The sequence below is a fragment of the Callorhinus ursinus genome, unplaced genomic scaffold, assembly GCF_003265705.2.
Source record: "Callorhinus ursinus isolate GAN/ISIS: 27379988/994484 unplaced genomic scaffold, GSC_fseal_2.0 scaffold84, whole genome shotgun sequence".
In the NCBI taxonomy this organism is placed as follows: Eukaryota; Metazoa; Chordata; class Mammalia; order Carnivora; family Otariidae; genus Callorhinus; species Callorhinus ursinus.
Window position 1 is genome coordinate 3,402,190 of NW_027397146.1, and position 141,263 is coordinate 3,543,452.

At 48.7% G+C, this 141,263-nt stretch overlaps 4 protein-coding genes and 1 pseudogene across 13 annotated transcripts in view; 1 reads left to right on the forward strand and 4 right to left on the reverse strand.

Moving 5' to 3' along the window:
* The window catches only part of HCFC1 (host cell factor C1), a 25,444-nt gene extending 16,296 nt beyond the window's left edge, over positions 1 to 9,148 (reverse strand). For 3 of the 9 annotated variants that reach the window (XM_025862917.2, XM_025862914.2, XM_073887936.1), the window contains exons 1-4: positions 7,806 to 9,147; positions 1,406 to 1,554; positions 1,066 to 1,226; positions 237 to 445 (exon numbers count right to left, since the gene is read on the reverse strand). In XM_025862917.2, coding sequence (XP_025718702.1) covers positions 237 to 445; positions 1,066 to 1,226; positions 1,406 to 1,554; positions 7,806 to 7,998 — 712 coding nt within the window. In that variant the 5' untranslated portion in view covers positions 7,999 to 9,147. Of the gene's footprint in view, positions 1 to 236; positions 446 to 1,065; positions 1,227 to 1,405; positions 1,555 to 3,078; positions 3,404 to 4,004; positions 4,604 to 4,630; positions 5,440 to 7,805 lie in introns of those variants that run through there. The other 6 variants (XM_025862916.2, XM_025862913.2, XM_025862918.2 and 3 more) reach the window with 5 other exon arrangements.
* A 3,143-nt stretch (positions 9,149 to 12,291) lies between these two features.
* On the forward strand, positions 12,292 to 14,339 carry TMEM187 (transmembrane protein 187). Its single transcript, XM_025862812.1, is given in 5 exon segments — positions 12,292 to 12,335; positions 13,444 to 13,621; positions 13,623 to 13,722; positions 13,725 to 13,974; positions 13,976 to 14,339. Coding segments are annotated over 5 exon segments (936 nt in total).
* Positions 14,340 to 42,102: 27,763 nt separating this feature from the next.
* Positions 42,103 to 51,011, reverse strand: IRAK1 (interleukin 1 receptor associated kinase 1). The gene is made up of 14 exons (XM_025862923.2): positions 50,789 to 51,011; positions 50,538 to 50,705; positions 50,282 to 50,413; positions 50,060 to 50,163; positions 49,684 to 49,872; positions 49,383 to 49,447; positions 49,122 to 49,236; positions 48,248 to 48,366; positions 47,599 to 47,806; positions 47,130 to 47,195; positions 45,307 to 45,543; positions 44,214 to 44,649; positions 43,649 to 43,792; positions 42,103 to 43,130 (listed from the first exon to the last, which is right to left on the reverse strand). Exons 1-14 carry the CDS (start codon positions 50,922 to 50,924, stop codon positions 43,069 to 43,071), a joined length of 2,181 nt encoding a protein of 726 aa, XP_025718708.1. The 5' UTR covers positions 50,925 to 51,011; the 3' UTR covers positions 42,103 to 43,068.
* Positions 51,012 to 62,060: 11,049 nt separating this feature from the next.
* On the reverse strand, positions 62,061 to 116,127 carry MECP2 (methyl-CpG binding protein 2). Of its 2 annotated transcripts, none has more exons than XM_025862924.2 (3): positions 115,985 to 116,127; positions 64,642 to 64,992; positions 62,061 to 63,280 (listed from the first exon to the last, which is right to left on the reverse strand). In XM_025862924.2, the coding sequence occupies exons 1-3, from the start codon at positions 116,044 to 116,046 to the stop codon at positions 62,194 to 62,196; spliced, it is 1,500 nt and encodes a 499-aa protein (XP_025718709.1). In that variant the 5' UTR covers positions 116,047 to 116,127; the 3' UTR covers positions 62,061 to 62,193. The 2 variants fall into 2 exon arrangements, with proteins under 2 accessions (XP_025718709.1, XP_073744038.1); XM_073887937.1 differs by lacking the exon at positions 115,985 to 116,127 and having other exon boundaries at positions 62,061 to 63,116; positions 63,226 to 63,280; positions 64,642 to 64,722.
* Positions 116,128 to 134,103: 17,976 nt separating this feature from the next.
* On the reverse strand, positions 134,104 to 136,205 carry LOC112816378 (protein SET-like; annotated as a pseudogene).
* Between the last annotated feature and the right edge of the window lie 5,058 nt (positions 136,206 to 141,263).

Consider the following 141,263-nt stretch of genomic DNA (forward strand, 5'->3'; position numbering starts at 1 on the left):
AGCAGACCAGCTGAGCCAACTGAGCCTTGCTCTTTCTTAAAAGCAATGCCACAAGCCCGGGGCCAAGAAGAGCACAGCCACCAACAGGCTCCTGCTCCCACCCCGCCACAACGAGGAGGAGCTAAGCGGCACGCTCACTCCACCTCGCTGCGAGCCCCATCTCCCCACCCCACGCCGGCCGCCCCACAGACTAGCTTGGCTCCAAGGCTACCGGAGTAGCAGCACCCACGTCTTACCAATGTCCAGGGTCCAGAGGTCCCCCAGTCTGCAGCCACTCATCCCTCCATAGATCACCAGCTTGGACTTCTTATTGTCTTTCTCAGTGTAGACCACAGCAGTATGTGACTCCCGGGGTGGAGGCAGGACGCCATAAGTGATGGGGATGTCCCAGGCTACCACTCCGGAGCCTGGCCGCAATTCCAGGATGTATAAGTCATTCAGATACCTAGAGGAAAAAGGTCAGTTATGGCAAGCCCTGACTCCATGCACCAGAGGCCTCACCAGCTCCTAGGGGTGAACAGCAGACTCCTTCGGAGACAAAGGGGGCTAAGTCACACGAACTCCAAGTTCTTCTACCCTGAGAAGGGGCTGCCAGAAGCTCCCAAGGATGTGTGTGAGTCCAAGAAGAGCAGTGGGATGGGGTGTGCTGAGCCGCCTCGCACACAAAACTGGGCACCATACTAGGGCCTCCTAGGGTAAAAGGGGGTGCCAGTTTGGGACTACCTTCAGACTTCAGAAAGGTACTTGGCCCCCGGCCTTGGAAAATACCATCATTAAGACTGCAGGCAGCAAAGGCTAGGAAGGAAAGCGCCAGCTCTAACTTGGTCTGAGGAGCAGGGACCAGCTGAAGGCAAGGTGGGTTTTGGCCTCCTGGCCCAGCCCTCCTGCTGAGGAGGGAGCCACCTCCTCTGAGTTAGAGACCTCAGAGCCAGAAAGCTCCCTATAGGGTATCTAGCGTCACCCTCTCATTTTACAGAAGAAAGGGACTTGGCACGGTGGAGTTGGCTGGTATGTGGCGAAGCACACCCACTCTCATGATTCCACATGAAAGGGACAAAGCCTCACCTCGGAATGTTGTTCTTGGGGTCCTCACTATCGTTGGCCAGACCTCCAAACAGGTAGCACTTGTTGCCCACAAGGGAGAAGCTGTGCCCAAGCCGAGGACATGGAGGGGGTCCGTTTTTGGGCGTCTTTGCTTTGAGTCTCTTCCATTCCCACCGGCTTGCCTGCAAAATCAAGACTCAGGGATTGAATCAGGGATGAGCTGGTCACCATCAGGGCCTGGGCCATTTGTCGGGGAGGGAGGAGCCGGGGGGGGGGGTGTAGGTAGGCACCTGAATGGAGTAGGAAGGTCCTGCAGCCTCCCCTCCCACCCAAACATTGGGAGCGCACTGTGGGCCATTACCTGAAGCTCATAGAGGTCATTGCTGTATTTCCCATACTCCACCATCCCACCAAACACCAGCAGGCGAGTCCCATCACACACGAAGCCATAGGCTGCACACCCGGGGGGAATGTCCCCTCTCACGGCTGGGATGAACCACTGGTTAGTCGCTGGGGAATGAAAGGAAGCAGAAGTCAGAACACCTCAGGAAGTCTTAAGAACCAGAGCCCCCACTCCTCTTACTCCCCAAATCCAGCAGCCTGCAAAACGTGGTCTGAGAAAGGAGGGGCCAGCCCTCCATCCAAGCCATCTTCTAAGCCCCATGACCTCAGAGGCCACCTCAAAACAGCCTGCAATCACCCAGCTTCTCATCAAGGTCGTCTTAATAAGCAGGAAGTCACTAACCAAGATAATTCATTAGCTTCTGGGAATGTGGCCACTGACTTCCTTCCCCTACCGCTCAGTGGGTCCAATATTGGAAAGAAATGTCTAACACCCGAAATACCCTCTCAGTGGCCCTGTGCACCTCTTCCTGGGGGCGCAGGGCTACACTCTAAGTGGCTCAAAGAGTGACTGTGGCCAGCTGAGGGAGGCCAATCAAGGCAGCCCAGCCTGCTGGCTGAGGAGAGCCAGCGGGGGAAAGAATCAATCTCTGCTGGTGTCTCCTAGGTGATGGTCCACACCACCCACCTTTCCCCTCATGTCACACCCATGCTGATCTAGAACATTCCTGAAAGCCAGAAGTGGTGGCTGCAAAAGCTTCCCCCAAATCCATCACCTCTAAGTGGGGGTGGGGTGAGGAGGCCACCACCAAAGAAGAGGGTGAAGGAGAAGCCCTCCCTTGCTCCACCCAGCACCCCGCTCCTCCCCTCACTTCAGGCTTGCATCCTGGGTTCAGCTCCCCGTACACCTGCCATGCCAGGGCCTCCCAAAGAAGTGAGAGGGCGCACATTCTCCTCTTTTGAGGGATCCTTTTCATTACACATTATTTAAAGGACTATCCCTGGGGCACCTGGGTGGCTCAGTCATCAGGCATCTGCCTTCGGCTCAGGTCATGATCCCAGGGTCCTGGGATCAAGCCCCGCATCAGGCTCCCCACTCAGCAGGGAGCCTGCTTCTCCCTCTCCCACTCCCCCTGCTTGTGTTCCCTCTCTTGCTGTGTCTCTCTCTCTCTCTCTCTCTCTCTCTCTGTGTCAAATAAATAAAATCTTTAGAAATAAATAAATAAAGGACTGTCCCCAAACAACATGCTACACTCCCTCCAAAAACCTCAAACCGGGCACCAGATGCAGATCTGATTCCACACGCCTAAAACTGCTTTTGGTCAAATGTGAGTGACTTGAGACTGAAGCACCCGGTGGGTGGACAAGGTACCGGAGCATGAGCAGCCCTGGAGTCTGAATGGGGGTTAGGATCATCCCACAGGGAGGGCCTTGGGAGGCCCCAGCTGCTCAACTGCTTCTCAGCCTTTCTGTATAGGCATGTACTTAACTTGGTCCTTGATACATCTCTTCTGCACACTAGGTAACAAGTCCTACATACACGTCAGCCAAAAGGCCCGCCCTCACCTAAAAGCACACTGTACCTCCTGAGAGTACAGCCTTCCCTGGGGTAAAAGTGCCCCGCCGCTCACTGCTACCCAACTCTACAAGTTGGTTTGGAACAGGCTGTTGATCCTCCCCCGCGCCACCTACCCCTCCTCCATGGTTCAGTGGCGTCACCGGGACTCCAGGATGAACAGCAGCACCCCCGCCCCCCCTGCCGTCTGCCACTCTCCTGGTAGAGGTGCAGCACTGTAGTGCCTGCGGCATGCGCGTGCGCCCAGACCCTGGGCCCCAGCTCACGGCCTCACTGTCATCCCCACTGCGAAAAACAAACCAAGAACGGCAGCAGCTTTCTCCACCGAGGCAAACCACCATGCACACACTAGAAGAGACGGAATTCCATCCAAGTTACTGAGATAAAAGCTAAAAGAAGCCTTGGAGACTGCCTCGGCCAAACCCCCTCAGTTGATAAGGAACAGAGCCCAGGAGGGGAAGTGACTTACCTGAGGTCACAGAGCAAAACAGACACAGACAAGAACCTCGTCACCAACTTACGCTTGATCTTAGCCAAAAGGTCAAGAAGCAATACCCCGTCACCAACTTAAAAGTAATCACTAGGTACCCACCCAAGGGCTCCACGTACAGGGAGCTGTCGGCCGCCCTCACTCGCCTGAGCACCCTCCCAGCTGCTGCACAGAGCTATGGAGCCATTACGGGGCCAGTGTTCAGGGCTGTGACAAAGCTACATGGCAAACAGGGTCAACCCACAGCTTTCCCATCGCGCTCTAACCACGGGCCCAGCTGGCCCGGCTAGAAGTGACGTCCCAAGAACTCACGATCGCCAGCTCATTTAAGAAGAGCTGATCTAGGGGCGCCTGGGTGGCTCAGTCGTTAAGCGTCTGCCTTCAGCTCAGGTCGTGATCCCAGGGTCCTGGGCTCGAGCCCCGCATCAGACTCCCTGCTCAGCGGGAAGCCTGCTTCTCCCTCTCCCACTCCCCCTGCTTGTGTTCCCTCTCTTGCTGTGTCTCTGTCAAATAAATAAATGAAGTCTTTAAAAAAAAAAAAAAAGAGCTGACCTTGTTCTAGAACACTCAGGGCAAGGACCCTCCACACCGCTGTCAAGAGCAGTCTGTCAGGCAGCACCCGTTTCTGGTATGAGGCCACAGCCCCAGTTCTGCCCGTGAGATGGCACAGCCGCCGTCTCGAACACACCAGCTGCTCTCAGTTGCCCCGTAATCATATTATCTCTAGCTCATCGAGCGGGGCATCCTGTAACCCAACCTCTGGGTCCCACATTCTCCACTCGCTCTGGCTTGTCAGTGCGCTCAGCCGGGAAGGGGTTTGAGGAGAGGAGGCCACCTGCACACAGGACCCTTCGTGGGATGACCAGAAACATGACTCCATCTTCTCTCTCCTCGGCAAGCCTGAAACCGCAGCTTTGGGGTTTTATCAGCTGCCCCACCCCTTTCCTCACTAGCCACCTCCATCTGTAGTCGCTCCTGTCAACCTCTACACATCACCCCCTAGAGACTGTACCACACAGCTGGGGAGACAGTCCACCGGTGGCCTTTTTGTTCGCTCTGTCACGCCAGGGCACTTCCCGCGTGGCGGACGCAAGGCCAAGCGCAGGGAGGCACAGACAAGCCCACTCTCACCCGCAAGCTCCCAATCTAGCAGGAAGGCTGCCGTGCCCTCCACTCACGATGGGAGGAGCGGCCTGGGACACGTCTGCAGCACACCTGAGCTTGGGAGCACAGAACAGGGCAATGTGGCAGAGGGGACTTCTCAGAAAAGGTGAATTTGGAGCCAGGCCTTGAAGGGTGAACAGGATTTCCTGACAAATGAAACTAACAGGCCCAATCAGGAAGTGACTGCAAGAGCCCAGTTAGAAGAGAGGAGGTCTCAGAATGGAGGGGGGAGCATATTTGAGAAGAGCCTAACTTAGCGGCCAATTAGCTACAGGGACAGAGGCACAGGAAGGTGTTTCCAAGGCGGTGGCCTGTGCCTGTTAACTGAAGGAAGAAACAGCCCAACTGTCTCCATGAAGATCTATACTCCAAGCGCTCCCGCGTGACCCTACCACCAGCTGGCAGGGTGACCCTAGACCTGTCACTTCCCCTCTCGGACCCCAATTTCCTCATGTGCAAAAACAAGGAAGTTCCACTAGATGTTTTCCAAGGCTGTTAACAGTCACTAGACGTTAAAGAACCACTGAGGCAGACCAGCCTTGGGCAACTGGTTTGGTGACCAGCCACACCCTCCCTTCGCCAGGGCACACCCCACCGTCAGCACCAGGTCCTCTCCATAATCCGCTTTGCTACGCTGAGATAAAATTTCCTAAGGCCAAGGACAGTAGCTACCTCAAGACCTCCCAAAGGCCAGTCAAGTGTCCCACAGCTGCTGTGATAGCTGTCGCCAAAGAGGAAGGACACACACCCTTCAAATGTCACCCCCAGATCACTGAGCTAACCAAGACAGCGAAGTGCTCACACACGCCCTGAACGCGCCCCCTGGAGCCGTTTATCTTAGCAACAGGGAATGCTTCCAGCCAGATCAGCTCTCTCTCCACAAGGTCTCTCATCCCACAAAAGGAAAAGTGCAAGAGAAGAGGCATAAGGAGGATATGCTCTGACCTGATTTAAAACAAAACAACGGCAAGCAGAAGGGCAGCTGTCGAGGCAACAGCTAAGGCTCCCAGGCCCCTGCGTCCGTGCCCCCACTGGTGGAAGAGGGGCATCTCTCCCGAGGAGAACGCAAGAACCTTGCAGCTACAAGAACCACAAGCAGACACCAAACGCTGGACAAATTCCTGCTCCGTTCAAATAATGAGCAAACCCTCAGAGGAACGGGGAGTTGGGTCTGCTAGTGGCTCTCCTGAGAAGTTGCCTGAGGAGTTGATTAGCGCAGTTTCCAAACTGCTAACCTGGAGGAATCCAGGGCTGCAGCCCTTTGGGGAAGGCTGGCTAGCCTCTACTACATGACATTACCCTTGCAGATGTGGAATGAATTAATGTCAAAGTGGCCAATTCATTTTAATAAACTAATGAATATGCAGAAGCCCCTGGAAGCAGTGGACTTTAGAGCTGATGGTAATTAGGCCCCTGCCCTACTTTCTAAAATTGTATTTCCCTGTTAAGGAGCCTGCTCCAGGCCTTATGAGAATCAAGTCAGTCCAAAGAGTTTAGAAGATTCTGCTCAGGGCAGTGGCCTCTCTGAAAGAGCCCTGCCCCTCGGCCTTGCCTTACTGAGCGAACTGCCGCCGCTGCCGCAGCTGTCTGAGCTGGCACTGGGCACCACCAACCAGCCCAACCTCGCTGGGGGCAACAGGTGCTGAGACCCGGAACGCAAAGGGTCACCTGCAACCCACCAGCCTTTGAAAGTCAACTTAGTAGGGGCAACAACCTACAGGGAGCAGAGAAAGCTGCACACTCTGCCTCAGGGGAGGGAGAGGAGGGCACCCAACCCTCACCACGCTAACCACTTCTCCCTTGGGCGCCAGCTCCCCACCCCAGAGCAACCTCAAAGCTGGGAGGACGTGCCCAGATTCAAGGACCTGGTACCGCCAGAGCCCTGGGAAAGAATGGACCTGGAGCGAATGGACTCTGCTATAGATGCGATGCCGGAGGAAGAACTGGAAAACAGCTCCCAGCCACCACCAAGCTGAACGCATTCCCCTGCTGCAAGAGGGGGACTTCCTAAAAGACCACTGACAGGTGTGTGGGTGTGTGTGCGTGCGCGCTCGCAGCCAGCCTGTGCTTTTCCCCCAGAAGAGTGCACGCGGGCCCGCTGGCCTCAGGGAGAATGCCTAGCCCCTCCTTCTGAGCAAGGCGAGGTGCTGTGTGCCATGGTCCCTTCAACAGGCAGCAACACAGTGTGCAAAGCAGGCCAAAGAGGCCACTACGGGCAAGAGGCCACAGGAGGATGCGGCCCAGTCCCAGAGCTAGCAAGGACGCTAGGCAAGGGGCACGCACAGCAGCTTTCTGTGTCCGGAGAAATCATACTCCTCCCAATCAACGACACCCTGGGTTTGGGGGAGGTATGAAAATGGGCAAGGTAACGTCAACCTCACAGAAGGAGGAGAGGTAAGGACCCACCTAGCCCACTACGGATCACTGGATTTCACCTCCTACACTGGAGGGCCCTAGATCAAGAAAAGCAGCAACCTGAAGAGAAAAACACTACAGAAGTAAACGGCGAAAGGGGTAGACAGCAATGCCGCCCTATCTGTGAGTGCCCAAGGCTCCTGCACAACCTCCGAGACGGTTACCCAGCAGGGCACACAACCCCTCCCCCCCCCGTCGGGATTAGGGTGCTCAACTCTGCCCCTAATCCGTAATCTAGAAGCCTGTCATTTCTCCCGAATAAGCATCAAAGATGAAGAAGAGCTGAGCAGGCGCAGGAGGAGGGAGGAAGGGGGTGGGACTCTGCCTGCGCCAAAGGGACGCATCCGCCAGCCCGCCCGCCCGGCGGGGTAACGGTGTGTGTCTCAAGTCAACGCCGGCGACGCCCCCGCCCCCTCACCAACCGGACTGGAGAATTCCTCTCGGATAATGAAAAGCACTCCTCAAATACAGGAGCCGAGGGGGAGGGGCAGTGGAAGAACGGGGAGAGAGAAGGAAAAAGAAGAGAAGCCGGGCTGAGCAAAGGGTCGCGGAACAGAGAAGAGAGCTGATCAGTGCGGAGGGAGAGGGAGGAAAGGGAGGGAGAGAAGGAAGGAGGGGAGGGAAAGAGAAAGAAGGGGAGGGAGGGGGGAGAGGAGGGAGGGGAGGAGGGAGAGGGGGGAAGGAGGAGGAGAGGGAGGGAGGGAAGGAGAGGGAGAGGGAGGAGATGGAGGGAGGGAGGGAAAGATCCCAGGACCCAGCGGGCTTTGCACTCACCCGTGTTGTACACGTGCAGTTCGTCCACTATCCCCTCGTTCCCGCCGCCAAACACCACGATGAGTTCCTTGATGGCCACGGCTCGGTGGCCGTGGCGGGGCCGGGGCACTGGACCCGACCAGCCCACCACTCGCTTCCAGCGGGGCTGCAGGAGAACCGCTGGCGAGTTGGCGGGCGACACGGCCGAAGCCATAGTTCCGGGAAAGGCCGCAGTGGGAAAAAGTCACCAAGCGGGAAGGGAACCCCCCAATTCCTCTCTCACACACCCCCTTTCGTCTAAGGTAGCTCTCAACGGAGAAGCGGTTCCTCACACAGCGGTGGACGGCTCCATGGAGGCCGCCATCTTAACTACCCTCCTTCCCTTCGGCTCTTCCCCTTCTTCTAGCTCACCGCGTCTCTTCAAGAGCCTCCCGAAACTTTCGAGCGCCTAGCCCCGAGAAGCTGGAGGCCGCCAAGTCCCGCCGCCCTGACTACTCGCTCGGGCGCTCCCGCTTACAAGCTCGGGCGGGAGGCCCTGGGAGCCGCCATCTTGAGCCGCCTCTCTCTCCTCCCTTCCTCAGTCGTAGCCCTCCCCCGCCGGAAATGGCGGAGCCCCGGCCCGGTTCCCACACCCCCCAAGTCCCCTGCACTGGCCGGCTTCCGGGGCGGGTGGAAAGGAGCCACAAGCACCGCGGTTGTCCCAGCCCCGCCGGCGCTCACACCACAATTGTGGGAGCCGCCATCTTGAGACCGTCCCGCTTCCCCGCCCAGCGCTTAGTGCAGCCTCCGCTCCCGAAACAGCCTCGACACTCGTAAGGGACAGAGGCGCGCCGGAGGCCAATGGAACGAACTTGAATGCTCGGAGACTCGCGCCGTACAGCTCGTGAGGTCTCGAACCTCTCCCTCGAGTCCGCCTCTGCTGCTCAGGCTGCGCCTGCCGCCCTGGGAGCCGCCATCTTGAGACTAACTCCCCCTTCCCCCCTATTCTCTTCCTCCTGGGTCAGTTCTTCCACTGCAAACCAAACGCAAGGCAGCGTCCGATCCTCGCTTCCCTCCTTATGACTCCTTCCCACAGGAGCCGCTCCAAAGAGCCAGAGTTAGGCCCCGAAGTGGCAACTGTACGGCAGGAGGAGCGGTAACGGCAGGGCGCTCATGCCTCCTCCCTGGGAGCCGCCATCTTGTGTGAAGAAGTAACAACTAAACATGGCGGCAGCGGCGGTCGGGCGAGGGGGCGGAGTCGGGCGACGTCACTGTCTCTTCCCCCCACCACCACCCCCGCCCTCGCAGGGCCGCTGTGAGCCGAGGCCTCTTAAAGGACCCCCGCGCTGCCTCGCGGCGAGGGCCCAGGTCCGCCGCGCGCTAAGCTTGGGCTCAGGCCGCTCTCGGGTCAGGCGCAGGCGCGCCCAGCCCCGCGGCCCAACCCCCCCACTGCGCCCTCACGCCTCCGCCCTGGGAGCCGCCATCTTGCCACTTCCCCTCGCCCGGCCGTCCACGGGCGTCAATAGCGACTTTCAGCACAAAACAAAGATGGCGGTTGAGGCATCTGGTGAATGCCCGGATGAGAATACCTCAAACGAGCTTGTCCCCGCCCCCTTGGGAACAGTACCCCAGGTCGCTGAAGGAACACACGCCCGAGGAGTTGCATTTAACTAGCAGTGGGGACAAGGCATAGACTGCTGAGGGAGGCTGAAGGGAGACATCAGAATTGCGCCTCGAGAGCGGACATATTCCCATTCCCCACACCCAGCGACCGCGGGAGAAACGGCGCGAGACGCGCCGGGGCTGGGGGGGGGGGGAGTCGGAGGCGGGGCGAGTGGGCGGTGACGTGCCGGCTCCCAGGCTCGCCGGCTCCGCCCCCGGGAGCCGGCGCCACCGCCGGCGCTCCAACTAAAGGAGCCGGGCCGTGCGCCCGGGACCGCTTCCCGTCCCCCGCTCTGCCGGCCGCAGGGCGGGCGGGCAGGCCGGCGGTCCCCGAGCCGAGCGGGAGGGCGCGGGAGAGCTCCGCGTCGCCCCGCGTCACCTCGCGTCACCCCGCCCCGCCTGCTTCCCAGAGACCCGCGCCCCGCCCCTACGCGCAGGCGCAGAGCCGCTTTTCGGGTCCGCCCTTCTCCGAGATTTGAATTTCCCCCAGCAAATCTAGAGAGGGAAGTACCCGGATGGTGATCACTGGCGTTTTCGCGCCAATACTGTAAGATCTCGCCGCAACCTTGAGAGGGGGGTACTGGCATCAGCTCCATGTGCCAAATCTTGCAAGAGGCCGTCCGGGCACTGCACCGTCGTCTGCACTGTCAGACTCAGGCTGTAGTGCAGGGGTCCTGCGCAGGTGTCTGGGAGCTTGGAGCCACAACAGATAGTTTTCCCACTTTCTCTCAGCTTTGTTTTATCTTTATTTTCACCAACTGATAGTCGAAATTTGGCCTTTCCTGCAATTACGAATGTAGGCTACAGAGCACAGAGTGTTAGCCTGGTGACTTTGTCACCAATGGAAGTTACAGATCATTTCAGATAATGTAGCTTTTGTTGTAGTTATCCTGAAATTAACTAAAATACAAGACTTACCAGCAGGCAGAATAACGACTTTGAAATTATTGTAGCTGCAATCTGCCCGTAGATTCTGTAATTTCATTTACTAGTAAAGTAGCACATATATTACCGAATCACACATTTCCGAAACTATTTCCATACCATGTTTACACATATTAAATTTATGTTGTTACTCTGTTTTTATGCATTTGGAAGCGTTTCTTTGAGAAAGGCCAAAGAGACCTGTGACAGCCACAGGACAAGAGTCCTCCCCTGTAAATGACTGTGCCACCAACTGCCCTAAATGACCTTGGGCATTCACCTCATGTCTATGGCCCCAAGTCCCTCCCCTGTAAAATAAGGAAGGTGAGCTGCTGGTTTCCAAGGGCCGTGCCTGAATTCAGCAATTCTCTCCCTAGAGTTCAGGAATCACTGGAGTTGCTCCAGGCTTCTTGGGTATCCAGGTGGCCCAGATTGGCCTCACCTGCTGGGGGTGTCGCATGTTACAGCCCTGAGGCTGGCATCCCCTCATCTGCAGAAAGGCAGCAAGGATGGTCAGGATAGTCAGGGACACAACAAGCAGTTGTCATAAATGCTACAGGAAAGAAGCCACCACTGTGATTGCTGACGGTGCCTCCTGCTTAAATGCATATAGCCCCAGGAAGCAGGAGAGTCTAAGGAACATGTGTTAACACCTTAGCCAGGATATTGTCATCCTTTGGAGGACTTCCCCCAAAAGACCCCAGAACTGCAGGCCAATGCTGTTGAGCCTCTGGCCTTCGTGTGCCAGATGCTGGGGGAATCTGTGTCGTGTAGCAAGGGTCATGACAGTTCAGGTGTGCGGAGGAGGTTGGCTATAAAGTACCCAGCCTGGTCTTCTTGGTGGATTCAGGAAGGTGGTTTAATGACATGTCACTCTGAGCTTGCATAAGGGCTCAGATGGACTCTGCCCAGCAGCCAGAGAGAAGAGTCATTTTCCACGCCCTTCCCGGACCTCCTTCTCTAATAAGTTGACAGTATTTGACTCCTGTCCCCGGCTCTCATCCATGCTTGCGGGCAGACAGGAGGTGCCAAAGGCCTGGCACTTCATGCCACAGAGCCAGGCCCCAGAGAGGTGTAGGTGAAGTGTCCCAGCTGGAGTCAGGAGCTGAATGGGGAGGCCGAGTTGAAAGTGTTAGCAGACCTGAGGCAGGAGGGAATGAGGACAGCAGGATCTCACTCCAGCTGAAGGACAGACTGGGCCTGGGAGCTTTCAGGGCTCCATGGGGATGGCACTTTGGCGTGTGGCCTGGAGATTGGGACGTGATCATGCATGGCGTGGAGAGCCAGCCACTGAACGGTGTTAACTGGGGACTGGCACCATCCAGCCCAGCGGTACTTGAGGAAGATGTTGGGGGCTGTTGTGCGCAGACCACGTTAGCAGCGGCCAGCCTGGAAATGGGAACCCCAGGGTGGGGGGGGGAGGCAGTCCCCCCCACCCCCGCCAACCTGGACCTGGAAGCTCCTTAGAGAAGGGCTTGGGGGAGGCATGTGACACAGCCACAAGCTGAGAAGGAGGCTTATAGTCAATGAGGAGATGCAGAGTCAGGGTGAGTGCTTTAGTTCACTGGTGGAAATGCTGGGCCTTATGGTCCTCCTGAACTATGGGCCCCCAAGGCAGGGTGGGAACAAGAAAACTCAGTGGGAGGCTCAGCAGCTCCCTCCCCAGAGAGTATAGGTGGATGCCCAGGGCCCAGGTGAGAAGTGAAATGGTAATGTGCCAGTGGAAGCATGAAGAAGAAGAGAAGAGGTGCTGGCTTGGTGCTCGAACTGAATTGAATTGGAATTGAGCAGGGACTCACTGAGCAAGAAGGAGAACGGAGAGTCACACCCCACCCTGCCCTTTCCAGGCCTAAATGGCCGGAGGGGGTATGGGCATTGTAATGCCTCAGAAGTAAACACTGTGCGGTGGTCCTCATGTATAAGAGCTGACTTAATCCTCGCGATGACTCTTCCGCTGGGAGGCCCTGGCAGCATCTCACGGGACGGGTATGCAAACTGAGGCCCAGATCGGTTCAGGGCTGAGGTCACACAACTAGAAGGTGGGGGGAGCCGGAGTTTGAACACAGACAGTCCCTCTCAACCCCACCTGCCGCCCTCTTGGCTTTTGAGTCATTTTCATTTTCAGAGCACTGAACCTTTTCTCTCTACGATGGAAATACCTTTCTCGGCTACTAGGCCAACTCACACCACAGCTGGTCCCAAAGCAGTTGACAGTCAGTGATAAGTGCACATGGTTTTCCCATGGTCTGCTTCTGTGACTGCAGGAAATGGAAAGAAGGCAACTTGGGACAGTGTGGCCACTTCAGGGGAGGGCAGGAGGGCTATAGGCGAGGTAGCAGGCCCGGGGGCCGGCTGCCTGTGCCGCCTGGCCTTGCACCTGAGAAGCAGAGGGGAGAGGCTTGTCCTCCCCCCGCCACCGTCGCCCTCTCCCCCACCTTCCCCTCCTTCTCCTCCCCCCTCCCCTCCTTCTCCTCTAGCACTGTCCCATCCCTTGCCTTGGATTCCAGAACTCACCATAGCTAACAGTCTCTAGATATTGGTTCTCTGGATATTTGGTTAAAAGGGCTTGGGGCTGACTGGAAATGTCAACATTTATGATACCGAGGTGGGAAAGCCCATTCTGAATTGTAACAAGAGACCTTAGAAAGGTCTAAGTCTCTAAATGCAGTGGCGCTAAGGGAACTAGGGCAACGAGCAGGATTTTTCTAGCACACAGATGAAAGAAGAACCGCATGGGGGTCAGGAGAGAAGGGCACGAAACCCCTAGGGGAGAGAACATTCTAGAGGCTTCCAGAAGCCACGAGTAAGAAGGTGAACACACTGTGGGTATTGCTTTACTTTTATTTCTATTTTCTTCTGATGAAAACTGTTGGTGGATCCTAAGGCAGAGAGTTGGGAAGATGGAGGCTCTCTTTTGGATAGTTTTCTTTCTAACCACACTCTTTTCATAACCACAGAGGAAAAAGGCAGAACGCTCTTCCACTCCTGCCAGCCAGTCGGCAGGACTGCTACCTCTCTCTGGCCTGCGTCCACCGCTCTGGGGCAAGGTCGCGGCATCTGCATCAGAAATCATGGGGACTTCTTCCTGCTGAAGAAGCTGGCTCAGCCGGGAGGCCAAGGCGCGTTTTACAAAAGCAGTTTATCTGAATTCTGAACTGACAGTGGAGGCTGCCCCAAATCCTACCCGGGGGCTCCATGTGAAGCCCGAGTCCAGACAGGCCCTCTTCCACGGGGCTGTGGCCAGCTGCTTCTGCGCGGCCACCGTCTACACGGGGGGTGTTCGGTGGCATCTTCGTCCAAGTGGGCTCTGAACGCTGTGCCGAGGCCCGCGTAGCCAGCCTCCCCGTCTTCCTGGCCACGCCCTTCAACTCATTAAGTTGGCCTACGTCCTCCTAGGGGTGTACTGGCTACAGAGAAATGCCAGGGCCCCAGGGCGCCCCACGGAGACGCAGAGAGCTCATTACCTGAAGGATGTCTTCGCTGGCATGGCCCTGGCCTATGGCCTGGTTTGGTGGCTGTGGATCGCGACGCAGTTGCGCCCCGCTGCCCTGCTTGACCAGTGGCTCACCTTGTCCATCTTTGCGTCGCTGGTGGCCTGGTGCCTCTCCCTAGACAGGGGTTGGGAGGTTGTTCCTTGCCATCAAGTGTCTCTCCTTGGGCAGTTACGGCCTCACCCTGCTGCACCCCTGTGGGTTTGAGATCGCGCTGGGCACCCACATCGCAGCTGCCATGGGCCAGGCCCTGCGTGCCCACAGGCGCTACGGCACTGCCTCCTCGGGAATCTCCTTGGCTCTGGGCACGCTCTCCTGCTTGGGCTTTGTGGTCCTCAAGCTGTGTGACCATCAGCTCGCGCGGTGGCATCTCTTCCAGTGGCTCATGGGCCACTTCTGGTCCAAAGCCTGTGATGTGCTCCAGTTCCACTTTGCATTCTTGTTTCCGACAAATTTAAACACTTGCCAAAGCCCTCCTCCTGAGGGGAAAGTACATTAAAGTGTGGAAAGAAAAAACTTTAAAAAAGAAGAAGAAACGGGGCGCCCGGCTGGCTCAGTCAGAAGAGCATACGACTCTTGATCTCCGGGTTGTGAGTTCGAGTCCCATGTGGAGTGTAGAGATTACTTAAATAAATAAAACAGAACTTATATAAAGAAAACCAAAGTGTGGGGCACCTGGGTGGCTCAGTCGGTTAAGCGACTGCCTTCGGCTCAGGTCATGATCCTGGAGTCCCGGGATCGAGTCCCACATCGGGCTCCCTGCTCAGCGGGGAGTCTGCTTCTCCCTCTGACCCTCTTCCCTCTCGTGCTCTCTATCTCTCATTCTCTCTCTCAAATAAATAAATAAAATCTTAGAAAAAAAAAAGAAAACCAAAATGTGGAAAGAAGCTGCTTGCAGCCACTGACCACCCCCCACCCCCCTGCAGCTGTCATCGGTGTTAAACTTCCCAGGTGTGATAAGATACGAGGGTTACATGGAAGACTGTCCCTTCCCTCAAAGTTGTGGGCTTCAAGATTTAGAGGTGAAATGTTATGCTGTCTGCAACTTACTTTCAAAGAGATAAAGCAGATATCTAAGGGCAGGGGATGGAGGGGGTCATTGTACTATTCTTGTAACTTTTCTGTAGTTTGAAATTTTTTCAAAATAAAATATTGGGGGCAAATGACCCCAAGAAATCCATCACTGTCACGGTTGGAGAGAAATGGTTACCTGCAATAGCTCTGGGCTATATGCATGTCAGGCCAGGCAGCGGGCATGCCAGTGAGTGTCCCCAGAGGCGAGTGGGTTCAGGGAGACCGAGTCACATCAAACATGCTAAGCAGACTGATCAAAAGTCTGACTGCCAAGCTGACAGCAGGTCACGTGGAAGAAGCCACATCACCTCAGATCCTTTGTGGACCAAGGCAGGGTGTGTCTAGATGAAGGAAACACAAATGTCAGAAGTTGAATTCTCAGCAGAGGGGCACCTGGGTGGCTCAGTCAGCTAAGCATCTGCCCTCAGCTCAGGTCATGATCCCAGGGCCCTGGGATCGAGCCCCACATCAGGCTCCCTGGTCAGCGGGGAGCCTGCTTCTCCCTCTCCCTCTGCCTGTCACTTCCCCCTGCTTGTGCTCTCTCTCTCTCTCTCTCTCTCTCTCTCTGTCAAATGGATAAAGTCTTAAAAAAAATAAAAATAAATGAATTCTCAACAGAATGTTGCCCTTGGAGCCAGGGGGTGGCTTAGATGTTCTTAGCAGCAAGGCTCACTGAAGCATTGTGTGTATGTTTCCATTGGAGAGACCCAGAGCCTGGTCTCGGCAAGCCCTGCCTCCCTGTTCTTTCATCCTGCTTATTAGCACGCCCTTTACATCCTTGTTTCATCCCCCGTCATTGGAAGGGCATCTGTTGTTGTTTTGTTTTGTTTTGTTTTAGATTTTATTTATTCATTTATTTGAGAGAGAGAGACACAGCGAGAGAGGGAACACAAGCAGGGGGAGTGGGAGAGGGGGAAGCAGGCTTCCCCCTGAGCAGGGAGCCCGACATGGGGCTCGATCCCAGGACCCTGGGACCATGACCTGAGCCGAAGGCAGACGCTTAACCGACTGAGCCCCCCAGGCGCCCCAGAAGGGCATCTATTCTTGAAAGACAAAGGTGAAGGCAGAGTTAAAGAGGGCACTGTCTCTGCCAAATGGCATCTCAGGATGGGCTGCCCATGTGCACCTGCTCAGTGTCCCCCGAGGCCCCTCTCCCTGGAGCCTGCAGGTTGGCATGTGGACCATTGCTATGACCGTTGAGATACTTTTGAAACTGGGTACCTGTGCTGGATGTTCTGTCCCACCCGGGCACCTCTCAAGTGGGTGGTAGGTCTGAACCAAGCCATCACCTGAAGAACCCCACAGGTGAGGGCCGGTGAGCCTCACCTCTGCTTGGGCAGTGGCTAGCCAACCTCTAACCCTCTCACAAGGCCTGGGCAAATGGTGTGGCCTGGCTCAGAGTTGGGGGCCCGGAGACAGGGCATGCCAATGGGTGAAGAGCAGGGTGGCATTTGCTTGGGGAAACAGCTTTGTTCCATGACAGTGTGTTGAAGGCTCTATATGCCTTAGAAGAGGAAAAAGGCTATGGGTGTCTCTAGGGAGGCCACCCTTACCTCAGAGAAGTCAGCGGGAGGGAGGGGAAGATGTGCTTCCTTGGGTGGCTCAGGTAGGAATGAGGATGGGAGGGTGGGGGCAGAGGGGACCAGGGTCTTATATGGGGTGGGTTTTTCACCTAGTATCTGAGTGATTCCTCCCCCCACTTTTGCTGTTTTTCTCTTAGTAGCTGTTTGCCTCATTGATAGAGTAGAGCCACTGAAAATGGCTGGGGTCTGCACGGCCTTGTTCATTCCACACCTTTGAGCAATAACTTCTCATTTGATTTCATTTCATTTTTACCAATTCTTAATAAATAAGCCTGAGAACCTTCTGGTTTTTATGCCACTCCTGTGTCAGACTGGGTCTGCACAGGAAACAGGTGGCAGGCTCAGATTTGGGTGACTCAGGACAGTTTCATGGAGAACTAGGCACACCACTGTGGGGGTGGGGGACCGTGGGGGGCCCTTTACCACGCCGGGACCCAGGGAGACACGGGGCAGAGCAGAGACGTCCAGAAGCCCAACCGCCTCTGTCCTGCTTGTCTCCCATCCAAGGTTGTCAGATAAAATGTAGCACCACAAATGATGTTTTAGTCCCAGCGTGTCCCAAATATCACATGAGACGTGCTTATTCTAAGAAATTGTTGCACTGTTTATCTTAAACTCAGATTTAACTGGGTGTCCTGTCTTTTTATTTGCTAAATCATCTAACCCCTCTAAAGCCAGAGGCCTGGAACCTTCTCTCCTCCCTGCCCCCATGCGGCTTCCTGCATCCCCTCCAGCCATGGTGAGCCCCAGGCTCTGGGGCCGGCATCTCAGAGTGCCTCAGCCCAGCAATGTTTGAGCCACTAGAGGAAGAAGGCTGGTGGCTGTGCCACCCTTGCCTGTCCCCCCGCCCCGACCCCAGTCCCTGTGTCTGCTCTGTTTCTCCACCTTACCTCAGCAAGGCTGAGAGGCCAGTGGTTACCAGAGGGGTCATCTCCCTGCTTTTGGCCTAAACGGTCTAGAGGTCCCAAAGCTGGGAGGGCTCTCCGAAACCATCTGCCCCAACCCCCTCATTTCACAGAAACGAAAACTCCAGAAGTCCCCCTTGGCTGACAGTTGCATCAGAAACCCGGCATCCCACCCCCCTGCCCGAAGTCCTGCCCACTGCGAGGCTCTACCTCTCCCTGATGTCTCAGCCTCTCTTCCTTGCTTTCCCATAACCACAGCCCGGGGATGTGCCCCCAGTGAAAACAGTTGGGTTGGTTTTGCTGATTATTGGGGTGATACTGGCTCATTGGGCTGGGGTGGTGGGGGGGTGGGGGTGGACAACGAGCCACCTGAGAGACCTATCAGGATTCTGGTGGCCCTGTCATGGGACACGCAGTTCTGTGCACTTGCATCTTCTGTCCTTGGCGGGGGACTAATCCGGGCTCCTTCACCCCGGCCTCTTCCGGGCGCTGATTCCTTCCCAGCTTCCACCGGCTGCACGCAGTGCTGCTGGAAGCTGCGTGTGCGCTCCGCGCACCAGAAAGGTGTTAGCACGCTTTTCCACTTTGTGCCAACCTGATGGGGGCAAAGCGAGAGCTCACTGTGACTTTGGCTCCTGTCCACCCCTCCGCACGCATGCATGCACCACACACGGACGCACCACACACGGACACGTGCCCAACTGGTGCTCATGCATTTGTTCTTCCTTGTTTTTTGTTTTTTTTTTAATTTTATTTATTTGAGAGAGAGAGAGAAAGCACGCACACACATGAGCAGGGGCAGAGGGAGTGGGAGAAGGAGAAGCAGCCTCCCTTGCTGAGCAGGGAGCCTGATGCGGGGCTCGATCCCAGGACCCTGGGACCATGACCTGAGCCGAGGGCAGAGGCTTAACCGACTGAGCCACTGAGGCGCCCCATGTTCTTCCTCATTCTTGACCTGTCTTTTTCCTTCTTAATTTGTAGGAACTCTGTTTTATATTATAAAGATTAACCATTCATCTGGCACACAGATGATAAGTATTTATTTTTAATCTATCATTTGTATTTTGACTTTGTGGATATTTTAAAATAACATGGCTGAAGATTTACATGGTCCTGCATGGCTCTTTGTCTCTCTTTTTCTACATAGCTTTTGGGTTTCTGGTCTTAAGACATTTTTCCAGGTGCCTAGATTATGCTTGTCTATTCATCAGGTAGCTTTGTCAAATCTTAACATCCCTATTGCGGCTTCAGATCTTTTCACTATAAAATTTTCATTATAAAATTATTAAAAATAGGGGCGCCTGTCTGGCTCCATTGGTGGAGCAGGCGACTCTTGATCTCAATCAGGGTCGTCAGTTCGAGCCCCACCTTGGGCGTAGGGAATCCTTTAAAAAATTATTGAAAACAGGGAGCCTGTGTGGCTCAGTTGGTTAGGTGACTGCCTTCGGCTCAGGTCATGATCCCAGAGTCCCGGGATGGAGCCCCACGTCGGGCTCCCTGCTCAGCAGGGAGTCTGCTTCTCCATCTAACCCTTTCCCCTCTCATGCTCTCTCTCACTCTCTCAAATAAGTAAAATCTCTTAAAAATTATTTAAAACAGTAATTATAAAAATAGTTAAAATTTACATTTAGAAATAAAACCACTCAGCTGATATTGTCAACATGACAGTTTACCAAACTGTAGTTAGCTGGTGCTCTCTGTGATCATGTTGAATTGAGGAGAGAAAATGCCAAAACTGTGTGTAAGAAGTTGCATTGTAGGGGCACCTGGATGACTCAGTGGGTTAAGCACCTGCCTTCAGCTCTGGTCATGATCCCAGGGTCCTGGGATCAAGCCCCACACTGGGCTCCCTGCTCATTGGAGAGCCTGCTTCTCCCTCTCCCTCTGCTTTTCCCCCTGCTTGTACTCTCTCTCTCTGTCAAATAAATAAATAAAATCTTAAAAAAAAAAAAAAAAGCTTAATTGTAGCCTGGGAGGACAGAGGCATTTCCAACAGGTAGAGAGCACTTCCCTCTCACGTCTGGAAATCTCCGTAAGTTGAAATCTTTGGATGAGCATAAACCAGGTGGTTTATGTCCTCCAGTGTGATTGGAGAGCACCTCTTTCCTTTCCAAATGGAGGCTTGGGTCCCGGGTCCTTTTAGCAATCCCCGGGCCCGTTTCTAAGACAAGCAGTCTTCCTCCTAGGTGCCGCTTGAGCCCCTGCTGCCTTTCTGCTGAGCAGGCTGTGGTGGGCCTGTGGCTCACTGACGTCCAGGGCCTGGCCCCCGTGTGTCTGGGGAGCTGCCCAAGCCTGCTTGCTGTTTGCAGCCTGGGCCAGGGTAGCCTAGCAGGTCCTTCCAACCATGGTCATGTTTTTTTAGTATTTTCTTCCATTTCCTGCCCTTTGCTTTGATCTTTGCCCTCTGTTTCTCTTCAGAATCGCTGACTTCTGGTTTTACTTCTGTCTCTTCTTTCTCGGCCCCGCCTGACTTCCACTGGGGCCTCTGCCAGGGTGTGTGGGCTGCTACCCTCTCAGCCGGCTCAGGTCTCTTCCTTTGAAAGACATGAAACCTGACATGAGCCCCATCCCTGCCTTCCTGCCCCAGAGGTTACCCCCACCCAGGCTCAGGTATACCCTATCCCCCCACATGCTCTTATACCTTTCCTGTGTGTGGGTATATACACTAGCGATATTTGCAACTGTCTTGCGTGCCTTGTAACTTTCTATAAATGCAACACAGGGTCCAGACCCTTCTCCCACAGCCTGCAGGACTGGATCGGTGCGAGTTTTTCCCCGGGTCTCCTGGGGTGTCCGTTGACATAATCCCTTCTTGGGTGCCACATCCATGTCTCTCTTCTTATGTGTGAGCCCTTCACGAGAGTATCTGCCATGCACGGCTGCATTTGACTAGAAGTTGCCAAATCCATCGCCAAAGAGGTTGCTGAAATGACTGCCCACCAGAGTTCCCATTGCTCCCTGTCCTCACCGGCACTTGGTGCTGTCAGAGGATTTACTGTCTGCTGATCTAATGGGGGTGAACGAGAATGTCATTTCCTTCTTGGTTGCCTCTCCTGGCTTAAAATAAATTAAACATAGCCACCATATAAGCCAGCGATGCCACTTCTGGGTGTATCCCCAAAGAAGGGAAAGCAGGGGGTTGAAGAGAGATTTGCACACCCAGATGTTCGTAGCAGCATGATTCCCAATAGCCAAAAGATAGAAACAGGGGCGCCTGGGTGGCTCAGTCGTTGAGCTTCTGCCTTCGGCTCGGGTCGTGATCCCAGGGTCCTGGGATCGAGCCCCGCATCGGGCTCCCTGCTCGGCGGGGAGCCTGCTTCTCCCTCTACCTCTGCCCCTCCCCCTGCCCGTGCGCTCTTGCTCTCTGACAAATAACTTTTTTTAAAAAAGATTTTATTTATTTATTTGACAGAGAGAGAGATAGCGAGAGCAGGAACACAAGCGGGGGAGTGGGAGAGGGAGAAGCAGGCTTCCTGCCGAGCAGGGAGCCCGATGCGGGGCTCGATCCCAGGACCCTGGGATCACGACCCGAGCCGAAGGCAGACGCTTAACGACTGAGCCACCCAGGCGCCCTCTGACAAATAACTTAATTAACCAAAAAAATTAAAAGGTAGAAGCAGCCCTAAGGGCCCATCGAGGGATGAATGGAAAAGCTAAACGTGGTCTATCCACGCAGCGGAATGTTCTTCAGTCTTCAAAAGGAGGGACATTCAGGCACCTGCTACAACACGGGTGAAGCTGGAAGACATTCCGCTGAGCGAGGGAAGCCAGACACGAAAGGACAGACGCTGTAGGAGTCCCACCTCTACGAGGTGCCCAGAGCAGTCAGATGCAGGAAGTGGGAGCCGGGGCGGGGGTGCTGGGGGGAGACGGAGGGGGCGTCCGTGTCTAATGGGGGCAGAGTTCCAGTTTGGGACGATGGGCAGGTTCTGGGGAAGGATGGAGGGGTTGGCTGCACAAAATAGGAATGTTCTTAATGCCACAGAGCTGTACGCTTACAAATTGTTAAGATGGTAAATTTGATGTTCTCTGTATTCAACCATATGTTTTTTTAAAGATTTTATTTTATTTATTTGACAGAGGGAGACACAGCGAGAGAGAGAACACAAGCAGGGGGGAGTAGAAGAGGGAGAAGCAGGCTTCCCGCTGAGCAGGGAGCCCGATGCGGGGCTCGATCCCAGGACCCTGGGATCATGACCTGAGCTGAAGGCAGACGCTTAACGACTGAGCCACCCAGGAGCCCCAACCACATTTTTTTAAGAGAGAGAGAGAGAGAGAGAGAGCGAGCAGTGGGTGGGGGGGGGAGGAGGAACAGAGGGAAAGGGAATCTCAAGCAGGCTTCATGCCCAGCATGGAGCCCCAATGTGGGGCTCCATCTCAGGACCCTGAGATCAGGACCTGGGCAGAAATCAAGAGTTGGATGCTCAACCGACAGATTCACCCAGGCGCCCCCAACCACATTTTAAAAAATCCGTGTTGATTTTTGCCATTGACTAGTTTGGGGGTATTCTGTAAGTTCTCTGTACCTCACTTGCCTCTCTTGCTCCGGGGGCGGGGGCGTGGTGGTGTTTGTGAGCAGCTTAGCAAGCATCTGCACGTAGTAATGTGTCCTTCATACTTTGCCTTAGAGATGAGGAAACACGCATCACACTGGCAAGAGCTAACAGTTATTAATTAAGGGCTTACTGTCCAGGAAAGTGAGTTTAGAGAAGTTGAATGACCTTCAAGTTCCTGCAGTTACGAAGTAGTCAAGGTGGGGTTCGCCCTGGGGCTTCAGACTGCCCTCCCCACCTGTTGCTGCTACTTTGTTGTTTGTCACTGAAGCCTCAACAGCCTGACTTGAGATCCAAACATCATTGTTGAAAATACACTTTTAAATTGAGATGGAAGTCACATCCCATACCGTTCACCCTTTTAAAGGGTACAATTCGGTGGTTTTTAGTATATTCATAGGGTTGTGCAACCATCACCACTGTCTCATTCCAGACCATTGTCATCATCCGAAAAGAAACCCTGGACCCATTAGCAGTCACTCCTGATTCCCTCTTCCCCCCAGCCCCTGACACCCACTCACCTCCGCTCTGCCTCTGTGGATTGACCTGTTATGGACATCTGGTATAAATGGAATTGCTCAATATGTGTCTTTTGTGTCCCGGTCCTTTCATTCAGCGTGTTTGCAAACATTCATTCATTTTGTAGCCCATCAGTAATGACTTAGCCACTCGTCATTCACAGTGTTTCCACCTTTTGGCTCTTATGAAGAATGCTACTGTGAACATTTCTGTATACATTTCTTGTGCACGGGAGCAGCCCATGACTCCATGAGTGGCACTGAAAGCCAATGATGGCTTTGTAGCCATAAAGCAAGTAAGTGTGAAGACCTGCTGTCAGACCACATTCTTGGAGCCCAGCGCAATTCGGTCAGAAGTCAATAAACGGGCACTCTGACCGGTCGGCTTTTGTTACCATTGCTTCCTTATGGCCATTCTAGTGGGTGTGAAGCTTTGAAAACACATTCTTAATTTTCAAAAGCCTGTCATCTTTAGTGCACTGCAATAGCATGTGCACTAGGATGAGGTGGGGGCCAGGTGTGGACACAGGAGGCCCGTGACATCGCCTTCGCTAGAGAGAACCCTGCCCTTGCCCAGCAAGCACTTCAGAAATGTTTTCCAATGTGAAACTCTTCATCTCTGCCATTTGGATGGGCTTTTTCCTCCCAGATGATTGTTGCTTATATTGTACAACCCCAACAGGTTTGGGGAGCTGAGCCTGTGACTCCTACAAGGGACTGAACCAGACCCACCACAAACAACAGATACCACCCCTGAGGGGACTTCAGACAGGGACATGGTCAGAGACCGTCATAGCGTATCAAAACCGCAATGTCCAGGCATATGCTGTTTACTAGAGACACACCTAAAACATGACTGCGCAAGATTACACGTGAAAGAATGAGAAAAAAGATACACTTTGGCACCTGCTAACTGAGAGGGCTGGTATAGCTATCAGACAAAATGAGCTTTGGGACAAAACAAGAACATTTTGGAATAATGTTAAAAGAGTTTCAAAACACATAAAGCAAAAATTGACAGAACTCCAAGGAGAAATGGACAAATCTAGCATCAGAGAGGGAGGTTTCTATGGTCTTCCCTTGAAGGTATTTAGGTAAAAAAAAAAAAAAAAAAAACAGTTCTGTGCAGTTGCAGGAAACATGAACAAGCCCATGACTCCAGGCCGGCGGCCTCCCAAGCCCCACCATGTCCATGAGTGGCATCGAAAGCCATAAAGCAAGAAGCAAGTAAGTCTGAAGACCTGCTGTCAGACCACATTCTTGGAGCCCAGCGCAATTCGGTCAGAAGTCAATAAACGCACACACACGCAATTGCCATATGTTGCAAAGTTTTACGAATCATAGAATTTTAAAATACAGCTACATTAATAAAAATAAGTACATAATAACACTGGTGGGTGATGGTACTTCAAGTGAATCTTATAGCATGAAAAGCTGACATAAATTCTTTCTATGAGCCTTTTAAGTACGCGACTCGAACTTTCCACGCACGTACACTGGAGGCTCCAACAAACCAACCCCCAATGGTAAACACGATTGTGACCTCTATCACCACAGATTGGTTTTGCATGTTCTAGAAGTTCACATAAATGGAAGCATATGACCTGTGACATTCATACACACAGTAGCACGTACATTCCTTTCTATTACTGAGTGGTATTCCATAGTATTGAGACAAGGAAACTAAAGGGACCCCATGAAAAACGGCTTTTTCTTCGCTCCTTTTCCTGTTTCTGTTCTTGCTAGGAGCTACACCCCCGCCTTACACATGCCTTCTAGAACAGATAGTCTATATCCTCCTTGTGAAGGTCAAGGATTTAATGATTTTTTGGAGTCTTCCAGTCAACAGATAACACCTAACGGGTGACCAGACAGGGTCGTCAAGAACATTTTCCAAGCCCATCGGCTCATCAAGACCTCTGGCTCCAGGGCATAGGTGACTTATGGAGGACATCTACATACTCATGTTTGTTCCTGGGTTACTGAGGGGACACGCACCAGACCATTGTCCTCAATATAAACCCCAGATGAACTCATTCCCTCAGTCTCCCGGACGCTGCCTGTATCGACACTCTCGTAGGTCTTCGATAAACCCTACTCTCACTTTCTCTTGGCTCTCAGTTGATTTCTATCCTGCATGAAGCAAAGGACGCGCGTGGCTGGTCCTCTGGAACCCCCTCTGGGTCCTCAGACCCACGTGGCCTGCATCAGTGTGGATATTGGACAGGTCTGTGGATCTGTTCATTTTGTTGGTGGGCATTTGGGCTGTTTCCAGCTGCTACGGACAAGGTCTTTGTGTGGATGTACACAGTCATTCCTTTTTGGTGTAACCTAGAAGTGGAATCGCTTGCTAGGGTAGGTGAAGTTGAAGTTCATAAGAAACTGCCCAACAGCAGACAGCCTCTCCTCTCTGCTCCCTTGGGGTGTATTCAATTAACTTCTAGCTCCTTAAAAAAAAGGAAAGAAAGAGAAGAAAAGAAAAAAGCAGAAACTGCCCAACAGTTATCCACAGTATCCATAGTGGCTGCCCCAGTTTACACTTCCCCTGGCCCCATGTCCTCACCGACACTTGGTACGACCAGTCCTTTTAGTGTAATCATTCTAGTGTGTGTGTGTGTGTGTGTGTGTGTGTGTGTGTGTGTGTGTGTGACGGTCTTCTGCTTTTCTCTTGCATTTCCCCTTGACTAATGAGGTTGAGCATCTCTTCCTCTATGTCTGCCCTAGTGGGGAGAGCCAGAGGCAGGGGCGGCAGAGAAGGAGAAGAGGGGTTGCAGGGAGGAGAGCCCAGCAGGGAGAAGCACTGGGGGCCCTCAGGGCGGGGCTCCTCACTCTTGATCAGCAGTAACTGGAGGTGAGGTGCTTTCTGGGTCTGTGGCCCTGAGCCATGGGAGAGCCACAGGCTCTGGGCGGGGCCTCTCCTGGTTTTGTTCCAGACTTCCTGGCTTTGGTGGGAGGGGCCCTCGGTGCCCCGCCAGGGGTAGCAGGGTTTTAAGGTACACTCCCACCGGGGGACAGCTAGGAGAGCAGGGAAATTGACGTTGACCAGAGTTGACCCCAGAAGAAAGAGAACAGCTGAGAAGAGGAGAAAATGGGGAGAGACACCAGACAGCCACCGCTGCAACAGCCTCAGGCCTGCCAGAAACAGGTAGTTCTCGTGTATTAAATAAAATAAAGAAAAACTTCCAAATGGGTTTTACGAAACCAGAAGAACCTTCTCCTCACAGGAGAACATTAGCAGCACACAGACTGTGGGCTCATTCCAAGAGTTCAGGCTGACCGAATGAATGAAACTGGTTTCCAGAGTTGACAAAGAGAACACCCCACTACACACACCACAAAGAAAACTGCAGATCATTATCACTGATAAATATTGATCCACGTTTTGAAAATAAAAATATTAGTTAATATAATCCAAAAGCAGGTTAAGAAATGAATATACCTTGCAGGATGGTCACGAATGAGACTGGCCTGGTTTGGACTCCCATGGGGCTCCTGATCTAATAGAGGAGAGGGATTTAATAAACACACACGCACGCACACACACAAATATATAGTCAGAAAATGTGACATTGTGTCGTGGGTGGGAGTAGAGGGACTACTCCAGGCAGAAGAAATAGCACTTGGCCTGCTAGGCACTTTTAGTTTAACTGGCTGAATTCTGCCCACTTAGCTGTGTGGCCTTGAACAGGTCACCTGACCTCTCTGAACTTCCTCCTTTCACCCACAGAGTAGAAATAATATCTGTAGCTTCACTGTATTGAACTATGCCCACATGATTTATCATCTACAGAAGGACACTTTTAAGAATGAGAAAAAGGCACTATTGCAATCAAGCAATAGTGGAGTTCATTCCAAGAGCACAGAGATAATTCAATTAGGAATTATGTTACCATCATTAGTAATATTAATGTGTCAAAGGAGTAAAACATGACATCAGTAGATGTCAAAAAGGTATTTGAAGCAATTCCACTTCTGGGTGTCCACTTGAAGGAACTGCATGCAGGCAGGGGCTGGAACAGATACTCCTACCCCAGTGTTCACAGCAGCATGACTCACAGCAGCTGAAAGGTGGAAGCCACCCAAGTGCCCATCAACTGATGGATGGATAAACAAAATGTGATAGAGACATACAATGGAATGTTATTCAACCTTAAAAGGGCATAAAAAAAATTTTTTTTAAAGAAGATTTATTTTAGAGGTGCCTGGGTGGCTCAGTCAGTGAAGCGGCCAATTCTTGGTTTCGGCGCAGGTCATGATCTCAAGAGTCGTGGGATCGAGCCTCGCGTCGGGCTCCGCGCTCAGCACTGAGTCTGCTTGAGACTCTCTCTTTCCCTCTCCCTCTGCCCCTCCCCCCAACTCTCTCTCTCTCAAATAAATAAATCTTTAAAAAGATAGCTTTTATTTTGAAGTAATCTCTACACCCAATATGGGGCTCAAACTCACGACCCAGAGATCAAGAGTCATGTGCTCCATGGACTGAGCCCGCCAGGGGCCCCAAAAAAGGAATAAAATTCTGATACGTGTTTCAACTGATGAATCTTGAGAACATTCTGAGTGAAAGAAGCCAAGATATAAAAGGATACATAGTGTATGATTCCATTCTATGAGATGGCTGCAGTAGGCAAACTCAGAGAGACAGAAAGTAGGATGGTGGGTGTCAGGGACTGGGGAGCGGGCTGGGGAGCAAATGTCTGATCGGGACAGATTTCAGTTTGGGAAGATGGAAACATTCAGGGGATGGATGGTGGGGATGGTCACACGGCAATATGAATGATCTGAACTTCAATGCCACTGAGCTGTACAGTTAAAAATGGTTGAAATAGTAAATTTTATATGCATATTTTACCACAATAACAAAGTAAAAGAAAAAGATATTTGATGAAATTCACTTTTCTTAATGACATAGGACTCAGAATAGATGATGTTCCAGGGCGCCTGGGTGGCTCAGTTGGTTAAGCGGCTGCCTTCAGCTCGGGTCGTGATCCCGGAGTCCCGGGATCGAGTCCCACATCGGGCTCCCTGCTCAGCAGGGAGTCTGCTTCTCCCACTGACCCTTCCCCCTCATGTGCTTTCTCTCTCTCTCATTCTCTCTGTCTCAAATAAATAAATAAAATCTTTAAAAAAAGAGAGAGAAATATATCTCAAGCCAAAAGGCAGTGCTATGCCTAATGGTGAAACCCGGGAGCATTTTCATTAGCCAAGAACAAGATGATATCCTCATGACCACCCCTATTTGACATTGAAAAAGAGAAATACAAGGAACATATGTTGGAAAGGACAAAGCAAAGTTCTCATTATTTGCAAATAAGATGATTGTACAACGGAAAATTCCAAAAGAATCAACTGAAAAAGAATTCTAAGAAATAAGCAAGTGCAGTCAGTTGGGTGGTTACAGAATTAACACCATGCCACAAAAGAGTGGGTTTCTACATAAAAACGGGTTAGAAAATGTAGCGGAGGACCCTGTTTTGTACCCATTTCCTGTAGCAACACCACCAACGAGAAAAACCAACCAATACGCAAGAGCTGTGGTCTTTCCACTATTAAGTGTCATTTAGTGAGATGCCAGTCAGTGTTCCTCTGCTGACTGCCCCTACCCACCGTGGAGAGGGTTCATCCCCCTGCCCTAGCTCTGACTTTGGTGGCAGGAGACACACGGTGGCTGTGAGCCCAGTGGGAGCCCCTTATCAGTCAGCGAAGGGTCTTGTGGTTCCATTTGCTAGAATCGTCTTGCCAGCCTGGATTCTAGTCTCTTCACTGGGCCGAACTCGAGACTGGGCCCCACTTTCTCTCCAGCTTGTCTGATTTTCTTCAGCACCGGGTTCACCCTTTTCCCCAGTCTTGGGAGTAGTCTCAACTCTATGGAAGCAGACACGTGTAATGATTGTATTTTTACCATCAATTGCCCCTCCCTTCAGTTATACCAAATCCCCCTTAAGATACTGGAGACCAAGTCCATGGCTTTTCAGGACTCCTGTAGTTATTCTCCTTCTGATTCTTAATCTCAATGGTGTTCATTTTCAAACATGACCCTTGTACCCAATTCCAAGCACTCTCCCCTGCACGAGGACTTCTGCTTTACCCCTCAGCCTTGCCTACCCCACAGTTCTTGCTGCTGGCGGCCCTTCAGTAGGAGATGCTTGTGGGTAGGAGCTAGCGAGACAAGCCACTTGAAGCCCATTATCTCCTGGTGGTGCCAAACGGTGGCTAGAAGCTCTACCACTTCTAGATGAGACAGGGTGACTTGAGCAGAGGACAAGCCCCCCCGATTCATTCCCCTCAAATGTCACAGCAGCTGGTGCCCCTTGTTGCCAGGGCACTAGTGTGACAGCTGGTGGCACTGGGAGGGCCAGTTCTGCTCAATTACGCCCCTCAGCAAGCTCCAAGGAGAGGTGGCTTCCCCCAGATGCAGCAGCTTTTGACCTCAGAATGTGAGCTACTCAGCCGAGAACTGAAACCATAGATAATCACCCAGCCTCTGGTCTCCCAGTACTCACACGCCTTTAGTATGCCAGGAAATTCTCGTCTAGGAAGAGGAAGTTGCAAATAACTTGATTGTTTATTTCAGGAACTTCCCCAAAATCCATTTATCCAAACATTAAATTAATCAACTAGCCCTCATCAGGGTAACAGCTCCCACCAGAGAACGCTAGCTGGCTCCGTGGGTCTTTCAAAGTTCCCTCCAAAGCTTGCGCCTTGAAGCACCCACCAAGCCTAAAAGGCTTCACGCAATCCCCATCACATGTCCTCATTGAATGTCCCGCCTTAAACCAGACCCGAGAAACCGAATTAAAAACACCCCACCCTTGACCTCACACTTCCAAGAAGCTTGATTTTGCTTGACTTCTAGGGGAGTGGGAGCCACCACGGGCCTAGGGGTCTTAGTTGTGACATCTGAAACCAACATCCTTTCCTAGCCCTGTGTTAAACCGCACCGACGGCACACAAGACTTCCTGTCGCCCCGGGAAACAGTGGGACAGGTATCCTTTCTCATTCCGTTCTCACACTGGGTAAGAGCAAAGTAAAGTCACTTCTAGCGCCAGAACATACTCACTCCCGGAAGGTAGGACTGTGACCCAACGCTTTGTGGAGCCTCATCTCAGCTCTTTCTGAGTCACGCCCCTCGGCTGTGGCCACCAATCCAACGTGATGATGTCATAACCTCGGACTCTCAAGGCTCGTGTGCTTCTGCTCATTTCCTCTGTTGAGGTGGTGCTCTTCCTCATTGTAGTGAGTCCAATAAACTCAGCTTTGCTTGATCAACAGGTTTTTCCGGTGGTCATTTTAGGGGGCCCATAGCCAACAGCTACAATTGGAAAGTGGGGCGGGGACCCCCTTTATAACCCCCGATGGGTCTCGTGGCTCTGGTGGCTGAGCACAAGGTAAAAAGAGACCATACATGTTCTTAAAGTAGGTTGTGTTCGGTTCCCAAGTTAATTAGCCAAAGGTGCAGAATAGTGTCCAAAGCCAGATGGCCACACGGGCGGGACCAGATGTGGCCCCCAACCCCCTACATGCCTCAGCTGGGCAGGGCCTCCGAGTGTGGGAAGTGTTCATGTCTTCTAATACTCGCTTCCTGGGCTCGCCACCTTGCATGACTGCCTCTATGAAAGGCAGGAACAGTTTATCTAACACGACCATGGATTGCATCTGTCACATGGCAGGGCCTCTGACCCTTTACAGGCTGTGGCTGTACCTGGAAATTCACCCCATATATGATTTTTTTTTAAAGATTTTATTTATCTATTTGACAGAGAGAGAGAGACAGCGAGAGAGGGAACACAAGCAGGGGGAGTGGGTGAGGGAGAAGTAGGCTCCTCGCTGAGCAGGAAGCCCGATGTGGGGCTCGATCCCAGGACCCTGGGATCATGACCTGAGCCGAAGGCAGACGCTTAACGACTGAGCCACCCAGGCGCCCTCTATTTCTTTTTGAGACAGTTTTGGAGATTTCGCTTTTTCAAAGAAAGTCGTTCAGTTAATCTAGAATTCCAAAGGTATTGGCATAAACTTATATGTAGTATTTAGTATTTTTCATTTGAATTTCTTCCTCAACCCAAACTTTATTTAGAAGGGTGTCTTAAAAGTTCTAGTTGAAGGGGTGCCTGGTTGGCTCAGTGGGTACAGCATGTAACTCTTCATCTTGAGGTTGTGAGTTTGAGCCCCATGTTGGGTGTGGAGCCTACTTAAAGAAACAGTAAATAAAATATTTTTAAAAATTTCCAGTTGGAGATTCTGCAGGGAGGAAGGGCTGTCTTTTCCTGGTTCATCCGAATTTCTTTGCATTGTGCTCAGTAATCTGTCTGATTTACATTTCTTGGAATTGGTTAACATTTTCTCTGTGGCCCACAGCACGATATTTTTCTGAATGTTTTGTATAAGCTTGAAAAGTGTGTATCCTCTGTTTGTTGGGCACAGTTCTCTGTGTATCAGATCAATGTTGGTCTTTTGCATAAAACATTTAAACATTAAAAGATAAACTCATAACAAAGAAAATATGAGTGACCTTTACAAAATGATCTTGAACTGGGAAAAGCTTTTTTTTTTTTTTTAAAGATTTTATCTGTTTATTTGACAGAGAGAGACAGTGAGAGAGGGAACACAAGCAAGGGGAGCAGGAGAGGGAGAAGCAGGCTTCCCACCCAGGCACCCCTGGGAAAAGCTTTTTAAAACCTGGTATTGCAAGCCAGAAGCCGTAAAGAAAAAGATTAGTAAATTTTTGCATGGAAACTACCACAAAGTTAAAGACACATCACAAACCAGGGTAGAATATTCACAACACATGTGTGCCCAGATCAAGGTTATGATCAAGAATATGGAAAGAACTCTTCATACCAATAAGAAAAAGTTGTGGAAATCTGACCACAGATCTGACTAAATTGTGCACAGAAAGGAACTTTGGGGGGCCTGGGTGGCTCAGTTAATTAACTGACCGTCTGACTCTTGGTTTAGGCTCAGGTCGTGCTCTCAGGGTCATGAGATGGAGCCCTGCATTGGGCTCTGAGCTCAGCTTGGAATCTGCTTGAGATTCTTCCTCTGCCCTCCCCCTCGCCGCTCCCCGCACCCACCCCCGTTGCTGCTCGAGCGCGCGCAGGCGCACACTCTCTCTCTCTCAAATAAATAAATAAATAAATAAATCTTTTTTTTTTCGAAAGGAACTTCAAAAGCCAGTGAAGACAATAAAGGAATGTCTAACCTCACTCATACTGAAACGCAAATAAAAAGCAAACTATGCTTTTTCACTGATTAGATTTGCAAAGGTGAAACTTTTGCCCAAACCCAGTGTTTTGGAGGCAACTTTAGCAAAATGACCTAGTAATCCGGCTTCTAGAAGTCTCAGCTAAAGATACCCTTGCCTAAGTCTGCAAAATTACACATGTGGGGTAGTTTGGAAACAATCGGACTGACCCTCCCCAGAGTACCAGTTGAATCTCTATATAGTGTATTCATACAGTGTCTACTAGGCAGTTCTGCAGAACGAAAATGAGGTTCATCTGTGTGGAGCCCGGAAGGTGCAGGACGGTGAGTGTAGTTTGAGTCATGGGAGGTGACTGTGCTGGTTCGTGGGGCCACCCTTGCTGGGGGAGAGTCCGGGCTGGGAAAGTGAGAAAATCTTCTTCTTCTTCTGTACTGTTTGGATGTCTTTGTAATGAGCAGGTATTTTTAAAGGAAAAGTTTGTTGTTGTTGTTTTTTTTAAATGGACTCTAAAAATGTTCTGGCTAGGGAAAAAAAAAAAAAAAAAGGGCCACATGGTGGCCGGGAATGGGACTCCCTCTGATCCCAGGTTGGCTTGACTCCCAGCCTGCTCACTGGTTGCCTTAGCAACAAGCTGAAAGTGGGGGAGTCGGCTATCTCGGGTAGCCATGAAGGCAGTGACTCAGCAGAAAACCCAACCCAAGAGGGAGGTCTCCATTCACTGTTTTTGCCTGCTGACTTTCATTCTCTTCTAGAAAAACAACAGCGGGGGGATACTTCTGGTGTCACATTTGCAGTCTGGTGAGGTAATACAAAATGAAGGGGGTAAGAGAAGTCGACCCTCTCTTCTAGTTGCTCCAGAGGCGAGCGTTGCTTCTCTGCTGTCCTGTGCTCAGGATACCACGGGCCCCCGTCCCTCGGCCCTGACTTCTGGCGCTTCATTCTAGATCCTCCCGCTGACAATGTTAACGCTTCTTCAAGGTTGCTACAGCGACTGGTGGCCGGTAGACCAGAAGCTTGGCTCTCGGAGATCTTTAGAAAAAAGCGAAACCAAACCAAAGCAACCCACCCGCCACTAGTGGTTCGTAAACCAACCGAGAGTAAGGCGAAGGGATGCAGGTTGGATTTGACTGCATTCATTGTCTGCACACAGACCTGTCGTGAATGAGGGTAAACCAGTGGCAGAGTTTAACATCTTATTTATTTTTGTTGTGATGCGACCCTGCTGTGCTCACATTGACAGAACTGAGGACTGAGAAGCTGGACTGTGCTGAGCTCCCTGAAGGGTAGGGGAGGAGGCCAGAGGGTAAGGCAGGGGTGGGGTGCCCACAGCAGGATGGCAGAGATGCTGGTGGCCCAGGCCCAGGTGGGGGAGGTGGAGATGGTACAAGGCAAATGGGAGAAGACGAGATGTGTTGGTTCTTTGGTGTTGGCCCTGAGCGGGAGCCTGGGAGGAGTGAAGAATAACTTTTGGATACTTCTGACTCTGGCCCTGATAGAGCATACAGAAAACAGCTATAAAAGTTGGACAAAATGTACATTTTGGAGAACAAACAGCAGAGGCATGACTTGAGATAAGGATGGAAGCAATACTTAAGATAATGGCTGAGAATCTTCCAAGTCCCCAGATTCAAGGAGGTCACCAAATTACAAACATTAAACAACATAGATACAGAGAAAATCACAACCCTGTACATCACAGGTAAACTGTTGAAAATCCCAGACAGAGAAGGACTATTCAGAGTAGCCAGTAAAGGCACTGTGAAGACAGACGGCTGACTATCCGACAGAAAGACCAAAAGGTGATGGGACAGTGCCTGTAGGGGTTGAAAGACAAAGATGGCCAACATGGAGTTCTACACCCAAAAGAGTGACCTTTAAAAATGAAGGCAAAAAGAAGAAGGAGGAGGAGGAAGAGGAGGAGGAGGAGGGAGGAGGAGGGAGGAGGAGGGAGGAGAAGGAGGAGGAGGAGGGAGGAGGAGGGAGGAGAAGGAGGAGGAGGGAGGAGGAGGAGGGAGGAGGAGGGAGGAGGAGGGAGGAGGAGGAGGGAGGAGGGAGGAGGAGGAGGAGGGAGGAGGAGGAGGAGAAGGAGGAGAAGGAGGAGGAGGAGGGAGGAGAAGGAGGAGGAGGGCCAACATGGAGTTCTACACCCAAAAGAGTGACCTTTAAAAATGAAGGCAAAAAGAAGAAGGAGGAGGAGGAAGAGGAGGAGGAGGAGGGAGGAGGAGGGAGGAGGAGGGAGGAGAGGGAGGAGGAGGAGGGAGGAGGAGGAGGGGGAGGAGGAGGAGGCAGCGGCAAAATAAATACATTTCTGGCAAAGGTTGGGGCAACTCGATGCTAGCCTATCCGTACTGTAAGAAATATAGCAGGTAGTTCTTTAAGCTGAGGGAAATGATCCTGCACATGAAAAGATGCTCAACATCATCAGTCTTTAGGGGTGTGGAAATCAAAAGTGCAGTAGGATAGTACTTCACACCTACTAGAAAGGCTGTCATCAACTGCATGGATAGTACCAAGTGTGGACGAGAACATGGAGAAATTGGAACTTTTATCCATTGCTGGTGGGGATGGATTATATCTTAATAAAGCTGTTCAACACCCTAGCATATTCGCCCCAGCCCTCTTAATAAACACATGAAGGAGATGCACATTTCCCCCATAGCATATTTGTTATGTACAGTGTTACTTGAAATAGACCGATGTCTATGTTGTTGGACCCAGAGAGGGTCTTTGGTAGTGTTTATAGGAGTAGTCAAGATCAGAATATTCATTAATGTCTTCTATAGTGATGGTACCCTCTCCTTTACTTGACCCAATTTTCTGCCAAGAAATGAAGTAACTTGTGAAAGAAAGGGAGGGAGGAAGCAAGGGAGGGATCCAAGCTGCAAGAAGGCATGGAGAGCACTAGAAAGGGAATATATGTGAGGAAACGTAAGTAAAAATGGACTGTTTAAAATAACAGCAGTAATGTCTTTGGGGATTTAAAATATATGAAAAGAACAGTGTCAAAAGCAAGGGGGGGGGTAAATGCAGGGATGCATGAGGGTAACCCTAGAGTCATAACACTAGTCATATGGAAAGAAGATGAAAAAATGAGAAAGGAGGGGCGCCTGGGTGAAGCGTCTGCCTTCGGCTCAGGTCATGATCCCAGGGTTCTGGGATCGAGCCCCGTGTCAGGCTCTCTGCTCAGCGGGGAGCCTGCTTCTCCCTCTCCCTCTGCTGCCACTCCCCCTGCTTGTTCTCTCTCTCTGTGTGTCAAATAAATAAATAAAAAGAAAGAAAAAGGAGAAAGGAGGGAACAAGGAGCAGATGGGTCAACTGCCCCAAAACGTGCGCGCACGTGCGCATGCACTTGTGTGTGGGGCGTGGGGGTTACTGGTTAAAGGGCACAGAGCTCCGGCTGGGAGGATGATAAGGCTTTGGGGTACAGAGAGTGGTGATGGTTACACCGCACTGTGAATATTTAATGCCACTGAATTGTATACAAATAGTTCCAATGATAGGTATTGTCACGTGTATTTTGCCACAACAGACACACACACATACACACACACACACATACACACAACCATATTGGTCAACACATTAGAATGTCAATGGATAAACAATGATTGCAGGGCTGGATAAAAGGGGGGGGGAATCCCAACAAAATGCTGCTTAAAAGAGACATTGTATTTTTTAAAAACAATTTTACTGAGGTAGAATTGATATAAAAGGAACTACACTGTTATTTAATGCTGCGGAAAAAAAATAATAAAGCCTACACTGTTAAAGTTATATCTGTGAAACAATCATCCCCAAAGGTTTCCTCGTGGCCCTGGTCACCCCTCCCTGCAGCCCCTCCCTCCCTGCCCACTCCTAGGCGGCCGCTGACCGGGTTTCTGTCCCGAGAGGTAAGTCTGCACTGCCTACTGTGTACGGATGGTCTGCTCCTTTCACTCTGCTTAGTGATTCTGCGACCGGGGGTTCTTCCTTTCTTATCACTAAGTAGTCTTCCATTGTAGGAACACGGCCTTTGCTTGTCCAGTCACCTGATGTCCATTTGGGTTGTTTCCACCGTCCAGCTGTTGTGTACCAGGCTTTGTGTGGATGTATGAGTTCAGTTCCCTTGCGGAAATCCTACAAGTGGAATGGTCATACCGTGTCGTACAAGTGCATGAGAACATTGTAAGGCACTACCAAACTGTTTTCCAAAGTGGCTGACCCATTTTACATTCCCATCAGCAGCGGATGAGTGTTCCAACTGAAAATGCAAAATGCAAACGGCCTACAGGAGGAAAACCGATCATGAAGAAGAACAACCCGGAGAGCTTACCACCAACAGAAGTCAAGACTTACTCTAAGGTCACAGTAACAAAGCTAGTGTGGGGGCGCCTGGGTGGCTCAGTTGGTTAGGCGACTGCCTTCGGCTCAGGTCATGATCCTGGAGTCCCGGGACCGAGTCCCACATCGGGCTCCCTGCTCAGCAGGGAGTCTGCTTCTCCCTCTGACCCTCTTCCCTCTCGTGCTCTCTATCTCTCATTCTCTCTCTCTCAAATAAATAAATAAAATCTTTAAAAAAACAAAAAACAAAAACAAAGCTAGTGTGGTGTGGGTGCGGGGATAGGCAGACACGCTGATGCAGCAGGACCGAGGCTAGAAAGAGACAGCCAGCGGATCGATGACTGACAGAGTCCCCACTTTCGTTCTGTGGGGAAAGATAGTCTTTTTACCACCTGGTGTGGGATAAATTGGATGTCCATGTTGGGGGGAAAAAAGGACATCTTGATGTCTGCCTACCACCAAAAACAAAAACCAACTGGAGATGTAGCATAGACCTAAATATGAAAGGCAAAGCAATGAAGCATCTAGAAGTCAAAGGAGAATATCTTCATGACCTTGGGATAGGCAAACGTCTCTTCAGCAGAGGACAGAAAAGATTGATAAATTGGACTTCACTAACATTAAGAACTATTCATCAAAAGGCCTCATTAGGAGAGTGAAAAGGCGGAAGACTTTCATGGTGATGAATGACAACCTAACTGCACAATGTGTGAAAGATTTGAACGTGCCTTTCACGTACACAGGGCCAATAAGCAAATGAACTGATGTTCAACATCGCTTGTCATCGCAGAAATGCAAATGACAACCACCGTGAGACAGCATCTCACACCTGTCAGGATGATGACAATTCAAACATGTGGACGCTCTCAAGTGTTGGTGAAGGTGTGGAGCAACCGGACCGCTCATACCCCGCCTGGGGGAGGTAAATTGGTACCGCCGCTTAGGAAAATGTTGGGAAGGACCCCCTGAAGCCAACCTATGACCCAGCGTTCCTACGCCCAGTACATAGATGTGCCTGTGCTGCTTTTGTTCTGTAGTTTCTCGTGGGGTCCTGCGTCAGGGTTGGCCTCGGGAGAAATCGGCATGGAATTTGGCAAGTGAGAGTGACGGAGTAGGCATTTTTATGCTCTGTCGGCCGGCGTAGGGCCAGATGCCATTCTGGCCTGGGCAGCGGCCACTGGTAGCAATTCCAGCCCAGAGACCAGCCCTGCCGACCTGAAGTCCAACAGCAGATGCAGAAGTCACAGTCTTGTGTAGACGGCCGGGGCTAACAATATCCATATTTATTATTCTCTTGCTTGCAGTGGTTCTACTTCTCGGACTGAACTGTGTTTCCACACCTGAGACATGAGGGCACACGTCACCAAGACAGGCACTTTATTTACTCCAGCCCCACATGGAACAGCTCCCGGATGTCCGTCAACGGTAGGAGCAACAAAATGTGCTCTATTCACACAATGGAACAGTCCACGGGAATGCGAAGCAATGAGGCGCTGCTATGCGCAGCAAGGCGGCCGAGTAAAGAAGCTGGATGCGAAAGAGCCTGTGCTGCATGATTCCCGTTCTCTGTGTGAGGGATCCTTCTGGAATGACGAAGTGCCTTTATACTGGTTTTTTGTTTGTTTTTTTTTTTTTAAAGATTTTATTTATTTGACAGAGAGAGACACAGCGAGAGAGGGAACACAAGCAGGGGGAGTGGGAGAGGGAGAAGCAGGCTTCCTGCCATTCCTGCCGAGCAGGGAGCCCAATGCGGGGCTCGATCCCAGGACCTGAGCTGAAGGCAGACGCCTAACGATTGAACCACCCAGGCGCCCCTGTACTGGTTTTAAACATGCTGGTGAGCTCTTTGGCACTCCTCCTGCCCAGAGTGAAGGTGACACAGCCTCCCCTGGGGCTCTCGCAGGACACTCCCCCTTAGGGGTCAGCTCCTGTGCTGGGAAGAAGCCACATGGTATGTTTAGGTGTCTTAGCCCCAGCAGGGTCCTCGGCTGACAGCCGTGTGCAGGGGCCTCCAGATGCTTCCAGCTCCCAGCCTTCAGACCACTCCAGCGGACAGAGTGGAGTAGATGAGGCATCCTGTCTGAGCCCTGCCCAAATTGCAGGTTCGTGGGCAAAAGAAACGTCATTGTCTCAGCCCCTAAACTTTGGGGTGGTTTGGAGGAGACATATTGTGGTCTAAGCCATGCCTGATGCATGGCTGTGTACATATACGCCAAGTCACGGAGTTGTACGCGCAGAGCTGGTGTACTCTTCTGCTTTTAAGTTGTACCTCCTTAATGAAGTCTATTCAAAAAGCCTAACTTCTGAGGACCCGGCTTGGACAGCCGGGCGGAAGGTGGGTGGTGGTCCCGCTACACACTCAGGCAGGAAGCTTCTGGTGACTGGGAATCCGAAGTTCCATCTTCTCGTTTAGGCCTACGATGCCTGTGAGCCCTGGAGAGGACACGTCTGGTAGGCAGTTGGAAGCATGGGTAAACAGCTCAGGGGAGGGTACATTGCTGCACATGTCATTTGGGAGTGATCAATACATAGATGGTGTTTAGAGGCTTGACAATGAGTGAGGTCAGCTCAGGAGTAAGTGGAGGTAGTGAAGGCAGCCCAGGGGGCTCCCTCGGGGGCTCCCACCTTGTAGAGGTTGTGTAGAGGAGACAGAAAGGGCAGTGCTCCAGAGGTGACAAGATGAGGACAGTCCGAGGGACCCATAGGATAAAGTCAGAAAGGAGCCACTGGATTTGGCAACATGATCATTGGTGTTCTTAACACACCACTTTGGCGCAGAGTGGCGGGGTGGGCGCAGATTAGGAGTTGAAGAGGGGCGCCTGGGTGGCTCGGTCAGTTAAACATCTGCCTTCAGCTCAGGTCATGATCCCAGGGCCCTGGGACGGGGCCCTGCGTTGGGCATCCCCACTCAGTGGGAAGTCTGCTTGTCCCTCTGCCCCTCCCCCTGCTCGTGTTCTCTCTCAAACACGTAACATCTTTCAAACAAAAAGAACACATAACATTCCTAAATGTGTATGCACCCAACAAGAGCTTCAATTAGATGCAGCAAAATCTGACAGAACCAAGAGGAGAAAGACAAATCCAGAATTACATTTGGAGACTGTGATATTTTCCTCTCAGTCTGCCAGAGAGAACTGGTAGAGAGAAAATCAGTAACGGTACTGAAGACTTGAACAACACTATCGACCACCTTGAGCTAATTGACATTTATAGAACACACCACCCAATTGCAGAACATACACTCTTTTCAAATAAGCATAGAACATTCACCAAGCTAAACCATATGCTAAGCCATAAAACAAGTCTCAATAATTTTAAAAGAAATGAAATCAGGCAGAGTAAATTCTCTGTACTACAATGGATTTGATGTAATTAAAAACACGTAACAGGGCGCCTGGGTGGCTCAGTCGTTGGGCGTCTGCCTTCGGCTCAGGTCATGATCCCGGGGTCCTGGGATCGAGCCCCACATCGGGCTCCCTGCTCGGCGGGAAGCCTGCTTCTCCCTCTCCCACTCCCCCCTGCTTGTGTTCCCTCTCTTGCTGTGTCTCTCTTTGTCAAATAAATGAATGAAATCTTTAAAAAAAAAAAATAATAAATAAAAACACATAAAAAGATACAGGCCAAATTCCCAAATATTTGGAAATTAAATACACTTCCAAGAAAGTCACTGGTTAAAGAAGTAATCACAAGGGAAATTAGAAAACATTATGAACCCAGTGATAACGAAAATAGAACATATCCAAATGCATAGAATGCAGCCAAAGATGTTCTTAAAGGGAGTTTATAGCTTTAAATGCTTATGTTAGAAAAAGAAAGGTTTGATTTTTTTTTTTTTAATTTTAAGTAAGCACCATGCCCAACGTGGGGCTTGAACTCATGACACTGAGATCCAGAGTCACATGCTCTACTGACCGAGCCAGCCAGATGCCCCGATAAAAAGGTTTAAAATAAATGATTTAATGGGCACCTGGGTGGCTCAGTCAGTTAAGCGTCTGCCTTCGGCTCAGGTCATGATCCCAGGGTCCTGGGATCGAGTCCCGCATCGGGCTCCCTGCCGAGCAGGGAGCCTGCTTTTTCCCTCTTCCTCTGCCCTTGCTTGTGCTCTGTCAAATAAATAAATAAATAAATAAATAAATAAAATCTTTAAAAAAAATAAAATAAATGATTTAAGGTAATACTTTAAGAAGCTGGAACGGACGCGCAAGTTAAGCCCCAAATACGTTTTATTACTCCAAAATAAGCAAAAGAAAGGAAATGATAAAAGAATGGAAATTATCAATAGAAAATGCATAAACAATGGAGAAAAATCAATGAGACCAAAACTTGATTCTGTAGAATGACCGAAAAAATTGATAAGCCTCTATCTAGGCTGATCAAGAAAAAAGGAAAGACACAAAATACCAATACAAGGGATGAGAGGGGACATCAGTGCAGATCCTATAAAGGGTTGATAAAGGGGTATCATTAACTTTCTGTCAACTTAGATACAACAGGCGAATTCCTTGAAAGACACAAATTTCTGAAACAGACACAGGAAGAAGAAACAAAATCCAAATGGCCCAATATCTGAAGAAATTTAAAGATTTTATTTGGGGCACCTGGGTGGCTCAGTGGGTTAAGCGTCTGCCTTCGGCTCAGGTCATGATCCCGGGGTCCTGGGATCGGGCCCCACGTCGGGCTCCCTGATCAGCCGGAAGCTTGCTTCCCCCTCTCGCACTCCCCCTGCTTGTGTGTTCCCTCTCTCACTGTGTCTCTCTCTCTCAAATAGATAAAGTCTTTAAAAAATTTTTTTAAGATTTTATTTTTATGTAATCTCTACACCCAACATGGGCCTCAAACTGACAACCAAGATCAACAGTTGCACACACGACCAACTGAGCCAGCCAGGCATCCCGTGAGGAATTGAATTTGCAACCTTTCCACAAAGAAAACTCTGGGTGGAGATGGCTTCGCCGGTGAGCCCATCAAATACGGAAGTAACACCAAGCATACACAAGCCCTTTAAGAACCTAAGAGGAGAAGGGAACACTTTCCAATTTGTTTTGTGAGGGCCCTGATGCCAAAACCAGACGGACATTACCAGAAAACTGCAGGTCAATATCCCTCACGAACATAGATGCAAAAATTCCCAGGAGATATTAGCAATGGTGAAAGACAGAATGAAAGAGTATTTTGCGCCCAAGTTTGAGGACAAGGTAAGGGTGTCCATTTTCACCACTTCTATACAACACTGACTAGAGGCCCTAACCAGTGCAGTAAGGCAAGAAAGAGAAAGGCATAGAGATTGGAAAAGAAGTGGTAACTACCTTTACTTCCAGAAGAAATGATGGGGTACATAGACTATTCCAAGATGTCTACCCCCCCCAAAAAAACCCACTAGAGCTTGGTCCGTTCCTTGATTTTGGCACCAAAAAATGAAACAAAACAAAAACCTACTAGAGCTAATAAATGAATTTACATAATGCAAAGCCGTTATTAAAAACTCAATTGCAGGGGCGCCTGGGTGGCTCAGTTAAGCGTCTGCCTTTGGCTGAGGTCATGATCCCGGGGTCCTGGGATCGAGCCCCACATTGGGCTCCCTGCTCAGTGGGGAGCCTGCTTCTCCCTCTCCCACTCCCCCTGCTCATGCTCTCTCTCCCTCTCTGAGATGGGTAAAATCTTTAAAAATAAATAAAGTTTAAAAAGCTGAGCTGCATTTCCAGAAACTATCACTGATCAATTAGACAATGAAATAAAGGGGCACCTGGGTGGTTCAGTCAGTTGAGTGTCGGACTCTTGGTTTTGGCTCAGGTCATGATCTCAGGATCGGGAGACGGAGCCTCGAGTCGGGCTCAGGCGCTGGACACAGAGCCTGCTTGAGATTCTCTCTCTTTCTCTCCTTCTGCCTCCCCCAACCCCAAAGGAAAGAAAATGAAATAAAGATACCATTTACAACAGCATCAAAACCATAAAAAATACATGGGTGTGGAAAGGAGGGCCTCTGGAGGATTTGTTTAGTGGGGTGTGGGGCAGCGTGTTTGATGTTGGGGTTGGAGTTAGGAACCCCGAGATGAAAAGCATCGGAAAGACTCGAGCCTTGCAGTGCAACAAACTCCGAGAGTACAGCCAGAGGTTGAGACGTAAGCTTTTATTCCTCCTGGACAACTTGGACTTCAGCAACGCCTAGCTTCATGGGGCATGTAGTGTGACTCATGGTCGCAGATACATCATCGTAAGCCTGTGCTACTTTCCAGGACAATTACATGAAACCTGACTTGCTTTTAAAAATGTGAGTCCGATTTTCTTCTTCCTCCCTCTTTGCCTTGCTTCCAACTCCCCACCTTCCTGGGGCTTCTCGCTGTCTGGGTAACACAAGGTTTGGGCCTAGCCCAGCCTTGGGTAGTGGCCCCTCTGTCACCGTCAGTGCCTGGCCCTGAGTGAGACCAAGCCAGTGGCCTCTGGAGCCTGACCTGGCTTGGCACCTGTCGGAGGGCACACCCAGGGGTGGCCTGGCCAGCAGGCCATCACGTTAGGCTTCGCTCCCGGGTCCCTGGTGCAGCCTGCAGGCACGGGCCTGATGAGAGGGCACTGCCGGGCTCTCTGGGGTGTCTCGTGCGTGAACTGAACCACAGAACAGCCACACCTTCCTTTTTCAAGTTACAAGAGGCTGGGAGGGCCCCAGGCCTCATATGCTCTGTTCTACAGAGCGGCCTCTTTTCCCTGGGGCTTCAGCCAAGTCCAAAGAGAAGACCTAAGGGCTGCCCTGGCCCAGGTCTTAGGGGAGCCAGCTCCCTGCTCCATCCTACTGGACCGGCCACCCCGCTCACCTCTCCTCCCCGACAATAACGGCTTTCCTGTCCCCCAAATGCTGGAACGAAGGCAGGCCTCTGAGACAGCTTCTAGCAGCTGGCCGGGGGCGCTCAGAGCCTGGCCTGTGCCCATACCCCTAGAGCAGCTGGGGCCACCACCTGCTCTCCCCTGTGCGGAGGAGGCCCCCATCCCCCACCGCCCACAGGCTGCTGAGGATTCGAGAGCCATGAGAACTTCCGACTATGAGAACTTTGACTTCCAGGTTTGGGGAATATGCCAGGCGAACAGATCAGCTCTGAAATTCATCACTCTCTTCGGGCCCCTGCCTGTTCTGGTGTTCCACAGCGAAGCCTGCAGGAGGAAGAAATACCAGTTAGTAAGCGGGGGAGGCTCCCCAGCTGCCAGAAGCCCTGGCTCAAGGGCTGGACTGTGCTGCCATCTCAGGTCCTGGGCATTCCCTGGAATTAGGGGTTTCAAATGGCACCTGGAAGGGGAAGTACCTGCTGGAGCTTTGTATGTTCTGGAAGCAATGGGGGGGGGGGCTGGCACCCCCAGGCTAAGGGAAGGTGTTGCTGTCAGGAGGAGGTGAAGGAGCTCACACAAGGCCTTGTCCAGAACACACAACTTCCCGGGGGAGGCGTCGGGGGCAGGCTGGGCTTCTAGCCATCGTCAAGAGGGGTGGCCTGCCTTTGAGCTGTCCCACGCCCTCAGGGAGCAGGGGCCTTGTCCATGCCCGATGGGAACAAACACTGTGCTGTTCGGGGCTGGCATGAGGAAGCATGCCCGAGCGGCCCTGGAGGCCGGCCATCCAGCTGCAGAGCGCACAGCCGAGCCCTGTCCCTTGAGTGTGGGGCCAGTCCCAGGGGTACCTGGGAGGGAGCTTGATGACAGCAGCTGCAGGCTGTCCAGGACCCCATCCTCATACAAGGCCAGCTTCTGCACCATCTTCTGTCGGGCCGGGTTGATGACGATCCGCGGCGGCCGCGATGAGGCGGAGCTGCTCACAAGCGATCCTGGGGCAGAGAGAGCACCCTCTCAGCTGCCGGGGCCACGGTCCCTGGGCACTCCTCAGTGACGCCGCTGGCCTCACGGGTCTTCCCAGCCCCCAGCTTAGCTCCCTGCCCCTTTGGGACAGAAGTCCTCCGTGCCGTCTCTGAAGGAAGGGCCTGGAAGGGGCCATGCCGTCGCCCGGGCTCCCGGCTAGGCCAGGAACCCAGTCCTGAATAAAGCCTTCCTTGTTCCCGGCTTTCAGGAAGTGAGCTCCTGGCCCCTTCTCACCCACCTGGAGGGCAGGGCCTGGAGCTTGCTAAGGACGGAATGAGATTAAGAGCAGGCCCCCGGTTCTCTCCTCCCAGAAGGCTGGGGGCAACGAGTATGGGGACTGTCACCAAAAGAGGCCCCCGGTCCCTCTTCTGGGCACCTGTCCCCAGCTACCTTCCATAGCTGTCAGCTGGGGCCCTGGGCCACTCCCCCAGCTCGACTCTTGGGTGGCGCCCCCTTGAGTACAGCCGGCCTGCCCAAGGGCTGCTGGGGCCCACACGGTGGCCCCCTGCCCGGGGCTGCCTGGCCAGGCCAGGCCTGGGGGGCAGCTCGGGCTCAGGTGCCAGGAATGCAGGGCAGCAGACAGCCCGGACACACTCTCGTCACTCTCCACGGGCTGGTTGGGGCCTTTCTGGAGCCACTCTGGAGCCTGGGCTGGTGCTCCTGAGGGAACCGCCAGGGGTTGCAGTGGGCTGGCACCACGTGGGGCACTGCCAGTGAGGGAAATGTAGGAGTTTTCCTGTGGGGAAGAGGGGCCTCGGCTGGCAGCCTCTGGCTGCAGGGCTGGTCCTGCCACGGCCGCCTGCAGCTTCTCCAGACTCTCATACACCTGTGAGGAGAGAGGGGGCTCTCAGGGGGAGTGGGCCAGGCTGGGCCGCTCCCCAGCTCCACGGGCAGGCCACGACTGGCCACTCAGACCACTCACAGCCGTGACGTCAGAGGGCCCTGCCCCAGAACACCGTGGTCGTACCACAGGGCTGCTCCAGGTCATCTGTGGCCAGGCTTGGGGCCTGGGCCCCTGGACGCCGCAGAGACCACGAAGCTGGGAAAGCTCTGTCCCTTGCTTTTTTATCCCTGTCACAGGGAATGCTGAGAAGTCACGGCCACTAAAATGAAGGGCTGTCTTCTGGAAAGCAAATCTCAGTGCCCTACTGCCCTCAAATGGGGCCTCTCCGTTCTCACCCGTCAGGGGAAAAGAGGTGAGGGCCAGGCAGCTGCGGCGGCACAGTGCACCCAGAAGGGGGCGCAGGAAAAGCCCTTTGCTTCTCTCTCTCTACCAGTGGGCTTCAGCAGGAGGCTCCAGCCACCCTAAGCAGAACTGAAGGGCAAGCTAAAAATGTTTGGAGACTGTCTCCAGAAAGAGGTCTGGCAGGTGCCATGGGCAGCACCTGGAATGCGGGGTTTCTGATAGGCTACCACCTGCCATGGGCAGCCAGAGTCTCGACCGCTTTCCGTCCCTACCGGCCTCCCTCCTGCCCAGGGCTACCTGGGTCATGGGGGGTCTCCTCTTGGCCCGGCGGTGCAGGCAGCAGCAAGCCAGCTGGCCCAGGGCCAGGCCCAGCTCAGGTGGGCATGGCCCAGGCCTGGGGTCCAGGTGCTTCTTACAGATCTGGGTGGCAATTGGGGCAGCCCAGGCATCTGTGGCCAGACCTGCTTGGAGTGTGGTCTGGGTGCTTTTCAAAGCCACCCCGGCCTCCTCAGCCTCTTCTTCAACGAGGTCTTTCTGTGGGACAGATAATATGAGCGTGGCCACCAGTTGGGGGGGGGGGATGCCTTCAGCCCCATTCCCCAGGCTCCCATCACTGACTCCTGTGGTCTTTCTTGAGATTTATTAAGCACCCATTGTGTGCCCAGCACAGCCCCAAGGTCCTAGGGATCCAGTGACAGAGCACCCCAGGCCCACCCTCATAGAACTGACTTCCTGCTGTGGGAGAGACAACAACAAGCCTCTAAACCAACCGAAAACTTCGACAGACAGGCCCATGGGGCTTCTGACCAGGGCCTGAGCAAATAGCACTTGGAAGCTGGGATCTGAAGGCACAAATTAGCCAGAGGTCAGAGCCGAGGAGGAAAGGGAGCACCCCACAGAGAGGGACCTAGGGGTGCAAACAGAACTGGAGGCCGTCTTTGGTTTTGAGATGGGAATGACCAGGAGGAAGCACCTGGGTCGGGGGGTGGCCTTTGAGGCAGAAGGAAAGGTTCAAACCAAGGCCCTGGGGCAGGCAGCGGGAAGCTAGCTGAGTTTGACGGACAGGGGGAAGGTTGGTGGTAGCAGGACCTGGGGAGTTGTGGCCATGTTAAGGGATTGGGCCTTCACCCCAAGCACAGTGAGAAGGCAAAGGGGCTTCCACAATCTCTTTTTTTGTTTTTCAAGGATCGCTTTGGCCGTGGCATGGAGAACAAATAGGAAGGGTCCAAAGAAGCCCAAAGAAAGATCCCTGAGGGGTCTGGCCCACTGCCCTGGGGCAGCTATGACAACGTGGAGAGCAACCTGAGTTGGGTTGGCTCTACACAGAGAGCCAACAGGACGTGCTGACGGATGTAGAAGGTGAAGGAAGGAGGGCTCCTGGCTGGCTCCCTGATTCTAGCCTGACCCACCGAGACTTGGTAATGGACAGAAACCACCCCAGGCCAGGAACAGGAGCAGCAAGAGGTATACCAGTTGTAAAACGTAAAGAACAAACGTGACTGAATGCGTTCTGGGCCCGAGAAGACTCTGAGCACTGAGCACGGCACATGTATGATGTCTGTTCACATGTGGGGAAGCGGGCCCAGCAAGGACCACTGGTCAAACTGGGACTAGAACCCATGCCTCCTGTCTCAGCCCACAGTGAGGCAAAGAGAATCCAAGGGGTGGGGGCAGCTTCGCCACAACCTGGCGCGCTCGTCTACGGCGCGCCCGATTTCCCACCACAGCCTCTCCCAGGGCCCCGTGTTCTGTTTTCCACAGTAGCTTCTGGTCCCAGAGCACTGGCACTGCCTTGCTGGGACGACCCCTTCCCCGCTCCCGGCCCAGGTGCCACGTCTAGAAAGGCCCCTAGCATCTGCAGAAGAAAGACAGGTTTTTCCTCAGCAAGGTCAAGGGAAGCCGTTTGGAGCCCTGCCTACTTTCAAAGATGAGTCAGCAGTAGCAGAGGCTGGCTTCTGTGGGGCACTGCATTCCAGATCATTCCACCCTCCAGGGCTGCACCTGTTGGTTATCAGGAGTAGCGCCTCCCTGCCTGCCCGCCTGCCTCCCTGCCTCCCTCCCTCTCCCCTCTGCCTCCCTGCCTGCCTCCCTCCGTCCCTGCCCCACCTCAGGAGGCTCACCAGATACTTGGTCCCGGTACCATGCATCCTCACGGCCCTCTGGCCGGCCAGGGTCTCCAGCACTACCTGGAGAGGGCAGGACGGAGAGAGTCGCAGTGGCTGCTGGGGGCTTGGCAGGGACGGCCATATGACACGGGGCTTGTGGGGTGGAGAGGGCCCAAAGAAGCCGCTAAGGCTGACGGGGGCACGGCCCTCGGACGGGCAGATGAGGGCAGGCTATGGGACTGACGCTTCAGCGGTCTGGAGGGCCCACTGGAGGAAAAGGACCGCAAAACTGCACATATGAAATGAGATGCAGGGCCCCCACGGGAGGAGCCCAGGCCAAGTAGAGAGGGGCTCTGGAGCTGAGGCTCCCGTTAGCTTCCTGCCAGATTGACCTCTGGTCTCATATGGAATTATCCAGGCCCTCCTGCCTTTGCTTGGCCACAGCTCCCCGACCCCTGAGCCAGCAAAGGGGCCAGGGGCTCACCACGCCGAAGCTGAAGGTATCCGTGTCCACGGCCAGTCTCCCTGTCTTGACGTACTCCTCAGGCAGGTAGGCCAGGGTGCCACGCACGGTCCGCGTCCGGGCCACCGTGCTGCTCTGGCCGGGACTGGCCCCTGCAAAACGGCTGAGACGGGCCAGGCCAAAGTCTCCCAGTTTGGGCATCAGTCTCTCATCCAGAAGGACGTTGGAACTTGGGGAGGGAAGGAGCGGTGTCAGGTCGGCCCTGGCCCGCTCTGCACCCGACCCTCGCCTGGCCCCGACAGCCCTGGACTCAGGGTGGGCCAGCTACCTGGGGGCTCCCTCACATGCTTCGGTCCCTGCTTACCAGTTGGGGGGGCATCCTTGGCTTCTGCTTCCACACCTGTCCCATGCCAGGTACTCAAGTGACCCAGGGTCCCCAGCTCTGATGTCCCAGGCCTCAGGGCTCCACCCCGTCCCTCACCTCAGCCTCAAGCAGGAGAGGGCAGGCCTATTCTCATGGGGGACGCCCAGAGCAGGGCTCCTCGGGGCTCGGAGAGCAAGTACCACTGCTGCCTACTGACAGAAGGTTTGGGAGCATCACTCCCCTACCGCAGACTCTATCCTTACAGCGCTTAGAGGCCCCAGAGGCCCGTGTCCCCCCCCCCCTCACCTTTTCACGTCTCCATGGATGAGGCTGGGGCTGTCCTGGTGTAAAAACTGAATCGCCCGTGCTGTGCCCAGAAGGATGTTCAGTCGCTGAGGCCAGGAGAGAGGGGGGCAGGCCTGGCTCTGGAGTGGCAGAGGAAGCAAAGGGGCTGGGAGGGCCACGGTTCCTTCACCCCTAACTCTCCCTCCACCTGTCACTGTGGGTTCTAGACAAACCGCTTCACTCTCTGGGCCTCAGTTTCCTCTTCTGGAAAATGAGGAGCAAAATCTGCATGAGATACTTCACAAGAAGGTGGAGACTAAGCTATTCCACTGCTTTGTAAAGCATGCGGAACGTGCTTCCCAGAGTCATCATGAAATGGGGCGCTCCTCAGTGCTTGGAGCTCCTTCCTTCTCTCTGGGGCCATCGGGATGTTGTCGGAGGCATTCTCCCCAGCTCCCCCAGCACAGCATGCCTGTCCTGAGAGCGCAAGTGCCCTGTGTGCCGTCAGCCCTTGCGTCTTGTGGGTGCGTGGCTAGAGGAGGGTCAGCTGCAGGTCCAGATGGCGCAGTTTACTGCCCACTGCCTCCTATTCTCAAGGGCCATGCTGATAAGACCCTTCAGCTAGTCTGCTTGCAAGAGGAAGGGGCGTGAGTTGGGGCACCGAGTCAATAACCCCCTTTTTAGAAGCAGCTTGAGCCAGGCTCCCAGGCACGCAGGAACAGCCGGGGAGGGGCCACGGGAAAGGGGGCCAGGGAAGACGGCAGCCCACCTTGGGCCAAAGCCTGAGCCCGGGCCCTGCCCGCTGGTGGGACCCGCTCACAGAGCCTGAGAGCTTCAGCCAGGTGCTGGGAGGGCTTGTGGGGCCAGGGAAGCGTGCCAGGCCAGGGACGGCTACCTGGGAGTGGAGGCGGTCTTCCAGAGAGCCATTGGGCAGGAAGCCATAGACGAGGCAGTAGAAGCCACTCTGAGCACAGTAGCCAGCGAAGTCCACGATGTTTGGGTGACGAAACCTGCTTGCAAGAGGGGGACCTGAGTGCTTTCCATTTGGCCATTGAGGGGGTGGGCTCTGGGGGCCTGAGGGAGCCAGGTGCCACACTTTGTGGTCCTGGAGGCCAACGGGGCCCTGACCCGGTTCTCCCTCTGCCCCCAGACTCACCGTGACAGTTGCCCCACTTCGGTCAGGAAGCTCTGCTTCACTGTGGTCCACTCCAGGTCGGCCCCCTGCAGCCCCCAAGGAAAATGAGGGCGGGGAGGCAGCATGAAGCTCTTGCAGCCAAGGCCTGATGACCGCTCTCACTGCCACCTGTCCTGGGCCCAGAACCACCAAGGGGCTGGGGACCTCAAACCGGGGAATCAGAGGGCTGAACGAGGTACATGGGGGAGCATGGGAGAAGCACCAGACAAGTGAGGGTCTGCTGACAACCTGCCAGGGCCTTTGCAGGGAAGGCTACACCCACCTCCTTCAGCCTCTTCACAGCATACAGGGTGTTCCTCATCACCGCCCGGTACACACACCCGAAGCCACCCTCCCCGATCTTCAGCTCTTCTGAGAAGTTGTGGGTGCCCTGGGAGATCTCGCTGAGGGGCCAGCAGAATGGAGAGGGCTGGGCTCCCTGCAGAAGGGACACTGGGCTCTCTGGGTTAGGCTGTGGGCAGAGATCCTGGATCAGGTGAGGTCCTCTGTCTTCCCCTCTGCCTAAAAGTCACAAGCGCCCCCTATCCCACTGCCTCCTGGCTGGCCCTACTGGGCGGGCTGGGGTGCCCAGGTGTACCAAAGGCTACATTTTTTTGCTCCTTGTCTTGAATCTTTTCCTGGGGGCAGGACCCACCTACCTTGGTAGAGGAAGGGGCTGGATATGGTGGTGGTGGCTGTAGGGCAGCAGGGCTTGGGACAGGACTGAGCTCAGCCCCGGAATGGGTCTGGGAGCCTGGAAAAGCTTCATAAAGATACCAGTGAGAGGCAGGCCGAGACCGACGGCATGGTTTATGGCAGTGGCCATGGTCAAGGTGGCCCTTTCCAAAGGTCCATCAAGCCCAACACCCGGGTTCTCTTACCTGGGGAGGGGAGTGTGGAGGCTGACGTCTGCGACTTCCGGGGGCGGGGGACCTCAGCCTCACAGGGTGCAGGGGGGCTGCTGGGCCTCGGGGTGCTGGTGCTGGGGGGCAGAAGAGGGGCGGGAGGGTGCCCTGGGACACCAGGAAAGAAAAGGGCGGTTAGGCCCAGGCGGGGGTGGGGTGGGGTGGGGGTGGGGGGTGGGCGGGGAGGGGCCCCGTAAGAGGCCCCGCACCCAGCCCGGGGTCCCGCGCTCACAGGCCGTGATGATGTCCCGAGCGCGGAGCAACTGCAGGTGCGTGAGGATGCTCACGAGGTCGGCCACGCGGGCGTTGCGGTTGATCCAGGGCCACAGGACGCTGGCCGTGCGCTGTCCGGAGCGCTCGCACAGCCGTAGCTCGGTCTGGTCGCGCACGATCAGGGCGGCTGCGGGGCGGGAGGCGTCAGGCCTGGGCGCCCGGGGCCCGCGCGCCCTCCGCCCCAGCGTCCCCCCGCCCGCCGCCACCCACCGAACTGGCACCAGTCGGCGGGCTCCAGGGCGTCCATCACTTTGTAGAAGCGGCACATGACCCAGGGCGGCACCTCGTACAAGAAGTGCTGGGCGCCGGGGGCCGCGGGGTCCCCCGGGCCCGGCCCACCGGCCATGGCCGCCGCCGCCGCCCCCGGGCCAGGGCCTCTTGGGGCCTCTCGAGGCCGGGGCGGGCGCGGGCCTTGGCCGGCCGGGTCCGCGGACACTGACTCACTTCCCCTTTAAGCCGGCCTCGTGCAGCGCCCGGCGGGGCGGAAGGGGCGGGGTCCGAGCCCGCCGCCATCTTGCCCGCCGCCGCCGCCGCCGCCGCCGCCTCCGCCGCCGCGACCCTCGGCCACACGGGGGCGCGGCGCGCGGTCTCTCCCCGCTAAGGCCGCGCCCCTTGGTCCGGTTGGGCGGTGAGGCGAGCTTCTCAGAGGAGGGGCCGCCTGAGTGGGGCTCTGAGCGATGGAGGAGAGCGGTTCCGAGCACTGGGACAAAGGGCATGGCAAGGCCCGGGACATTCCAGAAAGGGCTAGAGCTGGGCCTTGTGAGCGTCACTGGGAGGTCCCCTTACGAACTTTTGGCTTCATTCGGGAGGCAGCAGAGAGTCGTCAGAGATCCCAGGCAGGGCAGGGTCAGATGTGGGTCACACAGAGGACCCCCGCTGCGTCCTATCCGCTGGCCGTGAGGCTGGGTGCAGGGAGAACGATCTGGAAGCTTGTACAGCAGGCTGCCCCAGCTCGGAGCGTTGTTGCCCACTTCCTCCGCCCTGCATCCCATCTTTTCCACTCCTTCAGGAACCTGCTCCAGCAATTATTTGCTCTTTGCAGTGTTTGCAACTTTTCCTTCTTTGGTGGCTTCTTCCCACTAGCACATAAAACGTGTTTATGTCTCTTAAAAACAGGCCTTCAGCTTCTGCTGTGCCTCCTCCCTCTTGTTGCCATGCTCCTGGCTCACTTGGCACTCCCCCCTGTGAGGATGGCAGAGTCCAGCCTCTCCCGGGCACAGGCTCGGTTCCTACCCTGTCTGATGTCTTCACATTAGTCCGTCTTGCCCATTCCCACAGTGCTCTGCGGCTACTGCTTTCTTTGGATTCTCTGGTGCTCCTCCATTCCAGCAGCCCCTATTTTGTGGTCATTTCCCTGAACATCTCTGGAGTCCATTTCTTCCCCAGGCACCCTGCTCTCGCGACTCCCTCCTACCCTGAGGACCCTAGGCCCCTCTGGGCAGAGCTGCCTGCAGCCGCTACTGTGCTTGGCATCTGGGGCGTGTCCTGTGTGAGCGTCTGTCCTCGTTTGCCTCCCGCTCTAGATGGGGGAAGGCAAGCAGCAACAGTGCCTGCTCTTTTGTTTCTCCAGTTGGATGAGTGCTTGCCCGGCAACAGGTCTCCTTCCCTCACCACCCGCCCCCCTCGATCCTGACCCCAGAGGGCTCCCCATCAGGCTGTCCCCCCAAGATGGGCCTCCATGGGAGCCTCTCTCCCCAGAAGTCACAGCCATCGCCAGCCACACCCTGGGCCCCAGTGCTTTCTCATGGGGACAGCCTTTACAAAGACTACCAACTCCGGTCCGGGAAATTATCATGCACACACACACACTAAGCCCTAAAGGAACAGCAAATTTGTCCTCCTTGTTCACTGCTGGACAGCGGCTCCCAGGACAGGCCTGGCACATGAGACATGCTCAATACACACAGGTCGAATTTCAACCCTTTGTTTTAACCTTCAAGGCCAGGACATTCGAGTGCACCTTCTAGCAGCGTGTGCCCACATTCATTTGCATGTGAAGCTGGACTCTGAGCAGTTGTTCCCTCCAGCCCAGCAACAGCCTCGTGAGAACAGCTGTGGCGGGGGGGGGGCAGGCAGCTCCTGAGTGCCAAGTTTGCAAAAGGTCTGCAAGCCCCACAGTGATGACAGCGCCCCCTTTGGGCAGGGGGCCAGGTCAGCAGAGGCCACGGGAAGGTCTCAGGCTGTAGGCACAGGAGCCAGAGCTTGGGGATGGCAGCTGGTTTCCAAAAGCACCTGGACAGAGGAGGCACCCCTGCCATGGCCCTCAGGAGCAGGGGACTTGTGCGGCTGTGCAAAAGGGCTGCAGCCCACTTGCCTCTGGACCTGGGGCTCAGCGGGCCGACCCGTGCCAGGTCCTTCCCAGCCTGCCACCCCAGAGCTTCCCATCACACGCTGGAGCAGTGTGCCTAGAAAGTGTAGCCTTGGAACCCAAGGGGAGGCAGTGTATGGAGCAGGCTGGTCTTTCCTCCCAAGGCAGTCCTGAAAGCGGCTGGCTATTTGGGTTCAGGGACAGCCAGACGGAATCAGGAAACATAGCACCATGCTGTCCTGTGAGCTGTCTGATAATGAAAGCCCAGACCTTGAGTCACTTTCACAGAGAGATTTATCGAGAATGCTAACAGCACAGGATACAGTACTTCCCAACAAAAGGTGCAAACGCGTCACTTAGAAAGGCATGCTGAGTATTCTTTGCTTTCACACGTATTAAAAAACTTACAAAAATAAAATAAAACTGCGTGCTGCCCATCTTTTCAAATAGTAAAAGAACCTTATGAAAAAATCACTTGATTTTACAACAAAAGACACAAACGGACATTTTTATGTAAATTTATAAGGCAAACTCTTTATATAATAAAAAGGTTACAGGGATTCAGGGGGGGGGGGGTGTTTTTGAAACGTATACAGGTACATTCAGACAGGTTTACTGAAATGGTACAAATTTCCTTAATAAATTGCCTTTTGTTTTTAAATATATCAGTGCTTTCAGTCATTTGGCTATACACAAAGAACCTTTTTTTTGAACACTACAAAAAAGCAATCAATATTTTTTGTTTTTAAAACGACCTACTTATTTTCTAAAGTAATTGTCCCAAAACACAAAAACTGAAGGTGAATGTGATGGAGGGCTTTGGAGACATCTCTAGCCAAGTCTGTCCTGGGCTGCTCCCTGTTCCACACACACCTCTCTCCCACCCTCGCCGGGCTTCCGAGCTGGAGCTCCTCTGTCTAGGGTGTCCAGTGTCACTGTGACTCAGGAGGGGGAAGCCACCCTGCCTGGTTCTTCCTGATACTAAACCCATGTGCAAATAGTCATGACAGTCAGCATTGTCTTCGCCTTTGGGGGGGGGGGGCTGGGTGCTAGGGGAGCACACATCTGTCCCTGTTCCGTGAGCCCAAAACAATGTCCGTTGGGGGTAATGGCTTTTCTCAGAAGGATCTGGTTTTGCCAGGGGAAGGGAAGTGGGGTTTCTCATGCCCAAATTTTGCTGGGGATCAGATGACAGCAAAGAAAGTGCACCCCCTCCACCATCGTCATATCACCCAGGACGGTGAAAAATCTAGAGGTCACATTAGTGTTGTATACTCTGGGACTGGGTGGGATGTGATGGGGGTGTCCTGAACAGTAATGCCTACCACCTAGCCTGTCCAGGAAGAGCTGCATCAGGTGGAGAGTGGCCAATCTGCCCTGTCAACATACAACTGACCTGTGGCCACAGTGGAGGTCTCCAGGGAGATGACCACCCTTATTCTGAGCTATGCTCCTCAGGCCTGCCCTATCCTCCTTCCACTGAGGCAAGGTCGGCTCTGCTCACACCCCTCCTGTCTCCCTTGGAAGGAACATCAACCTCGTCTGTCCTTAAAAATAATGATGATGCTAATAATCTCAGGGGGGAAAAAGGCAACAGAATCCACTGGGTGGAACAAAACCTGGTTTTGCTCTGACTTTGAAAATGGCAACACATCAGCTATTTGGTCCGTTGGCTTAGGCTTAACTTCTTTGGGTGGCATCTGGCTGATCTGGGCAGGGGTCATCTCTTCGGATCTCCCCTCCTGGGGAAAAAGGACAGCCCCTCTCATCTTGGTCACCATCCCCTCCCCTCCAAATTCTTTTGTTTGTAAAGAAAAGGTGTCTAGAAGCATTTGTCTCTGGAACAATTACTTTAAACATGGTTACAATACAGACTTCAGTTCAAACACAGAAGAGATTTACTTAGCAAATTTCCTTTCACCCACCAAAAATTACACAAATATAAGCCTCAACACCACAGTTAAGAGGACCAGTAGAGAGAATCTCATGTTTGGAACACAAAAGGAGAAATAAAAACCAAACCAAACCCAAACAGAAAAATCCCAGAAAAACGATGGAAGGATGAGGGAGAAGGGGAGGAGAGCAAACACAGCACACGTTACAGTGTCCGGGTACACGGGAGCCCAGCGCGAGGAACGGGCTCGGCACACATTGAGTAACAGTCCTGGTGATATTTGGTCATATATTCATCAACTACTGACTCTGGAGCGGCCGTTATTGATTGAAGCAGTGACAAATCAAACGGAAAAGGAGGCCTTGGTAGCAAGGGAAGGAGCAGGCTTCAAGTTCTGCAAGCCTTTTGCACTCCACCGTCCAGCTCCCCAGAAACACTCAACTGGGTGGGCCCTGCTCCGTCCAGGCGGGCGAGAGGTCACTGGGTGAGGCTAAGTTGGGCGCTGATTTCAGATTTCAGTCAGAAAGCACGCACGTGGACACACGTGGACACCCACCTGTTAGTGGCAAACATCAGCAGCAACGGCCTCCTCGCCTCCTCTGCCCCCATCCCAGGCTGGGTGGGAAAGGACGTCGTGACCCACTGCTAATACTGAACGCAGGCTGGAGCGGGCCCCAGACTGGGCCCAGAGGCTGCCCCAGCCCAGGTCCTCCGAGGGCCCCACAGGTAGCCTGGCCACCCAGAGGGCTTATGAGTGTTTCTCTTTTGGTTCAGGCCTCAGAAGAAGTAATGATGCAGGGAGGGAAGCTTTTGGCCCTGGTGATTATAATGCTCTCTGCTTTGGAAGAACAAGTTTCTGGGTTGTTGTTGTTTTCTTTTTTTTTTTTTTGGTGTTTTTTTTAATTACTTAAAAAAACGATCAAAAAGAACTGTTACGGCTAAACTCTCTAGCAGATATTGCTCATTAAGAATTACAAAAGCAAATGCAGTTACTCGTAGGATGGGGGAGAAGAGACAGGGATGTTTCTGGAGTCTTGCTACCTCCTAGAGGGGACCCAGTGGACTCTCATATGTGGTTCTGGGGTCCCTGGTGTCTACCTGGTGCAGCTCACACATTCAGAGATGTGACAGGCCTCCCATCTGCCCTCCAGCCTCAGCAAAGTGGAAGCCCTACTGGTGGGGAGGCCTGTTGAGCTGACTCTCCATACGTGATCACTCTGACTGGGTCACTGGGAGGGCTGGGGGTGGGGTCAGGCCATCCCCTCCCTCCTGGACTCGAGCTGCCCCACCCAGAGGTCGAAGGGGGCCAGGTGGTACCAACTACATTCCAGACCTTGCCAGCCAGGGCAAGGAAGCACTCCTACACCCACCCGTTGAAGTGAACTGTCTTGCACCAGCATCCTGGGACCTCTCTCACAAGCATGGGAGACAGTGCAAAACCCGGATGCTGCCTGGAGCCTCCTTCGCTTGGCACAGGGAAGCCCTTGAAAGAAGCGAGGAAAGACCATGGATCTGCTTGGACAGAAGAAGTGACCAGCAGACAGATTTGTAGTTTTTTTTGTTTTTTGTTTTTTGTGTTTTTTTTTGTTTTGTTTTTTTTTTTTTTAATTTTCCCTTGTCCTATGCTATGGTTATCAGAAATATTGTAATTAAGCAACAGGTATAATTTTAACAGATCTTTTGTGTGTGTGTCTGTGTGTGTGGAGCCACAAGCAAAATGAGTGTATAATTGTGCAATATACAGATATATATATATAAAAATTCAACTGCTGTGTGTCTAGTTGGTGCATTAAATAAAAGGGACAGAAAAACTAAAACCAAAGCTAAAAAGCAAAACAAAAGCCGAGGATAGAGGAGACCAAGCAGGCCTATGCGTATAGTCTATAAGATATTGGATATAATCAGGGTCACCAGGAAGAACACCTTTGTCACTGGACACACAAACACTGAAGGGAGAGGGACTACCAGTGAGCAGGAGCCAAACCTCTTGGCCTTTTCATCTCATTGTCTCTCGCTGCTGAGGACCTGAGAAAAGGTAAGCTTGAAGGGGGGCTAGGGGAGCAAAGGCAATTTGCAAGTTTCCCTAATGCTCTCAAACACAAAGGCCGGACTTCCCTCTGGAAGGGTCTCGGCTCTGCCCGGTACTTGTTCTTGTGCCTGCCCTCCCTCTGGCCCAGGGGCTCTCGCTGGTGAGGGGCGAGGGGGACACACACCACAGGGAGTGTTCAGGCCTCTGTCTTCACCTCTGCATGCAGAAGGGAGCACCACTTCACCTAGACCCTGGGCCCCAAGGACAGCAGAGAGGGGGAATGTCCTCAGGGAACAGGCAGAGGCCAAAGGGGAGACCTCACCCTCACCTTCCTAGTTGCCTGGACCCTAGTTAGAACTTCCTTTTTCCCGAAAAAATCAGCACTTGGGGAACATCCTGTCGAGATGAGAAAGGAACAAGAAACAGGTGGTGCTGGGTGGTGAGAACGTCGCAGGCCTTTGGACTCACTGGTGACACTCTGCTTCCCACACCAAGCGCTGGGCTCCTACAGCTTTGGGACCAGGCAGGACAGGGGGCTCCCCAATGCGAAGATGGCCCCGAGTCTCAGATCCAGCAGCTTCAGGCTGGATTCCCCTTTTCCTGTAGCACTCACATGTCAGGCCAAGCTCCAAATATTTTCATATCAGCACTTTTGCAAAAGCTTGCTCTTATTCATTCAGCAACATTGAAATGTAATTTTCTGCCAAATGTTTTCTAGATTTTCCTTCTGAATTGTTGAGAATGGGTTTCAGTGTTCACTTTCTTTCCCCTTTAATATGTAACTTTAGACCCTGGGGGAGGCAGTATGCTAGCGATATATAACAGACTATGCCTTTTCTAAAGATTGATACAGCATCTAAAAGAGAAAGACGCAAAAATGGAGACTCGACAAACCCCTCCAGAGTGGACGAGTTTACTGGCGGAGAGAGCGAAGGTGGGGCCCTTACAGAGAACAGAGTAAGATCAGGAACGCGACATGGTGGGGCCGCAGGGGCCCAGGAGCAGGGGCTCTACCACCGGCTGGGCGACGCTGCCATGCTTGCCCCCGCCGCCCCCCTCCCCCCCCCATGAGCCAAGACTCCGGGAACAGGGCTCTAAACACAGCTTGCTTCCTGAGGTCTGGGCCACCAGTCCTAAAATCTGTGCGTGACTCACATTAGGAAACAATTCGGGGCGACACTGGCTAGGAAAGGATGCGCAAAAGGCTTCTCCAAGAACCAGCACCTGTGACCTTCCCTGGCTCCGTCAGCCCAGAGAGCCAGGTGCAAATGCTCCGGAAAGGGGGCACAGAGCTCAGCTGCTAGGCTCCACTTGGGCTCTGCAAGATCCAGTCGGCCCCCCTTGGTGAGTTCACTTCATACCTGTTGCCCCCTCCTGCGCTTCAGTTGCTTACTAAGTTACTTCAATCCAGAGGTCCTGTCAGCTAAAGAAACACCTTTCCCACCAAACATGGCAGTTTGTTTCAGGTTAGTACCTTCTTTCATCATCCCTGTCAGGTCAATGAAAAGCTGCGCGGAGGAGCAGGTGACAACCTGGGGCTGCTCTGGGTCCTGGTGCCGTTTGTGGCCTCTAGCCTGGAATGGTGCCCCTGAACAGACTGTTGCCCGCACCTGCACGGGGTCTCAGGAGTAGAAGCCAGGTGCCAGCTGTGGCCAGTGTCCCTGGGCCACCACCACGGCTTTCACCTTCCAGGGAGTTGAGGGGGCTGAGGTCCTCGGGTCGTTTGGCACTGATGGACTGGGGAACAGGGCATTTCTAGGTGTCACCTGTGCCTTCTGATAAGGGGAATACAGCAGCAGCAGAAGGGAGCTGTCTTAGAGCCTGGCTGTGGCTCGGTGCCCTGGTTCACTACAGTGTCAAGGCCAGCGGTTCCACTGGTTAGGGCAGGCCCACCAATGGGCAGGGCAGGGCAGAGCTGGGCTGGGCATTGTAGGAGGAGCTCAAAGACATAACAGCATTCTGTCGGGAGAGGAGGTAGTAACTAACAACTAGAACGAGGGTGGGGGAGGCTGAAAGTGACTGTGACCTAGCCCTACAAACAGGTGTCTGAAAGCTGTCAGTTAATTTCTGTATTCTTCACACAGTCCCTAAAAGATGCCCCCAATCTTCATGATGTTCAAGCACACACAAAATCGAGGTCACACCCCCAACTGGGCTGGACACGGCTGGTGAGAATCCCATAGCCTGGCTTTCCCTCCAACCTCCTGTCAACCTGACCCAGGACAGGGGCGGTATGGGAGCTGCAGGGCCCCTGCCTGCCAGGGCGACAAACCACCAAGGTGACCTGCTTAATGGTGACTTACTTGTGATGCCTTTATTAGGTGAAGAAGAGGGAATGTGGGAGAAGGAGAGAAAACCCTAAGGAGCCTCAGGGGCTGCCTGCAGCTTTGGAACTGTAAGGAGAAGCAGCTCCTTAAGGGGAGCGAGAGGGCTGCAGGTCAGGCCGGGCCGAAAGAAAATGAAACTTGAATTGCTGTGCTCTCAACCACCAATGCCCAGTCACCCCTGAATGGTCACGGGCGAAAGGGGGGCATGGTGGGCCCCGCACTCCTCTTCCCAGGACCAGATGGTACTGAGCTGATGGAGAGGCCAGCTCTTGACACTGGTTCCGGGAGTCACATTCCACTGGACTAAGTGTAATGCATAAAAAGCTAACCGACCAAAATGGACGGTGTCTCCACGACAAACTGGCCAGACGCTATACTTGCGTGGACAGGCATCCTTTGTGGGTGCCAGGAGTGCGAGGCCACTTCGGAGTCAGGAGCCTTATGTCCTTGAAGGAAGAGGGATCCTGAAGGACCTGCCCTGTCCTCCGACCCCCCTTCCCTTCCTGGGGAGGAGTCAGAAGTGAAGCCCAGAGGGTCAACAGCAGAGGGGGTCTGGTTGTGGGACTTGCTTTTGCAGCATAAGGAAATGGGTACAAAAATGCTACAAAGGCCAACTATGATTCTGCAAACAGAATGGGGGCAAACTCCCTTGCTTCTAACCATTCCGGAAGAGACAAATGCGTTTTTTTTTTAAGCTACTGATTGGAACTGTCAACTATGGTTCCTGATCACTAAGGACTGGCAAGGAAGTGCTAGACGGTTTTTAGGATGTTTCACTCCTTCATGGTTACACTGCAGTAAGGAAGCCAGGGGACAATAACTGAAATACACGAGACAACACGCACTTGACAGTTCATGGCAGCAGCTCGCATGGGACGTGCTTGTGGGTGTTTCTGGAAGCATAAGACTGCTGTCTCATTTGCTACTTTGATAAGGTACTTCTCAGTTGGACAGATTTAGATATAAGAGACATCTCTGTAAACACAGAAAAGGATATACCAATATGATGAAGATATGCAGCTAGATAAGGACTTCCTGAACACAGAATGAAAGGATGGGGTCCTAAATGGAGATTGATCAATGAACACCCATAGCAAAGCCAAGCCTCTCGGCCCCCACACCATTCCCCTGGCATAGATGTGGAGATGTGTGATATGCCGGCCCCACCCGGTCTCCAGCAAGCAAAAGCCAGACATTTTCCATAAGAAAAGAACTCATGGTTAACTTAAGGGAGGAGCAGAGGGGCCAGGGGCCTAGGCACTGGTCCAGCTCAGGTCTGGGGCATCTGCATTTCTTCCCACCTGCTGCCTCGTTGCACCACACTGTGCTAGCTGGGCCTGGCCAAGGCCAAGGTCAGAGCCAGACTACTTGATGACTACGGCAGGCCATGGGGGCCTCTGCGCTACCCTCAGCTCCCAAGTCCAAATCTGTCCAACTTCTCCTGCCTGCTTCTCTCGAGTAGGTTGAGAAGGCCCAGAATCAGGGTCTGACCAGGGAAGGGAGCTCCCTAAGAGAACAGGATATTGCTGCTCTCTTGCCCCTCAGAGAGGCCAAGTTGCTAGGGCCAGGTGGACTCAGCAGAGCCCGGGGCTTCTTCAGGGCTCAGAATGGGGGTGTGGCTAGGGCTAGGGCTGGCAGTGGGAAGGCCAAGGGCAGGGTGAAATCTGGGGGCCTGAGCTGACCAGCATCAGCTCAGGTAAAGCTGGGAACTGTGGGTGCCTGGTACAGAAGGGATGAACGAGGAGGGGAAGAAATGAAAGGATGAATGAAAGAAGGCAGAAATGGAAGGACAGAAGAGAAACCAATCAGGAAGTCCTTATAAAATTGCAGCAAACACTTAGAGTTTCGGAGCTTCGTGGGAACCCTATGTGCTGAGCCCACTTTAAAACAAGCGCAGGTATATACAGATCCAGGTAGTTCTAAACACCGTCATGTCTGGTGGCTTGAGGGACAAAGTGTCACCAATTCAAGCCAGTTTGCTCTCAGAGCATGTTTGTTTTGAAGTGGGAACATGAAGACTCAATAGTGCAAATAGTTCTAAGCTGTCCCTAAAGGAGTAGAATTGGAAAGTTTTGGAAGAACATTTTCCCCTCCTTCCCCCTTGGCCCCCCAACCTGTGCACTAGGCCTCTACCTACCAGTCACAGACTGCTCTGAGCGACTAGGAATTCCATCGGCCCCACTGCTCTCTGCCACCCGGAGGAGCCCAGGAGCCCAGGGCCAGCCTGCCTGCGCCTCATCCTGCTGCTTCCACGGCCTCTCTCTCTCTCTCTCTAGCGCCACCCACTGGATAACGGCCCCGGGCTGTCCTCTCACCTGGTCACCTGACTCAGGCCAGTCTACACCCAGCAGCTCAAAGGACTGACTCCCTCCTAGCCATGCCAGAACTGGAGCGGACAGGTGCTACCTCCCTGTCCTGTGAAATGTCCTAGTCGGTTTTGGATTGGGGCTGGTGTGGGGCCAGATTTGTGCCACCATGGGTGAGATCACACAGGCTGTAGCCACTGGCCATCTCTGTCTTTTTCTCTAAAGAATCCAACTGTCTCTCCTGCCTCACACCTCCTTGTCCCAATGTGGGTGGGGATGGGGGAGGTGGGGGAGCTGGAGGGTGGGGGTGGCGCAGGGTGGGGGGAGAGGAGAGCGGAGACTGGGGCACCAATGGCACTCTCTGTCCCTAATGACCACATGGGGGGGCGTGGGGGGGAGGTCTGGGTGGGAGGGGAGGTGCAGGCATACCCTAAGAAGCCTGGTCAACAGCTTGTCTGGTCAGTAGTATCTGCAGCAAGCCTTGTTGAAGGAGCCTAGTTTAGAAAAGTGCAAAGCTACTTCTGGCCCTGGTTAGGTCTTCAACCTGACTGTGCTTGTCGGTAAGAAAAACATCCCAATGCTCCAACTACTCCCACCCTGAAGCCACGAAACTCTAAGTTTACTGAAAGAAAAAAAAATATTTTTTATTTCAGTTAATCGGGAAGCTTTGTCAGAGCCCTACCCATAAGGAGAAGAGACAACAGCTGCCTTTATTCTTGTTGGTTTGCTTTGCAATCCGCTCTGTGTAAAGTCAGCTAACTCTCTCGGTCACGGGCGTCCGGCTGTCCACAGGCTCCTCTCTGTTTGGCCTTGGCATGGAGGATGAAACAATGTCTTTGCGCTCTCCCTCCCCTCGGTGTTTGTACTTGTCTGCGGCCGTGGCGGCGGTCGCGACCGTGGGCTGAGTCTTAGCTGGCTCCTTGGGGCAGCCGTCGCTCTCCAGCGAGCCTCCTCTCGCCATCTTCTCCTCTTTGCAGACGCCGCTGCTCAAGTCCTGGGGCTCAGGGGGGCTGGCGGGGTCCTCGGAGCTCTGGGGCTCGGGTGGGGGCGGGGGTGGGGGTGGAAGCAGCGGCGCGGGTGCCTTCGGGGGCTCTGAGTGGTGGTGATGGTGGTGGTGCTCCTTCTTGGGGGGTGAGGAGGCGCTGCCGCTGCGCCCCTTGGGGCTGCTCTCCTTGCTTTTCCGCCCGGGGCTCTTGCAGGTCTTCAGTCCCTTCCCACTCTTCTCGCCGAGGGTGGACACCAGCAGGGGCTTCACCACCTCCTTCACCTCGATGCTGACGGTCTCCCGGGTCTTGCGCTTCTTGATGGGGAGCACGGTCTCCTGCACGGACCGGATGGAAGACTCCTTCACTGCTTTCTTCTTGGCCTCTGCGGCAGCGGCTGCCACCACACTGCCCGGCTTTCGGCCCCGCTTCTTGGGAATGGCCTGGGGGTCGGCCTCGGCTTTTCGCTTCCTGCCAGGGCGTTTGATAACCATGACCTGGGCTGACGTGGTGGCCCCGCCGCCCCCTTCGGCCTTGCTCCCCGGTGAAGCTTGAAAAGGCATCTTGACGAGCAGCTTCCCGGGACTTTTCTCCAGGACCCTTTTCACCTGCACACCCTCTGATGCTGCTGCCTTGGGTCTCGCAGTGCCGCTCCCTTTGGGGCGTCCCCGACCTCTGCCAGTTCCTGGAGCTTTGGGAGATTTGGGCTTCTTAGGTGGTTTCTGCTCTCGCCGGGAGGGGCTCCCTCTCCCAGTTACCGTGAAGTCAAAATCATTAGGGTCCAGGGAGGTGTCGCCTACCTTTTCGAAGTACGCAATCAACTCCACTTTAGAGCGAAAGGCTTTTCCCTGGGGACTGTGGGAAAAAATGGAGAGACACAAAGAACGATTAGAAGCTTCCACGCTAATGTACAAAGATGGGGCAGAGCAGAAGGTGGTGAACTCTGGGACAGGACGTTCTGCAACTGACCTGCCTGATGATACCACTGAATGAGAGTCACAGTAGAGAAAAGCCAAAACAGGCTAAAACTAGAGGGGCACGGCCACAGCCACACGTGAAGCAGTCGGGTTGCTGGGCGGCGGTGGCGGGCACCTAGAGGGTGTGCTCGCTCCAGTGACAGCCGTTGCCCGGATGCCCCTGAGGGTCCGCCTACCACCAAGGCCCCTCCTCTGGCCCCCAAAGGGCCTGGCCTGGGGACCCTCTTGAGCCATCAGGATGGGGGGCCCATTCTGCTGGCTGGTGCCTGGGCCCACTCAGGAAGTAGAGCACTCCTCTGTCTGAACCTGGGCATGCTGCTTAGCCTCTCTGGGATCGGTTTCCTCATCTGTCAATAGGATAATGCTTTGCTCACCCTTGTCAGAGTTGTTGGAATCAAACGAGGTTGTCTGCAAATGTCCTTCCAAAACTGTTAACCTTTTCTGGATCATCTAAGGGCCAGAACTAAAATGTACTTATTCAGTCCTCCTCTGAAGCTCTGGCTTGGAAGTTACTCTGTTTGAACAGAAAATGCCCAACGACCAGCCCAAAGCTGGACAAATGCACCAATGACAGCTGGAAAGGCATGTGTCTTTCCCGAGGCCCTGTCAGAGAGCCCAACCTTTCCCAACATGATTCACAGAGTGGACTGAGCCCTATGAATTCCTACTTCTTCTGGGTCATGAAGCCATGTCACAGAATAACTCACAGAAAGGAGTTTTAACTGGTTTTGAGAAGAGCCCCTCAGCTGGATGTTTTCCAGCGGGTATAATGGGAGGAACCCAGAGAGCTCTGCTTGCCTTCCAAGCGCAGGCCACGACACATGGCAGGTCCTGTGGCCTCTGGGCCCAGCCTGGGCAGGGCCTTGTGTCCTGTTTCCCAGGTGACCTCTCCTGGTCTCCTCACTGTGGCCCTGGGTAGGCCCTACTGCTATGCTACCTCCAGACAACACCTGAAGGGCTGGTGGAGTAAAATCACACTCTGCTATACCCTGTGTACATCTCACTCACGGCAGTGACCTCTGTACACAGTCATTTCCAAACATACCTGGTGGGGTCTGCAAGTGGTCTACCAAAGCCCTCCCAACCCAAGGTGGGGTTATGCACACACATTTTCCTGATCAACAAGTAACAAAGAGCCGCCACTCTAAAGGATTCCCATTAGTTTCTTAGCACCTGTCCCCAACCTCCTGCCCACCCAGCCTTCCCTGCTCTGTAGAGACAGGAGTTGCCCTTACTTACTTGATCAAATACACATCATACTTCCCAGCGGAGCGGCCAGATTTCCTTTGCTTAAGCTTTCGGGTCCAACCTTCAGGCAGAGTGGGGTCATCATACATGGGTCCCCGGTCACGAATGATGGAGCGCCGCTGTTTGGGGGAGGCAGAAGCTTCTGGGACAGCTGGGGCTGAGCCTGACCCTTCTGAGGTCTCTGCTTTGCCTGCCTCTGCTGGTTCAGCAGAGTGGTGAGCCGGTGGTTGCAGGGGCTCATGCTTGCCCTCTTTGTCTTCTTTCTTATCCTTCTTCACCTTTTTAAACTTCAGGGGTTTGTCCTTGAGGCCCTGGAGATCCTGGTCTTCTGACTTTTCTTCCCTGAAGTGTTAAATAAGTATGTAAGTATCACAGGAACACACTGATTTGTAGAAAAAGTGAGCAATGGCAGGTTTGGGGCACCCCAGCACAGGTAGGGCTCTGAGAGACAGGGCTGCCCCGCCAATGCTCACCCAGATTTTGATGCCTTTCCCCTACCTGTCCTGTGACCACTCTGACTCCTTCTGTCCCAAGTCCCATTCCTCTAACATACAGGAGAGTGAGCGGCCTGTACAGGTGGTATTTTTCTGGGCAGAAACACCATGTGGCTTCTTAGTGCAGTGTCTTGGAAGAGGCCACTTTATAAGCTGTGCCCGAGAGCCTCTAGGCTTGATGGCTAACAAGAGGCCCTTGACTGCTGGAGAGGGAGCTGCCCACCCAAAATGTGGGCAGGGCTACTCTTCATGAAGACCTGGCTTGGGCATTACTATAGGTTCTGTATTTTAAGTTTTCTCAAATGTGTATTTGATAAAAACCAGTCATGGGGCACAATACAACTTACTGACAGTAACAGAGCCTAGCACTACCCTCTTGGGGAGGTGGTGCACAGCACAGTGCTGTGGAAAGAACATGCAGGTTTTGAACCAGCCAACCTGAGCTCAAATCCTGACTTTGCAATTTCTAAACATGGGCCCGAGCAAGTGACCTCAACGTCCCGTGTCTTAGTTTCCTCATCTTGACAATAGGTACCAACACCCCAGAGGGAGAAAAGTCACAATGGCACTATAAAACACTGGCCAACTCGGGCAACCAGAAACTGCTGCCCAGGGTTCTGGGAGTGAGAAGAGAAGCCATCCCAGGTCTGGTAAACTTTTATCACCAGACATTCCCTTACAACACATGACCACCTCAGACTCAACCAATGGAAGGGAAGAGCAAGGAGTGCAAAGGTGCAGAAGAGCACCCTCCCCATTCCAGGGCAGGCGCCTCCCCATTCTTTCACACTGACAGAGCAGCTCCTTCCCTATATTTTGGCTCCACCTGGTAGGGTCCCTTCCTTGTGTACATCGGAAATGATCACCATGACGCCCTGGACCCTGGAATCAGAGTCTGGCCATGATGTTCTTGGGGCAGGGCTAAGAGGGCAGAAACAACCCGGGGGAGGCTTGGAATCGGCCATCTGCTGGTCTCTCGGTGATTCATTCTAGAAAAGAATAGTATCTCAGCCCTAGAACTGTCCTGTCCCACAAGGCTCGTGTCAGCACTGGTCACTACCTCACGGCCGGTCTACCCCAAGCAACCTCTCCCTTGTTCAGACTGTGGAGATTCCAATGAAGGCACTGTGGTGTGCACTGGTAACCAGACTCAAATGACGTGGGTAAGCTGCCAAAGGTGGGTTTGTATCAGGACACACTTGGCACCATGAAGACAGGCCTTTTCTAAACAGCTCGGGTCAGGGGTCGAGAGACAGGCTTGCCCCTGAGTTCCTCCCTATCCTGGGTTGTCCTCTAGCAGTTCAGGGCTTTAAGCACGGCTGCCAGGGTCACCCTGATCCAGCCCATGGCCCATAGGAGATCTTTTCTTGCTGTAAAGTGAGGGTCTCTAATCTGTTGCAGCACAGAGCATAGTTTTCAATCCTCGCAGTCTTAGCTCCTCAGCAGGAAATGAGGAAGAATCCTGGGAAGCTAGGTGTGGCCTGTGACCTGCATGCCCCCATCACAGAGGGGAAAAGGGGAGCTTGCCAGTGGCAGAGTGGCAGATGGACTGGAACGACCACTTCCACACAGTCCACCACAAGGGCACTGCTGAAGGCCAGGGCTGCTCCCTGGAACCTGGATAGTCCTGGAGTCAGAGGACAACACTGCACCCATGGGAAAGGTCTGGCTTCTTCAGAATGCTCATTTATATTCCCCAAATGGCTTAATCACCATGAGGTCAAGTACAAAACTACATGCCCTGGCAATGCATCTTATATATATAAACAAGGGTATCAATGCCATCAAAAGCAATCCCTTCTAGAACTCTACCCTAAAGAGGCACCCCCCAAAATGCAAAACAACAGGTGTATGATGTTATTTGTAATGGCATTATTTTTCCTGCCCCAATACTGCAGACAACTCAGAGAGCTGCCAGCAAGGACATGCGGAATGAATGGACGACACTACGCCTATAGCATGGAGAGCCATGCAGCTGAAGAGAGCTGTCAAAGAGCACCTCTGGATCTCCTATGGATCGTAGGCTGCCTTTTATGTGAGAAACAAGGAAAGAAGTGCTTCCTAGTCCCAGGGTGGGTGGGAATGAGGTAAAGTATAGGCGCGAGACAAAACCCCTCTGAATCATGTAAAAGTTTACATAACCAAAATGAAAACAAAAATAAGTGATAACAAAACGTTACTATATTGAATGCAAACACAAACACATGAATTTAACTGTATATCAAATTGATACCATACCACAGAGAAAAGATTTATTTCAAATATCTCTGACCACAGTGCTCTGGCACATCCTTGGTGGGACATATTCTAAGGCCTAATACGGCACCCCAGGGGCAGGGAACGCACCCAATGTCCACAGAGGGAGCCAGGCTGGTCCTGGGAGAAGTGGGTGGTTGTGGTTCTCCAGTGGCCTGTGGGGGCAGAAAAGCAGGAGAGTGCTTGGACGGAGAAAGGGAAAGTCAAAGGACACAGTTGCTGGTCTGGCCGAAAGGGCTCCTTGCACTAGGTGACACTGTGACAAGGCGAGTGTCCAAAAGAACAAACTGACTGGAACACAATGAGGGACAAAAGAGGGAAAAGCCTATAGGAAGCAAGGGAGCAAGCCATGTGGCTACGTGCCAGAAGGTTCTGGGCAGCAGAGAGGCCTCAAGGGGGATGTGGAAGGCTGTCAGGTTGCTTTTGGGGAGCCTCGGGCAGGGGAAGGGATGAGGGCTCTTATCTTACAAGGATCATTCTACTTGCCGTGCGGAGAGCGGACTTCAGGAAGCCACGTTCATATATTCTGGAGCTGGGAGGATCCCCAGAAAAACCACCCTTCCAACTCTTCAGTGTTACAGATGAAAAGAAAAGGAAGTACACAAAATTCCCTTGTGTGGTTGGGGAACTTGTCTGAGGTCACAGTTGAGTTGATGAATGTTCATCAACCACCCTTGCCCTGAGCCAGACTCTGCTAGGGGCTGGAACAACAGGGCAGAATTATCAGCATTTGGTTTTCAAGAGCCCCCAGTTTAGTCAGGGGGACAAGAAGTAACAAAAAAATACTGACACCCTTCCCTGTTCCAGGCACAGGGGAAGCCCAGAGATGGGGATTTCCTGGAGGAGGAAGGCTTGAGCTGGGTTTCCAGGGCTGAGGAGTTCTACTGGCTGGCAAGGAGGGCTCAAGACAGGCCAGTGATAGTAGGCAGTGATATCAATAGCTCCATCCCTAGAGAGAGGAGTGACTAATGACTCCTACCCTGTGTCACCAATGGCTCTGGGCTGGCCCTCTCTCCTGTCTTCTTTTGGGTTAAGATGGCACTTCTGAGGAGCATTCCCTGCTCCTGCCTTCCCCAATCCCATGAGCAAGAGTGCCCTAGGCCCCCCAGTGTGGTTGGAATACACCACTACATAGGTCAGCCCCCGCCCCCCCAACAGTGCGTGCCTTCTTTATTGTTGTCCCTCCACCTGACGCACAGTGCCAGGCACAGGAGTGCCAAGTGACGATCACAACCTAGAGGCTGTACTACCTTTGCTTCTTTTGATGACTGTATCCCTCTGACCAACAGGTTTGAGGAGCAGGGGCTAGCTTAGCACCCAAAGCAGGCACGGTCTGAGTAAGTGAATAAAGGATGAGTTTGGGTGCTACCGTAGCCTCCTGAGCACTGGTGGGCTGGGCTGGCAGGAGACGAGGCTGGGGCAGTTAAGTGAGGGCCTGGGAGAACAGGCAGTGACAGTGTGTGGTGACAGGGAGGGCAGGGTTGTGGGGGTAGCAGTATGGAGGATGGCTATGCTGGGAGGACAGGCTCCAGGCTTCCACGGATCAGCATCAGGTCTGCAGACACTCCTCCTGTGGAAACTACAAAAAAAATGCTAGACTGAACATCTTCTAGAAGATATTACAGAAGATGCTGTTTAAAAGTTTTACTTGGGGGCACCTGGGTGGCTCAGTCGGTTAAGCGTCTGCCTTCGGCTCAGGTCATGATCCCAAGGTCCTGGGATGGAGCCCTACGATGGGCTCCCTGCTCACCGGGGAGCCCACTTCTCCCTCTCCCTCTGCTGTTCCCCCTGCTTGTGTTCCCTCTCTCGCTGTCTCTCTGTCAAATAAATAAAATCTTAAAAAAAAAAAGTTTTCCTTACACTGGTAAGCTGGTGGAAAAGTAAGGAATATACAGTTTAAAGAGTAAGGGAAGGAAGGTAGGGGATCCTGTTCTATGGATAAATCTGGCAAGTGTCCCGTTAACAAGTGATCAAACTGAGCATCAGCACTGTCCCATCCTGTAAGAATGGGTAACTGAGGCCATAAGGAAACAACTGGAAGATTCCAAAGAGAAGGGCATTCCACCCAACTTTGAGTCTGGACTCTTCAAACTGCGGCCTGAAGAAAAGGTTTGGGAACTGCTCCTAGTTAAATAGGACAGCAGAAGGCAACATGCAATCCTGTACTGGCTCCTGGTTTGAAGGCACTGAAGGGGTGCTCATGGGCCGTTTGGGGAATGTAAGTATGGTTCACGCTAGCACGGTGCCAAGCTCCTTGAGGTTCAAAAGTGTACTGTATGCCCGCAGGAAAGCCAGGTTCAAGCAGCACTTCTGAGTGCAATGTGGCAACAGTGACTCAGGGAAACATATGCAGTACTAATGTGGCAGCATGTTTTGAAAAGGGGGGGATGACAATGTAACTGGAAGCTGTGCGGGTTGACAGTGATATTTTGAAGCAGTTTCGGGCAAGTTTTCTAACAATTAAAGAGAACACCTTCACATTACACGAATACATTAGGAGGGAAAGCTGGAAACCTTGTTGAAGGGCCTTCTTTTAGTGGCTCAAAGACCCACAATGTTTTCCACAGCGTTACGCTCTATATGGTGAAGCTGTGAGTGCAAATGAAGGGAAGGTGTCAGGGTCATTACCCTGTGTTTAAATAAAAATCATTGCAAGGGGCACCTCGCTGGCTCAGTTGGAAGAGCATCTGACTCTTGATCTCGGGGTTGTGAGTTCCAGCCCCACACTGGGCGCAGAGATTACTTAAATAAAAAAAAACCAAAAATCACTGCCGAAGGCAGCCTTGCCTAGGACGCCACTTTAAATGTCAAAAGAACTGTGTAATAGAATCTGCGTGTGGTGTGGCAGGAAGCACAAATCTGGGGGTTAGAGCTGATGGTAGTGCTGGGTGCAAATGTCAACAGACACTTCAGTGTGCCCTGGTGCTATGTCTCTTAGCCAGAATTTTAATCAGAATTGTCAAAGATTTTGTTAGTGAGCTCAAATCACATAGGTTTGGCGTGGCTTACCCCTCCCATTTTCCCCATAACTCTTACTTTTTATTGTGTGATTTGTAGAACACACATATCACATGGAAGCAGAAAGGCCTTCACAAACTTTAAACATCTACGAGGCAGGAAAGAAGGCTCTTGAGTAATACAACATCATCTAGTAAGTTTGCTTCTAGAACGCAAACGTTAGATCAAATCTTTTCTTTGATCTCGTGAAGGAAAATGAGAGTTGCAGGAATCTTGTTTTTGAGCCAAATTACTGCATCCCAAGGGGTTTGATGGCGAGAACTGCCTGTACTTTCATAATAAAAGTAACCTCCAGTAATCCTGCAGAAGGCCGCCCTGGGAAGCTATACCTGGCACTCATGTGACCCCAGGCTCCTGTCCATTACAGGGGTGCAGGCAACCAACAGCTGGCAGGTGCAGCTGGCTAGGCAACTGTGACTGAGGAGGGACTACTCAATCCCCGAGGCTTTCAGATTAAAAAAGAAAAAGGCTACAAAGCCAGGTGAAAGCAGCAGCTGAAAGGTGTTTTTCACTTGAATTGGAATCCAGCCCCCTCCCAAGTGAGCTCCAGGGATCCTTCTAGAGGCACAGCAATATCCTGGCCCCATTTCAGTCATGTTTGCATGAGGCCAGTTTCAGGATATGGCATTTCTCAGCACCGTTCATTTCTAGTCACCCATTCCACTGAGCTGCAGAAGGAGCCTGAGTCCTACAATGAGGCCATGACCCATCAGGGCAAGGTGGTGGCTACTTCCCCAGGTGAATGGTCAGGGACCAGAGGAGAGAAACGGCCTTCTTGCAGTGGCTGCTTCCATCCTGCAGTGTCATTCACTCAGTGCTTCCAATTCTTTCTACCTTCAGTATGAGCTGCAGAATCTCAGAATCAAGGAGGCTTCTCTGCACGAATCAATAAAGACAGCTGCACTTTGAGATGCCAGCTTCAGTCTTTTAAGATCTGAGAGAAATCAAACTGGCACTGGAAGAGAGTGTCTCAGTGGTCTCCGGGGAGCAAAAGAGCAAATGGGGTTCAGCTCAAAGGCTACAGCAGTAGAACCTGAAGTTCAGCGGCTCTGAATTTAGCGTATTTTTAAATACCTCAGTTTTCAGAAGATCCAAGAGAAACTGTTTTGAAAAGCTAAATAAAATACAGTTCTTGACAGTCAAAGGGAGCTCCTTCCCCAAATGAAGGCACCCGGTGCCATACGGTAGATCTCATCTTCATAGCATGAGTCCGTCACACATGGGGCAAGAAAAGCAGGTTTAAACAAACACTGCTACTATGGAGAACAGTCAGGCAGTTCCTCAAAAGGTTAAACATGGAATTCCCACAGGACCTAGCATTTCCACTCTAGGTGTAGACCCAAGAGAACTGAAAACAGGGACCTGAACAGGTATCTGTACACCCATGTTCATAGCAGCATGATTCACATTAGCCAAAAGGTAGAAACAACCCAAGGGTCCACTGACAGATGAATAGATAAGCAAAACGTGGTCCATCCACACAATGGGATGTTATTTAGCTTTAAAAAGAAATGGAATTCAGACACAGGCTACAACTTGTATGAACTTTGGAGACTCTACGCTGAGTGACATCAGCCAGCCACAAAAAGACAAATACTATATAATTCCATTTATATGAAATGTTTCAAATAGGCAAATCCAGAGAGAGAAAGTAGATTAGTCATTACCAGGGGCTGGGGGTAGTGGGTAATAGGGAGTGACTCCTAATGATTATAGGGTTTTTTTTTTCTTTTTTTTAGTGGTGATAAAAATGTTCTGGGACCAGAGGTGATGGTTGCACAACACTGTGAATGTACTAAATGCCACTGAATTGTACACTTAATTTTTTTTAAAGATTTTTTTATTTACGTGACAGAGCTAGAGAGCACAAGCAGGGGGAGGGGTAGAGGCAGAGGGAGAAGCAGGCTCCCCGCCAAACAGGAAGCCCGATGCAAGGCTCAATCCCAGGACCCTGGGATCATGACCTGAGCCGAAGGCAGACGATTAACCATCTGAGCCACCCAGGTGCCCCTGAACTGTACACTTTAAATGGGTGAATTTCCTGCTATGTGAATTATATCTCAATTTTTATAACACCCCACTAAAATGACAGCTGATTTTCCCTATTACCCTAAATCGTAAAGGTAGGTTTTACGATGCCCAAGCAGTGCTCAGAACCCACAGCTGTCTCCAAGCAACCCTGTTTGGCTACAGGCAGAGTCCAGGCAAGTAACTCTGCCATCCATCTGAGAGAAAGAGGCCAGCATGGGACTGAGGGTGATATATGCTAGACTAGACCAAGCCAATTTGAATGCCATCTCTGAAGCCCAGGACACGGTAACCATGGCAGTTGAAAAGAATTTAGTTCAAGAAGTTTAATGACATAAAAAAAAGTTTAATGACCAGGCATTTAGCCAAGTTGAAGGTTGCCGGCTAAATATTCTGAGGGCATTTGATCAATCTTTTTCTTATTGTGGTAAAATGCACATAACATAAAATTTACCATTAGCAGCACTTAGTACATTCACAATGTTGTGCAACCATCACCACTATCTAGTTCCAGAACATTTCATCACCCCCGGAGGAAACCCCATACCCATTAAGCAGTTATTCCCCCATGTCACCTCACTCCCAGCCCTCAGCAGCTACTAATCTGCTGTCTCTATGGATTTGCCTATTCTGTCCATTTCATATACATGGAATCCTACAACAGATGGCCTTTTGTGACTGGCTCCTTCCACTCAGCACCATGTTTTCTAGGTTCATTCATGTTATAGTATGTATCAGAACTTAATGCCATTTTATGGCTGAATAACATTTCATTGTATGGAAACAGCACACTTTGTCCATACATCTGTTGATGAAGAGCTGGATGGTTTCCACCTTTTAGCTACTATGAACATTTGTGTGCAAGTTTTTGCATGGATATATGTTTTCAATTCTCTCGGGTCTACACCTAGAGTGGAAATGCTGGATCATATGGGAATTCTATGTTTAACCTTTTGAGGAACCGCCAGGCTGTTTTCCACAGGGTTTCCTTTGGGATTGATGAAAATGGTCTGCAACTAGATAGGAATAAAGCAGGGCAGCAGAGACTGCTTCCACTCTGGAATGCTTAGCAGATAGGGGCAAGCTTTTAAACAGAAGTCATCATAGCAAGACCACTGGGAGTGGCACGGGGCAATGTTTCACCCACTCACTCATTCAGCAGCTAACATTCTTCTACTGAGCTGTGGATGAGGATGAGCTGTGCTAGGGCCAGGAATGCTACAGCTTTTTTTTTTTTAAGATTTTTTTTATTGGGGCGCCTTGGTGGCTCAGTCGCTAAGCGTCTGCCTTCGGCTCAGGTCCTGGGATCAAGCCCCGCATCGGGCTCCTTAATCGGCGGGAAGACTGCTTCCCCCCCCCCCACTCCCCCTGTTTGTGTTCCCTCTCTCGCTGTGCCTCTCTCTGTCAAATAAATAAATAAAATATTTTTAAAAAGATTTATTTATTGGGGGGGAGGACGGGAGGGAGAGAGCACACGCACGAGCAGGAGGACCAAAGGGAGAGAGGGAGAGGGAGATAATCTCCAGCAGACTCCGCACTGAGCATGGAGCCGACTTGGGGCTCGATCCCAGGACCCTGAAATCATGACCTGAGCCGAAACCAAGAGTCGGAGGCTTAACCGACTGAGCCGCTCAGGCGCCCCCACCCTGCATCCATTTCTTATCTTTCTCCTGGTGCTGTCTTCTGAGCAGAGTCAATAATGAAATCAGCAATTTTGACGAATGTTGTGAAAGGGGAGATACTGGGAGGTAGGGGAGGAACTCCAGAATATGGATGCAATGGCAACACTATGGCCTGACAATGTGAGGCTGCTGGGGGTGGGGGGAGGAGAGGGTCCAAGGTGGTAAAGCTGGTGAAGCTGTGGATCATGAGGTGGCTTCCCCACCAGCTGCGCCCATGAAGGCCACTGGAGGGGGAGCTGGCCAGATGAGATAAGGACGGGAGAAAACCAAGAACCCAATCGTCATTAGTGATGTTTCTGCTATTTTATCTCTTCCCCTAGAAAGGCCATATTGTTTCAATTTGCTCTCCATTCTCTAGCTTCCACATCTTGCAACTTCTCTTCCATCATGTTCTCTGGAGCCTTCGCTCCTACATGCCACAGGGTGCTCACAGTCATCCCCTGCACGAGTGGTTGGACACTTGGCTTCCAGTGCCCCCATGACAAATATCCAGTCTTCAGCATACCAACAGCCAGTCTCCAAATGCACTTACATTATATTTGCCTTTTTGGTCCCCAGCAGTACATTCCCACAGCTGCTTCTTCCCCCACTTGTCTGTTGATACTGTTTTCTTCTTACCTCTGTATACTTTATGTAAGTTTTACAGGCTTTTATCAAAGCGTTGGCTGCTTTTATCGAAGAACAGAGTATTTGCCAAAATAAATTTTCAACAGAGGCAGTATAGTTTTGGGGAAAAAAGAGGCAGAAAGGAAATCTCTAGTAATGGAAGAGACAACTCCAGGAGCCAGCTCACTCTGTGTTTTCCTTATTGTGCCTCTCACTAGTGTAGGTCACCTCCTATCTGCATTCCTAACAAACTTTTTCCCAGTGATGACATCTGAGCCCACCGGAATGGCCAACAAAATAGGTAAAAAGGGGGAAATCTGTCAGTGCTGGCAAATAAGGGTGCCACCAACGGCCGAAGCACTCTGAGTGCTGTAGAAATGCTGTGGTTGGGCCCAATGTGAGTGAAGCACTGTTTGCGCAGTTCTACCTTTACCCAAATACGGGAGCACAGGAGGGACCCACCAGGAAGGTCTACGAATAGGATTCTCCAACAGAGCCCTAAGAAATCTTCAAGGTCAGAACAACAGGACCTTGGAGCCAGGCTGGCTGAAATACAGTTTGCTCGTGGCAAATGGAAGGGCCTGGAATACCACTAGTGCCCTACATGGAAAGGCCAGTAACAGGCTGAGGGGTTTCCCTGGGCACTGCTGAGAAGGGGGACAGCAGAGAAAGACTGCAGTGCTCCAGTGCATGGCTGGAACATCCAGAAAGAGATGGAGATCCTACTTGTTCCAGCACCCTCCCCAGCAGCACCCTGGGCCCCCATCCTACACCCCAGCCTGTCACCTGGGTTTGGATGACAGGGGTTCAAAGCCATGGGGAAGCACTGGACAAGCAGGAGGGACTAAATCTCTACCCCATAAACAACTCTGGGGACTGGCTAAGAAAGTAAGTAACACACCTGGTGACAAGACAAGTATCAGCAAATTCAGTCACTTCCCTGTGTCTAAACACTAACCAGGGAGAAAATACAATGGAAAGATTGAATACTGTTCCTGCAGTCCAGAGCCCACTGGAACCCCCTTCAGAGCCTGATATTTACCTAGAATAAGCATCTGTGAACAGTCAAAGAAAAGTATAGGGGACAGGGCCGTGACTTGCTTCCTATGACCATTGCATCACATGCCACACAGCAGAACTGATTCCACACAGATTAGAGAATTAGCTTTAAATGGCTGGTTACAACCTCCCACAGACTTGCTCTCTCCCAACCCCTAATAAAACCGAGAAACAAAGGTGGGAGGAGGTGTGAAGGGAAGACTCCATCAAACAAAGGAAAGGGACATAAACCTACCCAGCAGCCTACTGGGGCTCCTGCCCCTATCCCAACTCCGGAAGCCATGCTGGGGAGCCGAAAATACCCAGAGGCCTTAGACAATGAGCCGGAGAGAAGCAACTAGGTGGGAGTCTGTCACTTTTTCTGTTTAGACCCAGGAACTACAGAATCTCCTGCTGGGAGGTACCCAGCAAGCCAGGTGGGCTCTGTGAGAGGTGACTGCTCTTGGGTACATAAGGACCCAGGGAACTTCCCAGAGCCCGAGGTGCGCCCTTTTCCTGCATCCCTGTGGGAACGGCATATACATCCCTTAAGCAGCTAGAGTGAACCTTCGTATAAGACACTTAACATAATTCTTAAGGCAGAAAGAAGAATCCAGATACTGCCAAACACTACCCAAGGGTGCAGCTCCCCTAGCGTGCAACTTCTCTGACCACACAATACCGAGCTCAGAGGAGAAAGCAGTGAGAAAGGATGCCAAGAGACCAGGAAGAAAAAGCCAAGAACTCCCCCGCTGTACCAAAGCCAACAGAATATCTGGAAATGACATGGTAACTCTGCAAACATATTATGGCCAAAAGAGAAAAAAAAAAAAAAAAAAGAGATGACTCAGGAAAGGCAAAGTCTTTCACCAAGAAGAGAATATGCTGCAAGGAAAAGAAGGAAATTCTTCGCAACTTTGTAAGAGCATGTTCTCAGTAAGAATTCAAAGATGAGATGATAAAACACAGTAAGATGAAAGGGGCAAATTCCCAACCTAGACAAACTGCAGACCAAAACACATCATTATGGAACTAATAAATACATTTAAAAACAGCCAGAAACAGAATATACATAGCTGAAAATCAAATCAGACAAATAGTGAATGCAGATGAAAAAAAAAAAAAAGCTAAAGCAATTAGAGCAAAGCTAATAGCATTGGAAAAGAGACAAAGACAATCCAACATAAGGATAATTTGTGTCCCTGTAGTAGGGAACCCAAAAAATGGAACAGAAGATGCTATAAAAAATACAAGAGAACAGACCTGAAACAAAGATGAGCTACATTTCCACCTTGAAAGAACACAATGTGTTCCCAGGAAAATGTGATAAGGAACACTTAAGAGTGAGAGAGACTCTGGTCAACCTCCTCACCTTCAAGGATAATAGAAAGAATGCTTCAGGCATTCCGAGGGAAAAAGCAAACACGAACAACTTCCAAGGTAGAAAGAGCAGAGGACCAGGAGTGCACAGCATCTACACAACCGCAGGGCAGCTGAGTGCAGCGGCGAGCAGCACAGGCCGGGAAGCCAGCCTGCAATGAGCTCAAATCCTGGCAGGGCCATTTGTGCTGCACTCACGTGTGCTCACACACCACGCAGAGATGTCTTGAGAGATGGGCAGGAGCCTGATCCCTGGGGGAGGCCTCTATGAAGGGAGTCTGAACCCAGATCTGAAGGAAGTGAGGGGTGAGGGAGTGGGTCATATAAAGTGCGGCCCAGGTATAAGGAGCAGCAAGAGCCACAGCCCTGACCCAGGAACAACCTGGCCTGTTCTAGGAAAGGCAAGAGTGGTGGGCTGGACCCAAGTGAGCAAGGAGGGGAAGATGAACTCAAAATGAAGCAGGCCAGCCCAAGTAATTTGCAGGGTCCAGTGCAAAATGAAAACGCAGGACCACTTGTTAAAACATGGAGAATTTTGCGATAGCCGCAGTAGAGCATTAAACCAAACCTGGTTCTTCTAAGGCCTGGACAGTGTACAGGCTACATGCCCAGGAAGCTGGCTTTGCTTCCAGGCAATGGACTTTGGGTTTCATTTTGAGAGGTAAGAGGCCTCCAAAGGGTTTTACTCTGAAAACTGACATGACCAGATGAACACTTTAAAAAATTCACCCTAATGCTGAAGTTACAGCATGTAAGGGGGGTGAGGAGGCAGAGAGACACCAGGTGCTGCAGGGCGAGCTCATGGTTTGGGGTACTAAATGTTTATTAGGGATTGACATCTGTGAAAAAAGGGGCAGGACGCAGACCTGGGCAGAGGAAGAAACTGAAGTGTACCACAGGCCCAACAAAGCTCCTGTGCACCTTGGACAGAGATGGCAGGGGTGTGTGGGGGCGGTTGTATCCCCACCTCGCTCACTCACCTGAGTGCTGCCCTAGAAATGGTGGTATGACCTTGGCAAGGAGGCTTTTGCAGCTGAGGCCCAGAAGAGCCCAAAGGAACTGGAGGCTGCCTGCTAACTGCACTCCTGGTACAGCAACCTCCACACCTGCTGCACAGGGCCATTGCAGAGTCTTCGTGGGTGATTAGGTGGCTCGTCTAGGCGCTGGCAGTAGAGGGCACGTGTATGCTGGGGGCAGGGGGAGCACAGATCAAGGGTCCTTTTTTTTTTCCCAAGATTTATTTGACACACAGAGAGAGACAGTGAGAGAGAGAACACAAGCAGGGGGAGTGGGAGAGGGAGAGGCAGGCTTCCCGCGGAGCAGGGAGCCTGATGTGGGGCTCGATCCCAGGACCCTGGGATCATGACCTGAGCCGAACGCAAACGCTTAACGACTGAGCCACCCAGGCGCCCCCAGATCAAGGGTTCTGACTCCCAAATTAGATGTTTTCAATGTTGAGGCATTTCACCTTCTAAAGATCTAAAGGGCTATTGGATATGTAAGTCTGCAGTTCTGGGGAGAGGTCTGGGCTAGAGACAGATATCGGGGTCCTCAGCACAGAGGTCCAAAGAGGCAGGTGAGTGAAAGAGGGCACCTTGGATGCCAAGCGTGGACAGCCCTCCCCCCACTATCTGTAGCTGTGATGAAGAGTCAGCAAAAGAGACAGAGGAAAAGAAGCATGATCAGGTGTATCTGCCCAGATTATTGATGGCAAGTGACAGAGACCAACTCTAGCTGATTTATGCAGACAAGGATTTGATTAATAGGCTACTGGAAGATAGAAGGTGGTGATGTTTCCACGATATGAATGTACTTATTAATACCAGAGAACTGTGCACTTAAAAATGGTTCATATGGTAAATTCTGTTATGTGTATTTTACTGCAATAACAAAAATTAAGGAAAAAAGGCTACTGGGTGGCCAGACTATCCTTAGAGGGTTGGAGGAACAGGTTGGAGTCTAGTTGGCCAGAAACAATATTCCAATCCTGGGGCCAGGCTGACACAGGGCAGCTAGCACTGCCTCTGCCACCCTGCAGGGGGCAGCACGGACCACCAGCACCATGGCCACTCTGTGGCCCAGTTAACTTGTCCTTTCTGCAGCCCAGATGCTGAGCAAGGGCTCCTCTGCTGGCTCTGATCTCCTCTGAGGATGAGTCTGACCAGAACATGGGGCACAAACCCATATCCTTGTGCAGGACTCAGGCCATTTTTTTCTGTAAAGGGCCAGACAGTAAATATTTTCTGTTTTGCAGACCACATGATCTCTGTCACAGACACTGCACTTGCCTGGTATACTGGGAGAGCAGCTACAGACAATGCATAAAGGAAGGGGTAGAGCTGGGTTGCAATAAAACTTTATTTACAAAAACAGGCAGTGGGCCAGATTTGGCCTTGGGATATAGTTTGCTGACTGCTGCCCTCGCTAAAAGGGCAACTTTAAAAAGGGAAGCATCTGGCATTTAAGCGACTAGTCAGGTCACCTGGCCTCCCATCAAACTCATATGGTGGGGGGAGAATTCCCCCACAACATAGAAGGGGGCTTAGAGGTGAGGTGTTCAAAGAAAATAAAACTAAGCCAGTGACGCTGCACCACGGAAGGGTGGGGTCCCCAAAGGGACACAAGGAAAGGGTTTCCAGGAAGGAACCACCATGTTAAGAGGAAGACTCACCACTGGCCATGGCAACATGAACATCAATAGGGGAACATCCACTAGGGGCTAACAAGACTGACTGCTCTGTGGATTGTGGGGGAAAACTTCCATGAACCGGGCTGAGCAGAGGGGGAGGTGAGGAGGGGAAAGGCGAGAAGCCAAATCTTGAAGAGCTTGGCCAAGGGGCTAATAAAACTGGGTGGGAGATGAAGAGGGAGTGCTCAGTGAAGATGGGAAATTCTAAAACACGTTCATATGGTGATGGGCATGAGTCATGAGAGAGAAAACTGACAGGGTCCCAGGAAGGGTGGAATCTGTGAGCTCAGAGCACAGGAAGTCTTTGTCACCAGCGGAGCTGTCTGTTAGAGCTCTGTGGGTAGAGCAGTTTCCAGTGATGACAAATTCCAGGCTGTGATTATGGCAGTGGGTGGCAGAAGTCACTGAACAGAGGAGGGGTTAAGGGCCATCTACAAGCACATTTAAGTCACCTGTGGGATGGAAGGGACTGGGACAGACAGACAGACTGTAGGCCTGGCACCAAATCCTTAGCAGAGGGGAACTGTCTGGGCAGTGAACAAGCCTGCAACAGGGAGTGTATGGGCTTGGAAAGCTGAGTGGCATGAGTGTCACAGCATTCTTTTTATGAGAACATGGATCCTGAACACAGAGGACACAGCTTCTCCTCCTGAGGTCCATGGGCTGTGACAGTCAGCAGGCTGCTTCTCTTAGCATGAGGTACTGTCAGGGAGCCAGGAATGCAAGAGGAGGATCCAACCCAGATAAGGCCTGGGGGCTTAGTTAGGGTTCTTTTCAGGGAGAGATACTTGAACTGAGTCTTCAAGAATAAGTAAGAAGAGTAAATGTGGCAAGGGAATGACGGACATAGCCAGGAGTGTGAAAGCAGTTCTATATAGCTGAGGGGTATACGTGTGAGGAAAAGAGCAGCAACGAACAGAAGAGGACAGAAAGAGGCAGGGGTCACATCAGGGGCCCTGATGCCATTTGAAGACAGGGGTACCATCCTTAGGTTTAAAGCAGGGGAGTGAGATTTGACTCTAGGGACGTCAGGGAAGACAGAAATGTGTAGGAGAGTTGGCCAGTTATTGCAGGAGTCCTAAGTGAGATGAGGGCTTGAACCAGGTTGGTGGAAGAAGGGATGTAGAAGACACAGGTGGGAGAAGTAAAGGCATGAGGGCAGGGAAGGGTGGGGCAGGTTCCCAGCTTGCATGACTGCTGCTGCCATCAACTGTGACAGAGACCGGAGGATGTGGTGTTTGGCTGTTTGCTCTTCTGATCTAACTACCTTACTTTGGGGAAGGCAGGGGGGTGGTGGGGGAGGCAGTGGGTTGAGGAGAAGGGAGAAAAAAGGGCAAAAAACCTTCAGATGCCTTCTGTGGTAAAATCTGACTAATGTGCACAAACACCCCATGTGCCTTTTCTAACATGAAACAAAACCAAGTTTTATTTCCTTCATACTTCTTTTTGTGCTCTCTGTCGCCACCTAATGGGATGTCAGCTGAAACCCAAAGACCTGTGGACTGACCAGTGGGCAACGGGAGGCTCCTGAGATGGGGACGGGGGGCGGGGGGCAGCATCTGGGTGGAAAAGGACCTGTCCAGCTAACTTTAGATGTCTGACAACACCTCTAGGGTCCATGGACCACCTTCTGGAAGATCAGAGGTTCCTGGAGCTCACAGAAATATTCATTAATAATACCTTGTTCAGGGGCGCCTGGGTGGCTCAGTCGGTTAAGTATCCGACTCTTGGTTTTGGCTCAGGTCATGATCTCAAGGTCGTGAGATCGAGCCCTGCCTCAGGCTTCACACTCAGTGTGGAGTCTGCTTGAGATTCTCTCTCTCCCTCTGCCCCTCCCCTCACTCATGCTCTTTCTCTCTAAAATAAATAAAATCTTAAAAAAAAATACCTTGTTCAACCTAAGATCATTTTCCAGACGTGCTTTGACCTTGACTTCTCTGTACTCCCAGGATCAACTATCAAACTGAAGTATACTGAGGGAACCACTGTGTAGTTATCCACGAACTCTTGTCTTGTGGGACAAAAATTGTGGGGCGCCTGAGCTTAGCTGTTTTGGGTTCTGATGTTTAATGTGCCACCTTTCGTTTAGGTTTATAAATTTGGGAATGCGAAAAAAAGAAAAATCTCCTAATGAAAAGTCTTAGCTATGGGGACAAAATGAGGAGCTATACCCCTTGCTGTGTATTCATATGGGAGAAGGGATGAGAGTGAGCTATTAATAATCCCACCATGGGGGCCCAACCCTCATGTTCTCTTCTAACCCTAACTACCTCCCAAAGGCCCCATCTCCAAATATTATCACATTGGGGGTTAAGGTGTGAACACATGAATTCTGGGGGGAGGGGACACACAAACACTTTGGTCCATAACAATGGAGATGTTTATTTTCTACTGTTAAATGGAAAATGAAAAGGCAGTGGATGGCACTATGTACACTGTGTGAAACCAATTAAAACTCAATCTGAGGGGCGCCTGGGTGGCTCAGTTGGTTGAGTGCCCAACTCTTGATTTCAGCTCAGGTCACGATCTCAGGGTCCTGAGATTGAGCCCCACGTCAGGCTCCATGCTCAGCAGGGAGTCTGCTTGAGATTCTTTCCCTCCCTCTCCTCTCCTCCCGTTCCCACAGATGTGAGTGCACGCTCTCTCTCTCTCAAAAAAAAAAGAAGCTTCAATCCGAAAGACAGTAGCACAACAATGAGAATGTATTTCATGCCACTGAAGTGTACACTTAAAAACGGTCAAGATGGGGTGCATGGATGGCGCAGTCGGTTAAGCGACTCTTGGTTTCGGCTCAGGTCGTGCTCTCAGGGTCCTGGGATTGAGCCCCGTGTTGGGCTCCAAGCTCAATGCGGAGTTTGTTTGGGATTCTCTCTCCCTCTGCCCGCCTGCTTGTGCTGTCGCTGTCTCTCTCAAATAAATAAATCTTTTAAAAAATGGTCAAGATGGTAAATATTATGTTACATGCATCTTACACATTTAAAAAAAAAAACCCTCAATCCAAGGGAAGGCAAGAAAGAAGAAAAAATAAAGAACAGAAAGTGTGGGAAAAATAGAGTGGTATGAACAATCTAAATGCATTAGCAATTAAATGGATGTTAATGGATGAAACAGATTTTTAAAAAATCCAGCTATTTGCCATTTTCAAGACCTACATCTAACCCATAAAGACATAGAAGCAAAGAAAATGAAAAGTGGCAGCGCTGACCAAAAAACACAGGTGGTATAGTGCAAATACCCATCAGATGTAGTAAAATTCAAGGCAAAAGCCCTATTAGTTATAAAGACAGTCATTTCATAATGCCAAAGGGGTTCAATGCACCAGGAAGATAAAACTGAAAACCTGGGTGCCAAGGTCACTCAGTCAGTTAGGTGTCTGTCTGCCTTTGGGTCAGGTCACGATCCCAGGGTCCTGGGATTGAGCCCTATGTCGGGCTCTCTGCTCTGTAGGGAGTCTGCTTCTCCCTCTATCCCTCCCCCATACTTGTGCTCTCTCTTTCTCACTCTCTGTCTGAAATAAAATCTTAAAAAAAAAAAAAACCTGAAAACCTGGCTTCAAAATAAATAATACAGCCCAAATTAACAAAGCCCATGAAGAAACTGATGTGTCCAGCAGCAGAGAATACTGAGACATGTGTTCCCCAGCAGTGGGTAAATCAAACAGACAAAATGACAGTGAGAAGAGAGTATATTTTCATAACCCAGTGAACAAGATTGAGGTGATGAGCTTATATGGGCTCCTGCATTCCCACCTGGCAGCTGCACACTGCATTCAGGCAGCATGCACTTCTCAACATGCTGTGAGGGCTTGTGTCACACAGACCACATTCTCAGACCATACTGCAGTTTAGCTGGAACTTGATTTTCTTTTTTATGACAGTAACTAAAACAAAACAAAACAAAAACAAAAATACAAAGCCACATGCTTGGAAATTTAAAAAACATATTTCTAAATAATTGGGGGAATGTCAAAGAAAGACTCATAAAGGGAATTGAAAAACCCTTTCAGCTGACTTAAAATGATGATACTACACATCAAAACTTGATGCATGCATCTGAAATAGTTTGCAGGTCAGCTTTAAAAATGCTTGTATTTGGAAAGATTGGAAATCAATGAGCTAAGTTTACAATTTGAGGAGCAAGAAAAAGAAAACCAGAGAATGTACTCCATGAAAGCAGAAGACAAGATAGAGATAAAAGCAGAGTGTAATGAGTTGTAGGCGCACAGCAATACAGGACAATAATGCCAACAAGTTCGCTCTTTGCAAAAGTAATAAAACCAACAAAATTCTACCAAGACAAGGAAAACAGAGAAGGTACAAGTAAACAATACTAGAATGAAAAGGGAACATAAATACAGATGTTGCAGAAGTTTATAAAAGTTATGCACAACTTCACTGCTAGTAAATTTAGTAACAGACATAATGGACAAAATATACCTTAGCCACACTGACCTGAGCAGCTGCAGGGAACATAAAATTAGGTTTCAAGTTATGTGTATGTGCACAGAACACCTTACAGGAAATATATCAGATCCTGGAAGCAGCTGTTCCCCGCAGAGGGGCCACGGTGGCCCAGACCAAGGGTCACCCTATGGTGTGCACTTCCTGAGTTATGAACCATGTGCATGGGTCACCTGCTCAACAGCAAATCCAAACACACCTGTAGACAAGGAAAGACCTCACCTGGCTGGGTGTGCAGGCTGGCCCTGGAGGTGGGGAGTGAGCTGTGTGGCAGGATCAAACCCCAATATTAGTTGGCACTAAGTCTCTTTCCCTCTTCCTGTCCTTTTAACCTTTACAAATTTAGTAGGTGTAAATGGCATCTTCGTTTTCATTTGTGTCTCTATCACTGAGGCAGAATTCTTTTCCTATCTTCACTGGCCACCTGTATCATCTCTTCTTTTATAAATTTCCTGTTCACACTCTTTGTTTGTTAGTGGTGACTAGTGGTAAGTTAGCAATAAGAACTGTTACATTCAAGTCTAGACTGAAAAGGAAATTTAAAAATCTCCCCAACTCACAATAAACAACTGTGGAACAGCCCAAGATCATTGTTCCCAGTGCCCAGTTGGAGGCATTAAGTCTGGGAAGACTCACTGGATGGTGATCTGCAGCTGAACTATTCAAACCCTTCAGACTCACCCAAATCCCATGAAATTGCATCCAAGCGTGCATGCATGCATTCATTCACTCACCAAACAGCCTCTGTTTGTCAAGCACCGGGCTTTGATGGAGGCCGGGTCTGCTGAGAGCCTCACTCAAAGCAGGCACTAATGGAGCTTCCTGCCCTTCCTCACCTCTTTCCAGAACGGCCCTTTGAGGCACTACCAGTATTCCTACGTTATAAGCCCATGACCCAGACAATATATAGTCCATCAAAAATCTCAGAGCAGGACATTTTCCCAATACTCTCACAATCATGACTTTACAATCTCACTGAGTGTTCAGCAACACAGCAAAGCAACGTTACCAAAGGCAACACTGAGGCTCAAGGAGGGAAAAGTGACTTGACAGCTACTGGTGAGACCTGGGATTTAATCGTAAGGCAACATGGCTCAAAAACTTATGCTTGTCCACTATACTAAGATAAAACTGTGAAAGTAGCAGGTTTTTACCTTGCCTAGACCCCATGCACTGCAGCAAGATCCTGGGTTGCAAGCAACAGAAACCAAATCTAGCTAACTTCAATCACAAAGGAGTTCTTTGGCAGATCTGGAAATGGAGAGTTGACTCGTGAACTAAGCCCACAGAAGCAGCTGCACAACTGAGAACACTAAGGGGCCATCTGGTTGGGACACCCACCTTGGGCACCACCACCACCTCATCCACTGGATTAGCCACTACTGTTGGATTCCTGATGCATGTGCCACTACCATGACTTATCTCTCACTGTCCCTCAAGAGTCAAAGTGCCCAAGGACAGTATGGGTTTGGCCAAGCTTAGGTCTCACTACCATCCCCTAGCTTCCAGGGAGCAAGGAGAGGGAGTATCTGTCACCTGTAGCAGGCACTGCCAGTTACCCCTCAACGCCCAGATTCACTGTTGGTCTTCCTAGCAGGACCCTGTGCTCAGCTAAGGAAAGACATTTTCCAGCTTCCCAGCAGAAGTGGGATGACATTCTGGCCAATGGGACGGTGGCAGAGTACATTGTCTGTCCTATTCTTTATGCCTGCTCTTGCCCCACGGACCATGGGCAGAGCACACCTCCCTGCCCACTGGCTCTGTACCTGCTCATATGCCTGGCTTCCACTGATGAGACTGAGGAGGAAGAGACTGTAAGTAGCTTCTGTGTCTCTGCTCATTCCTTTCAGGAATGACATCCGCCTAAGAAGAGACTGTCCCTGGCAGTTGTTTCTCCCTCCAGGTCCTGGAACGATAGGCTTGGGAACCGATCTGGACCCCATTTGGCAGCTGACCTAGACCTATGAGTGTGAAATAAATGACTGCTGTTCTAGCCACTGTTCGTTCCTCAGTAAAAACTGACAGATGTGGAGATGGAAATGGAAGTTACTCAGTGGGACTGGAAGGTGAGCCCTTAAGTGCTCTTCTGCCCTTCCTCCATGCCTCCTTCTTCCTACCCGGAGAGAAGGATGCAACGGCTAGACCTGCAAATGCCATCCTGTGACCATGGGCAACCTTCCGGATAAAAGGTACCTGCTTAGGGTAATGGAAGAAAAGGATTGAGGGGCCCTGGATCGCAGATACTTCTGGAGCCACTGCAGTGGCCACTGGGACACCCTGCCTCCAGACTTCAGGGCACAGGAGAGAAGACAATTAATCCCAGCTTAGGCTTTCTTAAGTAGAAGCTAAAGTCCACTTCTACCTAAGAGCCACAAAATGGGGGATTCAACACCAAAAAAAGTATCAAGGTGCTTAGAAACAAACAAAACCCACACCAAAATGTTCACAATAAACCACATGTGAGGTTCACTTGTTACATGGCTATTTCACCAAGTTATCACAATCACTATAATGCAAGCTAGCTACTGAAATATGACAAAATAAATTCTGAGATTTTTCCTATTTCTGTTGGCTAAAAATGCAGCCTTTATTTGTTTATAAGTGAATCCAAGACACAAAAATAAACCTAGATAATTCAGAATGTATTGAGGACAACACATATGCCTTCTATGTGATAAGTTCCCAGCATTATTTACTCAAAGAAAACTTACTTTACTGCAAGAAATATAAAAAGCTTAAAAGTAAAACAATTAATAACATAACACACTACCTCCTACAACACCAGATTCCTTTCCTTGCCTTCATAGTAGTGGGTGCCATAACCTGACCAGAACAAAAACAAACACATTGTTCCAATTGCTGAGACTCTGAAAGTTCAATTAGCCAGAGCATTTTGCTCTCCCAAACTACAGCCACCGAGCAGGAAAAGGAGCGGCCCAAGCCTGCTGAGTGAGCCTGGATACCAGGTCCAGGTAGCAGTCATACATACACGTGTGCTTGGAGGCCATCTGGTGAGCCAGAAACTCTGCCCCTTAGCGCTCCTGGAAGACTCAAGAGTGACTCCATCAGCCGCTCATGCTGGACACCGTACTACACAGGGGAAGGTCCCAAGGAGTTGCATGCGGTCTCTGCTCCAGAAGCTCATAACCCACTACAGAAAGGGCAACAGGCCAGAAAACCATTGTCCTTTTTAGCTATGCGGGCTACCCCCGATGTCTGTAGGGGTCCCTAAGGGCCCAAGGAGGGGCGTGGTCAGGCTCCTCAGGCCTGAGAGCTGGGGTGGGCAGTGTCAGCCTCTTCTCAGCAATCAGTTCCTCAGGTTCTGCCCAGTCGGGCGGAAAACCTTTAATAAAGGCCATTCTCATGGGTACTTTAAGCAGCACATCTGCTGGTAAAACACAAATGTTGTTACTCAAATACAAAGCCACAGATTGCAAAGACACCTGACAGTCTTTAAAATTCATTTCTCCTGTTCTGCAAAGCTGCATTGGAAAATCATGCTGTTAAATTACACACTCAAAGAGGATGTATGTTTAAAAAGTGGGGTCACTGCGTGGGTGTTATTTAGGCTTTCATCAATTTGTTCCGTGTTTTTGGATAACTGCTAATCCCCCAAAAGTAAATCAAACTAACCACTCCACATATCTGCCCTTTATGCGTACCTTCTGACTCCAGACTGCAGGTTTGATTAACCCAGAAACAAAATTGTTCCTCTTGGCCACAGAGAAGCTAATGAGTCAACAGCAGAGCAGGCTGCGTTCTATTCTGTCCCTCTCAGCGTAAGACAAAATCTTAGGGCACGGTCCCACTACAGAATTCATTGCATCCATCCATGCAATAAGTATGCATAATTCTAGGCACTGAAGAGAACAGCAGGGAAGAGGTAAGAAAATCCTTGCCCTCATGGGGCTTCGATTCTAGTGGGAGGGAGAGGGAGAGGGAGAGGGAGAGACAGACAGAGACAGAAACAGAACACAAAATCAATGAGTAAAACAGCATACAGCAGATGGTGACAAGTGCTAGGCTAGACAGGGGGAACTGGTGGGGTAGAGGCAGATGTCAGCTTTCAGGGAGAGCCACACTGAGAAGGTGACATTTGAGTAGACTTGAAGGAGACCAAAAAGGGAGTCGTGTAATACCTGGGGGAAGAATGTCCCCAAGAGAGGGAAGGGCAGGGGTATACCCAGATGGTCCAGGAAGGAAGGCTAGGGAAGCCACAGTGGATGAATGACAGGAGAGTGGCAGGAGAGGTAATCACACCAGGCCACTGTAAGAACTTTGGCTCTAATTCTGAGTGGGGGGGGGGGGCAGGGAGGGTCCTGAACAAAAGAATGCCATACTCCAGCCTGCACGTTGCAGGACTGAACAGAGATGCAGGCAGCAAGCAGCAAGGCTGGGAGCTTGGACCAGGATGGGACCAGGAGAGATGGGAACTTGTCAGGGAGAATGAACAGGGCCTGTGGACAAATGGGACATGGTGTGGAAACTATGTGGGTAACTAGCACCAGGCTTCTGGCCCAAGGAGCAAGAAGACAGGGAAAGAGAAGGCAAGGGGGGGTGGTGGTGTCAAGGCCCAGGTTTGAACAGGTACAGTTGGGAGAAGCCTGTTAGAAGACAAGCAGATATTAAGTCAGCACTGGGAGCATGGGTCTGGAGCTCAGGGGACCTGGTTAGCCTGGAGACATAAATTTGGTAGCCAGAGGTTTGCAAATGGATAGAGAGCCATGAAGCTGGATAAGATCACCTGGGGAGTGAAGGTGGAGAAGTATGAGCCCAAGGCCCTCCAACATCACATGGGGCACAGAGGAAGACCCAGCACACACTCACGAAGGACCTCTTGAGAACTACCAAGAGTCTCTGAATACAGTGGACAATCCTGCCCTGCAGGGATGACAGACAATTAAGATAAATATGGTCAGTCACCTATTCTGTTAGAAAGGGACCAAAGCTGTGGCTTGGAAGGAACAGGGTGGTCAGGGTAGGCCCCACTGAGAAGGTATACACCGATGCAAAGCCTCGAGGGAGGGAAGGAACTGACTCACGTAGGTAACTGGGATCACTGATACTGACAGGAAAGAGGAGAAGTTAACAACTGGCTCCTGGATTTAACAACACAAAGGTCATCATTCATGTCAGCAAAGGGTTGACTAGAAAGATCTCAAGAAAGTGTGTAGAGAGACAGAGTGGAGTCCTGCTGGTAAAGGGAAGCAAAGAAGCTGGAAGGGTGGTGGGGTCAAGGGCCACTTTTGTCAAAGTTGGAGAAGTAGCAGCAGGCTTCAAGGGGGATGGGAAGGATCCAGCATTGAGGAAAGAATCCCTGACACAGGAGAGGGCTGCAGAGATGGCCAAGAACAGGAACAGGAGCAAGGGCCCAGGAGAGGAGTGGCAGTATGGGGTGGGGGGTAGATGCTGGTGAGGACATGCAGGACTTGCTGATGTTCTCTTTGGACTGCTTCCCTGCTCTCCAAGAAATAGGAAATGAATGAGGTTATCAGCTGCGAGAAGGTGTGATGGCTGATGAGGAGGGTGGGAGAGGCAAGGAGAGACTGGGGAATTGTTGTATGCTAGCCAGAGAAGTCAGGGGGCTCTATTCAGCTGTGTGGCAGGTGATGACTGAATTTCATCAGGGTTAAGGCTTTGACAACAGAGTATGACAAAGCATGAAAGTCGTGAGGGTGTAGAGGTGGCATGCCAGGGAATTATCACGACTGCCCGTGCCATTTGCAATGGGAAGGAGATGAATGAGGATATGAGGGAGGCCCGGGCCAGGGAGCAGATGGAGCCTTCACTGGCATCTGAGTGCCTGCAAGGACAAAGGCTTATTATTGAAGCTGGGTATGGAGGCACTCAGCTGGACACATAGAAGGAGCTCTACTTTTGCAGATGATGGAAACGATTAGGGCTACACTTTCTGGCACCAGCAGGAGCTACTGTAAAAGTTGTCTGACTATGAGAAAGAACAAAAAGTTGTGGCTATGCTTCAGAGCACGTGCACCTTTTAAAAAGTCATTTTTTAAATGAGCACAAATGTAAGCACTTTCACTTCTTTAAAAAAAAGGATTTTATTTATTTGTTTGACAGAGAGAGACACAGCGAGAGAGGGAACACAAGCAGGGGGAGTGGGAGAGGGAGAAGCAGGCTTCCCGCTGAGCAGGGAGCCCGATGTGGGGCTCGATCCCAGGACCCTGGGATCATGACCTGAGCCAAAGGCAGACACCCAACAACTGAGCCACCCAGGCACCCCACTTTCACGTTTTTTTTAAAGTAAACATTATGCCCAATGTGGGGCTTGAACTCATGACCCTGAGGTCAAGAGTCACATGTTCTACCCACTGAGCCAGCCAGGCGCCCCAGCACTTCCACTTATTAATGTTTCATTTCCACGTCTAGTCACAGCGCGAGGTATAGGGGTATGAGAACAGACTTAAAGGAACCCTTGATTTTAACTACACAAACTTTCCAGGGAATAACAAGGTTGTTCTGTTACAGCTCTCAAACTGTGGCAGCCAGAAAGCCAGGAGTTACATGGGTGCTGTGTGAAGACCACTCAGGACAAGATAAACATTTCATTAAGTCTACCATGAGAGCTCCGTTAGCTAAAATACTGTGGTCGTGCTACACAAAATAAAACTGAATGGCCACTGTCCCTCTGCTTATAGCCTGGATTCCACTGAAAACAAGTTCTGTGGGGACTCCTGGCTTTCCCTGGGCCCTTCTGCCCTGGTGATGGACAGGCTTCTATAGTGGGTTCAATGGTGGCCACAAAAAGGTTCATACATGCCTTAATCCCTGGACCCTTGAATGTGACCTTATCTGGGAAAAGAGTCTTTGCAGATGTGGTTAAGTGAAAGATCTGAAGACGAGCTGCTCCTGGATTAGGGTGAGAAGCCAAGTGCAGATGGAAGCACCAGTGGCAGTGATGTGACCACAAGCCAAGGAGCATCTAGGACTGCCAGGCAGCTGCCAGCCACTGGAAGAGGCAGGAAGGATCCTCCACTAGAGCCTCTGGAAGGAGCGGGGCCTTGTGACACCTAAATTTTGCACCTCTGGCCTCCAGCACTGTGTGAGCTCTAATTTTTACAAGACTACGGAACCTTAACCAAGGATCCATGTGACTTCGGGACACCTGGGTGGCTCAGTTGGTGAAGTGTCTGCCTTCGGCTCAGGTCATGATTCCAGGGTGCTGGGATCGAGCCCCATATTGGGCTCCTTGCTCAGTGGGGAGCCTGCTTCTCCCTCTGCCTGCCACTCCCCCTGCTTGTGCTCTCCCTCCCTCTGACAAACAAGTAAGAAAAAGACTCTCTGCAACACCACTGCCCTCAACCCCACTCTCACTCCTCTGGTCCTCATCAAAGCATAACTTCTCAGAGTTGTCTATACCTGGTCTCTACTTCCTCACCTCCGACTCACTCCAATCTGCCTTCTGTCCCCATCACCTCTGATGAAGTTCACCACGTTACAGCTAGGTCCCTGCTTAAAATCCTTCATTAGACAATAACAAACTATATACATGCATTTGCTACCTAGCCCTTCAAACCTTGAAGAAACAAAGTACAGATGTATAAAGAGGAAGAAACCTCCAACAAAGATGACAGCAGGAGGGGACTTCTGAACAGATATATTTCACAAATTTCTAGACACTAGAAGTAGGAGGAATACGTTGACTAATGGAACAGAGCAGAATGTACCACAAAGGAGATGGGAGCCCGTGTGCTGGTTAGAACCCCAAAGAGGATCTCAGAGTAGACCGGGGACAAGCAGTGCCCCTCAAACTCTCATACACATGGGGGGCTTGCAGAGCATCAGATTGTGATCCAGGAGGTTGGGGCAAGGCACTTCCAGAAAACTCCCATGTGAGGCTAATGATACTGGGGCTGGTCAGTGGAGCACCCTTTCAGTGGCAAGGTGCCACTTTCTCCCATGGGCAAGAAACCAAGGGGTCTTTTCTAAATCCAGGAAGGGCTGGAACTTTCCCTTCCTCCCAGCAAGGCTCCGGGTATGGCTGACAGCAGCCCAGGTGAATCCCATCTCTATCTGGCCTCTGAGGGTCCATGGCATGAGGGCTGACTCCTATCTGCTTACCCTGCAAAGCCAACTCTGGTTAACCTGCCCTGCCCCCTAGAGAACTCCTACTCCAAATCCCTCTTCGGGGAGAGACCCTACAGGAATGGGGGACTCCACCAGAGCAGAGGCAGTGTGCCAGCTACCCAGGCCTCTTGTTCCCAACCTGAACGGCTCTCCAGGGCTAGGGGAAGAGATCCAGCAACAAGGAAGAGAGACCAATTCTGTCCCTAGAGGAAATATAATATTCTGGGAAACATTCTAGAAGACAATATAGCTATAAAACCAGAACAGAAGTGTCCACAAACAAGAAAGAAACAGACAATAAAAGAGTTCAGAGATTAAAAACAGATTAGCTACAAATACAAAACAACAGTGTGGCATTGTTTACAATAGGAAAAGGCTGAAAAGGATCCAAATGTCCATCCATAGAGAGCTGCTCAACTAAAGCAGAGTTCATCTATACAACGGAGTCTATGCAGCAGGAACAAAAAGAATGAGGAAGAGAAAACTCCATACTGCCATAAAAAAGGAGGAAATCTACAATGATAGGGAACGATCTCCAGGACAGACCAAGTGAAAACGTGTAACATATCCATCATGCTAACTTTCTATGTAAGAAGAAGGAGAAATAAGAATACATGTCTACTGGCCTATCTTTGTAAGAGGAAACACTAGAAGGATGAGCAAAAAACTAATAAAATCATCACCTATAAGGGAACCAAAGGGGGTAGAAACAGAAATGTGACTTCTGAGTATACATTTCTTATATAGGGTTGGCTTAAAAAATTTCAAGTATATTATACTAGATTCAACAGACATCATCTTGCATTTCAATGTTGCTTACATGTATATAAAGTGTGGGCCTATAAGCCATTAATATGAAGAAGCACTATTACAATCGTAACTTATTACTCTACAATCATAACTAAACAAGATTCAGTGAAGTAGCAATTCCCCATATTAAATTAGGCTTGACTTTTGAACCATTAAATACTTTACATATTCCAAAAATAGAGAAAAAAAGCAAACAATGCTGAAAATAAAACTAGCTGTATATCCAATCAATAACATAACCACACAGAAAAGAACTACTCCAAGTGACTTTTCCCCAACATATTATAAAGAACAAATTCAAACATACAGAACAACTGAGCAAACTGCACAAAGAACATCCCCACATTCTCATCACCTAGACTCTGCTGCTGTTGACATCATTCATTTATCCAGCAATCCATCTTATTTTTGGTGCATTTCAAAGTTTGCACACCAGTATACCCAAATACTTTGGCATGCATATCATTAACTAGAGTTGAAAACTCATTATTTTTTTTAGGTAAAATTTACCTCTAGTGAAATGACAAATCTTTTAAGTGTATCATTTGATGAGTTCTGTCAAGTGCCTGCATCTGTATAAGCGAAACCTCTTTTAAGACAGAAAACATCACTATGGCCACAGAAAAGTTCCCTGGTACCATTTCTCATTCAGTCATACTCAACATCCTTATCAACATTTGGTATTGCCAATTTTCAGTTTTGGCCACTCTGGTGGGTGTGTAGTTGTACTTCACTGTGGTTTTAATTTGCATTTCTCTGATGGGTAATGTTAAGCATGTTCTCGTGGTCATCATTCAGATGCCTTCCTTTGTCAAGTATCTATTAAAATCTTTTCCCCTCTTTATTACTGAACTGTGAGTTCTTTATAATTCTAAATACAAGTCCTTTGTCAAATATATGATTTCTATTTTCTCTATGACTTGTCTCAACTATTTTCTCAGTGATTTGTCTTTTCATTTTCTTAACGGTATCCTTTGAAGAGCAAAAGTTTTAAATTTTAAATTTTTCTTCATGTATTTTGCAGCTTTGTAATTAGGCACATACATATTTGTGACTGTTAATGTCTTCCTGATAAACTGACCCTTTTCTCATTACGAAGTATGTCTCTTTATCTCTGGTAATATCCTTTGTTTTGAAGTCTCCTTTTTTTTTAATATTAATATTGCTACTCCAGCTTTCCTATGCTTACTGTTTGCACAGTATACCTTTTCCCATCCTTTTATTTTCAACCTAGTGGTGTCTTTATATTAAAACTGCTTCTCTTATAGACAACATATAGCTGGGCTTTGATTTATTTTTTTAAAGTAAGCTGCTCACCCAGCACGGAGCCCAACACAGGACTTGAACTCATGACCCTGAGATCAAGACCTGAGTTGAGATCAAGAGTCAGATGCTTTTAACCGATGAACCATCCAGACACCCCGGGCCTTGTTTTTTAATCCAGCCCACAATCTCCGCCGTTTAACCAAAATATCTAGTCCATTTTCATTTAACGTAATTATCTATACGAGTGGATTTAGGGCTACTGATTCGTGCTTTCATTACGAGCATATTTTCTTTTATGTCTTTGAGTATAGTTAAAACAGCTGCTTTAAAATCCTTCTCTGCTAATCCCAACACTTGGGTCATCCTGGGGTAGGTTGCCATTGATTGCCTTTTCTCTTGAACAGGGGTTGGCTAAGTATGACCAGCAGGCCCAATGTGACCCTCTGCCTATCTTTGTAAATAAAATTCTGTTGGAATGCAATCATGCCTATTCATTTATGTACTGTCTATGGCTGCTTTCACACTACAACAGCAGAGTTGTATAGTTGTGACAGAGACTATATGGCCAGGAAAGCCTAAAACAGTTACTACATACAGAAAAAAAATTTGCTTATCCCTGCTCCTGAGTAAGGGCCACATTTTCCTATTTTTCCAAATGTCTAGACATTGTGAATGATACACTGTCAAACTTTGGGTTCTGTTATGTTCCAATAAAGAGTATCGACTTATTTTAGCAGGAAGTCAACTTGGTAGAATTCAAACTCCAAACTCTTCCCTATGGTGGGCAGCATCTGAAATCTCTGTTCATTTCTTCTGTCTCAGCTGAAATTTAGCCAAGTTTATAAGAAGAATTTGTGCCCCCTGCCTGTGACTATCTGCTTTCCAGGATTTCTACTCTTGGTTTCCAGCTGCTGTGGTTGCTGTGAACTCTGTCCTGATTCTTCAACCACTGAGACTGCAGGATAGTAGTAGTATTAATATTATAATTTTGTAACTATTTTATGTACATTAGATAAAGCAAAGAAGTATGTAAATTAAGAATCTTCAGGGCGGGGCACCTGGGTGGTTCAGTCGGTTAAGCGTCGGCCTTCAGCTCAGGTCATGATCCCAGGGTCCCGGGATCAAGCCCTGAATTGGGCTCCCTGCTCGGCGGGAAGCCTGCTTCTCCCTCTGACCCTCCCCCTGCTTGTGTTCCCTCTCTCACTGTCTCTCTCTCTCTCTCTCTCTCTCTCTCTCTCTGTCAATTAAATAAATAAATAAAATCTTCATAAATAAATAAAAAATAAAAAAAGAATCCACATTTTCAGTGTAAGAAAAAGACATAAAAGAATAAAAGTTAAAGACAAGCCCTCAAATGTTAAATTTCCACAAAAACACACCATTATGTATACAAGTTTAAAATTTTTTTTCAGCATATTTTTTAGTTTTGTCCACTGAGAGAGCCTAGAAAGAATGTCACCCCAGTAAGAATGAATACATCTAGCACCCAAATCTTGGCTCCTAAATACCATTTTCCACTAAAAGGAATCAGAACTCTTGGAACCAGTTTTGGGGCAGGAAAAGCACACATGGAAAAAGCACACATGCTTTCTTGTGCCAGAAAGCAAAGAATCACTCAAAGACTAACTGATGAGAGTATGCCAAGAGGACATGGGTGCCAGCATGAAGGGACTCACACTGACCAAATCTGGAATACTTTGATTAAAAAAAATAGTGACTGTAGCTGAACTGTAAAACATTCCATAAATAAAAATCCATGAGTCCATACTTACATGAAAGAGAAGAGAAAACACAACAGCAGATAGTTTGCCATCATCTGGGCGTGACTATTACACCAACTCCTTACTCTGGGATTCAGTAATTAATTTAGTAGTTAAAGGCAAAGATTTAGTACTTATGCTGTTTTTTTTTAGGAGGAAATATAGATCCTCCTTATTTGATGAGGTAAAGTTCTTTACAGAAGAATGCCAATATTAAATGTAGAAGAGATGACAGAATTAGAAAATCCATCATTTTGTAACTCCCAATGAAATAATAGACTGAGGCAAGGATCACCAATGAATGCTAAAATCATCAGATGAATAGTTGTTGGGAAACAGAATCTCTGTGTCATGCCAAAGCATCATACCACATATTACTTATCAATTACAACAGGAAAACTGTGCATCTGCATCTGGAAAGATCTGGCAGTCATCTGCTTCTTCAACCAAATGGTAAAACATAGCATCAGGAACCGCAGGAAAACTATCCAGTATATGCCTGCTGATCTAATACAAAATAATCTTGGCCAAAATGGTTACCTAAACAAGCCCTCAAATCTTTTTTTTTTTAAGATTTTATTTATTTATTTGACAGAGAGAGAGACACACAGCGAGAGAGGGAACACAAGCAGAGGGAGTGGGAGAGGGAGGGAGAAGCAGGCTTCTTGCGGAGCGGGGAGCCTGATGCGGGGCTCGATCCCAGGACCCTGGGATCATGACCTGAGCCAAAGGCAGACGCTTAACGACTGAGCCACCCAGGCGCCCCAACAAGCCCTCAAATCTAACTTCTCATTTATAATTAATTATAAGGGATATACAAGAAAAGAGACACATGTAGAATGTGGGCCTTTTGTAAAACAGCTGGGCTGGTTGCTCCAAAAAGTCAATGTTGCAGGTGGACTGGAGGTGGGGAGGCTATTCTTCTTAAAAGAGAAAAAGGAAACGTACTCAAATGTAAGGTATAAATCTTCATTGCTTTCTAGTTCCCCTCTTCCCAAACAGCTGTAAGAATCATTTGGGAAAAATCAGGATTTAGAATGGCTGTCTGATGATAACATTAGAGAACTGTTAATGTTTTTAGATTGCTCAGGGCACTGTGTTATATTGGAAAATGTCCTTATTTTTAGGATATGTATGCTGAAGTACTTAGGGATGAAATGTCATGATGTCTGCGAATTCCTTGCAAATGGTCAGCAAAAACATATAAAAATGCACATCTCTAAATAGACCAAGCAAATATGTCAAAATGTTAACAATTGTTGAATCTAGGCAGTGGGCACACAGGCTTCACAGTAAGTAGAGAAAAAGATTTGGCTGAAATAAAGAATTTAACAGAAGGGATGGAAATAAAGTCTAGGAGATCTTCCAAAATTCAGAGTGAAAGAAAACAAAAGGAAAATATGAGAAGACTGAAACAGAGGACCAATATAAGAAGTCCAAAATTAAGCTGAAAGGAATCTCCATAAAAAGGAGAAAATGGAAAAATGAAACATATTTTTAAAAAAAGAGTTGACAATAGACAAAAGTATTCTGACTGAATGACCCCAGTATAATGAATGAAAAAGACACAACTCCAGACACATTCTCATGAAATTTCAAGACACCAAAGAAAAAGAAAAAAAAAATCCTAAAAATTTTCCAGGGAAGGAGAGAGAAAAGAAGTCCACCTACAAAAGAACAACAGACTGACATCAGATGTTTCTTCCATTAGTGACTTTGCACGCTAGAAGACAATGGAAGCAGTGCCCTCAAAGTTAGGAGGAAAAATGATTTTCAACTTGGAATCTTATGCTCAGTCAATAGAACCAACGAACAGAAGAAAAGCATTTCACACATGCAATGATTCAGAAGGCTGTCTGTTACAATGCTTTTGGCTGCAAGTAACAGAAAAGCCAAGTCAAACTGGCTTACACAGTAAGAAAATACATTCTCTCATATATAACTGGAAGCCCAGAGCTGGGGCAGGCCCCAGATTCCTCCTGTCCCTCTGCTCCCCCATCCTTGGTGAGGAAGTGCTGTCACTTCCTACTAAGTAAGACATAGTACGTCAATCCGAGGTTACACCAGAGCTGCCAACAGCATCTTCCTGATTTACATCCAGTGAGGGAAATATAGTCTACCCTGAACGTACCATCAAAGCCCTTCCCAGGGCGCCTGGGTAGCTCAGTCGGTTAAGCGACTGCCTTCGGCTCAGGTCATGATCCTGGAGTCCCGGGATCGAGTCCCGCATCAGGCTCCCTCCTCGGCGGGGAGTCTGCTTCTCCCTCGGACCCTCTTCCCTCTCGTGCTCTGTCTCTCATTCTCTCTCTCGCAAATAAATAAATAAAATCTTTTAAAGAAAAAAAAGCCCTGCCCTTCATTCTGAGTGGACCAACTGAGACCATAGGTCCAACCTTGATCAATAAGAGTTGCTAAGGGAATGCAATGTGTGGAATGACTTAAGGATCCTTGCTGGTGGTGGGAGTAAGGTAGAAAGGTGAATTATACCAGGGTTCTGTCAGGAATGGGTAAAGAGGGAATGGACATGAGTAAGCAACAAGAGTGTCCACTACAGTTTACACACCCTACCATGGTAAGTTATTTAAAGATGTATTCCAGAAAACAAGGAGTAAGCCATGTAAAAGACATGGCTTTTGGGAAACAGTGGCTCCAACCCAAGAGCTCAGTGAAGGAAAGATCCAGGTGGCAGCTGTGTACAACCTTAGAGAGCAAGTACTTGTCCAGATTGCAGGAGGGGAACAGAGAGCTCTGAGTGGAGTCTGTGAGAGGGGAAGGGGAGTTGATGACATAGAACTGCAAGAAAGAAACAGCATGGCTGAAAAGATTTTACAACAAGATCAGCGAATACTATTAAAGAAGAGCAAAAGGCAATCAGAAACAGTGGGAAGATCTGTACAAGAAAGCCAAAGTCCAAATATGAAGCAGGTTAAACTCTGGCAAGGATTTTAAGCAGGTGATGGAGTCTAAGAAAAGAGGATCCAATTTACCTTGCCTGGTCATTCTCCTTTGAGTGGTCTAGCAACTGTGACTCCAGACCTATAAAGAAGGAAATGTAATCCTAGCATCTGTGACTTGGCCTCAGGGTAAACAATATTTACATATGTGTAACAGTATCAATGTGTTGACAGGTTTTCAACTTTAGAATTAACTTATGACCACTTGGATGTGGTTGTAGGGCAGAACACAAATGTTGAGAATAGTAAGAATTGATATGGTCAAGTGTCGCTTTCAGGAGGTAAAAGTGGGGAAAAGGTGGGAGGAAAAGCAGGGTCATTAGTATCCTCACCTTAACAGAAGGGAAGTGCCATGTGGACTAAAGTTGATGGAACAGGAACCACTGAAGTTACAGAGAAAATGTGAATATGAGTCTCAACATGGGAGGTGATGTATGCTAAGTCATCCTCTTTCATTTCAGGGAGTTAACATAAGTCCCCAAAGTTGGTAAATGAAGAAAGATGTATAAGCATATGACTTAATTTTGAAGGTAACCATCAAAGAAACTGAAAGTAGAAACAGTTAAAAGCTGTCATATCTGGGTTGTGGAACAGGAAGAGGAAGGGGTAGGCTGTTGTTTTCACCATAACCTGTTTTGAGACAAGTTATATTGTTATCGAGTGGCTGTAATATTTTGATAAAAACTCAAACCCCAAACAACCTAACCCTTCAATAGTTTCCTACTGCCTCTGACATGAATATAAAAAATCCTGCACTGGGGCACTTGGGTAGCTAAGTTGGTTAAAGCAACTGACTCTTGATTTCCACTCAGGTCATGATCTCAGGGTTGTTGAGATCCAGCCCCGAGCTGGGCTCTGTGCTCAGCGCCGTGTGCTTGAGATTCTCTCCATCCCTCTGCCCCTCCCCCTGCACAAGCACACTCACTCGCTCTAAGATAAATAAAATCTTTAAAAAAAAATCCTGCACCTAGCCCATCAACCTGTCTCCCTGAATCACTGCCACCCACACCCAATTCTGCTCCAGCCACACAGGGCTTCCTTAAGTGCCTGAGACAGCTAAGCTCCCAGGCTGAGGGCCTTCACACATGCTCTTCTCCGTTAGGAAAGCCCTCCTCCACTCTGCATCTTGCCCACTTCTGTTCACCCCTCAATTCTCGGTTTCAATACTGCCTCCTTAGCACAGGTTTCCTTATCCCTCCCAAGTTGGACTGTTTCCCTATTACTCATGATCATGGTGAACACCCCTCTCCCCACCCCCACCCCCCAAGTCCTTCAGAGCACTTAACCTGCTGTAATTACATAATTACTTGTCTATTATTTAAAGTCTGTCTCTCCCGCCAAACTTAAGTTCCATGAGGAAAGGTACCAATTTGTCTCAGTCATCCTACAGCCTGCCTACTACAGTGCCTGAGGTACTGTAGACACCTAACTCCATCATGGAATGAATGGCTGGATGACAGCCTGATGAACCGTGGATCTTTCAGCATGGAGCAGCAAAGAATTCTGTACTTAAACTGAACTGTACTGGCCAGATGAAAAGTTACTAAATGTGGAACAATACCATCATTTAGAATTGAGTGTCACTATAACAAATAGTCCTATGAAATCAAGAGATGCAGGCACAGAGTGGAATCATCAGCACACAGCCATACCTGCCATTTGGCGCAATGAAAACACATAATCAATGGATATCTCAATTAAATCGAGGCACAGACCTCAATGAAATGTCAATGTACTCATCAAAAACGATGGTGTAAAGGGGTGACTGGATGGCTCAGTCAGTTGAGTGATGACTCTTAATTTTGGCTCAGGTCATGATCTCAGGATCATGAGATCAAGCCCCATGTCAGGCTCCACGCTGGACGTGGAGCCTGCTTAAGATTCTCTCTCTCGGGGTGCCTGGTGGCTCAGCTGGTTAAGTGTATGACTTTGGCTCAGGTCATGACCTCAGGGTTCTGGGATCAAGGCCTGCGTCGGGCTCCCCACTCAGTGGGGAGTCTGCTTCTCCCTTTCACTCTGCCCCTCCCCCTGCTTGTGCTTGCTCTTTCTCTCAAATACATTTTTTAAAAATCTTTAAAAAAAAGATTATCTCCCCCCCACTCACACACACGCACTCTCAAAAAAAAATATATAATGGTGTAAAGATATTAGCCAGATGTTATCTATCTGTAGGTGCCATGTTTATAGGCAATTCTTACTTTTCCTCTTTATTTTCTAAAAATTTTTTCCATTGAACAGATTATTATTTTTATAATTAGAAAATGCAGTTAAGGGACGCCTGGGTGGCTCAGTCAGTTAAGCACCAACTCTTGATTTTGGCTCAGGTCATGATCTCAGGGTCCTGGGATTGAGCCCCGCACCGGGCTCCGCACTCAGCAGGTAGTCTACTTCAAGATTCTCTCTCTCCCTCTGTGCCTCCCCCTGCTCTCTCTCTCTCTCCAATAAATAAATGAATCTTTAAAAAAAGAAAATGCAATTAAGTTATTTTTATCTTAGGGAAAGGTGGTGTTATCAATCTATTTTTACTGACATGGGTAGATATCCACAACCTACCGTTGAGGAAGGCAGGCAAGTTACAACAGCACATGTTGCATAATCCTATTTATTTAAAACAATATGTATGCACAAGAGTGCATAAGGAAGACTCTAGAAGAATGTTTAAATGCCAACAACAAAGGTGACTTTGACACTATTATTTACCAAGCATTTTATGTGATTATTAAGTATTCTTGGGGTGTCTGGCGGGCTCAGTTGGCGGAACATGTGACTCTTGATCTCAGGGTTGTGGATTTGAGCCCCACATTGGGTGTAGAGATTACTTGAAAATAAAAAAATCTTAAAAAGAAGTATTCTTAAACAGCTTTAGTTGCATTACACTTTGCACGGATTCTACAAAACACTAAATGGGTTAATAAAAATATTTGACAGAATAATTTGAAGTAAGCTTTAAATGTCATTTTGTCTCCATTTATTGCACTTGTGCTCTAGAGCTTTCTTTAGGCTCCTTCCCCACATACTGACTACTCAAGTGCTGACTGCTCCAATGTTTGTAGTTGCATGGTATAATGTACACAGGTGTTCTTAACCTTTTTCTGCCATGGACCCTTTGGGCTCTCTGGAACCTCCCCTCAGAAGAATGTTTTGAAATGCATAAAATTAAATGCATAGAAATTGACTAACAACATATGTTGACATGGGTGCAGAGTAATATGTGCTTCTTTAGGAAACCATTAAATAACTCGGTCAAATAACTACCCTAGGTTTGAAGCATGATGAGAAAAATGATGTTTCCAAAATATCTGTAACTGTAATGTGATAAGAAAGTATCTTTCATCTCTATTGGTGACAAAGTCACAGGTACTCCTAATACTACCATAGTCTGTGGCCCACATTTGTCACTGAAGGAAAACTGAATTTTCAGTGAGAGGTTAGTGAAAATCAAAATGAAGTATTTTTCCCATCCAAGGTCATGGAACCCATGGATTTTCAACCATGAGTCAGAACCCTTGGTCTAGGAAGATACACACCAAATAGCAACAGCCGTTTTCTCCACGTGGTGGAATTCCCAGAGTGATTTTCATATGCATTTTCTGAGTTTTATGCAATGATGCTTTACTTGTGTAATTTAAACAAACAGCTTAATACTACATTTTTGTTTGTCTTAAACAACCTGGAAGAGTAGCTAAGAAATTTTAGACAGTTGCTTATAAGCTACATTTTTTATAGGGTAACCTCTTAAAAGACTTTCAACTTTCCCTAACTCCGTAAGTATTATGACGACTTTAATCATTCCTATGTTCTTACACGCCTAGAAAAAAATTCACTAGAATTATTTATTCTGGAGTTAAGCGGAACAGAAAGACAAACTGTCACAACTGCAGATGTTTGTTTTTTTTTGCCAAGTGTAATTCCACAAACAGCTGAAAATATTAGAGCAAATTAGTACTTAATATGGACTGATACCTTCTGCTGTTTACAAAAACACAAAAAACAAACACACAGAAATTCATATTTTAAAAATATATTAAATATGTATAGACAAATTTAAAATATAACTTATCAAAGTAATGTCAAAACTTAAGTACCACTAGAAGTCCCAGAAAAAAACAAAATACTTTAATATTTTCAAAAATAATCCACATGTAGAAAGTCAGCTCGTGCTTAAAAGTGCTCAAGCTCGTGTTTTAGCAATGTGGAATGGTGCAAAGAAGATGGGAACAAAGGGAAATGTGCATATCTCAGAAGCCTTCTTTGCTTTCTTTCAAATCTAAAAATAAAACCTTTGGACTGCCCTATTAATAAATCTAGAAAATGGATGCCTTTTTTTGTAGAAAGCTTTCACAAACAAAGAAATAAAAATATCTTCTTGGTTAATAGGACCAAAGGATGTAAACATAAACCAGATGTCAATCCCCGTTTCTCTAAATTCCATTCTCCCTCTGGGCTCTGGTGGGGCTTCTGTTGTAAAGATGTTTCTACAGCACAAGGAGACATGTTGAATGAAGGTCTATACAGAGCAACACGGACCAAGCTCAAAAGCCAAATACTGAGCAAAAAGAATGAGTTGCAGAATGTTACACAGAGTAGGAAATCCTCCTGCATATTTGTAAAAACAGTTTTGAATGTTATATATTATTATGTGTAACAGAGCATAAAGCTTGCATGGAGAGTATCCCCTTTGGGGGACAGGCTACCTCAGGGAGGCAGGGCAAGCAAGTGCAACCACGGCCTGGGATTTCACTGGACCCGTCACAATGGAATTCCACAGGAGGAGGAGGATGTGAATAGGGCAAAATGCTAACATTTCTGAAGTCTGAGTAGAAAGCACCTGAGTAGCTAACATGTGAGCAGAGTGAAGAGGCTAGGGAGGAAGAGGGCCAGGAGGACTGCAGGAAGGCAAGACCTCAAAGGCAGAAGGGTCAGAATGGCCTAAGGGAGGGCAGAGAAGTAGGCATGCAGAGATGAGGCAAAGAGGGCTCTGATCCAACCTCCTGGGCCCAGGCTTGTGGGGATTACAGTGGTGCCATCCATGGTGGCTCATCAGGGTGGACCTGGTCCTTGACAAAAGAGAGCGAGCTTGCTTATGCACTGCTTCCTTCATCATGAAGATCTTGGTAAAAAATAAATAAATAAATAAAAATCAGAAGAACTAAGCTCTGAGTTTGGCACCAGAGTTGACTCTCACACCACCCAAACTCCTGCCTTCCTCTCAGTATTGAGTATCAATGAATGAAGTGTGTTGGAGAAGGGGAAGCCCTCTCCTTATGGGTCTCCTGGGGCAGAAGTGGAGGGAAGGAAGGTTCCATAAAGAGACCTGAAGTGGGAGCCCTGGGGACCTGATGGGTAGGTGGGAAGTCAGCTCAGGGCAGATGGCCTTCAGAGCAGTGCCGGATGGAAAGGGGACAGGATGAATGGCCAGAGCTCCTCACATTGCCTTCTGGGGCTCAGGAACATCTCAAAATGTGATGCAGCTTAGAAGGAAAGCAGAGCCTACGTGGCACAGCTGGTGTGGTGTGTCTGATTTCCTTCCAGCAGACTCTGCAAACAAAAATGCTCCTCGCCCTCAGGCCTGGCTTGCTGCACCTGTCTCATCTCTGAGACCCAGCCCACCAGTTCTCTCTTGTCTGAGCCTCTGAACATGCTGGTCTCTCCCCAACTCATACCGTCTCCTGGACTAGCTAATTGTTGCCTTATCGTTCAGGTTTTGGAGGTCACTTTTCAAAGAATTCTCTTCCTTGACCTCACTTCCAAGTCTAGGTGGGACCCCTCTAACACTTATGCGCTCCCTTAGTGGTCAGTATTCTTCCATCATAGCATTCAGCCCCCTGTAAAGTAACAGTCTGTTTGCCTATCTGTATCTTCCTTTAGATCAGAAGATAGCCGAGAGTAATCCATAGCATCTAGTACAGTAAATGACATAATATATGCTAAATTGGTATAGGGTAAAGTAATCAAGTATTGCTCTATAAAGAGTACAAGAATCAAAGAGAAATGAAGCAAGAGCAATCTGGTCCTGAATACTTCCAGGACATTCCTTATGCATATTACAATACAAATAAGTCCAGCAGCTTCAGGATACTTCAACTCTGAGTCCTAAGGAGCCACTGCAACTTAGTACCAAAATAAAAATGCTCCACTTTCTTCAAAATTCACAAATGAGAATTGGCTGAAGTTCCCCTTGTCAAATAAAGCATCGTGCCTCACAGGCTCTGCTCACATGAGGTCACATCTGATGAAAGGGAAGCTTCCGAAGTTTTGCTTTCTAGCGCTAACTGCTAAAAATTATTTCTTCCTAGCCTAACTAACGGCTCTCTAGTCTCTACAAATAGCACCACAGCCATATTTGTGTGTTCATCTACTCAAACGTAGTCTTTTCTTTAAAACTATGCAATTGGGGCGCCTGGGTGGCTCAGTTGGTTAAGCGACTGCCTTCGGCTCAGGTCATGATCCCGGGGTCCTGGGATCGAGTCCCACACTGGGCTCCCGGCTCAGCGGGGAACCTGCTTCTCTCTCTGACCCTCTCCCCTCTCATGCTGTTTCTCTCTCTCAAATAAATAAATAAAATCTTAAAAAAAAAATAAAATAAAACCATGCAATTGGGGCGACTGGGTGGCTCAGTCGTTAAGCGTCTGCCTTCGGCTCAGGTCATGATCCCAGGGTCCTGGGATCGACCCCCGCATCGGGCTCCCTGCTCAGCAGGAAGCCTGCTTCTCCCTCTGCCTCTCCCCCTGCTTGTGTTCCCTCTCTCGCTGTGTCTCTGTCAAATAAATAAAATATTTAAAAAATAAATAAAACTATGCAATTAACAGGACACCCCTGATTTAGCAATATCTCTTCAAGTTTAAAATGCATATACCCGGGTGCCTGGGTGGCTCAGTCGTTTAGCGTCTGCCTTCAGCTCAGGTCATGATCCCAGGGTCCTGGGATCGAGCCCCGCATCGGGCTCCCTGCTCAGCGGGAAGCCTGCTTCTCCCTCTCCCTCTGCCTGCCTCTCTGCCTACTTGTGCTCTCTATCTCTCTGTCAAATAAATAAAATCTTTAAAAATAAATAAATAAGTAAATAAATAAATAAAGTAAAATGCATATACCCTTGGACCCAGCAAGTCCCACATCTAGGAATTTCTTCTACAACCCTTAAAAAGAATGATATGGCTCTATAGAAACTGATATCAATCTCCAAGATACATTAACTAAAAACACACACTCACACTCGTTTGTGTGTACATGCCCACAAAATATATAAACACAATTATGAAATAGATAACAATATGAGGTATCTAGAATAGTCAATTTCATAGAAACAGAGAGGGTAGTTGCCAGGTGGGGGAGGGGGAATAGGGAGTTAGGGTTTAATGGGCGATGGTTTCAGTTTTGCAAGATGAGGATTCTGGAGACACATAATGGGGACGGTTGCACAAGAATGTACTTAATGTCACAGAAGTATACATTTAAAAATGGCTAAAATGCTAAATTTTATGTTATGTATATTTTACCACATTTAAAAAATTACACCCAGGCGCGCGCACACGCACACACACACAGATTAATAAGAAACTGATAATGATGGCTGCCTCCAGGGAGAAAAATGGATATTTGGGGACAGGGTGGCAAGGAGCTCTTTAACCATATAACCTCTTATACAACCTTTTTCATTCTGTACTATACACCCATTTTTAAAAATTCATTAAAAAAACCCCAGCCTTATACAAAAAGCTTTTTCCTTAATCATAAGTCATTTATATCCTTTCTCTAAATAAAAAATATTTTTTCAATCCAAATCAGGATTCCACTTCAGTTTTAAGGTTATTTATTAGATTTAAATGATGCAAGTTGCAAAAAATTACTTTTTCCCTAAGAATATATTCACCAAAAGCCTGCCTTTATTTTTATGAGCTATTATAGAAATGCTTCAAAATGATCACAGAAGAAAATTACCATTTTTATCAGTACACAACTTTTATTCCATCACAACCGAGCTAGCTGAATATAAAACTGTTTCAACAGCAAAAAGCCCTCATCATAATTCAAGACAAAAATCAACCCACAATTACATGAGTTAGGAAACAAACGATGCTTATGTTGCAGTCTACCCTAAGCTCTCACTTCTGTGTCAGAATCTAAAACACACACACACACACACACACACACACATGCACATGCACACACACCCTCTGGATTCCTCCTAGTTTATCCAAAACCTACTTTGTGAAGATCCTCTATTTTCTTGAGTCTTCTGGAATGAGCACTGTAGCTGTTGCCACTGTTACTCCAACTTCTGTGGCCCTGCCCCAAGTCAAGGAGAAAGCAGCACTTGCAGGGCCCCACATTGCCCCCTGCCTTGAATCAGGGGCTCAAGTACTTGTCGGGTGAATGAATAAATGATTATATGCTGACCAGCTTGCCATCAAGTCTCACAAAGAAAAACTTCAGAAAAAAAAAAAAAGTAAGAGATGCTTTGCTTACTTGAAGTCAATATATGATAAAGGTGAAGACCAGATGACTGAATCACCGAATGGCTATGACACAACTGGCTAAGTGGGCTCTAGAACGCATCCCTACCCAAAGTTCAATACAAAAACAAGCATTTTTATAACCATAGGAAAAACATAGGACAACTTACCTATAAGATTCTTTTGTATATATCAATATAGTACATCAAGTTTTTTTAAGAAGAAAAATATATAGACGAATACTGACATGTTCTTAAGGTAGGAAAAGACTTTCTAAGTATAAAAGCAAAAGAAAAAAATCCTAACAGAAATTTTATACATCAGGGGCGCCTGGGTGGCTCAGTCAGTTAAGCATCTACCTTCAGCTCAGGTCATGATCCCAGGGTCCTGGGATCGAGTCCTGCATCAGGCTCCCTTCTAAGTGGGGAGTCTGCTTCTCCCTCTGCCCCTCCCCCTGCTTGTACTCTCTTTCTCTCTCTCTCTCTCTCTCTCTCTCTCTCGCAAAAATAAATAAATAAAATCTCCCAAAAAAATTTTTATACATCAAAAAAGACAAGCAGAATCAAAAGATATACGACAAGGTAGGAAAAATATTTGCATGATGACAAAGAGTATCCTTAATACAAGTTCTTACAAATCAATTTAAAAACAAATATCCTGATGGAAGAATGAATGCAGAACACCAATAGGCAAGCAATTCACAAAGACCAAATGCAACTGGCTGATGATTACTGAGGTTCAGCCTCAGTAATAACCCAAGGAGCACAAATTTAAAAGATGGGCATCCAATTCTGGGAGGGTCTGGGAAGTGGCACTTTCTCAGACTGTCATGGGAACTAAGACAGCCATTTTGGAAGGTGATGTGGTGGTACCCATCAGCAATTCCAAGTCTAGGCAGCTGTTCTTCAAAAAGACTGGCACATGAGGAAGTTCAATCCAGTACCATCTCTAATAGAGAACCACTGGGAAAGCCAATAGGGGGACAATGCATGACAGTTTAAGTCAGCACCAGATCACACTGCCATTTAATGGAAATGAGGCAGAGAGAAACATATCACAAGGACAGATGTAGAATATGTATAATATCATCCTCATTTTGTTAAAAACACAAAATGTGCATATTTGTATAGCCTGAGAAGATTCAGAAGGATCTACATTAATAGTGGTTACTCTAGGTAGTGAGCATGGAGAGTAATGGGGAGCTTTCATCTTTTTACGTGCTATACTTTAAAATGGTTTGTTTTCTATAAAAGCATGCATTATTTTTATAGTTTCTTAAAAAAGGAAAAGAAGAAAAATAATAAGATATCAAACACTTATCTAGTAAAGACAGGTTCTGTCCTTGGAGAATTCCCTTCAAAGTTTCTTGAAGCTCAAATGGCTGTCTTTTCCACTCATAAGTAATAAGACATTTTTTTAAAATCTCTCTTCCTTTCTACATTTCTTAGAAGAAACTATATAGAGTGACCACTGCCTGTTTTATAAAATCCATTCATAATCTGAGAAAAAGACTATTAAAAACATAAACCACCCCCAGGCCTAACATCTACCAGAAGAAACCCATTCACTGCCCATATTACATTTAGTCCACACAGTTTCTGAGACAATGCACAAAGCACCAGCCACACAACTCCCACCAGCATAAATACGTGGTGTACAAAGAACGTCCTGTCAGCAGGGCCCAGAGTACACCCCACAGCAATAAAGGAGAAATGACAATTTGAGTCACAGGATCAGGACTGGAACCAAATTTGGGACTTGGAGGCAGTGCAATGCTCTTCACTTCCTTCCACACCTTCTATTCTCCTTTACCCAAACCCTGCCCCTTCCAAAGTCCCCTACTAGGCTATGTTATGGATGTCCACAAAGCTTTAGACTGAGGTGTCAGAAACCAGCAGAGAGACACAACAAAGTGCTACCTGGGGGTCTCAGCTGCAATCACAATGGCAGCATATGTATAAACTCACATTTTTTCTTAGGAAAAGGAATGGAAAAATTCAATTAGTATGTTCTGCCTTACCACATGGAATGTTTGAAATCCAGGTGTCAAAACATCAAATGTGGAGTGACCACTGATTTTAAAAAAGCTTGAGATATTGAGCCTGACAGTTGAGAAATTAAGGAACCACTCATTTTTACAAAATTAAAATCCACAAAATGGCACCAAAGTAGCCAAAAGTGTGGCTTATAGAGCACCTGAGTGTCAGACCTCATATGGCTTGGATCCTCAGCTTTTCAAAAGGCATTCATTCTGCTCTAGAGTCTCAAGAGCCAGACCTATGTCCGGGTGCTCTCTTTAGTTCCGGGGAAGGAGAGTAGCAAGCACAGCCATTAGCCATGCTCTGCTGTTCTGAGACAGCTTTCAGGAAGCCATCCTTCTAGGGGACCACACACCAGTTCCCATATCTGAAAATGTTTTACCACTGCTCACTAACATTGACCAGGAAGTCATTTACCCAAAACCAAAGCAAACAAAGCACCATGCTGAAGACCGCTAGGCAACAGCAGCAGTGGCAGGTGAAGAGCTCAGTCAAAGCGCTCTCTCAGCTCAGCTGACCTGCTTCAAGGTGAACTGAAGTTGCAGATCACCAGTTCCGGCTCTAATCTGACTCCCGCCCCCAGATCACGCTGTGGCTACCAAGTAACCCTACCCAAACTGACCTTTCAGGGCTCAGGGAAGTGACTTTTTTTTATTATATGGCACAGTTTGGCACAGTTATATCTTTAGTCTTTGGGGTACTTTTATACTGTCCAAGAGTAGTACATCTTGTTTTTTTTTCCTTTTTTTTTTTTTTTAAAAACAGATGGCCAAACCAGGACATATACTAAAAAAAAAAAAAGGAAGGTTACTTACCTGAGCCCTAACATTCCAGCTACCATGGAATCCTGTTGGAGCTGGTCTACAGAAGCAAGATGTATTCTGGGGAGTCACATGTCACATCAAAGCAGGAACTGGTGAGTCTGTATTTTTATGGAGCCTAAAACAAAGAAAATCGTAAGTTGAAAGCCCCCATTGTGCTGCACGACCTTTTTCCCAGGGCTATTTGGGACATTTTGAAGATAAACATATAGACAAAGTACTATGCTATTTCCCAGCTTACCTACTAGAAACAAGGATAAACCGCAAATTACTAGCACGTAACACACAGTACTAAAATAAAGATTCATGTGTGTTAGAATCGACACTATCACAAGTCTTGTCACCTCTGAGGGACACTTTGGCACTATAAAGCATACTGTTAGTGGTGATCCCTGGTAAGTATTTCTCGCACTATGTCATACAGAAATACTCAGGGAGAGAAAACATGTTCAAGAGAACATGCAGCATCAAAATGTCATCCCAAAAAGAACACGTGAAATCCAGAGGCAAAGTCGGCCTTCTTTTTCAAGCAGCTGAATTTGAAATGAGCTGTTGTTAACATCACTTAAAGGAGCTTTAACCCTGAGAGAGAGGGGGAAAAAAAAAGCAGCACCAACAGAAACCAAAAGCCCTGGGAGATCCAAAGCCCTCCTCCAATATATGCAAGTCTGTTTCAGAGCAATCACTTTTAAGCCTCTCAGATCAGTTAAATCACAATGTTCAACAATCTAAGTTATTAGTTTGATAGTTTCTCTTCTGCTTTTGAATACATTCAAAAGAAGACTTTTGTCATTACATTTTTCATCAAGATAACATCATTTCCTTGTTAAAACCTACACTGCCCCATATTAGCTAATCTCTGGTTAGCTTGCTGGCCGAAGAGCAGCACTTTCACCTTTAGACTAAAAAAGCCTAGAGTATACAACTTAGAGACTGTTCACACAAACAATTACTCATGTAATTAAACCCAGAGGAAGGGCAACACCAACCAAGTCTTTTACAGCTGGTCTATAACTACCAGGATGGTACCTAGAATTATCTATTGAGGTACAGTAAGGCCTTACAATTCCCTGAAACAGTCAAGTCATAGAATGCTTTGAAATCCAGAAGTCAAGGTAACAGTATTACTGTTAGCTATATAATAAAAATCAAACCGGTATCCTGGCTGGGAGGCCCTGGCAAAGCTACAACTCACAGCCACGGTTTGTTTTTTACTTGTAAACTGAGGGAGCTGGACTAAGGGTTCCTTCCAGCTCTGAAATTTTAAGATCTTTGATTAACTCAAGATTTCACGGAAAAAAGAGCAAGCAAATGAAAGCAGTTAAGTGAAAACCCAATAAAACAGTAATTTGCAGCTCCATATATATGATGCCCCCAGCTCCTAGGCAAGGAAGACAAGTGAACCCTTCCTAAGGCTTGCTCTGGAGAGTTCAGACATCTGCAGGAACTGCTAAACAGCCATGGTGAGGACACCTTCATATGCCAGCAGACCCAACATAAGTATGCCCTGAAGAAGTTCTAAAGGTCAAGGCTTTATTCTTCAGTAGAATGGCCACACACACCCCCTCTGATTTGGGAATGGGGATGCCCTGCCTGCCACCAAATTCCCACTCCCACTCAGTTCCCCGCAACAGCATACCTACCATCAAAAATGGCAGAACCAAGTATTTAAGTAATGGCATGCAAATCAAGATTTCAGTAGGAAAAGGTTCCTTGCAAGAGAAAGGCAAAAGAGAACAGAGAAAGGTAGAAGAGCATAACTTTGTGTAACTGAAGCCCAAGGAAGAAGAACCCATTCACATCTGTCCTACTGGAAACGAGGTAAAGGCACAGTAGTCACAGTGGTGACAACAGCAATCTGACTGGAGAAGGCTGGTACAGAAGAATTGAGGACAAGGTCCTTCCGTTGAAGCAGAAATAATGCTCTACCCAAGAAAAAAGATCGTGTCTACCAGCCACATGAGGCTGGTCTGCATGCATGTCACCACAGCAGAGGGTGGTGAAAACAAGCAGGTGTCCTGCCGCACTCCCTGGAACTCGCCACCAGTCTAGGACTGTGTTTCCCCCACCCCTCCACCCACATGCACTTAAAAAACTACAGTTGATCCTTGAACAACACAGGTTTGAACTGTTCGGGTCCACTTATATGCAGATTTTTTTCAGTATAGTACTGTAAATATATTTTCTCTTCCTCATGATTTTCTTAACGTCTTTACTGTGTTTAAGAATACCATATACACTACACATAACATACAAAATATGCATTAATCGACTGTTTAACTTAATAATAAGGCTTCTGGTCAACAGTAGGCTATTAGTAGTTAAATTTTGGGGGGGGAGTCAAAAGTTATACGTGGATTTTCAATTGCACGGGGGTGAGAGGTCGCGGCCCCCAATCCCTGCATCGTTCAAAGGTCAACTATAGTTACTACAAATGTCAAACATTTTCTGGGATTCTCTCCTCCTCATAGATAACTCAGGCAGCCTGGCAACAAACTGCCCTTAGCCAATTAAAAGATTTCCACTGATATCACCTCTATAAACGATCAGGACACATCATTTATCATGCAAACAGTCCCAAGGCAGGTACATTAGTGGTGGAAACTGGATTGGAGTAAGGAACTAACAATTTTGCTTCTGCTCTTCTCTATTTCAAGGTTAAAGAAACAAGCTTCTCATTCAATGCCCACATAGGGGACGGAGTATTCGGGTGGGGGCAACATCATATTGGACTTATCTAGCCAAACTCCACAGTTTCTTTTTGTCAAACTCCACAGTTTGCCTCTCCACCCACTCTAGCTTTGGCCACACAGAGGCAGGGTAAACGGGAAACAATGACTCTGGTTAGAAATTGCAAATAAAATGTAAAATTGTATTCTAACCCTCCCAATACATAAACAGCAAAAAAGTCGAGGAGTGTTTCACTGCATCATGCTCTGTCAGGTGAAATAAAGACCTGGTACTGTAGGTTTAAAGCATTCCAGGCACATTTGTAACAAGAAACAGGATAGTGTGATAGCCCGTAATAGCAAGAAAGCCATAGGTTTCTTCAAGCTGTTAGAACGTACTGACTTCAGATGCCACCAGGCACTTTTCAGAGAAAACTGTATTCTGGAAGCTGCCTGTGCTGTTTAAAAGGCTAGAGGTGGGGCGCCTGGGTGGCTCAGTCGTTAAGCATCTGCCTTCGGCTCAGGTCGTGATCCCAGGGTCCTGGGATCGAGCCGGGCATCAGGCTCCCTGCTCGGCGGGAAGCCTGCTTCTCCCTCTCCCACTCCCCCTGCTTGTGTTCCCTCTCAGGCTGTGTCTCTCTCTGTCAAATAAATAAATAAAATCTTTAAAAATATATAAAATAAAAGGCTAGAGGTATGATGAACAGCTAACTGGAGGGGCACCCAAGGAGGTAAATGCATTGCCAATGATGCAAAACAAAGCAGAGTCCTCATCCTGTCAGGTCATAAGCTGAGATGCACAAACCTTGGAATCTTTGTCAAGTGAGGCTTGTGCGTCTGTGTGTGTGGATAGGAATGTACCTCAGTCATCTGCCACCAAGCTGACATGCCACATATGGGTATCTGTGGCAACTTATTTAACCAACTGTACTCTACTAGATTGACTGCGTCCCTTAAGGTTCTCCTGTGTCTGGGTTAGAAAATAAAAGCAAGTGTTTCCCGGGCTTCCTGACTGGGATTTGAAACAGAAGTCATAAAAAGCCCATAAATAAGCCTATTCCCTAAGTCCCTGGTGGAAATTCCTAAAAGACCAAAGAAACCTAGACACCGTTTTATTTTTTTTAAATAAGGATCCAGCATATTTCAAAAGACCCAAGAGGTCAGCTTAATCTTGTTAACTGAAATCGCTGAAATCCAGATGAAAATTCTGGCCATGAAACACGAATTTCTTTTCAAGTAATAATTGCCTATTAACAACACTGAATTTTACTACCACGGCACAAATAAGCTTCATTTTTCTGGTATAACAAAACACCTAAAACTTGTCAGAGTCTTGCAAAGTCTAAGCCACTTGGCGTCACGCGCTGCTAGATTTGCTTCCACCATCACCAACCACCCCCCTGAATTCGATCCTACCGTCTCACAATTTGGGGTACTAATCCCACACAACAGAGACACAACGTGTGAATGGCTCTGCAGAGTCCATTCCTGTTCCTGGAAAAAGAACCAGAAGCACACATCTGCCTGACCATGAGTCAGGAATATCACTTTTGTGGTGGAGCCCATTTCTGCTGTGACCAATCCACAACGAACACACTCACAACACAGGCGACCACCACAGAGGTAGGTATTCCAGAGCAAGCCTTCCCAACCTCTGGTCCACTTAAGCAAGGTCATTAACGGTCTCCTCTGTGAAAGCAATTTTTTTAGACTCTTTACGATGACATTAAGTCTTCAGGGCAAAACCACAGAAACATTGCCACACCACGTAAAAGTCACCTGAGTTTCAGTTTGGGTAATTCAGTTATAACCAAACTAAAAAGAAAATAAACTTTCAGGGGCAATTGACAGGAACCACAGCGATGCGATGAACTTGGCCCATCTGGTGATGATGATCTTGAGCAGGGCGCGCTCCAGAACTATAGGAGCCGGTTACATACTATGTCCCACTCCACTTATGTAACTAGAAGATCTCCGGCGAAGGGGGGCGGGGAGGATGGGAGGGCGCTCACATTCTGAGGCCACGGAACCCCCCAAAGACCCTGGAGGAGCACTCCCACCGAAGAGCCTCTGGCGCTCCCGGACACACAGTCCCCTACCTAAGGTTCATGATGGGAACTATAACCGCCTCTTTATGAGTTGTGGGACCAGGAACACAATGTCTAGTCCCTTTTGTGGGTGGACAATAATTCCCACCTACTTGTTCCTGCTAGAGGGGAAAAGAGATGGTGGACCGACTCGCTCGCAGTGGGGGCAGAAAGTCATGGAATGGGCGAGAAGGAGGGGGAGGCAAAGCCTGGAGATGGGGGTGAGAGCACAGGAGCCCTTGTGGCGCACTCTCCCGACGGGAGGCGGACTGCGCACGCGCGCCAGTGGGGGGGCCGAGTAACGGCAGAGGGGGCGCGCGAGGGAGGGAGAGGGGAGAGCGCGATCCAGGGAGAGGCCGGGGCGGCGGGCGCGCGACGACGCCGCGGGCCCGAAGCCCCGAGAAGGGCACGACGCGCGCGCAGCCCCGACAGGCAAAACCCCGGCGACAGGGGCGCCCGCGGGGCCGGGGGCCGGGATGCGCGCCGGAGGCGGGAGGGAGGGGGGCGTCAGGCGAAGTCGGCCCTGGGAGACCGCGCCGAGGACGGTCACCGCGAGTGCGGGTGACGGGCCGAGGGGGGAGCCGTCACCGGCGGCGGCGGGAGGGGGAGGGTAGAGAGGAGGGACGCCATCCGCCAGCCGTGTCGCCCGACCCCGCGGGCCCCTCCCGCGCCACGTCCCGCCCCTACCCTCCGCCCCCCGGCAAGGGTCCCCGCCCGCGGCCGCGGCGGTCCCACTCACAGTCTCTCCTCCTCGCCTCCTCCTCCTCCTCCGCTCGGCGCGGCAGCGGCGGCGGCGGCCATTTTCCGGACGGCTTTTACCACAGCCCTCTCTCTGAGAGGAGGGAGCGCGCGCGCCGCCGACGCCGGGACCCCGCACGGCCGACGTCGCGCCCCGCCCTCCCGGCCGGCTTGCGCGCTGCTGCACCTGCGCGCCCGCGCCCCGCCCCCGGCACCGCCGCGAGCCCTCCTGCCATTGGGTGCGACGACCAGGGTGGGGCGGGGTCTCGGTGACGATGCTACCAATTGGCTGGAGTTTGTGTCCATTCCGGCTAGGGAAAAGGGGGTGGAAACTCTGTCCAGCTCCCGATTGGTTGCCTTCGACCGTCATTTGGGGAAAAGAGGCGGCTAGGGCGCGGAGGGGCTGGTTTAGTGGGAGGAATTTGAATATTAAGGATTAATGGGCCCTTGCGGATGCTGGGGCAAGTGAAGGCCTAGGCTCCGCACGCCTTTTTTGCGTGGCCTTCCTGGGCCATTGACCCGCTGTACACAAACGCACAAACTACGCTGCTGTAAGAGTTTCACCGAACCTGTATTTTCTCAGTATCACCACCTTCGCTAGAAGCAGCAAAGTTGCCTAACCTGGAGCCTGACGTTGTTCCAGACAACGGACCTTCGTTTCAGGGGCCTACCCATTGCATTCTTTCATCTGAGCCTGCCGTGTGCCGTATGCTACACTCTCATGGGGTCAGGGAATAAATAACAAATCACAGCCCTGGCCTTCCTGAAACTCTGGCGGGAGAAGACGGTGCATGCCCAGGCTGCAAGGAGATCTGTCATTGTTGTATCAGATGGTTTGGTGGAGGTGTGGAGAAGGGGCAATGAGAGCACAAAGGAAGCAGCGCTTAGCCCTGCCAGCTCTAACACCTGCTAGAAAAGGTGATTTGGGAGCTAAGATCCAGCAATTCTGTGTCAGAAAAATAAGAGTGTGGGAAAAGTTTTATCCAATGGGGTGTGCAGGACAGGACTATTTCTCAAGGCAAAACCTTTATCTGATTCCACCTATCATCCAATTCATCCAGTGCTCCTTGTACTGGTTCTGTGCTTTACAGGGAACCTTCTAGTTCTGATTTGCCACCTCCCCCCTTCATTTATTAAATACCTGTTATGTGCCAGGCACTGTTCCAGGTTCTGGGTTCACAGTACTGAACAAAACAGTACGCTAACATCCTTGTGGCAGAGATTCATAGTAAGCATACAGATAAGTATATAATATAATGTCACATAGTGATAAGGGCTTTGATACAGATAAAGCAAGGGTGAAGGGGCTGCTATTTAGATATCTATAGGCTTTTGCCCTCATTTTATTCCCCCATATGGACATCTGGGGAGAGAACATTCCAGGCAAGTTCAAAGGCTCTGAGGTGATACTATGCCTGGCATGTTGGGAAGAAAGCTTCCGTCGCTAGAGAATAGTAGGGTGTGCGGTTGGAGAGGCAGCTAGAGCCACCATGGGAACTGGGAGCTTCTGGGATGAGAAGTCCTCGGAGGATTTTGAACTGAGAGTTAACATCATCAGATCCATGTTGTAGGTGCAGTGTGGAGGACTGCCCGTGGAGGAACAAAACTAGGAACAAAAGCCCAATCAGGAGACCCTGACAACAGTCTAAGAGAGGTGACAGTGGCATTAACTAGGGTGGTAGCAGTGGAGGTTCTGAGATGTTGTGACACTCAATCTGTATTTTCAAAAATCGAGCAGAAAAGATTGGATGTATAGAGAAAGAGGAGAAACAAAGATGATTCCTGAGTTTTTCACTGAGCAACTGAATGAATCGGTGCCTTTCACTATAATGGGAAAAACTGAAGGAAAAGCACATTTTTAGAGGTACATATCAAGAGTTCTGTTTCGACCATGTTAAGCTTGGGGTGCCTATTAGACGTGCAAGTGGAGGTGTTGAGTAGGCGTTTGGGTTAACAAGTCAACAAGTTGAGCATCCAACTCAAGAAGCTATAAAAGAGGGGCGCCTGGGTGGCTCAGTCGGTTAAACGTCTGACTTCAGCTCAGGTCATGATTTCAGGGTCCTGGGATAGAGCCCCACGTCAGGCTCCCTGCTCAGCAGGGAGTCTGCTTGTCCCTCTGCTCCTCCCCCTGCTCGTGCTTGCTTGCGCGCACTCTCTTGCTCTCTCTCCCTCAAATAAATAAATAAAATCTAAAAAAAAAAAAAAAGCTATAAAAGAAACAGCAGAGTAAACCTGGAGAAAATAGAAGAAAAATAAGGATGAGTAGAAAATGATGAAACAGAAACAAATGATAGGATTGGAACATCAAAAGCTGATTCTTTGAAAAGCTAAAAAACAAAAGCCAGCCCTTTAACAACCTAAATATAAAGAGAGGAAAGACAAATTATATTAGAAATGAAAAAGAGATGCAACCATGGATACAATAGATTATACAATAGTAGATAAAACATAAATTTTTTAAAATTTAAATTTAAAAATATTAAAAATAATATTTTTACATTATAAACAACTGTATGTCAGAAAATTGGAAAACATAAACAAAATGAACAAATTCGTAGAAAAGCACAGCTTACCAAAACTGATCCTAGAAACATAAAAGCTGGATAGACCCTCTATGACCGCAAAGAAATTGACTATGTATTTTTTAAAATATTTTATTTACTTATTTGTCAGAGAGAGAGAACAGGCGCATGAGCAGGGGGAGCGGCAGGCAGAGGGAGAAGCAGGCTCCCCGCTGAGCAAGGAGCCCAATGAGGGACTTGATCCCAGGACCCTGGGATCATGACCTGAGCTGAAGGCAGACGCTTAACCGGCTGAGCCACCTAGGGCTCCCAATTGACTATGTATTTTAAAAATCTACCACCTGCCAAAAAAAAAGAAAAAGAAAAAGGCTCAGAGAGCTTTACAGATGAATTATACCAAATTATTAATGAATGGGTAATTCCAACCATACACAGAAAAAAACCTCTCCAAACTTATTTTCTGAGCATAACAGAACTACTATAATGAGCCAATGAAAGTGTGCCATAGGATAAGTAAATAGATGTAAAAATTCTAGACAAATAAACTGAATCTAGCAGATTATAATTATATATCATAACCAAGTTGAAATTTTTACTAAGAATGCAAGGATGGTTTAAAATTAGAAAATCAAGGGGGCGCCTGGGTGGCTCAGTCGTTAAGCGTCTAGCCTCGGCTCAGGTCATGATCCCAGGGTCCTGGGATGGAGCCCCACATCAGGCTCCCTGCTCTGCAGGAAGCCTGCTTCTCCCTCTCCCACTCCCCCTGCTTGTGTTCCCTCTCTCACTGTGTCTCTCTCTGTCAAATAAATATATAAAATCTTTAAAAAAAATTAGAAAATCAGGAGTGCCTGGGTGGCTCAGTCAGTTAAGCATCTGCCTTCGGCTCAGGTCATGATCCCAGGGTCCTGGGATCGAGCCCTATGTCGGGCTCCCTGCTCGGTGGAGAGCCTGCTTCTCCCTTTCCCTCTGCTGCTGCTCTGCCCACTTGTGTTCTCTCTCTCTCTGTCAAATAAATAAATAAAATCTTTAAAAATAAACAAATAAAATTAGAAAATCAACCTTAACAGATTTAAGGGGAACAAATTATATGATTATTACAATAGATGCAGGAAAAGTGTTTAATAAAATACAACACCTACTTATGAGAAAAACAAACAACTTAGAGAGCTATGAATAGAAGGGAGCCTCCTCAATCTGATCAAAGGTATCTATTACAAAACTTAGAGCAAACATCATATTTAATGATGTTAAGTGGGAACAAAGTAAGAAACAGAACAAGATCTATGGTGCAACATCATTCATGTAAAATAAAACACATGTATCCTCCTCTGATTCTCTTTTAAACCTCATCCTTGGAGTTTCATCATGAGAAGAACCCATTAGACCCAGTAGAGAAAGACCAAGTCCCTGGCTTTTAGGATGCAGACATATAGATATAGCCAGTAATAAAAAGCTGGAAAATGTAATAATAAAAAAAAAGATTCAACTCACTCTGGCTACAAAAAATATAAAATGGCTGGGAATAAACTTAAGAAATGCCAAAAACCTATATTTAAAACCTATAAAACTTGACTGAAAAACATAAAAGAAGACCTAAAAGGAAAGAAAGGAAGAAAGGAAGAAAAAGAAAGAAAGAAAAATAAATTACCACATTCCTGGAAGGAAAGAGTTACATAATAAAAATGTCAATTCTTCATAAATTAATCTGGAAATTTTTTCCCCCAAGTCAAAATTAAGGATTTTTTGTGGACTGTAACAAGTTAATTCTAGATTGGGAAGAGTAAGTGTACAAGATTAGAAGTCAAGACATTTTTTTTTTAGGGAGCCTGGGTGGCTCAGTTGGTTAAGCAACTGCTTTCGGCCCAGGTCATGATCCTGGAGTCCCGCGTCGGGCTCCCTGCTCGGCGGGGAATCTGCTTCTCCCTCTGACCCTCTTCCCTCTCGTGCTCTCTATCTCTCATTCTCTTTCTCTCAAATAAATAAATAAAATCTTAAAAAAAAAGATTTAAAAAAAAAGACTTTTTTTTTTTAAGATTTTATTTATTTGACAGAGAGAGAGACACGGGGAGAGAGGGAACACAAGCAGAGGGAGTGGGAGAGGGGGAAGCAGGCTTCCCTCTGAGCAAGGAGCCTGTTGCGGGGCTCCATGCCAGGACCCTAGGATCATGACCTGAGCCGAAGGCAGACGCTTAACGACTGAGCCACCCAGGCGCCCCTAGAAGTCAAGACATTTTTTAAAGAGAAAACCAATGAGGGGGACCTTGCTAAATTCCTTAGTTTGACTAAACAGGACTTAATACAATTTCACTTTTGCCATTGAAAAGTAGAAAAATATACTAGAGTTTAAAGTATTCACTAGTAGAGTTAAAAATGTGTCATTTAGGGGCTCCTGGGTGGCTCAGTCGGTTAAGTGTCTGCCTTGGGCTCAGGTCATGATCCCAGGGTCCTGGGATCGAGCCCTACATCAGGCTCCCTGCTCAGCGGGAAGCCTGCTTCTCCCTCTCCCACTCCCCCTGCTTGTGTTCCTTCTCTCGCTTTTTCTCTCTCTGTCAAATAAATAAATGAAATCTTTTTTAAAAGATCTGTCATTTTTAAAAAATGGGGTATAATATTTTTTAAATGGGTCCCCTTAAAATGCAGACTGTAAAAGATAAAAACCAGGAAAACAGGGGCACCTGGGTGGCTCAGTCTGTTAAGTGTCTGCCTTTGGCTCAGTTCATGGTCTTGGGGTCCTGGGATCCAGCCCTGCCTCAAGCTCTCTGCTCAGGGGGGAGTCTGCTTCTCCCTCTCCCTCTGCCTCTCCCCCTCTTGTGCTCTCTTCCTCTCTCTCTAATAGATAAATAAAATCTTTAAAAAAAGACACACAGGAAAATATAGTATGAATAGCAATTGACAGAAAACCAACAACCGGAAGGATTTTATCAATATGACAGAGCACCAACTCCTAATCCATCTGTCTAAAAATCCCTTGGACAGGGGCGCCTGGGTGGCCCAGTTGTTAAGCATCTGCCTTCGGCTCAGGTCATGACCCCAGGGTCCTGGGATTGAGCCCCGCATCGGGCTCCCTGCTCCGCAGGAAGCCTGCTTCTCCCTCTCCCACTCCCCTTGCTTGTGTTCCCTCTCTCGCTGTCTCTCTGTCAAAAAATAAATAAAATATTTTTAAAAAAATAAAAATCCCTTGGACTGATAGGAATATATATATATATTTTTAGAAAAGCACATCCAAAATGACAATGGAAAATGAGAAGGGCAAAATGGACGGTCCAGAGTTGTAGAACTAGCATCTCAGATAATAACAGAAAGAAATAAACCCATCAAAGTAAAGAAAATGTGGTGAAAATGGGAGGTTATCCTCAAAGGACAGATTTCAACAATTTTTTGGAAAGCAGGCAGGAATTAGTTGAATAAAATAGGTGGGAAAATTCTAGCCTGGAACATTTGATAAGGGAACTACTGAGGAAGTGGGAGTCGGTTTGCCAGGTATAAGACCAGAGAGTAGGCTCAGAATCAGCAGGCATGTGATGGAAGGCAATAGAACTACATGGGACCAAACACATGGGAATTAACTGAAGACCCCAATACAGAATGACTGCAATAGTTGGAGCCTCCTCTCCTCTACCAGATAGCTGAGCTGGCAGCTGGTGCAGGCCTGCAAGAAAAATACCTGACAGTTCTCTAAAGAAATGGAATGAAATGTCTATAGAGAGCTAGTTTGCAGCATGGATATTGGCAATTCCTGAACAATTTTCTCCTCGTTCTAACATTTGCAGAATGTGAACTCTGTTCTTTAGTTCCCTGCCCTACACAGAAGAGTCATAGCAGGAAAACAGACCTATTTGCCCTAAAGCAGATTAAATCCACAATAGCTATCCAGCCTTTCTTTATCAAATATAAAAAGCCACTAAGGATTATCAGAAATTTGAAGAAGGTCTTCAACATTAAAAATAATCAAGTATAACCTATAGGAAAAAATGAACTTGGAGGAATTCCAGAAAATGCAGGGAACATATGGAAAGAAAATTTTAATTTAATTAGCATATTCAGAGAACTAAAAGAAAATACTGTATCCACAAAACAAGAATAGAATATTATGCAAAAGGAGTGGAGAAAAAGAAAGAATTATTGGAAATTAAATGTGATTATTGAAGTTCAAATTCCAATAGAAATATTGAAAGGCAAACTGAAGAAGTCTGCTAGGAAATAGAACAAAACAATACAGACAAAAAATAAGCGGAAATATAAGGACTGGGAAAAACAATCTAGGAAGTCCAGTAAGCAATTAACAAGAGTTCTTGAAAAATAAAAGTGAGAAAAAAGAACAGGAATCAGAATAAGTAGCATCAGACTTCATAACAACACTGGATGATAAAAGATAATAGGGCAACAATAAAAGATAATAGGGTGGGGCACATTGGTGACTCAGTCAGTTAAGCGTCTGTCTTCTTCTTGGGTCGTGATCCCAGGGTGCTGTGATCGAACCCTGTGACCTGCTGCCTGCTCAGCGGGGGGTCTGCTTCTCCCTGTCCCTCTGCCTCTCTTCCCTGCTTGTGGTCTCTCTTTCTCTCAAATAAATAAATAAAATCTTTTTAAAAAAAGATAATAAGGCAATGCTTTCAAAATTCTAAGAGAAAATGATTTTCAATTCAGATTCTACACCAGCCAAAATATCCAACAAGTATGACAATGGAATTAAAATATTTTTAGATATGCAAGAGCTAAGAAAATTTACCTCTCACATATACTTTCTTAGGAAACTACTTGAGGATGTTCTCCAGCAAATCAAGGGTGAACGCCAAGAAAAAGGAAAACGTGGGATCCACAAAACAGTGGATCTAATCCAGGAGCTCAGTGATAGGAAATACCAGGGATGCCAACTGGGCAGAAGGCCTGATTGGCAATCAGTGCAGATTGAAGTAGGAGAATGGCAGGCTCTGGGAGAGAGGACTCCAAGAATTCAAAAAAGAAAGGGCATGTGTTTGTGAACTCAACATATGAGATGGCGCGATTGGGAGCTTGAAGGAAATTGAATGCGATGATGGTTAATTAGTACAAGAAAATAAGGAAAAGCAACTAGAAACAGGAAAGAAAGAACTGATGAGGAATTTATGATCAAAATGGGAAAGAAAGTAAAATATATTATAGTTTTACCAACTGATTGTGCACAAGAAGAGAGAATCCTCTGGACCTTGATGCCAAACAACTCTCTTTCCCAATGGCCTAGGGTTCATCAAATTCAAGCTATATGAAGGAAATGTAATCCTAGCATGTATCTTCTTGATCTGGCATCAAAAAATATTTATATAAATATAACCCACATTTGTGTCTTTGGTTTTCAACTTGTAGAAAACTTGTTTATATACACAGAACATGGAGGGATAGGTTTTTGTTGCAGGATGGGACACAGCCCTCTTCTCCTTATATATAGTGAAGGGTTAACTCAGCAGGCCTGGGTGCTCCTGAGGGTGGTCTTAGGGACCCCTGCCACACCATATTTGATATTCATACTGTTATCTTTAGTTGTTTGTAAGTATAAATATTACACTCGAACTTCTTCTATTAACTTTATTTTTTTTATTTCATTTATTTATTTGAGAGGGAGAGAGAGAAAGCACAAGCAGGGGGAGAGGCAGAGGGAGAGGGAGAAGCAGACCTCGCCTCCACCCCCACCCCCGGGCAAGGAGCCCAATGTGGGGCTTGATCCCAGGACCCCGAGATCATAACCTGAGCTGAAGGCTGACGCTTAACCGACTGAACCACACAGGCGCCCTAATTTTCAATAGTAATGTATCTTTGACCACTCGATAGCAGCTTCACTTGACTTTTGAACTGTGGGAGTCAACATTTACATCTCATCCTGATAAAGAGGAAAAGATAATCTCTAAGAAGTGAGAGAGTGGAGGAAAGGGGAACAGAAACATTGGAGAATGAAGGGTCCCAATAGGCAATATCCATTTTTTCCCTACCTGAATGTCATGGAACTTAAGAATATGATTCTAGGGTTCATCAGAGTAAATGCACAAGATGGGCCAAGAAACTGTTGACTCAAGAGAAGACTGCCTTACCAGATATCCAAACACATTCTGAAATGAATATAACACAACTTTGGTACTGAAAGAGGCAAATGATCAATGGAACTGAGTATAACCCTGAAGAGACCCAGACACAGTCAGGACAGATCCCACTTTCACCCTGTTTGCATAGCCCTTCTCAGATTCTGGTTCCCCCCCCCTTTTTTTTTTAGAAAGGGAGTGGGAGGGGCAGAGGGAGAGGGAGAGACAGAAAATCTCAAGTAGGCTCCACGCCCAATGTAGAGACCGACGCAGGACTTGATCTCAGGATCCTGAGATCATGACCTGAGCTGAAATCAAGAGTCGGATGCTTAACCTACTGAGCCACCCAGATGCCCCACGGCTCCCCCTCTTCTTGCGTGATTCAGGAAGAAATCCTACTGTGGGAAACTGTGGTGGCCAGTGACCTAGCTCTAGCCAGTGTTAAGTTCAGGGATGTCCTCCAGGGGCTTCTTTTTTTTTTTTTAAGATTTTATTTATTTATTAGAATGAGAGAGAGAGAGAGAGCACATGAGAGGGGGAATGGTCAGAGGGTGAAGCAGACTCCCCGCCAAGCAGGGAGCCCGATGCGGGACTCGATCCCAGGACTCCAGGATCATGACCTGAGCCGAAGGCAGTCGCTTAACCAACTGAGCCACCCAGGCGCCCCTCCTCCAGGGGCTTCTGTTAAGCCACAGGCCTTCTGCTCCTCCTGGACAGGATTGTGTCTGGAGGTGACATCTGAAACAGTGGCAGTAGCTCAATCAGGCATCAGGGATCTCTTCATGAGAACTTTCTCTGTGGTTAAGGGTTCCCCCACCATAATTACTTTTTCTGTTGCCTATATCACAAGTTGTTTGTGACCCTGGGAGACTTATGGCCACTTCTGTTATTTCCCAGTTTGGGCTTTTCATTTTGTTTTCTTTTGGTTCTTTTTTCCCCTTGCTTAGGTTAGCTACTGTTTTATCTTTTGGTCTTGTTTTTGGGTTCTCAAAGAACCAGTTTTGAGACATTTATTAGTTCTCTGGTTTCTCTGTGTTCCAACTCAGTACTTTCTGTTCTCATCATTCCTATTTTCTAGATATTCTGCAATTCTTTTCTCAGACTTTTTTAACCAAAGGTTTTTTTAAAGGGAGATTTAAATTCTAAAGGTAGGTTTTTGTTTTGTTTTCCATTTTAGTCGTCAACATTCTATTCCAAGAACGTGTTCTGTATTCTTTTCTATTTTTTGAAATTTCTTCAGGACTCTTTCTGGCTTAAAATTTGGTCAGTGGTGCATGTCTCACTTCCCTCTGCCATGACGCCGCCATGGGCTGTTCCTTGTTGTGGTCTCAAACTGGCTATTTTATTTTTTTTTAAAGATTTTATTTATTTATTTGAGAGAGAGAATGAGATAGAGAGAGAGCACATGAGAGGGGAGAGGGTCAGAGGGAGAAGCAGACTCCCTACTGAGCAGGGAGCCTGATGTGGGACTCGATCCCGGGACTCCAGGATCATGACCTGAGCCGAAGGCAGTCGCTTAACCAACTGAGCCACCCAGGCACCCTCACACTGGCTATTTTATTCATTAAGGTCCTCCCAGGAAAACAGGAACTATGTCAACCGAGGGCATTGAATGCCAGGAAAGGGGCACCGGCACCTAGGACTACTGAGAGGTTGCTGGGGAGGCAGCTTGGAGATCCGTCCAGGTAGGAAGTCGCTGCCACCCCTAAGGCTGGAGCTCCCACTGAGAGGCCCTCCTTGATTCCAGGTCTTCTCCCTGTGCTTCTCCAGCCTTAGGAAACCCACTGAACAATATCTACTGATAAGAGCAATTTTTGTTGAGAGATAAGGAAATCAGCCCGCTTGAACTTTCTCCCACCTCTTTTCTCTCTCCATCCTTGGTCTCATTCTCCGAGTTTTATTTCTGTACCCTCGTGGCTCTGTTTCTCACAGTTCCTGGTCTTTGTGGATTTCATGTTCACTGTTAGTCTTCAGAGTGCTGCCACTCCAAGTGTCTGGGGTGGCTAGCGTTTGGCAGCAAGCATTTTGGCATGGGTTTCAGACGATCACTCATTTACAAAATGGGATGATTCCACCTGAACCTGTTACTGACTATACCCCTTGGCCTACCTATACCGCACGGGCCGGCCACTCGAAGCCACGGCTCATTGGTTTATCCCTTAGATGTGCCAGTTAATTTGAACAGCCTGTGCACTGGCTGAACTCTTCATAGACATGTCTGCTCTCAGCTGCCTCCTTTCTATATCAACGGAAAAAGTAATATTGGTGTGTGACAAAGGAGAATTCAAAGAATATTAAATGGCACCCAAGAAGTATCTGTTCATGTCAATAGGGAGAGCACTTTGCAATAAAGAAGTCACTGTAATGAATCTTCCCGAACAGAGCAGTATTTCATTTGGGCAGAGGAAGCACAATTTGCTGGACATACGTGATGAAATGGGCAGAAATATAACAGTCTTATTCTTGGGGCAAAACAAAGAGAAAGACACAAGTCGGTGTTTTGTATTTTTTTATGGGATGATCAGTCAGGTGCAACCACAAGAGAAGACGGAAGAGAGGCTAAGAAAAACAAAGTTTATTACACTCATAGGTCTTAGAGACAGGACACATGCCATGTGGGGCTACATGGGGACGCCCCAGGGTGGTCAGGAGGCAGACAACAGGAGTAAGGGGAAGGTTTAGGCCAGAAACTTTACTGCAGTTTCCACGAGAAAGGCAAGGCAGGACAGGGGAAGCAGTTTAGGGTTAACTAGTTTAAATAATCTTAGTGGGCTTTAGGCTACGGGGTGTCTCTAGTTGCCTGACACCTGACCCTGGGATGATTAAGGCAGAGGAATATTGCCTCCTACGCCGTAGGAGGTCTTGAACTGGATTGATTAGTTTGTGTATCAGAGACATGCTCCTGGGCCCTGGGAAGGGCAGTCTCTCCCCAGCCAGAAAGTTGTGGGTTTTTTTAAAGATTTTATTTATTTATTAGAAAAAGAGAGAGAGTACGAGCAGGGGGAGCTGCAGGCTGAGGGAGAAGCAGGCTCCCCAGTGAGCATGGAGCCCAACGCGGGGCTCGATCCCAGGACCCCAGGATCATGACCTGAGCCGAAGGCAGCCGCTTAACTCACTGAGCCACCTAGGTGTCCCAAAAGTTTTTTTTAGGATATCAAAACATCAAAATACACAGGAAATGTACAAACTTCGCTAGTTCGCTAAACTATAGTTCGCTAAAACTATAATCTGTGCCATTTGTTTTCTAACTACGTCATACGTAGTTAGAAAGCTATGTACCATACCTTAAATAGCAGTGGTGCTGTCCTGCTCTGTGCCTTGGTTCTGCTTCCCTTCTGGGCACCTATTTCTCCCCAGTGTTAGCTTTTGTCTCCCCCACTGTAAAGGTGAGCGCCATGAGGACAGGGCTGCACCTTGTTCTCTGCTCTATCCGGTGCCTGAAAAGTGCCTGGGCTACAGTCAGCACTCAAATGTCTGTTGACCTGACAGAGAAATTCCCAAAACACACCAGCACCTCTATCGCCATTGTTATCAGTGTCAAGAAGGAAATGGCATCTTTGTCAGATTTCATCACTAGCTCCAGTCTGGAATGATGCACAGTGGGAGGGTTGCAAGTTTAGACAGGGTGACAGGGAAAGCTCGCTTTGTATAAATGCACGAGAAAGGTGATGTATATAAGATCTGAGTATTGGGGGCTCCTGGGTGGCGCAGTCGGTTAAGTGTCTGACTCTTGGTTTCAGCTCAGGTCACGATCTCAGGGTCGTGGGATTGAGCCCCGCGTCAGGCTCCACACTCAGCTCAGAGTCTGCTTGAGATTCCCCCCTCCCTCTGCCCCTCCCACTCTTGCTTACTCCCTCAAATAAATAAATCTTTAAAAAAAAAACAAACAACCCTGAGTGATGGCTAAGGAGAGGGCAACCTCATCACTTGAAGAGTCAAGTTCCCCCCAGAAAAGAGAAGCTGAACAGAGCTTCTGGGCCGGGCTCTGGCCTCAGCTTCCCTGGGAGTTCCCTTCCGGGGAAGCCAGTGGGCAAGGTCATGAGAGACTACTGGGAAACAGGGTTCCCCAGGTGGGCATCTGGCAAGGCTGGGATGGGGACCAAGGGCTGCACGTGTCTGTCTTTTATGTCACACTTTTCCGATCCAGACTGGCTGCCCCCAAATCTGGAACCTGGAGTCAGGCCGGACCCTCCTCCTTAGACTCCTTTCCCTCTCTCCTCCCTCTGTTGAAACTTGTGTCCCTGTGGCCCTTGTCCTTTTTTGTTGTGTTTACCCACAGTTTTTTGAGGGAGGGGCATATTCTCCAGCAGTTCCCTAAGAAAGAGCGTGCAGGAGAGAAATTTTTGAGAACTTCCTGTCTGACAAAGTCTGTATTCTGCCTTTAGATACAAGTGATAATTTGACTACTTATGGAATCCCACGTTGGTAATGATTTTCCTCGAGCATCTAGAAGCACGTACCTTGGAGAGGGTCTGTTGTCACCCATGGGCTGGGCTCGGTCTCAGCCCAATTCTCTGGAGAAGATACTTCTAACACCCGCCTGGAGGCTTGGATCGGGGTGCGGAGGAAGGGATGTCCGTTCTGAGCACATAGGCAGGAAACATTCACAAGCTCTCCCCATTCCAGGTAGCGTTTTAGTGCCCTCGCCAGGTGCAACAAGGCAAATGTCCTTCAGAGAATGAATGGGAAGCATCGTGCGGTACATCCACGAGAGGGAATTCTACTCTAGGGCAAGCTCAGAGTCATCCCACTGAGTGAAAGAAGCTAGGCAGAAAAAGAGTCTACACTGCATGATTCCATTTATATAGAACCCCTAGAAAAGGCAAATGAACATGTAGTGATAGAAAGCAGATCAGTGTTGCCTGAGGATTGGGCCCTAGGGACTGGTGGGAGAGGGGATTTACAGAGGGGCATGAAGATTCTTTTGAGGGTGATGGCTATGTTCATGATCTTGATTGTGGTGGTTTTACAGGATTATACATGTGTCAAAATGTGCCAAATTGTATACTTTATATTCTATTATTTTTTTATGTGGGGCTTGAACTCACAACCCTGAAATCAAGACCTGAGCTGAGATCAAGAGTCAGACACTTAACTGACTGAGACACCTAGGCGCCCCCCAAATTGTATACCTTAAACACTACACTTGGATGTATGTAAGTTATACCCGAATAAAGCTATTTGAGGGGCGCCTGGGTGGCTCAGTCGGTTGACCGTCCGACTCTTGATTTTGGCTCAGGTCTTGATCTCAGGGTTGAGGGATGGAGCCCTGCATCGGGCTCCACACTCAGCAGGGTGTCTGCTTGGGATTGTCCTCTCTCCATCTCCCTCTGGCCCTCCCCCTTCTCTCCCTCTCTAAAATGAAGAAATAAATCTTTAAAAAAAAAGCTGTTTGAAATAAAGTGCTTCAAGTATATTGTACAATCTAAAGGACAATTCTGCATCAACATTGCCAGGTGCCCTTCCTCAGCTGCTGGCTGTCACTCCTGCTTTCACTGTTGTCATCGTCATTTCCTCATTTTTCTTTAGAATTTTACCACCTAGGGGCGCCTGGGTGGCTCAGTCAGTTGGGTGTCTGCCTTTGGCTCAGGTCATGATCTCAGGGTCCTGGGATCGAGCCCCTCAGGGCTCCCTGCTCAGCGAGGAGCCTGCTTCTCCCTCTCCTCCTGGCTTGTGTTCTCTGTTGCTGTCTCTGTCTCTTTTCCTCTCTCAAATAAATAAATAAAATCTAAAAAAAAAAAAATTTTACCACCTAAAGGAGCTTCCCCAAACAAGGGTTTAGTCTGGCCTATTTTGAATGGAATAATGCAGTCTGAGTTTGTTTCTCTCTTTCCACTAACCATTATGTTTCTGTTATTAAATATAGCTACAGTTCATTCATTTGCATTCCTGTATGATATTTCAATGTATGAATATACCACAGCTTATTTATCCATTCTAGTATTGTTGGGCATTTGGGGAGTTTCCAGTTTTTGCTTATTAAGGAGAGCCAAACGTTCTACCATGAACATTCTTCTTGGAGCCTGTGTGCATGCGTGCATTCCGTCCACCCGGGGCACACGATATGTGTGTGTTCAGTCTGAGCAGATAATGCCGATCGGCTTCTCAAAGTGATTGTACCAAGTTACAGTTCCACCAGCAACGTCTGAGCATTCATTACCTCACGTCCTTACCAACAGTTGGTACTGTCAGAGCTGGGATTTTTAATTCTTGCCTATCTTGTAGATGTGTAGTGGTATATTATTGTGCATTAATTCTCCACTTCCCTGATTACTATTATGATTGAGCACCTTTTCATACATTTATGAAAAGTTCGGCTTTTGTGAGGTGCCCATTCAAGCCTCTTGCCCATTTTTCTATGGAGTTGTTGGGCTTTTTCTTACTAAATTGGAATTCTTTCTGCGTTCTATATATGAGTCCTTTGTAGCTTTTCGTTCTCTTTATGATATTTTTGATGAATCCAAACACTTGATTGTAATGTACACCAGTTCTCAATCTTTTCCTTTGTGCTTAGTGCTTTTGTCTCTTGTATACAAACATTGCTTACTCCTAGCAATGAAGATATTCCCACATATTTTTCTCTAAAAGAGTTACAGTTTTGCCCTTCCTCTTTATGTTTCTAATCTATGTGAAATTGATTTTTGTATATGGTGTGATATAGAGGTACAGTTTCATTTCATTTCAATCTCCATATGAACGCAGCTGTCCTGCCCCAATTCATTCATTGGTTCTTCCTCTTCCCACAGCCCTAAATGCCGCCTCTGTCGTGTATGAGTCCACATAAGAAAGGGCCCTATTTCTAGGCTTTCTATTCAGCCCAACTGCTCTATTTGTCTGTCCCCGCACCAAACTACACTGCACTAAGTTCCACAACTCTAGAATATGCTCCAAATCTGAAACAGCAAGTCTTTCCCCTTGCCCTTCATCTTCAAGAGTGCTTCTTCTATTCTTGGGGCTATGCATTTCCACAGAAATTCAGAAATTTTAGAATCGTGAGTTGTATTATGATCTTGATAGGTATTGCACTGAATCTGCAAGTCAATCTGGGGAAACAGTATCGAGTCTTCCAACCCAAGACACTTATTTAGATCTTCTTTAACGTCTCTCATTAAAGTTTTATAATTTCCTCCACAAAAGGCCTGCAAATCTTTTATAAATGTATTCCTAGGTATTTTGTATTTTTTAAAACGTTATTGCAAATGGTATATTAATTTTTAAAATTTCATTTTTGAACTGTTCACTGCTGATAGAAATATAAATAATTTTTATATATGGATTTTATATCCAGCAACCTTGTTAAACTCTCTTAATAACTGTAATGATTTATCTCTAGATTCTTTGGTATTTCATAGTACACATCAAATCACCTGTGAATAATGACAGTCTTTTCTTGCCTTTAGCTTTTGCTTATTTTTCTTGCCCCGCTGCACAAACTGGGACCAACATGACAATGTTGACAAAAGTGGTGATGACAATGAGCATCCTTTTCTGATTTCTGATCTCCAGGGAAAGCTTTCAACATTTTACCATTAAATGTGGTGGTGACTATAATTATTTTTATAAGGCTTTTGTTAAGGAAGCTCACTTTAATTCCCAGTTTCCTGAGTTTTCTTTTTAATTATGTATGAATGGATGTTGAATTTTATTGTATGCCTTTTTTGCACCTATTGTGATGATCCCATAACTTTTCTTCTTTAACGTATTAATGTGGTTAATTACAATAAATTATTTTCTATTGTTAAACCAACTTCGCACTCCTAAGATAAATGCAACTTGGTCACTACGTATGATCATCTTTATATACGGCTAATATTTTGCCCTGCTCATCTGCATCTATGCTCATAAGTGAGCTTGGCCAATAATTTTCCTTCTTATAATGTCTTTAACAGTTTTGGTGCCAAGTTTATGTTTGCCTTCTAACAAAAGTATATCCTCTTTTGTTATTCTCCGGGAGAATGTATATAAAAGTAGAACCATTTGCTCTTGAATATTTGGTAGATCTTGCTGATTAAGTCATCTGGGCCTGGAGTTTGCTATAGGGGGGATATTTGATTACCAATAAAAATATTTTATGATTATATGACTATTTATGGTTTCTGCCTTTTCTTTGTGTGTTGTGTGTGTGTACATATTTAGTTTTATTGTAACTAGGCAACTTGTACGTTTTAATGTTTAAAACTGAGCATCATCTTTCCTTCCCAGTGAAACAAAAAGAAAATTTAAAAATAAACAGGAACGAAATTACAATAGAGAAGGTCAATTCCAAGTAAGATCCTACAAGTTCTGCTGATTCTCCCATTGAGTAGCAGGGCTCAAGTCATCATTAGGAGAGAATTTTATTTTCTTTATTTATTTTTAAGTTTTTATTTAAATTCTCGTTAGTTCACATATAGTGTAATATTGGTTTCAGGAATAGAATTTAGTGATCATCGCTTATATACAACACTCAGTGCTCATCACAACAAGTGCCCTCCTTAATACCCATCACACATTTAACCCATCTTTCACCCACTTGCCCTCCAGCAACCCTCAGTTTGTTCTCTATCCTTAAGAGTCTTTCATGGGGGCGCCTGGGTGGCTCAGTCATGATCCTGGAGTCCCGGGATCAAGTCCCACATTGTGCTCCCCGCTCACCAGGGAGTCTGCTTCTCCCTCTGGCCCTCTCCCCTCTCATGCTCTCTCTATCTCTCAAATAAATAAATAAAATCTTAAAAAAAAAAAGTCTTTCATGGTTTGCCTCCCTCCCTCTCTCTCTCTCTCTTTTTTTTTTTAAGATTTTGTTTATTTGATAGAGACACAACAACGAGAGAAGGAACACAAGCAGGGGGAGTGGGAGAGGGAGAAGCAGGTTTCCTGCCGAGCAGGGAGCCCCATGTGGGGTTCGATGTGGTGTTCGATCCCAGGACCCTGGGATCATGACCTGAGCCGAAGGCAGATGCTTAACGACTGAGCCACCCAGGCGCCCCTGCCTCCCTCTCTTTTTATTCCCTTTCCCTATGTTCATCTGTTTTGTTTCTTTCTTTTCAAAAAGTATTTTATTATTTATTTATTTATTTATTTATTTATTTATTTATTTATTTTAGAGAGAGAGCACGCGCGCGTGATGGGGGTGGGCAGAGAGCAGAGGGAGAGGGACAAGCAGACTCCCCACTGAGCACAGAGCCCATTGCAGGCCCCATCCCATGACCCCGAGATCACGACCTGAGCCGAAATCCAGAGTCAGATGCTCAACTGGCTGAGCCACCCAGGCGCCACACATCTGTTTTGTTTCTTAAGAGAGAATTTTATTTTAAAAGTGTCATCTAGGGCGCCTGGGTGGCTCAGATGGTTAAGCATCTGCCTTCGGCTCAGGTCATGATCCCAGAGTCCTGGGATCGAGTCCCGCATCGGGCTCCCTGCTCCTTGGGAGCCTGTTTCTCCCTCTGCTTCTCTCTTTCTCTCTCCCTCTGTCTCTCATGAATAAATAAATAAATAAAATCTTTAAAAAAAAGTGTCATCTACAGGGCGTCTGGGTGGCTCAGTTGGTTGGGCGACTGCCTTCGGCTCAGGTCATGATCCTGGAGTCCCGGGATCGAGTCCCACATCGGGCTCCCCGCTTAGCAGGGAGTCTGCTTCGCCTTCTGACCCTCTCCCCTCTCGTGCTGTTTCTCTCCCTCTCTCTCAAATAAATAAATAAAATCTTTTAAAAAATAAAAAATTAAATAAAAGTGTCATCTTCAATTGCAAGGATGTTCATTCAACATCACAATTAAACATGCCAGAGGAGAAGCCATGTTGTTAAAATACCCACTTAACCCATGCAAATATCTCAAACCCACCCTCTGCTGACCTTCTATAACCACATTTTTAAGGTTCTTTTTCTTTTTTTTTTAAACAATAGGAAGTGGACAGATACAAGTTGGTAAATGCTAACTGTCCATATTCATGTAGAGACACAGTGTAATCTCTGAGCCCAATATCCAGAGAAAGGAGGAAAACAGCTAAAATTCTAGGCACTACTACACAGGGGCCTCCCACCCTTCAGCTTCCAGCTTCCTTCTGCTAAGGGAGCGGAAGGCTTCTCTTTTTTCCCACAGAACACAGTAGTGTTGATTCCGTAAAGTTTTTGTTGAGACAGGAAGGGATAAAAATGAATTTGGAAAGAAAGGGGTAGGTATTCTTTTCTCAAGGTGTTTCCCCCCAAAATAACTTGAGAACCATGGTATAGAGGGAGAGAAAAGAGACTTCAAAAAACAGGGCAAAGGAGCACAAGAGGAGGGAAAAAAAAAAAAAAGACTGCAACTTGCTCCCAGGGACCGGAGAACATTAAAAAAGGAAGGTTGGAATCCACCAGTGTTCCATTGCTCAGCTTCTCCTTCCTCCACCTCTCCCTCCCCCCGACATCATCATCTTCATCTTCTGCACCTTCATCCTCATCTCCCTTCATCAGTGTCTTCCAATCCTTCTTCTTCTCCTTCCCCTCCTCCATCATCCACACCGGGAACCAAGTAGTGCTGTCACGGATTTGACCAAATATCATCTTTGATGACCTCTCCTAACTCATCCGCACCTGCATCAGAATGGTCAGGAAACCAGGTGAAGAAGCGCTCTGGTTCCTCATGCTGTCTCTTCCTGCTGGCTGTATTCCGCGTTTGACTTGAACGTTTCTTGTCAAATCCTTTTCAGATTTCCATTTGACTTCAGTGGACTTTGAAGATGGATCACCACTCTCATTCAGATGAAATTCTTTGGAAAGAACTTTATTTTCTTTTTTTTTAAAGATTTTATTTATTTATTTATTTATTTATTTGAGAGCGAGAGAGAGCATGAGAGGGGGGAGGGGCAGAGGGAGAAGCAGACCCCCCCGCTGAGCAGGGAGCCCGATGCGGGACTCGATCCTGGAACTCCAAGATCATGACCTGAGCTGAAGGCAGTCGCTTAACCAACTGAGCCACCCAGTCACCCAGAACTTTACTTTCGAACTAAGGGCTTTCATCACAATAAAAAAATCTATTCTGCACTCTGATTTAATATCTTTAAATTCGGTCACTTCAACTCTTGTCAAATGATGCAGCGCCTCTTCACCCTCCTCCCCAAGCAGTGCAGACGCTTGTGGATGACTGACAAATGTTGTTACCCCCAAATTTGGAATTCTGGTAGTAAAGTCCAACCTCTCCTGAAAAGATGGTTGGCAGAGTTTGTTTTATTTCTGTTCTACTTTCAAAATCTCCTCACTGGTTTGTTCATTAAGTCTGTCTATTTCCTTTTGTACTTCATCAGTCTGTTCAATTGCTTCTTGTTGTTCCTTTTCTCCCTTCAGCAAGTGCTGAGAGGTCGACGTCTCCTCCAGCTTGGGGGCAAGAGGCAATCTTGGTTCCTTCATTTGAGGCGGGAACGAAGACTGGCGTTTGAGGGTCATGTTGTGAGTAAAGTCCACAAAAAAATGGCAGATGCATGCCTGGAAGAAGCTCTGATTACTCTCTGCCTTTCCTTTTTCTAAGAAATTGTTCATTTCGGGCGCCTGGGTGGCTCAGTTGGTTAAGCCACTGCCTTCGGCTCAGGTCATGATCCCGGAGTCCCGGGATCGAGTCCCGCATCGGACTCCCCCTTCTCTGTGGGGAGCCTGCTTCTCCCTCTGCCTCTGCCTGCCACTCCCCCTGCTTGTGCTCACTCTGTCTCTCTCTCTCTCTCTATGTCAAATAAATAAATAAAATATTTAAAAAAAAAAAAGAAAAGAAATTGTTCATTTCAAAGGCATTTTCCAAGGTATTGACATAAAGTTATTCACAACACCCATTATTTGAAAACATTACTGCATCCGTGGTTATGTGCCGTTTTCCATTCATGATATGGTTCTTTGGTGCCTTTCATCTTGTCCTGATGAGGTATGTCAAAGTTATGATCCTGCCGGGGAAGGTTCTACCTCCGCCAGGCAGGTCGCTTTGCCGCCTGCTCTATCAATTGTGTCACCATGCTGGTGACAACAGTCTACATTGGTGTCTGAAGTGGGAATGACACAAAGGCCCCATCTACAAGTGGGTAAACTTTATTCCAAACTTAAGAAAAAGTGGATTTTCTCCCAAATTAAGCAGGACTTTTTCATGAAAAAAGAACTGGACTTTCTTCCACTGTATTTCTGATTGAAGCTCACAACCATATTGCTTGTTAGTTCTAATGAAGATTGCAATACCTAGGATTTCTTGGAGATGTATCTGGGTTAATATGACCCAGGTGTCACTCACAGAAGTCATAAAGACATGGCAGATTTTTAGCCCTTGGGAAAGTAACATGCTTTACACGTCTATGGAAGAACTTTGTCTAAACACCCCTCTTTCCCTGCAGCCTGTCCCTAAGAGCTGCACGTTAAGCCAGCCTTCTCTGGCTGGCTGCCTCACTGCACTTGGACACGTGCTTATCATATCTCTGACTAATACTATTGCTTTCACGGTTTGGAGGTTTCCCCCGTGGTCACTCACCTCAAGGTAGCTGCCATCAGAGCAGAGCCTTGGCCCTTGGGAAGTCCCAGCAGCGGGCTGTGAAGGTCCTTCAGTCTCTAGCCCTCCTTCCCAAGAGTTGGGGTGGCTGCTGACTGGGAAGTTGACTGCTGGTTGCCACGATTGAGCTAGTTTCTGGGTTCTTGTCTGTCAAAGTCTGGTGGCCACTTGAGGTTTCTGGTTCCCTGGTCCATCCTGGTTAGTTTCTCTTGTCTTTCATGGTGAGAGACTAAAAGTCCTGTTTCTGTAAATTGTGACTGTGTTGCAGGATACAAAACGGACTGGGCCCCTATAGCATGTTTGTCTTCCGGTTTAGAAACTGCAAGTCCAGGGCGCCTGGGTGGCTCAGATGGTTAAGCGTCTGCCTTTGGCTCAGGTCATGATCCCAGGGTCCTGGGATGGAGTCCCGCGTCGGGCTCCCTGCTCCTTGGGAGCCTGCTTCTCCCTCTGCCTCTTCTCTCTCTCTCTCTCTCTTTCTCTCTCTCTCTGTCTTTCATGAATAAATAAATAAAATCTTAAAAAAAAAAAAAAAAAGAAAGAAACTGCAAGCCTGGGTGAGGTGTCCCGTCTCCCAGATTGAAGTGACAGGCCAATTGTTCTTTCTGTGCTTCTAGTCTGGGGCCAGAGTAATTGTGCCCAAGTGTTAGCGCTTTCTGCCTGGGCCAGCCCCAGCCCAGTAGCCCTCCCTGTGGACCCGGGGCTCTGTTTACACTTAGCTTCTAGCTCTAGCTGCAGAACTGGTTCTGCCTGTTTTCTGTGGTCTTTGCCCAGAGCTCTTGCTCTCTGGAGTCTAGGGAAGCAGGGAATGCTGCATTTCTGTGTCTTTTAAGGAAAGATACACACAAGTAGCTGGAGAAATGGAACAGGTGCTCAAGAGAGGTGCCCCCATAAGAATGGTCTCCTGGAGAAGAGGTCGGTTCCTGGGAGAGACCAGGGCACCTGTGACATCTGGAGCACGGCTATAGCAGGTCTGAGTCTGAGTCTAGTCCTGGGAGGGAAACAAGTGGAGTCCCCTCCGGCTCATGAGCCCAACCTCTACCCAAGCTTCCTGAAGCTGGTTCTGACTGCTTTTTCTTTATTTCTCCCCCTTAGAAGAACCAGAGGAATTTCAGGAAAAGACACAAGTGGGCTGAGGCAGAATGGCAAGGGAAGCTGTGGATACCAGCATGATGTTGGAAACTTCCCACTGATTCTTAGCTTGCCCTCCGTGCACTCCAACAAAGTCCCAACTTTCTGTAGTGACACGTGAAATGGGGCAGCCCCCTGCACCTGTCAATCTGCACCTAGGGGTTCCTGAGCTTATGGGCTCAGCGCTTTGGGAGACACTGAAACTTGGAACCCAACGAAGACCCCCAATTCAGACACAGTCGCAGTGGGGGGACTTCTGTTGCCACAGGAGGCCTCCTTGACAGTCTCCAGCATGTGGGAGAGTTTGAGGAGATTCTTCAGTGGGATGAAGGCGGGGCCTTCTCTCTGTATGCATATCAGCGGGAGGAATTTCCTTGAAAGGTAGCTTTGACCACATCTGGAGGAAATGGACAAATGAGGACACGGAGTGTCTCAGAGCCAAAGGAATTCCTATTTCCATCGGTTTCAAAGACATTTGAAGACTGGAGGAAAACATTTTAAAATTTAAGCCCACACCTCTGATGCTGTGAAAGTACTGGCTCCTTAAGGTTAGGAAACAAGAAACCGCAGACTGGGTTAGAGCCTAGGCAGGTTTCCTGAGCAAAACTCTCACAGCTCAGAGGGCTGTCCCCAGGATCAGGGGGCAGGCTCTAGAGGCCCAGGCCATCCTCATACCCTGGTCAGGGGTCGTTCCAGTGCTGGAGGACCTCCTCAAGTAGCCTGACTTCTCTTTGACCTCAAGGAGAGGGAACCACAGGAAAGCTGCTAGGTCAAGGGTGGCGGGTTAGGGTGGTTCGGGGCGGCTGCAGCCGGGTTTCAAGGTCATCAGGATGGTCCTGGAGTGGAGAGCCCGGGTATGGCACTGCCCTGACAGCAACCCGGTAGGTACAAAGAGGGAGGTGGGCCATTTCAGCTCACACCCCTGGCCACATCCAAAGGGCTGGTGTCAGAGCAGGGAGTTATTTGTTGTGATTTCTTTTCTTTTTCCAAATAAACAAACATTTTTAGAACTAACTTTGTATTCTTTTTCTTTAAGAAGGACCCAGGGGTACTTGGGTGGCTCAGTCAGTTAGGCGTCTGCCTTCGGCTCAGGTCATGATCTCGGGGTCCTGGGATTGGAGTCTGCTTCTCTCTCTCCCTCTGCCCCTCCCCCTGCTCATGCGCTCTTTATCTCTCTCTCCCCCCCCCAAATGAATAAATAAAATCTTTTTTTTTAAAAAAGAAGGACCCAAATTGTATAAACTTCAGTCCCCATGCAACGTGGATCTGTCCTCCCGTGTGCCTGTTCAGATACTTAAATAAGTTAAAGATATCGATCTTGTGGGGGCAGTATCATATCCTGCTTTCTTCTACGCACAAAGGTAATTTCCAAGTGCTCAAAAAGGAAAAGAGAAACATAATCAATAAAATCATTGAATTTTTGGTTATCATACTCTAATAAGTAAAGATAAAATATGTATGAATAACCATATAAAACCAACTAAGCTATTAGTAAAAGTCTAAACAGTAGTCTTGTTTCCTTGATACACTCTCTCTCTCTCTCTCTCTCTCTCTCTCTCTCTCTCTCTCTCAAACAGGTTTGGATAAGAGAAAATGAAAACTGGGTTTGTTTGTTTTTTTAATTGCCATGATGTCCTGGTTGCTAAGTCACAGGATAAGGAACAAGGAAACACACATTGCTATCAGGCCAAACAGTAACAGTTGTGAAGAAGCTTCAGGAACCTCCTCCTGTATTACACACTCTTCCTAATATTTCAAGGGCTTTAACAACATAAGAGAGACAAATGGGGAAGTGGCCTCAAGTCTGACAGGAAAGGGAAGGCAGAGGGTTTCCCCCCCCCCCCGCCCCACATGCCTCCACGGGGCCAAAGGATGGGTACCACAGGCCTCACCAGTCACGGGATTCTCCGGCCATGTAAGCGGGGCACTGGGTGGCTTTGTGTGCTAAGGCCCTGGTCATCACATTCATCTTCAGATGACATGACCTCTCATGATTTGTGATTAAAAGTTTTGGACCCCACTTATGAAGTCATGGCTTTAGTGGTACTCCATTTGGTAAAATAAAGCCAAGAAAACCATCTAAAACTCCTAAGCTCCTTCAATACTTGTTTGCAAGGTAAACCCTTAAATGGTTTTGTTAATTTTCATATAAAAGATAGTTCTGTCTTCTCCCCAATCTTATTACAGTATAAAATATCATGCAAACACCACATTTGGGTTTTTGCAAGATTTGAGATGTATTTGTTATTCATTTCTTACAAGAAGCTTTTTTTTTTTAAGTGGGTATTTTATTTATTTGTACTTAAACCTATAAACCAATCAGCCAAACGGGTACTATTATCATGATACATTAAAATACAAAACATCTTTCTACAAATCCTAGAATAATGAACAAATTAACAGTGCTAGTAAAACATCACAAGGGACAGAGGAAATCAATGAAGCACATGATAGCTTAACCCCTCACCGGTAGTAATTGAGGTTATTAACAAGAAAAGCCTCACAATCTCAGAAAATACAAATTATCCTTCATCACACGTCTTTGTATCTTCACTTCCTATTCTTGAGGTTAGATTCTAGAGCCCAAAGAGATCCACATTAGGATTGTATCTAGTCACCTACAGCCAGAAACACCTTTTCTCATGTTGTCCAGAGCAGCCACCGCTCCTGAAGCCTCTTTGATCCAATCGTACCCCCTCAGTGGACACAATAAGAATAATGGGAAACAGAATATTGAGGCAGAGATCTATAGGACCCTAAAAGACAAAGCCTAGGAGAAGTAATACAGCCACCACCCAAATTGAGATCGAATAATATACTCATCGTCACACATCTTCAGGCTCTATGTTCACAGAGTAATTTGGGAACAAATCCATTATTTGCTGGGTACTAAAATACTTAGCGGATTGTTGTATTACACTATGGCTTTCCCCAGAAGTTGCTAAGATGGACTCCAAATCGCTGATGGAATTTTGCTGCAACTGGATCTGGGGCTGCAGGGATTCCTGCCCACAGTTCTGGAGCTGATTGTTCCAGGCTTGGGGGCACCAGGTCTGATTGGCCCAGGAATGGTTGCCCCAAGACTGGCCGTTCCAGGAGTGGTTGCT

What these genes read in the sequence shown, in the direction of transcription:
- MECP2 (XM_025862924.2), bottom strand. Translation starts at nt 116,046, where the DNA reads ATGGCCGCCGCCGCCGCTGCCGCGCCGAGCGGAGGAGGAGGAGGAGGC. An exon ending in GGAGGCGAGGAGGAGAGACT is followed by an intron (nt 64,993 to 115,984) that starts GTGAGTGGGACC and finishes TTAACACTTCAG; the next exon opens with GGAAGAAAAGTCAGAAGACC. An exon ending in TATGATGTGTATTTGATCAA is followed by an intron (nt 63,281 to 64,641) that starts GTAAGTAAGGGC and finishes TTTTTCCCACAG; the next exon opens with TCCCCAGGGAAAAGCCTTTC.
- IRAK1 (XM_025862923.2), bottom strand. Translation starts at nt 50,924, where the DNA reads ATGGCCGGTGGGCCGGGCCCGGGGGACCCCGCGGCCCCCGGCGCCCAG. An exon ending in CTCCACACTCCCCTCCCCAG is followed by an intron (nt 50,164 to 50,281) that starts GTAAGAGAACCC and finishes ATCTTTATGAAG; the next exon opens with CTTTTCCAGGCTCCCAGACC. An exon ending in GGAGACCCCCCATGACCCAG is followed by an intron (nt 44,650 to 45,306) that starts GTAGCCCTGGGC and finishes CTCTCCTCACAG; the next exon opens with GTGTATGAGAGTCTGGAGAA.